Here is a 144,179-nt window from a genome sequence, read left to right as displayed (position 1 = left end):
GAATCTATTTTAATTAATAATATTCGACTATAATAACATTTGATATGTTTTCTTACAGATGAAAATCACATTCTTATTTTATATTTATTTTTAACCGACGTCAAAAAAATTAGGTAGGAGGTTCTCAATTCGACTGTTATTATTATTTTTCTTTTTTTTATGTTTGTTACCTCAGAATTTTTGACTGGGTGAACCGATTTTGATGATTCCTTTTTTATTCGAAAGCTGGTGCTTTTCGTATGGTCCCATATAAACTACATTGTTGTGGAACCCTTGATTTCGGAGATACATCAGAAAACTATTAAAATGATGTCGTCAACGTATACTGATTTTTACTAACACAAAAAAGGCAAAAAATTAAAAACTTTTTAACAAAAAATTATACCGCCTCCAAAAACCACTAAAAATCAAAAAATAATTTAATATTACCTATATACTGGTTACCAATTTTGGAGTGGGTGTCTATTATACATGAAAGATTAGTCATTAAAACTGTTTAAAAAGTTTAACTACTGCTTAACTAGTTAAGCTAGATAAATACATTAACAAATGTACAAAAACAATGTTTAATTAATAATCCCACCACGTACCCACTTTTGCTCTCGACAACACTTACAATATGAATATCTGCTTCATTTGTCAACCAATTTTAATGCTGATTTCACCAAAGAATTTCTTTTTCATATTATTTACTGTTACATATAATATAATAAACTAAAACAAACATAGGAATTGTCGAAAAAACGATACAGCCAATCAATCACAACAAATTGATATTGCATTATCTACCTACATTTAACAAATATACATCTCTTTTTTCTTAATTTAAAAAAAATCTAGTAGCAGTGCTATCTACGCAGAATGAGCTCATAGTGTCTTGAAGTTTGGGATGCGGAATAGCGGCGATAACCTAGTTGGGTGTGGAACGAACTGCAAAGACGAATGGCCGCAGGTTCAGAACCCAAAAGCACACACCTCTGAGTTTTCAAAATATATGTAAATATTCTTTGCGAATCATTGCTTACTTTAATGGTGAAGGAAAACATCGTGGCAAAACCTGCATACCTGAGAAGTTTTCCATTATAATTTCGAAGGTATGTGAAGACTACCGACCCGCACTAGGCCAGGGTAGTAAATTGAAGCCTAAACCCTCTCAGTAGTAGGGGAGGCCCGTGCCGAATAGATGGGACAGTATATAGGCCTGATATTATTTTTATTAGATTTGTTTCGATGTCTAATATTCGCATAAATATAAAAAATCATTAGATGTATCTTTGATTTCATATTTAAACTCCTTATATTATTCTGAAGGCGTCACCGTCGCTCGTTGCTGTGGATTTCTGAACTCTGCGGCTTCACCCATAGTCAAAATTACTGTCTATCTAAATTGATTAATTTCAATTATAATTGTTGCAGATATTGGTTTGAAGAATGTGAACGTGCAACAAAAGAAAACAGAAAGCCATCATTATGGAAAGCGATGCGACGGGCGTACTTGTTGGCTTACATGCCTGGAGCTTTTTTCGTAGTAACCGGGGCTGTCTGTCGGTTTGTAATTCTTTTGTTCATAACTAAACCATCCTAAATTAACACTATACTGTGTATTTGTGGTCTTAAATAAATCTGGATTTTCACCTCATCAACAAATAAAACAATGGAAACTAGATATTTAAATAGAAAGATAAAATGTTGTACTGGTTAAGAAATTCTTAGTAAAAGTCCAAAAGATAAATTACTTAAATACGAAAAATTATATGACATAATTTATAACAATATGTTTGTGTTTTACAGAACAGTGCAACCTATGCTATTTGCCGAACTCCTATCTTACTGGTCAGTTGATAGCAACATGACTCGGTACGATGCAGGTTTCTATGCGCTAGCTATGTTGGGACTTAATTTCGTCGCCTTGATGTGCCAACACCACAATTCGTTATTCGTGGCGCGATTTGGAATGAGAATCAAAGTTGCAACGTCCTCAGTCATCTTCAGAAAAGTAAGTATCGTAGACTGTATCATGTTTGTGGAAATCGTAATCTGTATTAATTAATATTTTAATGTTGAGTAAGCGTTGGATCATGTATGAATGCAATATTCTGGGTACATCGATGTCGTTTCTCGTATGCTGTATAGATGCACTGCCTTTATTACATGTAATTTATTCTTCTTGTAGTTGTTGCGAATGAGTCAAGTAGCTTCAGGAGACATCGCCGGTGGCAAACTAGTCAATTTGCTTTCAAATGACGTTGCAAGATTTGACTACGCTTTCATGTTTCTACACAATCTCTGGGTGATTCCTATACAAGCAGCTGTTGTCCTTTATTTCTTATACGTCGCCGCAGGCTATGCTCCATTCATCGGATTATTTTCCGTTGTGTTCATGATTCTTCCTGTACAAGGTATTTTAATATTTCTTATAATTATTTTTTGCAAGTCTCTGAGGAATTCAATTAATTTTGGTTTTATTTTACAGCTGCATTAACAAAATTGACGGCTACTATTAGGCGAGACGTGGCACAAAAAACTGATCGAAGAATCAAATTGATGAGCGAAATCATAAACGGTATTCAGGTAAATATTACACTAGAGTCATTAAACATAAGCAAATGATTAAATAACACAATATACAATGTAACGTTTCTATTTTGATAAAAGTTATGATTGTAACATATATAATAGCACACAAATTTATATGTTCTAGGTCATAAAAATGTACGCTTGGGAAAAACCTTTCCAATTAGTTGTGAAGGCAGCACGGGCGTTAGAAATGCGGGCCTTGAGAAAATCCATCTTCGTCCGGAGTGTATTCCTTGGATTTATGCTGTTCACAGAACGCACCACACTGTTCGTCACAACGCTAACCCTTGTGCTCACCGGCAATATAATCACTGCAACATTGGTAAGTTTTCCAAGATATGCCATTGTGTTATGTAAATTCGTAATCATTTAAGTAATGCTAGTAATTATATATTTATGTTTTTTGCAGATATATCCCATACAACAATATTTTAGTATAATTCAATTAAACATAACCATGATTTTGCCGTTAGCTATTGCTAGTTTTTCTGAAATGTTGGTGTCATTAGAACGTGTTCAAGGATTCCTTGAAATGGGTAAGTTCTTTTATTTATTAACTTCATAAAATATTTGCGCATTTTTTTCAATAGTTTTTTGTGAATATTCCATTCCATACATACATATTCATGATTTTCAGAGGAGAGAGAAGACTTGGCCCGCATGCCAATATCTAATGGTATTATAAATAGAGTAACTTTTAATTCCAAAGAGTATAAAAATAATGAAACCGATTTAGTAATGCCACAAAGTTACTCCAAAAAAGACAACTTTACGAGAACACAGTCAATCGGTAAGTAACTTTATTTAAATCTCAGTATATGAACTAATTTTAATAATTATTATTCTGAACTCTAGATATTCCATTACATAGCATTAGTGACGTTTGGTTTGAACAATTAAATGGGATTACTTAGAAGTTTGAGAAAATGCAATCAATACTCTTGTGTGCATATTTGTAAATAGGGTAGTTAACTACTTTTTTTAAATATACTTATCAAAAATATATGTCTTGCAAAGTTCACGCAACAATAAATTTTATAAGGCTTTGAAATTTGGTGAAAAGGTTTGGAAACGTTAATGACTGTCACCGGCCATGACGCTGCGTGCCTTAGAAATAGATAGCGCGATAATTCCACCACGCCGTCAGTTTTGCTCACAACTACATTTCAAGCCTTTAATTTTTAACCAATATCAATGTTGATTTCATAAAAGAAATTCTTTTTCATATTTTTTTTGTTACACATAAAATAACGTAGAAAATTAACACAGGTTACTATCCTATTACTTAAACCAGCAATTATTTCCTTTTTTCATTTTAGAACAAAATCAGCGCAGAGAGTCTCTCGCTGGCCAGTATGCTATAGAATTGAATAGAATTAGCGCGTCGTGGACAACTTCTACGGACCCTGCTGATTTAACACTCAGAAACATAAGTTTACGATTAGGCGCAGGTAAACTCTGTGCCATCATTGGACCTGTCGGTTCTGGCAAAGTAAGAAAATAACACACACTCTTTTGTAATATTGTTGAATTGGCATAATTTTATCATTTTTTTTTTCATTTTTAGTCGTCTATTCTTCAAGCTATCCTTAAAGAATTGCCTCTTTGTGAAGGAAATGTGAATATCAAAGGACGGATTTCGTACGCCTGTCAAGAATCTTGGCTTTTCCCAGACACTGTGCGAGAAAATATTTTGTTTGGTCTGCCTTATGATGTCCGAAAGTATCAGGAGGTGAATAAATAATATACTGCAATAAGAATGTAAATTATTTCATTTTTTTTTTTTTTATCTTTTACTTTTTCAGGTATGCAAAACCTGTTGTTTATTGCCAGATTTTAAGCAATTTCCATATGGCGATCTTTCTTTAGTCGGCGAACGCGGAGTTTCATTGTCAGGCGGACAAAGAGCTAGAATCAATCTAGCTAGGGCTATTTACCGGGAAGTGAGTTAAAAAAATTATATTGGTTTTGTAGCCTACATAATAAAGAGCGATTTATAATATGAGAATTATAATTGCAGGCTGATATTTACTTACTAGATGATCCTTTGTCTGCTGTGGACGCAAATGTGGGAAGGCAGTTATTTGACGGATGTATAAGAGGCTATTTAAAGGATCGTACGTGCATTCTTGTTACTCACCAGATTCATTATGTGAAAGCTGCCGACGTCATTGTTGTGTTGAATGATGTATGTGTTATCATATATTGTATAGTAGATATAGATAACAAATGAACAAAATGTTTAATCACTTCCACTTTTTTATAGGGAAGAATAGAAAATATTGGAACGTACGATGAACTAATTGAGTCTGGGAAAGAGTTTTCTAAACTGTTATCAAATCAGGACAGTGATAAGGATGATAATGATGCCAGCGGGGTAAGATACAGTTTTATTAACAATTTATTATAACAAATTTTCAACATCGTAATTTAGATTTTGTTGTGATATTGATAGGCTGTAAATACAATGTAAATTACATTTTACCGTAATTACGCACATTTTGAATATTATGTAGTTCTTTGCGGGAAAAGCACACTGATGCGTTAATCAGTTCTATTATCATCTGTTATTTTGGTTATGGTATATTGTTGCTGTTTAATCTAACCTCTTGTACTATAAGTTTTAAGACATCGCGACATTTTAGTGCATAGATTATGTTTTTGAGGATTGATTCGTTCCAGATAATTATTAATGAAAGTTTGTTGTTTTAACAAATGCGCAACAAAATTTTAACTGCTATTATTTTGGCTAATAATAAAAACTAAGCTCGAGTATGGATCTTTCCACTTTAGGGTAAAAGACCATCAATACATCGAGGCATATCGAAGATCTCAACAAAGAGTGGAGATACACCGGAAGATGAAAAAAGCGCAGGTTTTAACGTCAGAAGAAAGGGCCAAAGGAAACCTAAAATGGGAAGTGTTGTACAAATACCTGACATCCGTAGGCTCCTGGTTCATAGTGTTCTTGGCTTTCCTGACGTTGTTGATAACACAAGCTTCTGCAACCATGGCTGACTACTGGCTTAGTTATTGGTAAGACAGTATAGTAGATATTTTTGAACGGTCAAAGAAATGTCACAATTACTTATCCTATTTTCCTAATGTGAAATCGTAGCGTTACAATTAATTATTCAATCTTACAATACTTTTAGGACCAACCAGGTGGATCAATACGAGCAATCTTTAGGTGGAGAGGAGCCTGGTATGTTTTTTTTATATAATATTTGCATATATTTAATACCACAGTAGCAGAGTATTAGCATATAGCTTCCCGGTTCTAGTGGCACATTTAACATGGTGTATACTGGGAGATGCAAGATAATATAAATTTCATAAGTTTTCTAAGATTATAATTAAAATTTCTAAGGAGTTTTTATAGGAGCTATAACATTTTAATTTTAAACTCATATCCAAAATTTACTCCAACCAATGATGTTCTTAGTATTTTTTTTACACGGTTACTAAACGACTTTGTATTTTCCAGATTCGAGTTTGGGTATTGTAATGGGATCTCTAACTACTGGCCAATATCTAATTGTGTATGGAAGTGTGATATTAGGCCTTATTGTTATATCGCATGTTAGAATTATAAATTTCGTAATAATGACAATGAGAGCTTCGGAAAACCTTCATAACACGGTATACAAGAAACTAATTATATCAGTTATGAGATTTTTCGACACCAATCCTTCTGGTGAGTAATCTTTTTATTTTAATTAATATAATTATTATTATAGCTTTTAGGGGAATTCAGAGCCAGATTAAATAATAGCTCGTAGTATTGCACTTTTTTGTCGTGAGGATAAACGCTTTCTCGCTACCACCGCTAGAGGAATGAGTGGAGCGGTTATGTTGTTTTCATCGATCTTACGATCCAACTTCGGAACTCGGGAGTAGGGCATCATTCGAACAAGCATTGGGGCGAGACCATAAAATTATGCTCACTTTACACTAGTAAACCAACCAAAACCCGCAGTGACCTTTGGCGCGTATGGGACGGCCCCTAGATATTCTGTTGCACTACGATAGCTGCGCGGAACCTTCCATAGAGACTAAAAGGAATCCTTGACCTCCGAAGGACTCTTGACGTTTATACCGTGAGACAAGCTACATGCATTGCTCACCCTGTGATACTCTTAAGGCCCCAGTTAGTCGACTCTTGCGACAGGTGGTAGATACCGTGGCGGATTTTTTTAGACACCTTCGGTCCACAGGACATTACTAATATTGGCCTTTTTTTAATTTTCGCCGAGAATGTGCCTTATGACTACCGACCAGCCTCCGTAGGGGGGCTACTGGGCGGTTATGTTGGGGTCACCGTGCCTTACGACGCGGATTTGAGTCGACCTTTGGGCGACCGCCGCGCCGGGCCAAGTCCCTAACCTTACTTATATTACTAATAGTTCCCTGGCGCAACTCACAAGTAACAAGACGTCACAAGTCAATACGCGCACGCAGGGCACCTGCCCATCAAAGTGACGACACTGAAATTTATCTATATCAATGTACAAAATGCATGTGTCATTTCGACGTCACGTGGTGGCGATATCTGTCAAAAGATAATAACTTCCGTGTCATATTTTTATTTTGTAAAACTTTAATTATGTACATTTAGTAATCATACAACGCTTGTGGAGTTTATGTTGTTTTTAAAATGAATTAAGAATGTTTCTAAGAATCAAGTGTGCCTTCTTTAAAAAAAATAAATATCGCTTAAAGTTCAAAGTATATATAAACAGAATACAAAACCAGAAATCTTCCTTTTGGGGTCGTTTATAAAGATTACATGCGTAAAATGGAGGTTCACAAATACACGGTTTTAGAATTGTTAAAGCAGTCCAACGTAATATCCAATTACGCAATAAAGGTTAGGTTTCTGCAACATAGCTTCGCTAAGGGAATAAAGCCTCATGTAGAAGGATCAATTAAGCGAAGCAAGTCTTGTCGTCTTTGAAATTATACGAGTCTTAAAACACAAACCTTAAAAACGATTATTGCTAACAATAATTGCACCTTCTAAATTAGGTTTAATATTATCATTATTCGGTTCACATAAAAAAAATATTTGCTACTTAACAAGTTTCAATATTCAGATATTTGTAGTCAAAATAGCTTTATTTTTACTTTCCATAGTTAATAGTTTTTGTATTTATGTTTTATCAACACGATATATTTTATTTGAGTTATTTAGACACTTTTAAAAACACCCAAAGTATAAAAAAGTAATTACCCATGCTCTCGGTGCGATTTCCTACATCGATGTATTGATTGTAATATTGTTTTCTAGGTCGAGTGTTGAATCGATTCTCCAAAGATTTCGGCGCTATGGACGAGTTCCTGCCGCGTAGCATTTTGGAAACAGTACAAATGTATTTGTCAATGACAAGTATTCTTGTTTTGAATGCCATTGCTTTACCCTGGACGCTAATACCCACCGTCATATTAATCATTATATTTGTTTTTTTATTAAAATGGTACCTGAATGCTGCACAAGCTGTGAAAAGATTAGAAGGAACAAGTAAGTAATTACATTATTGGTCATCAAGTTACCTATAGGCACGTATTATATGCCACACTTCAAAAACCCATTATGGCAATAAACAAATTAGTATTTTTTTTCTGTTAAACAGCAAAAAGTCCTGTGTTTGGTATGATTAATTCAACATTATCGGGACTATCAACAATAAGAAGTTCAAACTCTCAAAACAGACTCCTCAATATGTTTGATAATGCACAGGTGAGGTTGCTACTTATTAGATTCTACAGGTACTGTTACATATGCTCATTAAATGTCATGCTTATTAGCATGCTTAAAAAAGAGCGCGCTCTTTAATATGACACATTTGCTTTTGTTTAGCATGCTATTTTCAAGCTAAAGACGTGCTCAAAGCAAACAATTGAACACGCATGCTGTTTAAGCGCGGGCTAGAAGTTTCGGTGTCGACGTTCTATCGAATTCTCTGCCAGTGTTCCAGTAAAAATAGAAAACCAAATGGCCCTCACCAGAGAATCGAATGAAGTCATCATTTTGGTTACAATACAATTTCTTGCAATATTGTTTTTGTATTGCGGTGATCGCAGATTTCACAGACATTCATTGATCCGATATAAAATGACAAATTTGAACGTCTTTTCATCGCCCCAACGAGACATTTTGGCGCGAAATTCTGCACGCGCACCTGCTGCGGCGACTGATCGATACTTACTAGCATGCTCAATAAGCAAACCTGTTCAGACGCGCTAAAAGCAAGCTCCCTTCCACCCGCGCGGCAGGTAGCATGCCCAAAAATCGCACGACCGTCGATCTTTGAGCAAACTTGAAATAAACATGCTCATGATTAGCAATCTTTCGGCACACATGCTATTAAGTAGCAACTGCTCATTAATGGCATGTTTTCATGCTAGTAATGAGCATGTGTAACAGTACCTTAACGCTTGCAGTTTTATGCTCACGCTTCTTTTCATTTAATGTGTCATCTCCATATTCAGAAGAACGGTGGCCTTGTTAAGATAACTTATATTTGCCAATCAGTGTTGTATTATTAATCTGATCGGGGAAAAAATCCCTTAAGTAATTTAAGTATTTTTAATTTCAGAACCTCCATACGAGTGCATTTTATACTTTTGTAGGTGGTTCAAGTGGGTTTGGTTTGTATTTGGACGCGCTTTGCCTCGTGTACCTCGGCATTATATTCGCTATCTTCCTTGTCATTGACTTTAGTAAGTATTTCGTATTGTTATCGCATGTATTTGAATTACCAGTTGTAGACATAAAACGCATAATAATTTCAATATAATCCTCACTAACAAACATGAATAATTGCACATTTTCCAGGTACCATTATACCTGTGGGCAGCGTGGGGTTAGCCGTAAGTCAATCGATGATTCTAACAATGATGCTCCAATTGGCGGCTCGCTTCACTGCCGACTTTTTGGGACAAATGACCGCTGTTGAGAGAGTGTTGGAATACACTCATTTACCTACGGAAGACAATATGGATGACGGTCGTAAGTTATATATCATTTTGTATTTTATTTCCTATGAGAATTTTCATGGTAAATATATAATATGCCTATTTTGTGTAAAGTCTAATAACACGCATTTGATCACTGTAATGAAGCAGTCTCAGCAGTGAGTGATATCCCTAGACATTTACTTTGAACTCGCTACTTTTCGTCCGTCGCGTTGTTGCAAGTAGTCACATAGGTTTATTATCGTACTTTAAATTTCATTTACAGCTATCAAGCCTGCTGAAAATTGGCCTCCAAAAGGAAAAATTGAGTTTAGAAATGTGTTCTTAAACTACGGACCTGAAGATCCTCCCGTTTTGAAAAATTTAAACTTTGAAATCCAGGAAGGTTGGAAGGTTGGTAATCGAATTAAACACATGCACCAACCTTACTGCTAATCTAGACAACATTTCTTTAGTTTATAACAAATTCACTAGGTACTAGGTTAGATGAAACTGATGGTACGGGTGCTCCGTTTAAGTGTGTACTGTCTAGTGTGTAAGGCAAATCGTACAATTATTTACTTGTAAAACTGCCTTGACGGTTTACCATCACTATTTGCTTAAAGTGTACAGACTATAGTTTATAAAATAACATTAAAAAACAGTTTAAAAATTATTAATTGCATACTACAACTTTTCTTATAACAACAAAATTAAAAAACATTGAAGTTACCTGCCGGTGTTCAAATAAAGTATTTTAAAATATAGAAACTAGGGTAGTACGTGGGGCTGTTATTGTGTCGTGGTAATCGAGAAGGCAGTAAGTCTAAGGCAGCCAATTTTTTTCATACAGCTACGTAAATTATAAATGCATTTTTTTGTTTGATAAGCGACAATAAGAATGATAAGATAATCCAGTTAACCATGTAATAGAATAGAATCGCCTTTTCTGACTTACTGCCCTCACGATTACCACGGCAGTATTCTTAGTGCCATAAGTGTGAGAATGAGAAGAGTAAGAAAATAATGTAGACTAACAAGCGTTGATCTGGTATAATATCGTTTATTAACTTAAAAAATATTTATAGCAACAAATGGAATCATGTACAATACGGCAGTAACATTATGTATAATAATATACGAACTGGATAAACATATTAAAATACTTCACGTGTTTTACTCAATCAGTAACGAAGTGAAAATGGGGATAATTTTCGTAGATGATAAATGTCTGTGTATGCAAATAGTCGTTGAGGTATAATTTATACTTTCAGGTGGGTGTTGTAGGAAGAACCGGTGCTGGAAAATCTTCGTTAATATCAGCGCTATTCAGATTGTATAATATTCAAGGATCAATCACAATAGACGGACTCGATACTGACGGCATTGCTAAAGCGGTAAATTATAATATTAACAATTCATGTATCATTAGTAATAAACTAGAAGTAAATAAATAAAGATATATGTATAATTAAGATAAATAGAAATAAGTATAGGTAAATATAATATAGATAAATAAGATAACTAATATAAGACATACAGATAGAAATAAGGAATAAATGTAAGAGAAAAGAATAAAAAAAAAAGAAATAAGATAAAACAAAAGATGAGAAAACATAGAAAAATAGAAAATAAAAGAAAAAAAGATAAATAATATAAATATATAAAGAAAATCCCTTGTCCTGGATAGGGGGACCAGAGAAAAAAAATAAAAAAATATTAACAATTCTAAATAAGTTTTCATTTACCTCACTTGTGACTAAAACTAAATTTTACAAACAGCGGCTGCGGTCGAAGATATCCATCATCCCTCAAGAGCCGGTGCTGTTCTCGGCTACTCTGCGATACAATTTGGATCCGTTTAACAGCTACAGTGATGACGAAATTTGGCGGGCTTTGGAACAGGTATAAATAATAAGTTCCCATTAAATGTACCTACGCAGGAAATAATATCGACTGCATTTCGTGGAGAGGCTATGAAAATGAATAGGTTGTTAAACTTACTTATTTATCTAGGTTGAACTTAAAGAAGTGGTACCCGCACTAGATTACAAAGTTACCGAAGGAGGCAGTAATTTCTCCATGGGACAGCGTCAGTTGGTGTGTCTGGCTCGGGCGATACTGCGGTCGAATAAGATCCTTGTGATGGATGAAGCTACTGCTAATGTTGATCCTCAGTAAGTAATGTTATATGTTCATTTATAATGTTAATAATAATTCGGGTGTTTATGAGCAACAGTGATCACATGCCGACAAAAGGCCCACAAGCTCGTTTACCCTCTTTTATATAGATCTGTTAATGGTACCTAATATAAAACCACATAAACTAAAATATGGTACCACAATAAACTAAAATAAATCTTATTACTTTAAAACCAATTGCTGTTCTCTTCTAGAACGGACACGCTAATTCAGAAGACGATACGTCGCCAATTCGCGACGTGCACAGTGATCACGATCGCGCATCGACTGAACACAATCATGGACTCGGACCGCGTGCTGGTCATGGACAAGGGAACCGTTGTGGAGTTCGATCACCCTCACATTCTACTCAGTGACCCCAACAGCAAGTTTAGCTCGATGGTACGCGAGACTGGGGAAAGCATGACTAGAGTACTCAAAGATGTTGCCAAAAATAAATATTTAAGCGATTATCCTGATGCGGAAAAATAAGTTAATGTGATAATGTGATAATTAAAATATTTAAGGTGAATTTTTTTTTTTCATTTTATAATGTCCCTTATTGAGCACGGGGCTTTAAAGCTACGGAGACTTTAAGCCGTAATGCATTATATACCTAAAAAAAACATCTATTCTTGAATTGTGCGCGTATTATAAGTTTTTCAGCGTTGAATAAGAAGCGCGTGTAAGATATAACTAGCTAGTTGCCCTACAAAACGGTTATATTCAACTTACACCGACACGCTCCGTGTTTACCAATTAATAATTGAGGACACGGGCGCAAGAACAATGATTCAAGAATGCGTCGTTGGAGTTGTCTTGTCTTAAAAGAAAATATATTTTATGTTCTTTAATCGTTTGTTTAGAGTCCTCAGGGGATATGATCATATCCCCTGAGGACTCTATGCCTAAGGAAATAAACAAGAGAATAGCCTGCGGATGGAAGAAATACTGGGCCCTAAAAGAAATAATGAAGAACAAAGACTTTGGTATGAACATCAAAAGAAAGACCTTCAATATTTGCATTCTCCCATGCATGACTTACGGTTGTGAAACATGGGCACTAACCAACAAACTCAGCCAAAAACTAGCTAAGACACAAAGAGCAATGGAGAGAAGCATGTTGGGAGTTAGACTTAAGGACAAAATCAGTAACCTAGAAATAAGGACTAAAACCAAAGTCACAGATATAGTAGCCCGTATTGAACACCTGAAGTGGTCATGGGCAGGACATATGTTGCGCTGCAAACAAAACAAATGGAGCAAGCAAGTAACTCTGTGGTACCCAATGGAAGACACAAGAAAGCATGGACGCCCGAGAGCAAGATGGAGAGACGACATTCGCCTGACCTTGGGACCACACTGGACCAGAGTCGTAGAAGACAGAGCTCAATGGAGAGAGCTGGAGGAGGCCTATGCCAAAAGGCACACCGAACTGCGGGACATCATATAACTATTTCGAAATTTACTGTTTAGATTTTAAGTACCTACTTTTCGGAAATAAATAGGCTTTATTATTATTTATTATTAATCGTTTGTTTAAAAAAGGGCTATAATCTAATAATTAAACTGTGATGCAAAATGTAAAATTCCTCAATGAAAAATCAAAGAAGAATTTTCTACTTCGCCTAAAGGTACTACTGCTACTGGTACTGCTCGACTGCCTCGGTGGCGTAGATGTACTGTATGCGCGGTACGGAAGCGCTCTGAGGTCCTGGGTTCGAATCCCGGGTCGCGCATAGTGATATTTGGGTTTTTCTGCTCAGTACTAGCCCGTAGTCTGGAATTTATGCCCGATATGACAATAAGCTCGCCCCCTTTCACATCATAGGACGGAACACACTTGGCGAAAAATGGATGCCCTGGTTGCGCCTCTGCATACCCCTTCGGAAATGCGTGATGTGTGTGCCTAATGGTAAAATTAGAAACCATATTAAGTAGACAATCACTTGCATTATCAATCGCGATTCGTAAAATAATAATGTCATTCTATGATAAAGTAAAACTTTAAAGTAAAAGTAACTCGATATCAGTCACAGTACTCAAGTTTCAAATAAATTAAAAGAAGTAACACCACCTAGGGAAAACAGGGAGAATTAGAACCTTTAGAAATCTCATTTACTATAAGAAAAACAACAACTACAACTACTACTAGCCACCCTCATCAAAGAATTGGGAGGAAAAGAACAATACGAGGTAATAAAAAAAATATAATTTATTCTCGCGTATTGTATACGAGAATAATGAAAAAAATATTTTCTTTTATTATAGATTTAGGTAAAGTAGTAAAAAGTATTCATAGACATTTGTTTTATTTAATACTTTTTGGTTAATTACAATTTTCTGTAATTTTTTTTATCTGTATCTCAGATGTACCTACAACCTGAGCCTACAACGTAAATTTTCTCTGCCAAATAGAAATGTCATTATCTGTCAAAATCATCAAAATGTTCACAAAATAGCAATCAATGTTTAATAAATAAAACTAATTGTCACAATGACGTAGCATTTAAACCTGGCTTTTGAATTGATTTAACAAGCATGGACTGTTGCGGGGGCAGCGATGGCATGAAGTGCTGCGATGACTCCCTGTTTGCAAACCCGAACGTATTCTACATCTCCCTGATGCTCCTGATGCTCATTGTATACCTCTCATGGTCACTGTACGCGTGTCACTATTGTGGGTAGGAATAATTTCATGCTTACTAACATAGTTACTTACATTTTCTTATGGATCTCTTTCTAGCGAAGAGGTTAAAATATCTGTATAACTACATAATATAATTCTGCGATTTTTATAGGAATATTGATTATTTATGATAGACTTATTAATTTCAGCGAAAGTGCACAATGCCCACGATCGAATTAATTTAGTCAAAATCACAAAATTGAATCTCCACTGGTAGCTTATAGCTATATCACAAGTACGTGAAATTATTTGAATGAATTTATATATTTTAGGACAAACGTTCGTAAAATCTTCAGACACATGTTGCTTATGTATATCGATTTACCACTTTATTATGTTAATTGCCGCTGATATTGTTTATATTTCTTTTAACGTTCATTTATTTACTTACTCATTTTACTGTAAATTTATAAGTAGCAGCATACCAAAGGAATTGAATAAAAAAGCAAATTCATGTAAAATAATTTATTACCAAAACCGAATAAAAAAAGAGTCTTTACTTCATGCAATAATTTATTTTGACATATAAATATGTAAAGTATTTTAATCTACGTTTTCTAATGACATTCCATTTTGTCAAAATCATGGAGTTAATGATATAATTTGAATATTCAGCTAACCGGACCGCAATGATTGTGGAGTAGATTATCATGAAATCCCACGAAGTATAATGGGTTGTTGCGAAGGCGGTTGCACAAACGACACATGGGACGTATTCTATCAAGATCACAAGGCGCATGGTTTTCTGTTAGGACTGGTTTTCATCGCGTTATTTCTTGCCTATCGTCTCTATCGATGTCACCACCCAAGACGAAGTCTTCTTTGTTGGTGAAACGAAAGTAAGCAATATTTTTCTATATATGAAAAATATATAGAAAAATCTATAACTGATATCGAATTCAAATTATTTAATTCAAATTATGTATTTTTTATTATGTTATTCAAATCTAAAGTACTATCTGGTTATGCTCAAATGGTACCGTATTTTTCTTGCATTGTAGTAACTTTAACTTAAATAACATGTATCTTGGTATCTAGTATTTAACTTACAAATAATATTGCTAAAATAAAATACTTATTGTATAAAAATATTTTTTTATTATTATCCATGTATAGGTAATTGTATATATTTACAGTCTACTTCTTAATATTTCTGGGGATTGTGATTCGATTACGAACTATAGATATGTTTGTATTCATCACCATGAAATATTGTCGTCACACTTGCACGCCGGTGTGTTCGCCATCATATATTTCATCTCGCGTTTTCTTTCAGATTGCTCTGAAAGTAGGCGTCTTTGGCCACTTGGAAGAGCTTGGCGCTGTTCTTCTCACCGGTCTCTCGCACCATGGATGAGAACTGACTGTTGGGATCTGAGAGTAGAATGTAAGGATGATCGTACTCAGCTACCTGCCCGGTATTCATCACCAGAACTCTGTCAGAATCCATAATAGTGTTGAGCCTGTGAGCAATGATCAGGACGGTGCAGGACGCGAATTGCCGTCTTATGGTCTGCTGAATGAAGTTATCAGTCCTGCAAAGAAATTACTTCTTACAAATTGCGTTGTGCATGATTAATAACATTCCGGATTGTATACTCACTGTGGATCCACGTTGGCAGTGGCCTCGTCCATAATTAAAATCTTATTAGACCTAAGCACCGCTCGCGCTAAACACATAAGTTGTCTTTGGCCCACAGAGAAGTTCGCGCCACCTTCTGTTACTTTGAAATCTAGTGACGGGACTGCGGATTTCATGTCGACCTAAAAAACAACGTGGGATATAACAATTGCACAACAATGTATTATTTAGGTAGTATTGATTTTTCCCACTCACTTGCTCCAATGCCCTCCAAAGGTCGTCGTCGCTGTAGATATTGAAAGGATCCAAATTATATCTAATAGTGGCAGAAAATAAGACTGGTTCTTGCGGTATAATCGAAATTTTCGATCGAAGCCCCTGTAATATTTAGCATGTAATCATTTATGAAATAACAGACGGTGTCGTTCTGCATAAATAATAGTGTGAAATCGTACCTGCTTCGATACTAGTGAGGTGTCGAGGCCGTCGATCGATATTGTTCCGTCAAGATAGGCGAATCTAAACATGGCTGATATTAATGACGATTTACCAGCCCCTGTCCTTCCTACAATACCAACCTGAAAAGATAATTTTGTAACATTATTACGTAATCGTTTATGATATTTTACATTCAATAATCTATAGCCGTTTATGAACTGTACATATATAGATTTCGGAAGTATTAAATACCAAAATTAAATAATTGAAATCCATTTATTTCATAACCTTTGAAATCATGTCGTCGAATTTTTATCTAAAACTCCGTATATACATAGATTGTAATATTTTTATCAGGTTTGACCCAGAAATTGCCTTTGGTAAACTACATAAATTTATTATCAAATCGAAATAGATTACCTTCCATCCATTCTCGACTTGAATATTTAAATTTCTGAGCACAGGCTCCTCGTCGGGTGCATACCGTAAATAAACCCTGTCGAAAACAATACGTCCTTCAGTTGGCCACATCGCCGGTATCTGCGTCTCTGAAAAATACGTTTCAAAAGTTTCCGTATGAATAAATCCTAGTGAAGCCTTCGATGTTAATATAGTGGAGTGTCTGGAGCATTCAAAACCGTAAAACCTCGGATTAGAGTTATAGTGAATGAATTAATACGATCGATGTGGGATATTGTTTTTTAAACTATAAATTGCAATGTTTACCCAAAATTTTTTGTGCACTCCATTTTTCATTGTTAAAAAAATTATAAAAATTTATGTTTGACCAAATATTTTCACTTTAAACAGTATTTTTAATTATATGTTAAATCTTACCTGAGTAAACATATACGAACATTTTCAAAGATACCTGTGTATAAAAATAGCAGTAGGGTCTCGAACAGTAGAAAAACGTGGAAGGGAGAGCGGAGCGAAAGCTGCTATGTACAATGGAATTTCTCGGCCAGTTTAATTATAAATGAAACGTACTCTGTTGTGTACATTTAAAAAATAAGGTAATTAATTACGACTAATGAAAAGAAAAAAATTAGTACAAAATCTGTTTATTTAAATATATTACACTGTTGTCTACATCAAATATTTTCTTCTACTTCATCTATCTGTATAATAGGTGAAGTATTGGAACAACTATTTCCGCTGCACTGTAAACATGCTACACTGCAGTATAAACCACTTTTCTGCATCCATACGCAGCTCCACATCCCTTTTGCAATTACAAAATAACATTTGCAATAAATTATCCAGAGCAGGTAATTGATTCATTGTTATTGGGATGTACATGTTATTGGAATACTTCCATCCCCAATTTTCAATAACTACGTCATTTCCTAGCCATAACTGAATTTGTAGGTACATTCTTTTAAGGTGCTCAAACGCTGCATTAGTTGTTGTGATGACAAAAGAACACTCGTATTTTTGGATGTTGCTTATATGAAAGAATTAAACCTTAATGTATTTAAATCACGAGTTTTAGACGGAGCGCCATATAAACCCAAAATACATGCTACACCTGCTTGCAATATATTATTGGGGTCTTCATTGATATTTTTAAATACTTTTACTGAGTAGTGTAAAGTCAGAAGATATCGATGTCTTAGTGATATTAACGGCATTGGTAGATAAAGATCGTGAAATAAATTTATAAAACCATCCCGAGGCAAAGTTCAACAGAAGATATTTTCATCGAAATGTTTAGAAAAATCATTACCAAATTGAAAAGAACATATTCTTTTTTTACATGCCTTTACGGGTTGTGATACTACTTCTGCGTTTTTCAATAAAGGAAAAATCAAGTTTGCCAAAAAATTTGAGAAACGGATTGATTTACACGAGTCAGAAAAAGAATTTAAAAATATCAATGAAGACCCCAATAATATATTGCAAGCAGGTGTAGCATGTATTTTGAGTTTATATTGCGCTGCGTCTAAAACTCATGATTTAAATACATTAAGGTTTAATTCTTTCATAAAAGCAACATCCAAAAATACGAGTGTTCTTTTGTCATCACAACAACTGATGCAGCGTTTGAGCACCTTAAAAGAGTGTACCTACAAATTCAGATATGGCTAGGAAATGACGTAGTTATTGAAAATTGGGGATGGAAGTATTCCAATAACATGTACATCCCAATAACAATGAATCAATTACCTGCTCTGGATAATTTATTGCAAATGTTATTTTGTAATTGCAAAAAGGGATGTGGAGCTGCGTGTGGATGCAGAAAAAGTGGTTTATACTGCAGTGTAGCATGTTTACAGTGCAACGGAAATAGTTGTTCCAATACTTCACCTATTATACAGATAGATGAAGTAGAAGAAAATATTTGATGTAGACAACAGTGTAATATATTTAAATAAACAGATTTTGTACTAATATTTTTTCTTTTCATTAGTCGTAATTAATTACCTTATTTTTTAAATGTACACAATAGAGTAACTTTCATTTATAATTAAACTGGCCGAGAAATTTCATTGTACATAGCAGCTTTCGCTCCGCTCTCCCTTCCACGTTTTTCTACTGTTCGAGACCCTACTGCTATTTTTATACACAGGTATCTTTGAAAAATGTTCCTATATGTCTACTCAGGTAAGATTTAACATATAATTAAAAAATACTGTTTAAAGTGAAAATATTTGGTCAAACATTAATTTTTATAATATTTTTTTAACAATGAAAAATGGAGTGCACAAAAAATTTTGGGTAAACATTGCAATTTATAGTTTAAAAAACAATATCCCACATCGATCGTATTAATTCATTCACTATAACTCTAATCCGAGGTGAAAACCTCCAGGCGCTCCACTAATAGACACAAATTATATATTATAACAGAATATATTACTGGGGCCTTATTCTCTATCCCGCACGTTATTTTAACAGTGCGTAACAAGGACGTAACACAACGCATCATGTTTAGGAGTATAGAAATTTGGCTTACAGAATACCATTCCACGCACATTACTCAAAGATAACATGACACGGCCGCGTTACGCGTTTACACTATCATACGGAATAAGGGCCCTGGAATTTACCAGATATTGAAACGTTATCCAGCAATCCTTAATCCGTAGATTTAAATGGATTACAGTACATAGAAATCGTTATAATCATTTGACTTGAAAATTTTACTTTTTACGGACGTCTAGAGTGCTTTGAGGGGTCCCTGAAAGTCTGTCAAAATGAACTGAGTTTTTATGTATTGCCTCTTTTGAAATTCTTACCAAAACGCATTATAATAAGATGCCTTTATTAGATAATATGCGCCAATCTCCTCCACTATAATTCATCTAAACAAACCACTACGGCGTGTCTTTCAACTGACATTAAAAATTAAATATTGGGTATATGCATTTTTTGGTTGTTTAAGTAATTTAATATTACCTTTTACTCCATCAACTTGTATAAACTATTAACATGTAATCCCCTTGCCCTAAGCAACATAATACAGGAATGAGAAGTCATTATATTGTGAGGTATAGACATGTCCAATTGGGAGCGGAATAGCCGCCATCTACTAAACCACCATCATAACGATAAAACGAATTTATGTTTCACTCTCGATTATCATATTGGTGCTATGTTAAGTACGAATGATTACTCACTGCCATGAAACAGATTGGTCTCTGTCTCGATGCGCGTGTACTCGAGCACCCTCTCCACGCTGGTCAGCTGCGCCAGAAACTCTACCAACATACGCGCACCGTGTTGTAACATAGCTGTTAGAGTGTTGCTCTGAGTGACGGCCAAACCGACGCTGCCGACTGCTATAACGTTACCTAGAAATAAAAGAACAGTTTATAATCAATTTCGAGACACTAGAAAATCATCGGGGCATAAAATAACCTCTTCACGGACGCTGGATCCTCGAGCGTAAGACTAATATCGTAAGTTATTTCTAGAACAAAGTTTCCTGATCAATCTAGAAAAATATTAAAAACCGAACTGATTGTTTATATGTGGCCATTACAGGTTTATTAAATAATCATACGCTCAACGCATTTTCACTCCCATTTCTCCAAAAACATTAAAACGAAAACATAAATAGTATGAAAGTACTTTATATGTTAATCACGAACTCACCAAAATCAATATAGAGAAATACGAAGATGATCGTGGTGAGATAGATCAGGCACATGGTGTCTAAATAAAAACCGAATGTGGTGCCTCCGCCCAAGTAACCGTTCCATGCAGCCGTGTGTAGGTCCTGTTACAATAATCATTTTGACACAGTGTTAATCGATATAGAATAAGAGTAGGCAATAAGATAGTCCAGAAAAAACACAAAAAGCAACATACTATGGAGATATACCACTAAGCGCGATGTCTGAGTAAACGCTCACTATCGAGTATAATACAAGGCAACCAAATGCAAAACTCAAGTTCCCAAATAAATGACAAACAAGAGAGTAAATATGTGCATCAACTATCATATATATTAACTGGCTAATAAAATTTATATGAACACTGAAGAACACTCTTCAAAGTAATAAGTACTTATATTATTATATTGAGTTAGTGAATACGGCATAAGCATTTTGTGTAAGTAACACGAAAACTACTAAAAAAATCTGCCATTATTTATAAAACATATTATAGTATCGCCAATGATTTATTATCAAAAGCTTATCGTCACCTGATGACGATCAAACTCGTCGATGAGTCGGTGCTGTGCATCGGCCGCTCGGACGGTTGAGATACCATTGAGAGATGACGTCACCATGCCGAATACAGGACTTTTCGCTGGAATAGGAAGTGTTCTTTACTTACTAATCACATAATCTCCATTGGATGTTAGTTTCATTAATTGAGCACCTCTCTACTAAGTATTTATCACGTAGAATAGTCGTAAAATCGTGCTGACGAGTCACGAACAATGTGTAAGACGTTTTCAAAATACAAAGTCGTTACTGTGAGGATTGTTACCAATTACACAACTCATAACAAAATAATTTTAAACTTCACACCTGGTGGCGTTATATAATTTATAAATTAATATATCTAATACTGAAACATCCTACAAAGTACATTGCAAATATTTTACTTACCAAACCAAGGAATCTATCAACTATCTGGAAAAGTACTATATTAATTGAATATGAACTTACTTGTGCCTTCCAATCTCTTGATGCCTTGAGCCGTTTTCAAATAGATTCTGACCGCAAAGCCGAATAACACAAGAAGCACGACAGAGGGAATGAGCGTCCAGTAAAGCGCGATGGCGTTCAGAACCAGGATGGCGCCCAGCGTGCCGTATATTTGGAAGACGTCCAATAATGTTCTTGGCAGAATTTCGTCCACGGCACCCATGTCCTTTGTAAAACGGTTGAGGATGCGACCTATAAACGACGGGTATATAATCAGGTTTTGTAATGTATGTTATTGATTTTCAAAAATAACTAAAATTCTCTACATCACTTTATAAAACACTTTACTTTTTGGTATCCTATGTGGCTTTACCTTAAGTAATATAAGTAGGTAATAATAGCTATAACTTAATATTATATTTTTGGACAAAGCAAAATCTATACTAATATATAAAGCTGAAGAGTTAGTTTTATTTGAAAGCGCTTATCTCAGGAACTATTTAACCGATTTTGAGTGTTTTTCTGTTCAATATTCAATAAAAGCCTTATTTTTATTCTACTATAACTACAGATTATTGCTCTTGGGATTATTTCAAAACTATATGTGTACTTCCAATTGTTACGTAATACACAAGCCCAATTAATGATACGAAAGAAAAGATATGTGCGGCCAAGACTGGACGCATAGCGAGCACGCCATGAACTTCGTACGTGGTAAATCCTAAGTTATTTAGAACAGTATTATTTAAATATTCATTCGGTTCGGTTGTTTTAATTTTTTTTTGTGTACACTAAACGTTGTTGTTGCCTTGTCGTTTACTTTGTAGATTATTCAACATGAAAGAGTCTCAACGACAATTATTGGTAAGTGAATATTTGATGTTAAGACTTTAAACAGCGCCTTAAGCATGTTTTTGCCTGGCTTATATTTTTATACATACTCTCGCTTATATAGGTATAGCCTAGTGTGGGCTTCAACGTTAAACCGAATTATGCTCTTAGCTATAATTTGGGTAAATAAATATTACCGATTTATTACTTGCTTATATCGCACGTATAATTTCACAATAGCAGTTTAGTGTACCTATACTGTTTTAAACACATTTATATATTATTTCATGATAATATTTTTTATGTATGAATAATTATCAAAATGCTGGCTATATTATATCGCTTCCTAGATATAGTGAAAGTGTTTTTAAGTTTATGAATCCTTGGTTTTGAGTTTAATAGCCAGATTAGTAACATTGATGTATTTCCATTCAGAGTTATACGGGATTAAAATTAGTGCGCTCTATGGTGATAGTTTTGCTATCACTTCATGAGATGTATATTATAGACTTATCACTAGGCACTAGTTACTTCCTTAACAGCCTTACGGGGATAATAGCTGTGACTCGTGTATGTGTGAGTATGCTTCAATAATATAATAGGTTTCATCACTCACCTGAAGAGCTGGTGTCAAAAAATCGCATGATGCCCTTGATCATAGTACTAAACATACTGTTGTGAAGATTATTCGAAGCGGAAACACACAGCTCCGCGAACGGAAACACTCTTATGTTGGTAAGCAGTATGGCGGCTGCGACTATACATCCGTGGATTATCAGATACTGTCCCGTTGTGAACTGACCCACTACGACATCTAAACCTGGATCTGCAGACAATACCGTAATGTAGCATGAATGCATAGGTTTAATCAATATGGTAATAAATATGTGACAGAAAAACGATGTAAAGCATCAGTCTTCAGATTAGTTAAAGTCTTTAGAAAATTCATTTAGATTACTGTAGCCCCCGAAAATCCTCTCTCTTATCAAATCACATTCCTATAATAAGAAGTTGAATCCCCTGGAATTGTCAAACAGTGGTGACCACTTACAATCTGATGACATTAATTGTCGACTGTCAGATATGAAAATCATTGCTATAATAAAGTTCCTGTCGGGCCATTACTTAAACAAAATTACAACACATTTATTTTCTTCGTCGACATAGATTGAACTTTAATTTACTGACTAATTATATTATATATTTTGTTCTTTATATAAATATAACATTGCTATACGTACCGATATCAGCTCCGCCTAATTGCTCCTCGAACGCCGCCATCTGATTTGACCTTCAAGAAATATTATAAAATAAACTACATATTAAGATATCTATGAAATTTTCTTAATTCTCCCATTATACACAAATTCTATAAAAATGAAACATCACTTTCATCATTATTATCTCTGCATCACACATAGGTTGACTGGGAGAGAATGCCTTTGGCATTAAGTCCGCCGATGTACATGTTATGTATGTGAAGTGCAAATAAATAAATAAATTATTATTATCCCATGAGCTTTCTACCAAAAAACTTACCAGTAACTAACCCAGTAGTCGGCGCCGGCAGCAGATGCCGTCGCCAAAATAACCATCAGAAATGTGAAGAACAGGAAGCAAACATTGCCTCCCGACCGGAAGTAGCCCGCGATAACCTCCCACCGAAGATTGCCTGATTGCCGTTCTTCGTCTGCTAATTTCTGTGCTTCAAACTGCGGCAGATCTTCATCTTCGTTCATGCTTGATTGACTACGTAGTAGCGCTGGTCTGTCCTTCGAATCTGTGCTCTTATAGAAAACATAATACTTAATGTAATTGTTAATAGTAATATTGTTTCATATAAAGCTACATTTAGAGACATTTTTTTTCCAAATTGCGACATCCTTAAAATTTGTTTAATTAACTTATCTTTGATGTAGTTTATTACTTTTTTTAATTCACTATTTTAAATAAAAAAAAACATTGAACCAAACAATAAGCACAACTTACTCGAGCGCTAAGACTATCAGAGTCCTTTTCTTTGCCTTCTTGTAGTGATGTCAGCATCATGGAGAATTCTTTCCCCGACGAGGCGAGCTCATCAAACGTGCCCATGTTCTCGATGCGGCCCTGATGAGAAAAACAATGTCCGATTGTAATTTTATTATGAACAAAAAATAAATTAAGAATAAAACAGAGACAAACATTAAAAACACAATAAGTCCAAAAATTTGTAATAAATAATAAAAAAAGAACGATTGTTGTTTATAAGGTTACAGTTGTTTAATAAGTTGATTATTTGGTTACAGTTTACATTTTATAACAATGATTTTACAAATAGGCATGGTATATACTAAGGCATAACTTGAAAAAAAAAACCGTTTAGCACGTCCCGCTTTTATCACAATACTAAGTTTTCAACATCACTTGGAACATTACCAAAACCGGCGCCACATAAATTAAAAATGTAAAGTAAAAACACGTCGTTTATGCTCCCATTTAATCCTTTTAACACATTTGGTGTTGAAAGTATTAATTTTATATTCAGTATGAATTTTATACTTTATGGTCAAGAGTAACAATTCAAACTTAATCAGTGGCATAGTGTTTCTTGAATTAACTCGTATTCACGTGTAAAATAAGACGGATTGAAATGGAAATTAAAATATAATTGAAGTCTTTAATCGGTATAAACCGTCCTTCCGACTAAAACCCCGCCATTCGACACTCACTCCCTAATATCGAAGGACGCGGGGTGCGCAAGTGTATGCAACCGCAACCTTCGCAGGATTCGGCTCGTGGGCAGAACCTCTCACCATCCAAGGAATGAGACCTTGTTAAAATCATACGAGGCATCTAATATAGCAGGCAAGCCTGAGCATCATTTACCCGATATCGGGATACCCGTCCGCCACCTAAAGCGAAGCTTAGGGAGGTCGGAGGTCGATAATTGAAGTCTTAAACTGAATTACTTATATCAAAATCTTTAACAACTCCTTAAAAAGTAAATAACGTAAATAAGAATTTTCAGTACATTTTCCTGAACCAAACAACCATATTATTTGTGTTGCTATAAAACAATTCTACAGTCACTCTTAGGCTTCTTCGCCTATGCCTTAGGTAGGTTAGTCTCCATCACATTAATTGTTTATCACAAATCAATCTGCGTTAGCTGAATAATACCACAACATAATTATACAAACCTCATTCATAACAACGATATAATCAGCCGCTTTAAGGAAATGTATCTGATGTGTGACCAGGATCCTAGTGCGGTTACGAAGGTATCCGTTAATGCAACCCTCGAACAGTTGCCGGCCCACATTAGTATCCACGGCGGACAGCGGGTCATCTAATAGATAAATATCTGCCTGTATAAAAAAAAATCACCGTTACGATTTATAAAAATATACCTCAAAATTAAAAATCTACTGCCAATATACAGTGCTAATTAATTATCCTACTACTAATAAGATATGCTTTACATTAAATCGGTGGTAAAATATACTATTTGCTTATATAAATATTAGAATAATGGGAATTTCAAGTCTTTCACGGTAGGCAGCGACATGTATGAGCTCCTGACGTGACGACGTCCATGGGTGACGGTGACCACTTACTATTAGATGGGCAGCAAAGAGAATTATAATATATATGGAAAGTGGGCAGTCAGCTCGTCTGCGTTCAGCAGCAATAAGCCAATAAAAAAATATTTTTTTGAATGAGTGACTTGGTAGTGTGTTTCAATCATAGTTCATGGAAACCAGCAATGTCATAGGAAATGCAACTTAAAAGGTTTTATCTTAGGCCGTAGTTGTACAAATTCATTTCTATTTTGATGTATATAAAGAAAAAGCAATATTAAACTATAAACATTTTAATATTAAGAGATATTTAATGGATTTTTCGTAAATATATTATACCCATAAAAAATCATTTGCAGAAACATTACTCATTTAAGCCTAGAATTTTAATGAGGGAACTAAATAAATAGTTTTTCTTTGACATATTCCAAGCTTGTGTTGTTAAATAACTCCTATACCTGGTCAGAATTACAATGCTCATTTCTATTACATTAATTTAAAATAAATATTCAGCATACCAAATTAAGAATTCAGGAATTTATAGAGTTTGTGTATAAACAATGAATATATAAGAATGATTTATTGTTTACAAACTTATAACAAAAATTACACGGTTCTATTTGTAATATAAGTGAACTGTTTACAACAAATATATTATAATCAATTTACCTCCCTGTAGACGGAGCGGGCTAAATTGATTCTGGCGCGCTGGCCCCCCGACAACGACACCCCGCGCTCTCCCACTAGGGTTTGGTCTCCATACGTGAATTGTTTGAAATCCTTCTCCAAAGCGCATACTCTGCATACCTGGAATTACAAATTGGATATATACACGTTTCTAGAAATACGATGCCCTTGGTATAACAATTACTTTTGTTAAAATGTGGGTCATGACACAAATGTAAATCAGAACTAGTAAACAAACTTATTTGCTTAGTTAAATTATTGAATGAATCTTAATAACATTTTCTACAGTAAGCAGTCTACTGACAACCCTATATACTTTATTGGCACTTTGGTTCAGGTATTGGATGCAAATGACAATAATACGTACCCTTTTATATTTTTCCGGTTCAAAGGGTAGACCGAAAAGTATGTTCTCCCGAACCGTACTAGGGAAGAGCCACGCCTCTTGGCAAGCGTACGAGATCTTTCCATATATTGAAACCGTGCCAGCAGCCGCAGGCAATTCTTTTAGTAGCAGTTGCAGAATCGAAGACTGTGAATGTAAAACAGATTTCGTTTTAATTTCTCAGAAAAATATTTATATATCCTCACGAATAAATAATAATAGGATAATGTTACGACAAATTGCTATTATCTAATCACCATTAATTAGTGTTAAACTAATACAAGTTTAGTAAACTTTCGCCGGCTTGTTTTGATAAGATAGTGCAATATTCTAACTAGATTGTTTTCATTAACTCCTGAAACTAGGTCAAAAGAATGTATTGAACCAGACGTATGTTAGAATATAATGTTTTATTTATTTTATTCATTTGATATTGAAACAGGTTGTTATCATTCTTTAGTGTTTTCTACACTGTTTTATATTTAAATAAATTTAAAATTTCTGATGTTTTACTAAGTCCTATGTTGATATTGGTAAATTTGGGCGGTACTTCATTAACAGTAGAACAAAATATAATATTCTAAGACCTAAATTATTATTTAGACTCCACTTTAATTAAAGGGTATATACTGTCTCTCGGACCAATGGTAATGTGCCGCCATTATCAAGACAATAATTATAATTATCGCGCTAAAATTATAACAGTGTGTTACTAGTGCAGATATTTATGTTACTAAATCTTAATATTAAAAAACAAACAGATAAGTCTTCGCCCCTTGCGGTGCAATTCCGACCTGCAATATTTTTAATAAAATAAGGAAACGCAGACGAGCGCATCTTTACTGAGTAATTATATTCCACTAACAGAGTCTCTAGCCGATAAGGACAGTTCCGTCGTTACACAGATTCAACAGTTCCACATGTCGCTCTTAGTTATTCAAAAAACTTGTCTTTTTCGTATACAAATATAGATAGCAAATCGTTAAGAGTCTGTCATGAAAGCACTAATTTAATCAGCAACATCAATTATAATCCTGCTTTTGTAAAAAGTAACGTATATTTTACTCTATTTTATAGCTCTAATAAAACCCAGTTATTATAAATAACTGACTACGGTCGACATATTTTTTAATTATGTCATAAATAATGCACTAGGCGGTAAGAGGCGACGTAACTAAACTAAAGATGACTCGGATCATGTATACACATATATATTTTTACCTTTCCAGACCCGACAGGTCCAATGATGGCGCAAAGTTTTCCTTTACGCAGCCGCAAAGATATGTTTTTTAATGCCAGAAAATTAGGGTCTCCAGTCCAACTGGCCGAGACGTCATGGATTTGCACAGCCGCATCGTCAAAGTGTGACATGCTTCGTAATAATCTTGAATTTTTTTGCGGCATATTACCTGTTCAATTAAACACTTATGTTTATTTCGATGATAAAATACAACCGCTTATTAATAAGATGCATCATAAATTTTAACTGCGGTTCTTGGTTATATATATTGTAGGAAATACAAAATTCCCTACAATCTTACTTTTCATTCTATCCATCGCAGCGATTCATCGATGGTTCATGATCATTTTCTTACCACAACTTACATAATATTATCTATTCAACCAGATTACTAAGTATAATACAGGAAGAAGTAAAATAAGTACAATCAGCCACAAATGTAACTGAACAAAACGCTTCTCCACATTAATTTTCAAAAAAGTAATTTTTGTTTTCTGTTTATCTCATATAAAGTAAACTCTTTGAAATTTATTTGAAGTAAAAAAGGTCATTGTTGATACGGACAGCAAAAATTAAGGGCGATTTGAAATTTTGAATTAGTTCAAATACTTTATTGTGCAATAGAATATTTTTATTGTCTTCTTATATATATTTTATTATTTCGATGTATATTATCATAATAATAATATATATTCATTAAAATAAACATATTGTCATTACCACAAAAAATTATCATTGCAGTATGCAACAACTTATATCAACATTATGTCAATATTATGAACACAACTCATAAGCGACGTTAAACAAGATTGTACAGATATAATGTGTGCAACATAGGACACGCATTATAAAATATATTATATCTTAATATGATAAGCACTCAGCCACATTGTAGACTTTACACACCTAAACAACAATTTACTTTTTTTTATTATTATATCATTTCACATTGAAATCTTGATTATATTACTTGATCATGGTTAATTATATCTATTAAAAAAATAACAAGCAAAACAAGCTTACGAAATAAACCTTTTACCTCTCCTGAAGTAGGTATTAGAATGTTCAAGATACGACTTTATTACATAATCAATAAGGTATGCCGCTTATCAATACTATCTGACGGAACTAACAAAGCCTGATGATTATACCAATAACCGGAGATTAATAATGTCACCTGCTATAGCACTTACCGGTTGCATGACTAGCGACAAATGTATCAGATTTTTGATTGTAAGAAAGCGGTCTCACTGCGTCAGGATGAATTTCTCGGAAACTCCCCTTTACGTTTCTGAACAAGTTGCTTGTTGGCGTCGCCGGAGTGGTGGCTATCAAATCGGCTCTGTCGTCTGTGAAGAAAGTTCTACATCAGGTACCAGCACGCACTCATATAAACATATTATAAAACAAAGTCCCACTTCCTGTCTGCCTGTATGTTATCGATTTATTGAAAATCTACTGAACAGATTTTTATAAATTTTGGTATGGAGATAGTTCAAGACCCTGGGAAAGTTATAGGCTACTTTCTATCTCGGGAAAATATACAGCGTGACATTTATCTCGGAATAATTCTTCACGCGGGTAAAGCTGCGAGCAAAAGCTAGTACGTAAATAAAAAAAGTTTTTAACGTTCGCCAAGCCATGAGGCCGTTATAATACAAGACTGCTGGTATTCTCTTTTAACGTCCGATAATAAAATAAAAATATATATGAGTATTTGTTCTTACTGTGCATCGGTTTGAAAGATCTGTATTATTTGTGAATTGTAGTAATCGCCTGCAAATACTGATCTTACATAGATAGTATATTGCTATCAATAACGCGCCATCGTATGATATTTACATTCATTACAAGCCATTTAGTCATAATTCATAACACATTTATCTCTTATTAGTTTTAGAACTTTATATTATCAACAATCAAAAATGTTTTTAATCAAGTGCAGAAAGGCCAACTCGTATCGTCGCATCAATGCCTATTAATCTAACAGCCATTTTTACTAGTATTGAAAGACCCAAAATAAAAAGGATATCATATCTACATTCATAACATGTTTTCAAAAAAATCGGTTGGACAAATAACCGCCGAAGCTACGATATGGTTAAAAGATCAAAACATGGATGAATAATATAGCAATAGAATCGAAAACACCCTTTATAACGGGCAAATGCATAACATACCAATAAAAGACATTCATTTTCTGTAGGCGCTAAAGAACACCTATGTTTTCAGTATTTTAAGTTTTAAATCGTCTATTAAACTCCATTCCCTGATACGAATTAGACTAGTTTAAAACCCAGAAGACATAACTTGATAAAAATAAAATCAGAAATTCAGACGGTATTTTATAACAATAAACCATAACGTAATAAGAATATTTACGTTGTAACTATATTTTGCCTTTCAGTACGATAAAGCGATATGAAGTATATTCTCACTTTGTATGGATGCACCGTAAAAAACCTTCCTAGCATAGGTAATACGGTTAGCTAAAAATTTGGCTGAAAGCCCACATTTTCAAATCCAAGCGGCTGGCCCGCAAACATGCAAAAATTTTGACATTGTGTAGGTATGTAATATTTTCGCAATAAAAAGAGTGTTTTATCATCCCATTACTGATAATAATAATTATTAGGCACTAGATGTATAATGTATTTGTTGCCGGTCCTATATTTTACCATGAGTAATGGTGATAATCTTTCAAACTTTGGATCAAACCTTTTTGTATAAGGCGTAAACTAGGTTATGGGGTGTCCATTACCCGTGATTTCAAAAAATTCCTCTGTGTACTATGTCAATTTCACATAACAAAGGGCATTCAAAATTGTAATTGTAACGCTATTCTTAAAACATGTTGTTCTTAGTACAGTTTTCGGCGTCGAGCATCGTTACTACACTTAGAATGAACATGGCATAACGTTCCATACAATCTAAAACATTATCAGCTCTGCCTTTGACAATATTATTGTTATTATTCCGTCAGTTACTTTCATGTTTGAAACTGTGGGCGCCTCTTGTACGCCATTGAAATTAGCGCAATTTCTAAACTATGTCCCTACTCCCTCGAGTTGAGTATCTTTTGTTGCAAGACTATTCGATAAAGTTTCGCTACAGAATTTATTATATTCCCCATTGCACGCAAACAATAAACACCGCATTTTGAATAAAATATCTCACTTTACTCTTATGGTATGGTAGCCTTAACAGTAACGTTAGGATATCGGCTCTGAGGTCTAGTGGCAGCGTACAATGGTTGTGAACCGTGGACACCAATCATAATCTATGATTTGAATTGCTCAGCATAAAAATATATGCCCTACAATTTGACCTCTATCACATCATAGTACTAATCTTGGCCGAATTGGGCGCGCTAGTTGCGCCCCTGCACACTTCTTCGAAGATATTTACGGAAATACATTAATGATAAATGAGGAAATTAAAGTATGAACCTAAACGCCATAATAAACGTTTCAAAGCAATAAGGTAAGATTCCGGACGAATAGAGATTAGCGACATTTTCCTTATTGTGTGATAGATTAAAGATTGATATAATTTTTTAACATGGTATTTATAATTATCTCACTTATCCGAGATGCCTTGTGTGAGTGTTTTGTCTTAGAAATTACTCATTTATATTATTATATAAAGCTGAAGAGTTTGTTTGATTAAACGCGTTAATCTCAAGAATTACTGGTTCGAATTTAAAAATACTTTTAGTGTTAGATAGCCCATTTATCGACAAACGCTATAGGCTATATAAAATCACGCTATGATCAACGGGAGCAGAGCAGATAAATGAAAAAACGGGGAAAAAATATTCCTTCTGAGAGCTTCCGTTGCGTGTGATTAAAGTTACGCGACAATCATGTATGACATGTTTGTTCCTCTTAAAAAGATTTTAAAAATATATGATAAAACAAAGACCCCAGGCGCATCTGTCTGGCTGCCTGAACGCGATAAACTCAAAAACTACCTAGCGAATTGCGACGAAATTTGGTATGGAGATTTATTTTGCGACGGACATAGATATACTTCTTATCCCGGGAAAATATAGAGTGGGACTCTTATTCCGGAAAATTCTTTTACGTGGCCGAAGCTGCTGGCATATTTTTCTATAAAAACCTACAACGTTATATTTTGTTTTACTTCTGCATTGTTATTACACTCAATAAAAAAATATCAAGTTTCATGGATAAGATTTTTTTATCGCGGCACGGTGCGGTCTAAACTATTCTTGTTTATAGCTTATTGTAGCGTATGATACGATAATGCTGATATGTTGTTATTTTCCACGTATTTATCTTTATACTTACTCAAATCTTTGAATATTGCAATATTAGCTTAATGAAATTCATAATCAACGTTAACAGTTTTTAAAAACAGGGACGTACTTAGGTCTACTACTAATTTACAACCAGTACCTATATCAGTTTGTATGGATTTCTTTAGGTTTTGAAAGGAAATAATGTTTTAATTGCATAAAATATTTTTATTGCGTGATATGGAAATTAGACCAATTATGGAACTAACTACTGCTTGCGGCCTCAGCCTTGTAATTATTTAACAAAAAAACTTTTTTTCTCAGCTATATTTAGAACATTAAGTATATTTCTTTTAGGCTAAAACTTAAGACAGGTATGGAATGTTTCCTGTTTTATCCATGACGCAAATTTTGTATATTTCATTATATGATTATATTTTAAAATGGAAAGTCATATATTCTTACAATTGAAAAAAGGAATAAACTAAAAAGGAAAAGATTTAAGGCGTCAATACAAAAAAGTACTTACCAAGTATCAGGAACTCTTGAATTCTCCTGAGTGAGACAATGAGTTCCGCTGTAAACGACAGCACCAGCGGCAATATCAGGGTTATGTTTATTTGTGCCGCGTTCATAAACTGCTGCAGCGGATAAATCTAGAACAAAAAAATCCAATAAATAAATAAATAAACAAAAGACGTAACTATTTTTATATAAAAATGTATATTTATATATTTTAACAAAAATATATTGGATAGTTTCTAAAAAATGTATATGTTCCATATCAGCGAACGGACGAACCCAGCAAAAAGTGCTTTACACTTTTTGTTGGGTGGCTGCATTACGGAACCGTCAAATATTTTTTCTTTATTAAAATGTACTTCGACGATGGGACGCTGATACCATATGAGAATTTTCATAATTGGTAGACCCGCGCCATTTAACCCAAGTTATCGATTCTATGCCTTAAAAAATACGGAAACAATATAAATATACTTTAAACTTATAATATATAATTGATATAATATACTACACATGTACTATACTGCACAGTTTTGTGGTTTCCGTCTATTATTGCGTGCCACGTCGATTGGTTCCGCTTTTTATTAATATTCAATATTTTAGGAAACGGGTTTTAATCATTCTGGCGCAATGTTTTTTATTGAATAAGGTAAGAATATATTCAACTTCTATATTAAATTACGTTTACCAAGTAGACCGGCTTATACGAATTGTTATATTTTTATCCAAATTCTACCAGCAAATGTTTTTCATATTTCAGTTTTACTATTATTTTTATACAATTACCATAACCAAGTGTAGTACAGATAAATATGAATTCTTGATCGATGTATCTTTAAATTCTAGATCTAAAAACTAAGTTTCCCTCACTTTGCTATTTAAAGTAAAAAATAGCAATTAAATTGGTTGTACTACTCACCACAGTGGCGCTCATAGGGTTGCCAAGTAAGATAAAAGTGAGGATTGTGAGGAACAGCGCAGTCCTCTCCGTAAACATCATGAACCCGAGGAACACTGTGCGAAGGATTGTCGCCATCCGCACCTCCTTCAATTCATTTCTCCTCTTCTCGTCAACTACTTTTTGGAACGGTACCTCCCATGCGTACATTTTTATCACCTACAAATGTCAAAAAACATTATATTAAAAAAATTATAAAAATTAATTACAAGTCCTACTCTATCTCCTTCTCATCGAAACAGTTCATTGCTGAGTGACGCCAAACAAAGACATTGCGACCGTACTCACACAAATGGGTCCTCCCATACGAGAGACCTTCCTTCGGTACCATATTTTGTTATTTAAATTTGTTATTGTTAAATATTTTCAATTTTAATACCTTATAATAAAACAATTTAATCTAAAGAAGGTTCTTTAATCTGCGTCACAAAAGGCACACTTATATCATATTTAATACTTGTTGCTTTTATCAAACTAATGCCTTAACACATGAATAGTAATAAAAAATGTATCGTCACGCGGGTGTATTTTTTTTATTATTATACCCGTGTATGTGTATGTTATGTACTGTATCTGTATACAGTTATATTTGATTTACATGGGGAAGCGTCAATTATCTTACCGCGACAAGGGCCAAAATCAATACGACTGCATTAAATCGGCAGAATATTTGGAATCGGTATTTATTTTTAACAAGGCATGAATATCGCGTAGCTTTCTAACGAGTGGTCGCGTTTCAACAAGCGAGACCAGAACCGACTTGAATCAACATAATCGATCGGTACGGTTTCGGGACATTCAGGTCTTGAGTTTCGGTAATTGTAAATACTTTTAGTGAGTAAATAGGTCTTGGGTTATGACTTGTTTTTTTTTTCATATGTTTCTATAAAGCGGTCCATCATTATATACATAGGTATCTAGCGATAACTACTCAATAACTTACTTGAATGCCATTTATAACTTCGCTCATCACTTTAATCCTTTCATCAGTTTTCTCTGCAGTGCGACCTCGAATCTTGCCTAATACTTGACCAAGAAACCCTGAAAACACATTGTTTTTAGATTTTGGTGAATATTTTTTCCGGTTAAATATAAGAACCAAGTTTAAAATAATGAAAAAAAGGAAACAAGTTAGTATATAAAAATTACTAATCAGCAATAAAAGTTAACCAATCACTGTTTTGTAACTTTCTTTCATTCGCCACTTCATTTGAGGTTCAGACGGACAAGATCACTGATAATGCTTAGCATTGATTAAAATGTGTGAGTAAAGAGCATAACCTTGCGAAATTATTTCATGCAACTTGCAGCACGCTATGCTTAATATTAAATTATAATTTTATCCTCAAATACTGTTGTTTGCTTAGTTCCACTATAAATGTGAAAAACTTTTAAAGATGTTTGTTTGTTATAAGTTAACGCCTAAACCGCTAAAAAAAAGATTAGGATAAAATTAACCCCAAAGATAGACCCCGCCTTAAACGTATAGACTACTTTTAATAAAAAACGCAACAAAAGGGATTTCACGCAGATGGACCTGCGAGTGAAGGCTAGTATTATCATAATTACCTTGAATAGGTAAAGCTATAATAATGAGTGCAGCTAAACCGATAAGAGCCGCGTACCCCGCCTGGTAATAACCCAAATAGCAAACCGCTACCAATTGTATAGGGATAATCCAAACGAAATGCAAGAACAGGAACGCCAAATCGAATCTTTGTAAATCATTAGACAAAAGGTTCACCACCTTCCCTGCAGTGGTTTCTCCGTGAGAGCTGTTGCTCATGCGCATTATCTACAACATAAAATATAATATTATGCAAATTATAAACACCTTTATTGTTAAGGAATATTGTCTTATAATGATAATGAAAATTATAATTCTATCAATGCCGACAGCCACTACCCAAGTCATAACATTTCTTTCTATCTTACACATCATAAGCAAATATTACATAGTTACTTTTACCTTTCTAAACATTAAGGAGCTAGTGGCGATTCTGAGTTTCATGCCGAATTGTTGGCAGAATAAATTCCCATGGTGATTTAAATATGCTGCTATCCAGTTACAAGCTATCATGCCGATTGCGTAATATGATGCTTCCTCTCGACTCATAGTGGATTCAGCGGACCAATATGACAAAAGTTTTCCAAAAAGCAGGGGCGTGCCCGTCCTGTAATGAAAATATATCTGATGGAAAATAACTTAATTGGATGTAGTTATGAGACGTGTTATCAACAGGATTACAGTTTCGATTTACGAGATAACCTTATCAAGGTTTTCGTAAAACATCCAGAATAAGTGAAGAAACATATTTTAACGCTAAAAAAATAGTTCCGATCCCAATACGGGTCAACATATCTTTCTTTTACCAACACTAATTCTAATTAGTTTACTAATTGGTGAACTAAATGAGCATTTTTTTTAATCTATACACTTGTACACTAGTAATGAATATATCGATTATACTAGATTACCTACTGATCTAAAAAGATAATTATAGATAACTTAAAAAATACATGTCGTTTATATCTCTAATATTATACAGAGGTAAAGTTTTGTTTGTTAGTAGGGACTAATCTCGGGAACTAGTAAAGCGATTTTAAAAATTCTTTCACTAAAAGGAAATTAAATGAGTCCTGAGTAGTGTAAGCTTCTTTTTATCCCGGAAACATATTTTATAAGCGGGACTTTTATCATAGAAAAAATGTCTCACACGAGCATCCGGCAAAAGCTATTTGCAAATATGATTAATCATAATGTGATTTAAATTATTCAGTACTGTAAAGAAGATAATAATTTTAAGATTTTATAAAATTATGAGAGAACATGATATAAGAAGTCCGTATTGAAATTAAGTACTTACCTGAAGGATACATAACCCAACTGCATAATGCCGCCCGGCACGAACGACCACCCAAACGTTCTAAATAACACTTTCTTGAACGATGGCTTTCTACCGGCACCCCTAGCAGCAGCTTCTTCTTGTAACCAACTCCTGTAAAAAAATCAAAAAGGTATATTTTATAGAATATTTAGAGTAATTTGTTTCGGTTTGTGATTATCAATAAGTAGATTACAATTCAGTTTCTAGGAAGTGATATCTTTATTCTATACGAGTTAACGCTCTACAGATTTAATGTTTGTACGAATATCCCGGGGACCAGGACTTAATTCACATGGTCCAAACCACATGACTCCGGCTGATTTGAAATAAAGCCTCAAAATACAATATATCAGTACATATTATCCAATCGAAGTCCTTACAAGGTACAAATACAAAAATCATCGCTATACCTTTCTATTTTATATTTTCCCTTTTTTTTACTATAAAAACTATCCTGTTTGATGTAAATAAAAAAAAAGGTGGCTTATAACCTTCTAAATATTACGTTACATGTCACTACTCCAATCTAACAAGATAAAAACAAATAAGATCTAAAACTAATAGTAGAGGGATGGCCTTTATGGATAATCTCGGTTGCAATGCCTCCGCCGCGGTATTGAAATCCCTTGTATTCGGCACAAATAGATAAAACAGTAATTTATTGAAAAATATTGAATTGCACTAAGTAATAGGATTGTTTTTAATTTCAGTGATATAAGTCGATATTAATCCAAGCAATACGTAAATAGACCATCTTTCTTATCTGTTTGTATGCGCAAATATGAATTTGTAGCGGGTAATACACATTTACAATTATATTTGTTTACACTTACTCGAACCGACTTTCTAATCTTATAAATGTCTATGGCGAAATGCCACAGCAATATTGAGTAACTATATTTTAATACTGAATGTACCTACATATTTTTATAGACAAAAAAACATAAGGGCCAATGCATTCGGCGTAATTTTAATTTTCATAAATTTAACATAATTTTAATAAATTAAATAGGAAAAGTGATGAAGGTGTTTGGCCAGCTATGTTCAGGCCCGAGTAATAATAGGCTACTTCACTATTGCTATTTATCGGTCACAATCCAGACTCCTGGATGATATTATAATAATAATAATATCAGCCCTGTATTATATACTGTTCCACTGTTGGGCACGGGCCTCCGCTACTACTGAGAGGGATTAGGCCTTAGTCCACCACGCTGGCCTAGTGCGGGTTGGTAGGGATGATACTGAGTAGAAAAACTCACTATCACATTTCCCGTCCGGAATTGGGACCCGACACCTCGGAGCAGACGAGTCCTAGAGTGGAGACCGCGTCTCGGTAAGCGTAGCGTAGGACAACCTCCGACCCGTTGGTCCGGCGACATTCGTAGGATCGCCGGTGGACGCTGGATAAGGAGAGCGGAGGACCGAGCAACGTAGTGCGCTCTAGGGGAGGCCTATGTTCAGCAGTGGACAGTTGTAGGCTGATGAGAATGAGACTTCATCAGAGGCAGTCGAATCCATTAAAATTGCGAATAATTATGTAAAGCAAATGATAACTGGTCCATTATTATTGTATGTTATCATTGAAAAAATTGTGGACTGGAAAAAAATGCAAATAAGTTATAGTTATTTTGTTTCTTCGAAAATGATTACGGAATTGGTAAGTGGTGTAAGTCAATTATTAATTATATAAATAACTAATGAACTGTCGAAAAAAAGGATCTCTAGTAATAGTTATACCTATATAAAACATAATTTCTAAAAGACAGCCTTTATAATAAGATGTAAGTATAAATAACAAGATATTTGAGTTTTTAATATAACTAAATTTAACTCCCTTTTTCCTATGGGGCTATAAAAATACGTGACTCCAAGCAATCTTAAGCCTATTAAATTGCAGTCATTTTTTCTTTTTGTAACATGAATAACAAATTGTTTGATATTATTCAGTTATCTGTATTTATACTGAAAGATGACACACCTACCTACGTATACGTTTGATTCATTTTCTGACTAAGTAATTCATCATTCATTTACTCAATTGACGATGTTGATGTGACGTCGCAATTGATAACCAATAATATCAATATCCGTATTTTCCACGACATATTTCTCAACTGTCAGACGACGCACAGCCTATACAAAGGATTCTAAGAACATTAATAGCAGCTCTATGCTGGCTGGCTGATTACAAATTCATTGTATACATACCATAGTTTTAAAGAAGCAAAATAAAATTCAAACAAGGTCATAGTATCTAAAATTATATTACTATTATTTTTTACGAGGGTGTTACTCGCGGCTTCGCACGAATGGGAAGCCTTTCCATCTACAAAAGTCGCTAAAACACGGTACAATGCTATTGCCATCTATTAAAAAATCAGATGAAAAATTCCATTATATCCATGGAAGCAATTCATCGGGATAAAGGTAGCCTATATCCAAGATTTCAACTATGCGTTTTCCAAATCTCATCCAAACCCTTCGATTATTACTGCGTTTACTTTTAACAAACATCCACACTTTTCCACAAGCTTTCACATTTAAAATATTATACCTATAGTCTATGTCTACGTAAAAATACCGCGAAAATGTTACGTAGTGGCGATACGGTAAAATAACGATGGATTGTCACCATAAAATATTACAGGCTTGACGCTACTTCTTAGCTTATGCGGCATTTAAATCAATTGTAGTATTAAATTGAATGACAAGCGGCTCCTTAATATTCTGATCTAAATACAAAGAACACTCGTAACGCGATATATTAGTTTACTGCTTGTTTGTTTAATATAGTTTTTATACTCCAATTATGTATTTATTTATTTGAACAGCCAACAAAACATACACCTTACATAGTTTGTTTTTTAACAATTCCATAAGTGATTGCTGCAGTGCTGTTTTAATTACAGGCTGTCACAGCATGGCCATAATTATAAAGAAGGGAGCCATAATTATTATAAATAATATATATTATCTACATATTATTAATATAAATATAATCATATTAACAAAAAGTAAGTTCTAAACTATTTCACGTTCGATGTAAATATATTGTTTTAAAGAGTTAGTTGTAAGATAATTTTGGAAAGTAGTCTGATAAGACTACTTTCCAAAATTATCACGTTAATATTATAATATTACTTCCAATAAGCCTTAGCAGTTATCCGTAACACGTCACTATATTTTAAAAAGGCCAAATAAATTATTTCTTTGACACGGTAAAGAGTAATTCTAAATATCATAGATGCCTTTTAACTCATAAACAAATTAAATAATGCCTAATGGACAAAAAACATGAAATAGAATTATTTTTAAACTTTTATATAGCGAAATAGGTATTTTTAAATTAAGAATTTAAAACAAAAACAATGTAAACAATAAAATAAAGCTTACTCCTCAAGAGCGTCACCGACGAGCTTCGAGTCGTAAACGTGTTTCGCCGGCTTTAAATCATATTCTTCCAAATCCCGTTGCGTCCCGTTATAGAATATAGGGAACATCCAACAGAAGAACAAACGCGAGAGAAGACCGGGCGGGTCTTTCTCTGCTGGAAGTTTCTTCGTCTCATATTTTGTTTGTTTTTTATCACCTTTATCTTTCAACACACCCATATTATAAATTTATTTTAACAAAAATTAACAACAATTTACTGTTCATTGAATAAAGAACCACTTGTCTCTCGGAGTTGCACGCCACATGTCCTAGCGTGCTCAACACTGACTTATTGCAGACTGCTATCAGTAACATGAAATTCTATACACATGTGGGTCGTCACTTTATTTATTACATATTATATTGAGCGTTTATAATCTTTATTATCTTACTAACCGTTCGTGCTGCGGCGCGGCGTTGCCTACGTTTTTTTGTGTTATCAGAAATGTTTGTTTCGACTAAAATCCCAGCGCGTCTTATACTGCCCACGGTATAAGGAGTGTGTTGCCCACGATAGTGTGATAATTGATCAACTTTAAGAGAATAAGATTCATACATAGTTTGAATTTTCACAAAGACAAAAATACCGCTCACCTCTATTATGAACACTCTTTTAGTTATACACTGTTTATTACGTCTAATCGCAAATGTATTAAGACTATCTTATCCCTGTTAATGGCGTTCCTTCTAATCGGTTCTGCATTTTGCTGTCTCATCCAATTATATAATTATTATACTCTTGTTATGAAGTTTAATAACTTTAATACATAATATTACCTAATATGATGCAATAAATTTCTAAAGAGAATAATCATCGACCTTTGAGAAAAGTATTTTTTTATTGATCTTCAACTCAATGCACACCGATATACTTATAGATATGGTTAAGTGCAATTGTGGTTATAGGTGAAGACTGCATGCAAATTATATATAACAAAAAATAATGTTTTTAACATTAGTAATATACCATTACTAGCTTTTGCCCGCGGCTCCGCCCGCGTTATAAAGTTTTTCAGGCTAAAGTTTTCCATTATAAAAGTAGTAGTTTCCCGGGAGCCTATGTTCTTCCCAGGGTCTCAAACTGTCTCCATACCAAATTTCATCTTAATACGTTGGGTAGTTTTTGAGTTTAACACGTTCAGGCAGACAGATGCAGCGGGGGACTTTGTTTTATAATATATTTTTTAGAACTTTTTAAGAGGAACAATCCCGTCATACATCATTGTTGCATAACTTTAACCGTTTACGCAGCGCACGCAACGGAAGCTCTCAAAACTAATAAATTGTCCCCGTTTTTACAACATTTTTCATTACTTCTCCGATCCTATTGGTCATAGCGTGATGATATATAGCTTATAGCGGTCCACAAATAAAGGACTATCCTACACAAAATGATTTTTTCAGTTGAAACCGGTAGTTCCTAAGATTAGCCATTACTGCTCCGCTCCTATTGGTCATAGCGTGATGATATATAACTTTGAGCACTCCACAAACAAAGGACTATTCAACACAAAAATATTTTTTTAGTTCGAATCGGTAGTTCCTGAGATTAGCCATTACTGCTCCGCTCCTATTGAATACAGCGATGATATATAGCCTATAGCACTCCACAAACAAAGGGCTATCCAATGCAAAAAGAATTTTTCAGTTTGGACCGGTAGTTCCTGAGATTAGCCATTACTGCTCCGCTCCTATTCGGTATAGCGTGATGATATATAGCCTATAACACTCCACGAACAAAGGGCTATCCAACGCAAAAAGAATTTTTCAGTTTGGACCGGTAGTTCCTGAGATTAGCGCGTTCAAACAAACAAACAAACAAACTCTTCAGCTTTATATAATAGTATAGATAATACTGTGAAGACTAAACATAATTAAATAATTAAATTAAAATGAATAATTTTAATTGTTACAATAAAAAAGTCATAGTCACTAATTTACTATTAAATAAAGCCTAAAATTTAAAGTAAAGAATTAAATCAATTTATATCGGATTCAAAGTTTAAAAAACATAATAAAATAATTCTAAAAATTATAATATTCCTAATACAAACAATAATTAATTAAAACAAAGCAAGCTTCCACGAATATAATTTTCATTGTAGTTCCAACAACGAATTTAAGAAATTATAGTTAATACATAATTTTGGAAATAGGATAAAAAAATTAACTAAATTACATTTCTATTTTGATATATTACATAAGTTAGCTTTTTTTTAAAAAAAAAAATACATACAACCGGATTAATAAGAGTTATATGTGAATCTTCCGTTAAATAGGTTTCTATAATATTTTGCATTGCAGGATCTAGATTCAGCAACGCAAAATATTTTACTTTATTTTATATTAATTGTCTATTTTTATTTGTATTGTATTTTTAGTAAAGTTTGTTAATTAAATTTTTAATTGAACGTGTTAAAATAATTTGATTATATTCAACATGTATACGTTTGTGTTATTATTTTTCATCACAATGAACATGAAATGCTTTTCCCTCCCCTCCTGAAAGCTGCGTCACGAATTAATTTAAACACGGAGGGACCGTGTCGTGCGAATTTTTACTTCTGTTAATATCCCTGCGGAGTGCGGTAGTACTGCAACGAAATTTAAATATATTTAAAGTGAGGACAGACAAAACTATGACTTAATTCAGACCAGCATTAGTACATTTTAAGAATTGTTATAGATTAATGCTATGAACTGTTGATCCAAGATTAATTATTGTATGTAAATAGTGTAATAAAATTTACTTAGCAAGGAATGGCGAAATGGTGTGATAATAAGTCTGTTTAAAAAATTAAAGCCTACGCGGTGTATAGGTATAGTATAGGGCGCTGTAATTGGGTCATATTGAGATATTAACTTTATAATGTTTGTCAGATACACAAAGCTAAAAAGAAACTGTAGAAACCGATGCAGAAAACTATGAATTTGCCAACACTATCCGTTCGGGCGTATTGTGCATCTTTATAGTATTGTTTGTGAATATGGGTGTCAGTGCATACTGTAAAACTTCATTATCATCTGTTAGGGGCAAAATATTAATAATATCAGCCCTGTATTATATACTTGCCCACTGCTGAGCACGGGCCTCCTCTACTACTGAGAGGGATTAGGCCTTAGTCCACCACGCTGGCCTAGTGCGGATTGGTAGACTTCACACACCTTCGAAATTCCTATAGAGAACTTCTCGGATGTGCAGGTTTCCTCACGATGTTTTCCTTCACCGTTAAAGCGAACGATAAATTCATAAAGAATACAGAACAAGAACCTGCGGACATTCGTCTTGGCAGACCGTTCCACATCCAACTGCGCTATCGCCGCTTACATAGGCAAAATATTGGGGCTACCTAAATCTTCAGTATGAGACAGAACATCCATGTTTACACCAACTAAGAACTAAGCCTTTACAGGATGAAACCTAATAATGTTTCACTTAAATACTTTAAAATGTGAAGACGAATAGAAGACCTTTAAGTGTCGAAGCAACCCGAGAATCGCTGACGTCGAGTTCTTAAGCAAAACTTTAGCATATACAGTCTATTCCACGAGCCTGTTTCAGAAATGTAAATATAATTTTGTCCACATACCAATTACCTATATCTTATATAAATCATTTAATTCCTAAACTGTATTATACTGGTGTGGTGATCAGATCAGAGACTTTCCCGCCTTCTGACCCGCTCCTGCAACTCTTGTAAACCAGAAACAGCAGTGGCACGCATTTTATAATACCGAGCGATGAAGCACGGCGGGGCCCCGAGAACACTAATCTGTCTTTATTCTGCAACGAAATTAATCAAAAAGAAATATGGACAACAGTTGAAACTATTAATTTTCCCCTTCCCTTAACCGCAATGATCAGGTAAATGAAGGGGCGCGGCGACCAGATATGTTATCGATTAATGAGAGACGATTATCCCTCACCATTCGATACAATTATGCGGACCTGCATACTAGGTATACACAAACTATTTTCGCAAAGTGACATATGTTATTATAATACGTAGGTCACTGTAGTGGCTTGTACACCTTATGTATAGGATTGCTATTCGAGCGGGTACAAATGTCTCATCCCTAAAAAACTAAGTATACATAGATACAGTTATCTATACTATCTATACTATTATATAAAGCTGAAGAGTTTGTTTGTTTGTTTGTTTGTTTGTTTGAACGCGCTAATCTCAGGAACTACCGGTCCAAACCGAAAAATTCTTTTTACGTTGGATAGCCCTTTGTTCGTGGAGTGCTATAGGCTATATATCATCACGCTATACCCAATATGAGCGGGGCAGTAATGGCTAATCTCAGGAACTACCGGTCCAAACTGAAAAATTCTTTTTGCGTTGGATAGCCCTTTGTTCGTGGAGTGCTATAGGCTATATATCATCACGCTATACCCAATAGGAGTGGAGCAGTAATGGCTAATCTCAGGAACTACCGGTCCAAACTGAAAAAATCTTTTTGCATTGGATAGCCCTTTGTTCGTGGAGTGCTATAGGCTATATATCATCACGCTATATTCAATAGGAGCGGAGCAGTAATGGCTAATCTCAGGAACTACCGATTCGAACTGAAAAATATTTTTGTGTTGAATAGTCCTTTGTTTGTGGAGTGCTCAAAGTTATATATTATCACGCTATGACCAATAGGAGCGGAGCAGTAATGGCTAATCTTAGGAACTACCGGTTTGATCTGATAAAATCGTTTTGTGTAGGATAGTGCTTTATTTGTGGACCGCTATAAGCTATATATCATCACGCTATGACCAATAGGAGCGGAGTAGTAATGGCTAATCTCAGGAACTACCGGTTTGAACTGAAAAAATCTTTTTGTGTTGGATAGCCCTTTGCTCCTGGAGTGCTATAGGCTATATATCATCACGCTATGACCAATAGGAGCGGAGAAGTAATGAAACATGTTGCAAAAACGGGGAAAATTATGAGTTTTGAGAGCTTCCGTTGCCTGCGCTGCGTAAACGGTTAAAGTTATGCAACAATGATGTATGACGGGATTGTTTCACTTAAAAGTTCTAAATAATATAACAAAGTCCCCGCTGCATCTGTCTGTTACGTGTTAAACTCAAAAACTACCCAACGTATTAAGATGAAATTTGCTATGGAGACAGTTTGAGACCCTGGGAAGAACATAGGCTCCCGGGAAACTACTATTTTTATAACGGAAAACTTTAGCTTGAAAAACTTTATAACGCGGGCGGAGCCGCGAGCAAAAGCTAGTCTTAGATAAAATAGACAATTAACGAATGCTTTATCATTTAAAATATGGCTAGTTTACAATTAATAAACATTACATCATACCACGACGTTGTAATCGCTTATAGTTTAAATAATACTTAAATACATACATCGACAAATAAATAATCGCTAGACGTTACATAAAGTGGGCTGATGAAAATCACCAAAATTTCTGTAATCAGTCGCAATCCCAGACAACTATGGAGTGTTTAAAACATCGATCTAAATAGGTGGTGAACAGACAGAATAATTATTATCATTAAATAGACTTTGTATTCATCAATAGTAAAAGAATTTGTATGTACGAATCTCTCCTAACTGAATTTTGGGCAAGGGTCTCAAGGGGGATTAGCCAGGCACGCAAGAGATATCATAATGTACAAGTGTGTGAGCAATACAGTGGTAAGACGGCAATCCAACAAAACCGAAAAGAGATGCAATGTGTGTTGAGCTCATATCTATATTTTAGTAATAAGGATTTACTTTTTAAGAGTTTGGGTAGGTACCACTGCATTACCCAACTCATCCATGTAAACTCGAAGTGTCCGACCTATGAATCTAATCTCAGAATCTTTTTGTCCATTCCAGTATCGGAAGAGGCTAAGGGTTTATTAAAAAAATATTTTAATTTTATAAAAAAATAGTAGGCATGGATAAAAGTGGACGTACGGAGCGACATAGTCGTGAAATAACGACCAAGCTCCTTAAATAAAGATTAAAAAAAAAAAAAACAACACACGACTAAAGTTCGTTTGTACAACTGTTGGTTTTTCCTCAATAAAATAAAAATAAAATAAGGCCACCAATAAACTTATGAAGCAAGTATATGTGTATATACACATAATGATAATATTTATATATTTTTTTATTTTCATATGTATGAATGCACAGTATAATCACGTTTATAAAAACAATCGCTGGTAAGAAAATACTAAAAGGAATAATAATGCAACATACAAAAAATTGCTTTAGGATTTCCTATCTGTAAGGGTAGTATACGTTTTTTACGTCGAAGTAAATTCGCATAATCCCCTTGTAAATGACCTTTTGCAATCGCACGCGATGTGTTTGGTGTTTCATTTGCAATGGAGTGAACTGAACAGTGTGTCAATATTTCCTGTGACCTACAGACCTCGGTGAACCACTCGCGTCATTCGTTAAAATTATCGATAAAATTTTGATGGCTGATGAAAAAATTGTAAGATATGTAAAATTACTTTACTGTTGTACATTACCTACGTACTTGATACTTTTTACGTACTTCAATTATGAAAATATATTATGTAATTTTCATGGTAATTAGCTTTTAAAATTCGTTATGTTATTTTATTGTATACGGGCATGACAAAGTGACCCCACTACACCTGATGGTAAGTGGAGTGGGGTCCAACAGAATGTCGACTGACGAGAGATGATTACCCCTCGACAGTCGACACAATTTAGGTGAGCCACGATGGTGGGCTTTAACAACTTATGTACGTACGGTGCATGGTCGCTATCTACTTATGTTACTCTTTAACATTTGACGTAAGTGATAGACGAGTTTGCATTATGGAGAATAACTAAAAGAATTATCATAATTATATTATTTCATCATAAGAAGTAACTTCAAGCCCTTGTAAAATATCAATCGACGTAATATCCTATCAATGACGACGTACGATGTTCAACCCAAACCATAAATTAATAATCACCTGACTAGACCTATCAGTTATTTAGAATGTGACAAACTTTAACCGCTGTCGTTGCCTTGTAGTATATCAATAATCTATAATCACTAAATGATGCGATAAAGATACAAGTTATCCAAATACAATGAAATGTTGCGATGATTGTCATTTACACAATATATCAATAATTGCTTTAATGATAACAAATCTTGTTAATAACCAGCATTCGCGGGGACAGATTTTCTTATTTGTATGAACCGTAGGATGAATTTTGTATAATTAACACTGCCTTTATCGAAAATTTTAATACTCATAAAGATTCCTTTGCAGTCATTCGTTCGACCAATAATACACGTGCGATATTATACGTGATATTCAGCTACTTAGCGAGAGCTCTACTAAATATCAGCAATCAAGGCATCGAACGCAGTTCTATGACTAAAGCAAAATCCTAACTATTTAACTACCAAATTTGAAATGTTTTGCATTGGCTTTTCTTATAAACTTATAAACGGTTACATAGGTCTAGAAGTAACGTACTCAGGATGTGTAATGATAGTGGTGCCAAATTCGCCCCTTTGACTTTTGTGCTCTATTATTTAAATATAAAACTTTAAGTGAGTACTTAATCTTTAGCAAAAAGGTCTCTGACCTTTCGAATGTAACAGATTTTTTCCCTTTAAAAATAATTTTGGGGCAGTAAAAACTAGGTTTTTATGAATCAAAAAGATACGAATATTCTTAAAATGTTTATGGATTTTAGTTATCTGTGATAATGGAAACTGGACCCCTTTAGATATTATGTTTCGTCATTGACCTAATCAATTGTTAGAATTAATATAATGTAGCCCAAGGTCGTCTGCCAATAATAAATGATGGGCTGTAGCGCAGCGATGGTGGTGGTAGCGAGCGGCGAGCGGCGATGAGGACTGACAGAGTGCGGCTATGCGACGCGGAGCCTCCGTGTGCCTCCGTGGGTCGAGCCGCCGCAGTATGACGCGGCCCGCGACTCGCCCGCCCGCCCCATAGCGCGCGTCTCGCTGCACTCTACCACTAATACACACGATGTTCACTAACTGGATAAGGAACAATATATCATATACCCTGTGCCTTTAAACTATAGTTTTAAATACGTTACGGTATGCCAATGGAAATAACAAAAAACGCGAATTTTAAAAACAGTGAAATTATATGTTATAAACAGAAGAATTGATTCGACCTATATCTTAATGAATAATAAATCGCGTAGGCGCAGTGTTGCGATAAAAGAACAAAGTGATGTGTTCACAAAAAGCATTCAATTATATAACGGTATTTTAAAGCTCCAAGTTCTTTATGAGCTTTAGACATAAAAGGTTCGTTTTAAAAGTCCAAAACAGCGCCAGAGTAAACATATTGTAGCTCAAAATACTATTTAATTTATTTTTGTCTCAAATTTTATTTACATCTATCTTCATAATAATATCTATGTCACCATCTAATTTTTATTTATGAGTTCATTTCCTAATATTGAAAATGCCAACTGCAATTTACGGTTAAAGCTTTATTTGTATATGTCATGAATAATTTGAAAACAATTGCAATGTTTAATTTAATAAAAATCTTTTTAGAGTAAAACGCATCTACACCATGAGATTCTTTTTAAAATATCAATAAATATATTAAATTAAAATATTATTGCACATAATAATAAATGGTTGTACTAATGAACTTTGTAAATATGAACTTATCTACGTATATCAAAGTTATTATTTATGTAAATGTTATAAATGAGGATAAAAAGTGTTAAATATATAATAAAATCTGCGATCAGTTGTGGTCATGGAAAACGGTGCCTTAAAATATGGGAGCAACAACAACAACAATGACATTGTCGAAGAGAAAGTGGTGAGTAAACAATGTTCTAAGCTTATTACTTATTTTAGATATCTCATCAAGAAAATTACAACAACAACGAATGTCTTTGGATGAAGATTTACAACGACACATTTCAGTTATTTAGATTTAAGAAATAGCACAATTGGGGGGGGAACGGTCGACTGAATCTTTAGAACAAGTACAGTTTCAACCTGAAAACGATAACTAAAAGCAACTTTAAAAATAGAGGTTGAGGAATATAATAAATATAAGTTATAGATTTATGATAATAGTTAGTCACTCTACCCGTAACTGAAAAAGTAATTAAAATATTTAAATTTCTTACACCATGTAGAGTTTGTAAGTATCGAATTATTGATTATAAAAAAACACGTCTAAAGGGTGTCATAATTTTTTTTATTATGAACTACGGTCATCTTTTAAAAGCGTCTGAATTGAGCAACCATGAAATTGTATTTTGTAAAAAAATAACTAATAAGGTTTACTGTTGTAGTTTTGTGCCAAACGTTTATTGAGAAACACTTACTTTATTCTTCAAAATCTTATTTACCTGTAAGTTATAAGAGGATTCAAATTTTGTAAGTAGTGGGAACAATATAAATTAATGTCAAATTACTGTCCACGATGATAAATAATCGACTCTGGGTCATTTGAAGTAAAAAAAATTGTTCCAGTCCTCTAGGGAATATACATTTAGCTTTTTTTATCACTTCTTTCACGTCCCTTTGCACCCACGGGGGATGAACCCATGAAATATTAATTCACTAACACATCTTATAAGGATCCCTAATGTTTTAAAATGACGTCATTCCCATTTTTTTGACAACTGACTTAACTTTTCGAATTTGCGCATGTATTCGGGTAACGGAGAAGGATAACATCAAAGGGAAACATATCTACCAATTCTCCATTAGAATTTCGAAGGTATTTCAAGTCTGCCAACCTGCACTAGCAAAGGTTTTTTTTTATTGCTTTCAATGATGAGACGAGCTTGCTGTTCGCTTGATGGTAAGCGATACAACCGCCCATAAACAGTAAAAACACCATAAAATACCTTGAATTTCAAAGTATTTTTGAGAACTGAAACATGAGGTGTTTAGTCTTATTATGTCCAGTAGTTACACTGGTTACAATATCCTTCAAACCGGAACTCAACAGTGACTACACACTGCTGCTGGACGTTAGAAATAGACATTGCGGTGGGCCCTACCCAGGAGGACTCTCACATAGCAGAGACCCACCACCAGTGTGTAGTGGACTAAGGCTTAAACGCAGTAGATAAAGAGAAGGGTGCCCCTCAATAGACAGTAGGTGTAAAATAAGGGGCTGATATTATTAATTTAATTATGAGAGAACTGGGAAGTGATTTATCACACCGGTCGTTCTTATGAACGACTAAGCAATTATATTTTAGTGACTGATCTAACGCCACAATGTTTAACCGTCCGAAGAAATGATAAATATTGACCGACGGCTGGACAGAGTCCCTAACGCTACACACTACCAACAAAAACCCGTGGTAGTATTTTTTCATTGCCCTGCGGATCGCCGCGCCGCGAGCGAAAGCTATTACAAATAAGAAAACAATTGTTTCCTGTCAGTAAACAGCAATGTTATAATATATTATATTATGCCGTAATAACAAACTTAACAAAAAAGCTGCATCTTAATACAAATATAAATTTAAAACTATACGCACTGCTTTCATCTAATAAATGGATCTCGTATCCATCAAAACAGACAAACAAGGTGAAGTAAGATGAATTTCTGGTATCTCATTTCAACATAGAAGTACAGTAATATTCAACGATGACTTAGCACAATGGATATCTTAATACTTCCGTACCTATTAAAATATTTATCAGTATTGCGTTATTTTTTTCTTCCTTACATCGAATCATTATAGAGATAACACAATTAAACAAAACTTAGACACATGATTTTTATATAGATAAAGTGTATGAAGATAATACATTATTTACATATTATTTATATGGATTTTAATACATATGCACATTATTATTCTACTTTATTCAATTAAACTTACAATCCAAAAGATAAGTAAACACCGATTTTGATAATATAATGCTTGCTAAAAGACTATAACAATCATTTGCCTTTCGAGTATAGTAATTACACATTATTAAGAATTTTAGGTATAAGTCGTTTTGGCTCTTCTTATATCTTTCCCTGTCCAGTAAGGAACCACCTCTAGGCTTAAGCCTCTTATCACCTCATTATATGTCCTCTGCTATTCGTAGTCTGTAGCCATATCTATTCATCCAGAGTTTGTCAAAGTGACCAGTTAAGGCGATACCTCAAGGTCCATTTTCATACATTTTGTTTCACCTTTAATCTGGGTAACTAAACAAGTATTGGCAAGTAAAGATTCTTCACATAAAATTTTAAAGGCCGAAATATCCATGATTATTAATTATTTTTACGTTTTTCTTTTAACTGCGAGAACTAATCACTAACTAGACGTGAATTTAAATTCTTTACTTGCCAATACTTGTTTAGTTACCCAGATTAAAGGTGAAACAAAATGTATGAAAATGGACCTTGAGGTATCGCCTTAACTCAATTAGTTAAGGATACTACTGTTGTATGCTATCCTAAACTAATCTAGGTACCTAATACATTTTTACAACGGTATACGTACTACCTATAATATCAATGCCTGTTTTTTAGATTTGCACGACGTCTTGCTACATTTTTCTATTTTGTTTTGTTAATGTTCAGGTCTAGCTGCCACGGTAGTCGGTACGTCATGCATGGAATAACACAAATATTACCTCTTCTTTTTTTAAATAACTGGGTTTTTACTCTGTATATCCTTATGCTTGATGATTACAATTTTTTGAACATCTGGTCTACAATAGATCGTATTATTTTTCACATAGAAACATCAACTGTTGGCCTTCGAAATCACTGTATCGTTAAATAGTAACTACGTATTCCGAAATAAATAATAATTTGTTAAACATAATTTTGTTCTTCCTAGATTTATTCATTTTTTGTTTGGATTAAATATAAATACTGATGTTTAACTGCGTCGTTGGCGTAGTTGCGGGACCTATGTACGGTGCGACTACCGCACTGAGGTCTTGGGTTCAAAGATCGGACCTGGCAAATTTTGGTTTTTCTACTGTATATCAGCCCAAAATCTAAAATTTGTGCCCAATATGGTGATAGGCTCGCCCCCTATAACATCATGATACGAAATACACATGACGAAAAATGGGTGCATTAATTGGGTCTGCATGTAAGTGGAGTTTAGGTAGGTATAATGAAATTATTTTCTAACAAGAACATGTTAAGCTGTTTATACCTTTGTTGATTCCGTTTTTCAGATTTCTAAACTTTCCAGTAATCTTAAATCCCGTTGGACAAAAGTCATAGTTATTTGGCGAGAAAAAAACTACTGTACTGGTACATGCCACGAAATATGAAAGGACAATTCTTTAAAGATTTATTTTACACATTTTCCCGCCTCTCTAAAAGTGTCGCGAAGAGCAGGCCAAAGCCGCCGCCCCAACTATGTTACGCCACTGAGTGCCTAAGTACACCATGCCTGATTTCAGGTTAAAATTTATCTAGAAATTAAATACAAATAAAATCGAAAACGCATTTGAGTAAAAGAGTCACGACTCTAGATTCCACGGTGAAGTTTTACTTACAAAGTTTAGTGGTAAGGTCGACTTTCTCAAAAATATTTTACAAATGTAAATAACTTTTAAACTACTCAATTTCAGGCAACATAGATGGTCGTTAAATCGATGCACATTGAGGTCCTTTATGGACCCTCTTAAATTGAGCAGTTGATCATGAACACACTGTATAGTCCTGCGGGGTTATTAGTTTTTACAAATAACCCTGTGTACATGTCCCTCGAGAAATCGACCACAAAATATTAAAACCCACAAGAATCATATTAATAGCATTTCAATATAATCATTCCAATCAATATTCAAACCAATTGTATTAATATTAGATATCATTTATAATGAATTATTTTCTTCTAGTTGGGGTTACCTTTGGTAAACAAATGAACGATATCGAGGACGTTACGCAATTTTTGTAAGGGGTTCCACTATAGGTGGGTATCTTACAGACGCGGAGTCCTTGACCCGTCGCGTGCGGGCGGCACAGGCCCGGCCTCGCTGATAGCCGAGCGTCTTTCCACCGCGCCGCACGTTACGTGCCTCACACTTAGCCACTGCAACACTTTCGCTTTTAACCCTTTAATTACAATGCAGTATAGTGCTTTTTGGTGTCTTGATTCTTTTGTATCTAACGTGTTACATTATTACTTATTGCTTATTGTGGTGATGTCCTCCTTTTTAGGTCGATGCCCTCGGCCCATTTTCCGTTTTCACATCCATCCTTAAAACATTGACAGCAAATCGATACAAAGTGTACTATGGAGGTATATGTACTAAGCGATATTCTGATTTGGTAGCAATTTTACATATGGTTAATTCCTTTTTTTCTTAACTTCTCTCTTCATATCTTCTTCGTCTACTTAATAATATGTAATCATTTTTAAAACCAATTCCATCCATAAACAATTTGAGTCAAATGCAGTATTAAAGTCGCTGCAATTGCTAGAGTCAAAAGAACATCAGAAGCTAATACGAGGAGTCCCTCGAGTAGTACAGCGACCACCCAAAAAATACATTGTGTTATTACATTCTGATCAATCACAAAATTACATAGACGTTGCTTTATTTCATGTATTAGGGTTAAGGTCTACGCCATTGCGCTGGTCAAATAGCCATTATTTTATGCGGCTTATTCAATTTGCATAAAAATCGTATATATACGACTACTTAATAACTGTTTGTGTTGCTGTTTAATGAAGATACAGATAATGTCCACTTTATTAATCATAAATATTATGTAATATTATGTTGCCGTGCATATAATACGCTTATTTTACAAGCACTTCAGATCACAGCCTTGATTATCAATAGAGAGTAATTAATATATTTATGGAAATAAATAACTACCAGCTTAACTAACATATTTTTCTTATACGTCTCGGAACAAAAGTAAATGCAGGATAGCGTCCAGATAAACATACATATACTGGATAAACATTCAGTATAATAAAGACATACTAGGACGCCTACCTGACTGTTCTCAAGCAATACTGTCTAGAGTATAGATATGAATTTCTATACAATGTCGTTCAGAAATCCATTAAAGATGTCCTCTGCATCTCCAGCATCACGAAGCTAAAAAGCCACAATGCCGACCAATTCAGGGCCCAAGCAAAAAGGTACCGTTGCTCCGACTATTTACCATGGACGTAGGCAGTAAAATCTCAGATATATAAATTTTAAATCGACATCAAAATAGGAGTAATAATATGTACCATGCCGTATAATACTATGACAATTTACAATAAAAAAGAAATAAGTCCTGCCACTGAAATCAACGTGATATCCTAAAAGGAACATTAAAAACTACAAACCCGAACGGTATTTGAGTTCCCACGGAACAAAACCCAGGTTATGAGATAGCAATAAACTATGAGATAATTTTATGCCAATGAAGAAGAATTAGAGATATTACTACTTCCATATCAAAATTGTGTATAATCGCTTAAACACTTGTTAAATGTGAAGAGCCGGTAGGGATCAACCGCACCGAACCTTGGAATGTCAAATATCTGACATTCTTAGTAAGGGCCAGGTTAAAAGTACCCGGAACCGGTGAGAATGCATTAAAAGATTGATGAAGGTGAAGGAAGCGCTAGAAGTATGTCAGAATCATGTAAATTGGCAATCCATAGTTTCTGCCTTCCCCTATGGGATAGATCCGTGATACTATGTATGTATGAAGTATTATAGATTGTAGATGAGGAAGATAGAAAAGTTAACGATATATATTACTACCTCACGAAAAAACATAACATAATGTTGCCTTCATGTTGTAAGTCAGAATGCCGAAGACCCAAAAATCTCCCTCCTCATTCATTTATTCAGTAAAACATTCACGGGGTATTCCTTAATTAATTCAATTAAATTTTAGATTCGTAAGTCATTATTACCAATATTGATCACATGTGGTAGTATGCCACATGGATAATAGATATTAAACTACTTCTGACGAGACGAATTTTCCGTGTCCTGCTGAGGTAAAAAATTATCAAAAAGGTATATTTGTTTTTGTCACAGTAAATTGAATATAGGTATAAAAACATGAAATTGTCACAATACATTTCTGACAATAAAGACTGCAAACAAACTATAGCTATTTTAATACCCGTTCACGTTTATTTTACAGTAACACACACTACCTATTAAACCTATGTGTCCCTAGAGATAGATGTTGCCCAATCTTACAGAGTGCTAATACATCTTCTGAGCCTTTTTGTCACTTTCCAGTTCGGTATTTCCTCGGCATATAAACAAAGGGAAATTATTGTTCTCTCCTTGTTTCTTAACTGTGGCGATAGATGGCGCTACCGGTCGAAATACTAAAAGCTTAGAGTTATCTACTGCTAATGTTACAAATCAAGTTACATTAAAATTACACATTAATATAGATGTTAAGTACGTTATTATTAAATAGTATAATGTGATTACGATTTTCAGATTAACTTAAACAGGTTTAGGTAATATCAAAATTTTAATGTTATTTTCCCAACACAATTGAAACTTCAGCACTAGTTCGAAAAAAATAATGCAAATAAAATTATGATATTATTAAACATAAAATTAAAGTTATATACCCTTTGATTATGAATAAAGTTTACAAATTCACTGTTTTGATTAGCTTTCGTAGATTTATTTATGTTTTGATTGGAATATACAAAAATAAGTTAAATATAATCAATTTAAAACGATCATAATTCGGGAAAATAGATCGACGAAAGTTTATTGATTGCTGCGTTGATTACAACTTACACGTCGTAGCACTTACCGAAACATAGAACCAATCCAGAATTTTCTTCTCTAAATGCGACGAGAAAGCGTGTAGTGATAGTAAATTCATTATGAAAATCAGTTATATAAACTGATTTTCATAATTTCAAGAGGCTCAAGTACTTTTTTTGCCACCTAAGGTAATAAAATAAATCGCTATACCCCAAAGGGCATCTGCGACACCTCAACAGTAATGGAAAAAGAATTTTCGACTCTGATGGACCCACTGCAACTAAACAAAATATTTGAAAATTAAATTTTGTAACAATTGATATTTTGAATACATTTCCACAGAGAAAATAAGGATCACACCAGAAATAAATAAAGAACAACAGGAGCGCGTCAATCTCAATATCGTTTTAGTTATTTCTTGCATTAAAATTTAGAAGCACACCACTTCGCTCTTACTCCTTGTAGCTAACTATATGCAAAATTCATGCAATTAATGCAAATCATTTAGATCCGTTGCTCTGTTACTCCGTAAACAAACCCACAAACATACTTTCGTATAATATTAGTATGGTATACAGTTTAGTGACTTCTAAATAACTCGCGTAAAAATACTGCAATGAGGTTTTTCATGCATAAATCGCGTGTTGCGGAAAAATTTTTCGTGTTTGAACCGCTATGAATATGGTTTGTCGTTTGTGCTGTCAGTACCACTATAACCAAAATATTAAAAACATTGAAAGAGGCACTATAAGTAAAACATGGTAGCGACTCTATTCCCAAGAGATTAGGCAAAGACGCGTATACTTATTACGTCCACATTTTACCAAGCCTACTTAAATCCGCGTCGTGATGAACAGGTACACAACCTGATTAGTTGTCACTGTCTTCTATAAACCCACTCGGATATTGGTATTGTGGACGCCTTGTCGATCTTTAAGCAGGGAGAAGGACATTTATTGAACCACTAGTAATGATATTAGCCATACAAAAAATATCAGTAAAGCTGCTACTTTACTTCAGTTTTCTGTGCGACAATGGTACCAACCCGGTCGAGCTGGCACATTCGTGCTGCTAATGAAAACATAATTATCGTTTATTTATTTCTTTAAGTATACCTTTTCAAGACATTATTGTTAATGTCATAATATTTAAACGTTTAATAAATTCACCTATAATACTAAATAAGTATCCGCATGGACCTTAAACTTCAAAGGCCTGGATTTCTTAAAAGAACTCATTCAAACGAAGATTATACACTTTTAATAGACTTTTAAAACCTATTATGTATACTTATGTTGAATGCATGGTATAAAGTATAAGTAAAGGCGGGGTTTTATTACCATTGCTACGATTACTTGGCGTCACGTAACGTTACTCTGCTCTATCAATATTTATTTTCCCGGTAAAAAACTCTATAAGGGGTTTACCAAGATTGTTAATATCATTTTTCCTATTAAAATATTGTATATTGTATTACTTTTTATAAATGTGTAAGTTTGTGTATAATTGGATTGTATGTTTAATGTTTGTTAACAGATCACGTACAAACCGCTTGTTGGGTTTATATGAAATTTTCCACACAAATATGTTGTTACTTTCTTTTTATAACGTAAAGAAGATAGTTTTATTTTTAAAACATCATTAAATTTAAAAAAAATACTTGGGGCCTGTTGCCTACGACAAAAGGATCCAAAGTAAAAAATATTTGGAAACCGAGATAATTCACAGATTTTTATTTCTTAAGGACGCCTGTGGTGGGCCATGAATGGAACACTTCACCCGAGTTCAGTAAAATTTCACTCAATTGGCTTCTGTCATGATACGGACTATTGAAAAATGTCAGCTATGACCGTACTTTTTGAACCATTCGTAAATGCCATTTCGTTTGTTGTTGCAAAATAAACACGCAGAAATCCACATAATTTGAAATGGGTACATTTTTACGATGATTTTAGAAAACTGAACTATAGTGGAAACCAGGTCATGCCCGGTCATAGTATTATATACAAATGAAAAGCTCAGTAGGTCGTTTATTCTGAGAAAACTATATCACCTGGACGAAACTTCAAGCATAAGTTAGTATATCTAATAACAGATATAAACAGACAAGACACAAATTTCGAGGTAAAATTCATCAATATTTAATTAACGCAGTTTTGGTGCAACGTATGTCAAAATCAATTGTCTGTCCGATCTTGGACAGAAAATCAATAGAATTCTCGTAGGTCTCACAAAGCAGGCATCTCACGAAGCAAACATGACACTAATTCGAAACGAACTTATTATTAACTGGCCTATATAATTAATGGAATATTAAATTAACCTAAAAACGATCAGATCGCGTAACTCAAGATCCGCCTATGCGGTACGCGACTAAAAGCAATTACAATTTCATAAATATTGTTTTTCTTACAAAATATCCATAAAAATAAAACAAGATTTTTTTAATGAGTTTCACTATTACGCAGTTAAATAGTTGTATGATAAAAAACTCAGAGATGTGTTGTAAACTAGTTATTGTTCGTGACTACGTTCATTTGAGAAACTTTACCTCAAGAAAGAACTTTAATTTTATTCAAATAATACCAACATAAAGTTAACAAAAGAGGTTTAAATCTTATAGACAAATAACCTCTAGAATTATTTGCTTGCGGCTGCGCCACCGTGAAAAAGTTTTTTCGGAATAAATATTTTCGCAGGATATAAAGTTGCCCTTAGCATTCAAAGTAATGTAGTTTCCTATAAGTGAAAATAATTTAAAATTAGTTTAATAGTACCTGAGATTAGCGCATTCAAACAAACAAACAATTCAGATTTAGAGAGATTATAGATAGACTAAAAGAATTTATTCCAGAATCGCCGTATGGTGTAAACTAAAGTTAATTTCCTAGTACAATCGAACCAGTATTTGGGAACTGGGGCACAAATAAATTTTAATCAGTTATTACAAAACAAGGATACTTCAATATACATGTTATATAATTCATACAAAGAATGAGTTATAGTGTTCAAGCCGATACCGCTTAAATAGTCTGATTCTAACTTATCTCTTGGGTTAGGTTAATTGGTAAATAATTTAATGGGCCACTATAGCAAGCTTAAGCACTTGAGTGGGGTGGTCGCTATTCGGGCGAACGCGCCACAGATTTCTATAGTTTACCCAAAATATGCTTAATAATAAAATAGTTTAAACCGTAATTATACTTTAATATTTTTATCTGTTGCTCTTTATGCGTTTTCGTCATTTTTAATATTCCTTAACGTTATAATCAGATTCATTCTAATAATATTTAAAAAAAATATCTTGGGCGTAAAGGGAGAACTGAATAACAATAATTTTGACGATTTTGCATTAATTCAATTTTATACAACCACATGGGCGTATCTATGACAGGACAAGGGTGATCAGTGCCCACCCTATCAACGTCTTTCCCCACACTAGAAAATCCTCGCATTTGCGGGGCCGAAGCTCCTGAAATTGGCAAGATGTTTTTGATAGTATCAGCAGCCCTTTCCTGAGAAAAAATTCGTCGTCGTCCGTCGAAACAATAATATAACATAACGTATATTATTAGCCTTACAACCTTATTTGTATCTTGTCTCGTTTTGAAATACAAATTTTCGTAAAATAAATAAGTATGTATTACGTTCAAAAATTATCAAAACAATTGAAATATAAATAAACAATTAAATTAAGAATCCAATGAATGTGATTTACAATTATTTGAATTATTGAATGAATTAAATAATATGAGCTGTTACATTTTTAAGATTCAAAATTAAGTAGACTGCATCATTGAATTTTATTAATAAATTCAAGAACATTAACTGGTTTTAGTTTTTATTCTGATTTAATGAGAATCACATGGTAATTGTCATACACAATGAAACTCTACATTTATCCTTTGCACGGGTCCCGTCGCTAACAGCTTTATGTGTAAATTTTCTTTTACGCATCCAACGTCTCTATAACCCTGAATGCTGATAGTGGCCAGGATGCACAGCTTAATATGACTTCATAATGATCTTGACTGATAAACTGACTGACTTAAGCCTTAATAAATTGAGACACTATTTATTCGCAATATAATAAGCTGCAATAAAATGTAACATAATATAAAATATATTTATATTACGTAGGTATGCTTTATCTATGTCTCAGTCGACGTATAAATCTTTATACTATTTATCGACACAAAAATTAGACGTAGTGAATAACATAACATAGATAAATTGAGATTTTAAATTAAAATAATGTTCATGAGATATTCGGCAACGGTGCTATTGATCCCAATGAGAAGGGTGATAGAAACCTTATTGTCAAATCGAATGCAGTTTCCTTTAATTTTAGGTGCTAATTTTTTATCAAATAATAAACCATTTATTGAACCCCGACCCAGGACAAACCTACAGCCTTATCGATATCACAGTCAAAGTTTTGTGATATCCAGTGGACTTGTTCGATTTATGATAAATAGGATTGAATACATAATAATACATATATTTGAATAAAACTATTAGCAACAAAGAAATAAAATTATTTGACAGCGTGATGTGGTAGGTTAATATCGAGCAGTCACGTGAGGGAGCGAACGGGCGGGTTCGGCGCGGTGCGGCGTTTCGGCGACTCGGTGGCTCTGCATATTCAACGGCACGACACGGCATGGCGGCATGGCGGCATGGCGACACCATGCGTTTCAGCTGAAAGGTTCGATGATGGAAGGGGAGGTTGTGCGGGTTGTTGGAGGTCACGCCTGCGTTCGGGCGTCTCCGGGCGCCGCCGCAGCCCGTCGGCACCGCACAGTCTCGCCGTCCGACGCGCGCACAGCGACCTCTTGCGTGCGCCGCTAGTGCCCCGCCGAGTTTACGTGCCGCGATCACGCTGCGGACTCTGCCGCCTCTCACACTGCCATCGAATTGTTATCTCAATATCGTTCCTGGTCTCTCGCCTTCAAACAACAACCACGCGATTTATTTTAAATACATATTTCCGACATATTATAATACACCGAAACGATCGGCGGGCCGATGAAACGCGCGGAGCTACCGTAAATGAGTCGGGCGCTTAATCGATCGACTGCATTAAAAAGTAAAAACTATTATTATCGTTTTGCAGTCGATCTTTGCAGATTTTGTTGCGCTGCGATAGGTATTTTGAGTTTCTTTTGTACATAATAATATAAAAGTGGCCGCAGATCGTTTAAGCATATCGACTGGTTAATGTTAAGTGTGGTGCCGTCCCGTGCTTAGTTCGCTCAGTGATCAGTGCGTCAGTTGTCGAGAGGTGTTTTTCTTTCTTCATTTGGTTGCGAGCTTAGCTACTTGAATATTTTCGCTTATTTCTTACCTTCATTTAAATTACTTGTGAAAAAACGCGATCCATGCTCGGAGTTATGACTACCATGGTATGGTTTCCTTTGTCTACATTGTTTATCAACTTTTTCTCTCTATAGTAACGGAGGGTAGTTCATTGACGTTGTCACATTAAATCGATGCATTATAGTTTTTCTATCGCCAGTGACTGATGAATATATATCACGTTGATACATTTACAATCATCTCTTAATCTATTCTACTTTATACTCGTCACGAGTAGGCAGACTTATAAAGCAATTCTTTTGTGTATTTTGTTCATTTAGTGGTTTACGATCGTTTACAATAATCATGTATTTGCATATCATGTAAAGCTTGCGCTGTCTGATACACAGCAGGCACAACGTTAGCTTACGCTATACAATGGCTAACTCTCAATCGTAACAAACATCAGTTGTGGCTATAATATATTGCAAATACGAAGGAAAGCATGTTGCCACTCCCTTCTTTCGAATCCTGGAAGCGCATTCCGGATAACCAGGCTTGAAGCTACGCTAAGTATTTTGTCGGCAGTTACATACATAGTATCTCCAAGTCAGCTTAATTATGTAATAATCCTTAGACATCATTTTCAATGAGTGCCTGATCGACATACATTTGCGGGTTAAGGTACTATTCTGGTACGGTAGGAATATCTTGGCTGCATTGTCACCTGCCTCAACTTGCATCCGCTGATTGTAATGTACCTTAGCCTTTGTTATAGTTAAGTAGAGACAGACGCTGGTTAAACATTAGCCGTCGACAAAAACAGTCTCCGAACAGCTGATTACAATCAACACTACATAATATGGCTGTCTTGTTTTTACCATTCTGTGTTTATGCCGTAGTCAGTTGAGCTACTATTGATTTCTTTGTCTGGGGCATTGTCTAGTGTCTAGTGGCGACAAACTGGTTATTCTGGCATTTGTTTAAGCCAAAAGTCATATTATAAAGTGCCTGGTGAATACAAAACATAATAATTGTTTATAAAATTTGAATACGAAATATAAATGAAAAGGTTTCAATTATAATGAAGCACTTTAGGTCGTAGAGCGTGCTATGTTAATTATACGCTCTATGTGTATGTGCGTGTGTATATTTTCAAGTAGCCTGACATGTTTGAAGTTTTCAGTACGACCTCTTGAGAGTCGTAAAACGCAGTTTACGTAACTCCGTTCTCAACGATCGCAACGCGTTCCATTTGTATGACGATACATATTCAAATAAAGTACATACAAACACTTTGTAAATTACTCAATAATATAATATCTACTCAATTAAATGATGTCTATTTGAATTCCATTCAAAAGCAACCCAAATATGTCGGTTCGCCTTATAATTATAATTTAATGACGAGTAACTTCTAGCACTGTTTAAGTTTATAACAATCGAACTCATAAATACATACTTACGTTACGCATTTTTCGCCAAAAAAATAAAATATAAATATTACCTGTTGGAAAGTCTTATTGTAAAGCTTAAATGCCAGTTATATTTCGTTCGTCATTATTCATTCGTATGAAACGTGGAGAAACGATTCGCTCGCGTTGAACGTGTGCATAAAAAGATGAAAAGAACCGACCACTCATTGACACAGTGTCTTGAATGAGCCACGGCCTCGTTCTCCGCTTTCAGGCGCGCGCAACTGTATGCCCATTACTCGTGTCTATACTCGGTAGCTGCAATCTCTGTTGATATTTGCGGAACTTGCGCTGACGCTTGAAACATTCAATACAAGACAGACCTCGAACGCTTGCGCCCTAGACGACGAATCACCGTCACGAGCGTACGTCACGTAAACCATACCATAGTAAACATACCGCCACTCGCATCATCCAGATACTGTCACGACACCATACTAATACATTAATACGATTACCGGCATAGAAACTAAGGAAGAGTCTGAAGTGGACGTGGAGATAAAGTGCGCATCTATGCAAAACACGGCGATAGCTCTCCTCGAATCGGCGTCGGCTTTCGAGAAAGCCGTGCTGGAATGTGAGCACTTAGAGGCATCAGAGCACGGTGGGTTCCGGTGAGAACGTTGGCGCGGCAGCGGCATGGAGGAACGCGGGCCCCCCGACGTGCCGTTGATCGTGACGCCGCCGGCGGGCGCGGGCGCGGCGCTCACCACCTCGCGACGCGCCGCATCCGCGCGCGGCTCGCGCGACGACCCGCCACCCTCCACCTGGCGTTCCTCGGTGCGTGTACGCGACACCGGTTTCCGCGGCTCCCGCAAGAGCGTCGTACGCCTAGAACCACCATGTAATGGCCTCAACGGGCTGCCTGCCATCGGCAAGGAGGTAATTCATTTATCTCTTTGCCTGATATTATCTTAATGTCGCAACAAATGAACCTTAAAGCTTAAGTTTTTATAAAACAAAAACATTTGTATACTTTATTTTACTAATGCTGAATGTGAACTTATTACATCTTATGTTATGCACAGCTTCTACAATGATACTGTGCGATCTGTGGCTGTGGTTTTTAAAGACGTGTTAATTTATTGTGTATTTATGTATGAAAAGATTTAAACATTCCATATGTACTATCCTTAAAAAGCATAAGCGTGATAAAAATAACAAGAACATTGTTACAATAAAAATCAGTAATTTGTTGCAAGGATATCCATAGGGTATCCTGTCGGACGAAAACCGTTTTATTATTATTATAATGTATTTAACAACATACCAGTATCCTGTGCGCGCAGAATAATACTTAATGAATTTTAGAACCGCCCGCACTGCATCAAACTCAATACTCATCTGTGCGATTCGCGGATTAGTCTACTTATTTATTATATATCATAAAAATTGTCCTTACACTATTGTATAACATAATAGGCACAGCTGATATGATCAATCTCTACTTCTCCTTCCCGTTATGGAGCCAGCTGCCAGACTAGAGGTTTATAACACTGAGACTCGTGACAAATGCTCAAAGACAAACAATTTGTCTCTCGCTTTATAGTCAACCCTTTTTCTACACGGAGGCTGTATCGTTATATTTTATTACATAAAGGACAGGTAATATTTTTTAATATTTGAATAATAACTTCTTTATCAATGCATGATTAATTTTTTACTGTAGAGATATGCCTAATGCACTTTCTAGATACTTCATATTACATAGATTCGGCTGCTTTATCATGTAATACAAATGTATACAGCATGTTGTTCTGATTGAGTATTAAAAAGTTATTTGGATGAACGCAAGTTTATCCAGGGCAGTAAGTACCCCTCAACTGTATGTGGGTCAAAAAAGCCCTCGTGTAACACGTGTGAGTACATACAAATACCCTCTTTACTTTTATGTTTTTACCAAAGCGGCAACATAACGGCTACATTGCTCATTCATTTAACTCTCTCCCCCTTTATTACATACCTTTAAATGGGTATGTTCAAACTCGATTTAACAATTAGGTAAAAAATAAATTCAACGTATGCTTCGATCATGTATTGTTGATCGAAGAACGTATGCAAGTTTCTTTCGAAACAACATGGTGAGTTTAATAATTTTTATGATAGAGATGTTCTATGACAATGTAAAAGGTAAATGGATTCGTTAAAAAGGTAAATTTCTATGTTAAATCATAGAAGTATATTATCTTTTAGTCGTCTGTGTAATTTCAATATTAACTATTGTAGTTGATGCAAGGTCACAAAACGGGATTGTGCATGTTCCAGTATGAGTATGTATCCCTCTTATAGGACACATATATTATAAAGACTCAAACATGTGACAAAAACCCCAAACGCATTAGCATAACCATTAAGAGTCACGTCTAGCCAGCAACTGTACAATATCTCTTTCCTTTGCTCCTGGACTATGTATGAGAAATTAATGTCAATGTTAAAAGTTTTCAAACTCGGATATTAGCATAAAAATATGTACAAAACCCATCGGTTGTCGCCAGGTACTGTCACTGGGAGCGACGGGCGGCCACAAGGGAACCACGACACCTTCTCACCCCTGCACAATTCTCCACCATTCTCCTTATAAGGTAAGAATAAAGCGGAACGGGTCCGGTTTGTATAAATTGCTAATGTTTTTTTAAAAGGGGCATTGCACTTTATCAATGCTCCATTTAATTTGTACCAACTTGGAGTAACCAATTTGTATCAAATAGTCGATAACTAACTACTTTGAAATTGGCTAGATCACCTAACGCTATAAGTGAAGTTAGCAAAATCGGCCGCGTTATTTGTAACTAATTGCCTCTATATCTACAATAAAAGGATGGAGCGTTCTTAAAATTCTCTGCCGAATCTACTCAGAAACTATTACGAGAAATTTTCCGGATAACTATGGATTATTAGCTATCACCGCACAACTCGTTATAACTTGAGATGCTGTTTCATATAACGCAACGACGATTCTCTGAGATTTTTTTTTCATAATCGGTGGATGTAACTTATTTTGAAATAAGCCACTATAGTACAAATAAAATTGTTTAGTAATCTTATATAACGGTTGTTAATAAATTAAAAGTTTTATTAATGCTTGTTTTAATCAATAATTAACATGAAGTAATTAGTTTTTATCGATGAATGTGATATCATTGTTTGACAAAATGATAAAACAATTATTAAGTAAAACACTGGTATTATAATGTTTATTGGTAAGGGAGAAATTATCTAATGAAACAATAATTTTGTCGTTTTCTCTAACGTATTACATATATATAAAATAAATAGATTGTTTGACTGTCGTTATAATCTTTGAACGATGTCGATACACAATACCAAGCGCTCAATTAATGAAGGAATTCAACTAATCTTCGTGACTATAATAATTATGAAAGGTATTACACCTTTGAATAAATCAATAAACAGGGTCGATTTTAATTGCTTTAGTCAAGGAGAAAGTGTTACATACTATGGTGAGGAAACTGATGAGGAAAACAAAGATTTTGTAAAACCATGTCTTACTTTCCACGCGAAAAATACGTTTCATGGTGACTCCTACGATTACTTTAAATTTAAATCGTTAACATTGTATAACTTGCAGCAGTTATTTTTTTCGTGTTTACATAGAATAATGTATTTTCTGCTGTACTACACGAAATAACGAAAAATATCAAAAATAAGGACAGCCTTAATAGTAATTATTATAAGAAGAATAAAATGAGATTTAGCTTGAATATATAGTTATCATGATTACATTGTCCTCTTTCTTTCATCGAATTTTGATTATAGAATATAGACTTTTTACCCAAACACATTCTTCGGCCCTACTTTTTATCCGTACGTGGTGACTTTTTAATTTCAATAAATCGTTTTTTTAGTTCATGATATTACTCAATTAGTTATGGGTTTATACTAAGCAAAAAATAACAGTAAAAAAGTGAAAATATATCGCAAGGAATGGAATAAGTAATGGAGTTAATATTGCAGGCCGCTTGGGATTGGTTGATCCTAATACTGGTTATCTACACGGCAATATTTACGCCTTACGTGGCCGCCTTTCAACTTAATGAACCTGACTTCGACAAACGGTCGCGGAGCTTCGGCGAAGATCCTATTGTAGTCATCGATATGATAGGTAAACACACCTTATTTACTACTTTTCAAACGCCCTTGATTCTTTTTGTTGGTGTTCTTGCGCGTGATATTCAAATTACATTGAAGTTCATTCTCGGATTTCATTTTCATTTACGGAAATTGTTTTGATATCCATTAACTAGTTATCCAAATGTAACGAAAATGGTTTATAATATGTATGATGTATCAAAACATATCCATGATTTAAAGTAAAATTTTTAAAAAAGTAAACATCTGCCCTTTTGTTTCCAGTGGACGTGACGTTCATTATAGACATCTTGATTAACTTCCGCACGACGTATGTGAACGCGGCCGACGAGGTGGAATCCGACCCGGCGAAAATCGCTCTGCACTATCTGCGAGGATGGTTTCTCATTGACTTGGTGGCCGCCATTCCTTTCGACCTGCTGCTCTTCGGTACCGACACTGATGAAGTGAGCCATTTTTACCATATCATATTACATATTCCAATCTCAATAAACACTTAATATCTGGAAAATAAATAAAACTGAAATGGGCATACTCGAATTGCCGATTCGGTTTTCATTAAAAAAAAAAAGTTAATAAAACATTGTTTATTTAACATAAAACGTGAATCAGTGATTCTTGGTAGAAGTCCAATCTATCTGTAACACTATTGTGACTTAGTTACATTTACATTAAGCAAACACAGCTAAATATTAGGATACAATAACACATTGGTCAACAATGGAGGCCATACACTACAACAAGATTAGGGCTATACACGATATTTATAAAGCATAGTGAAGGGTAATATGGTTCATAAGAATATATGAAAGCGAACTGGGTCAAGTTAGGGCTGCACAATAAACATTTCAAGACGAAACAATATGTAGTTACAAAATTGTGTGATTGAAATAAATTCCGTCTTTTTCTCAATATCAAGCTCTTCTTTAGGGCAAATGGAGCCTTAATTATAATTCAACAGAAAAAAGTAGTTATGAAAATTTTTGTCATGTCAATAATAAGGCTATCGCCATAGGATCGCGTAAATTTTCCAAATTTATAATTAATATCAGCATATTTCTTTTACTATTTTTTAAACCTACCTCTCGAAATTTATAAAACATCATAGATACATCATTCCATATGATTTGCTAATAAGAACGATTGATTTGTGATTTTCTTTTTATTTTTGAATAAAAGATGTTTATTCGTTCCTTTCTTGATGATAAAAAATACAATTATATTTATTTTATTGTTTCCTTATGATATTTATGATTATGAAAAAGGCCCCAAAGGTGGGTGCGTATTGAATTTGTAATCCCATTTCTTGTTACAGCAGGGGCTGGAAAGTGATGAGGTATACCATCTTTGTGAACTATTTTTATGTTGCTGCCACTCGATTTTATTAAATTTTAGTTGACATATTTTTTTCCATTTCCACTAGTCATTTAATTCCACTGAGCGAATGCGTTAATGGAAGATATTGACGCTTCCAATGAGTATAAAGCGTTTTTCATTGTTGATTACATAGTGTCAAACAATAATGAAGCTCACATGTCATTGTCACGAGCTTGGCCGCCGACAGACTTTAACCATATTGTTTAGTTTGATAAAATAATCAATTATAGAGCATGACGTTTATTATTTGTTCATAAAAACAATAAGAAATATATTTGGTTGACTTGTAGGTAATATTTAGATAAAAATGTTTTAAATAAATTAAGTATGTACCTATAGTAAAATTGCGGAATGAATTATTTAGCGATATTCAGTAACTCAATTTGATAAATTGATTAACGTATTGCTTACTTTGCAATTGCAAAATAATAAGAATGTTGACAAAATAAGCAGAAAAGTTATGAGTTGAATGATTGGCTTATCGAATAGACAAAATATTATCGGCGGAACACTTTTCATCAGCTTTTCATAGCAAAAGTGCAATGAACACAAAATGCACCGAGCTTGGTAGCAAATTTTATACGCTCACACTTCCCAGACGAATCTTTATTGTACAAATCAATAAATCGCCTGAGCTCACGACATGAAGAAGCACCAAGTTGACTTGTCCCAAACATATATCAACTACTAATAGCACCCACCTTACATCAACCAATAGACAAATGTTAATCTCTGCTACTGTGTTTATTTAACTGTCTAGGTTTTCACTTTTATTTGATGCGTCATCATTATCATACGATAGCTATACGAAGTTTTATTTTATGTTCGTTTTTTTCATACATTAATACGCCTTCATTACTTGTCCTTTTTTTAAATGAAATAATTTATTATGTTTTTTTAATCCATTTTCTATTTTAAAACTAATATATTAAAAACTTATTATGTTTCCTAATACATTGAAACTGAAAAGTGAAATTACAAAACTCCCTAAAAATAATATTATATAGTAGTTGTTATGCAAAAGTGTGCATAAATTCTTCAACACTTCAACAATATTTTGATATTTCTTTCTAGTTATTTGATTTAACATGTGTTTGAAAACTAATATATTTTAATACCATTGAAACAAATGTTAAAAACGAATTATATTAATACCATTTATTTCCAAACCTCCCAAAATAAAATATATTGACTAATATTGGTCGTTTATTAAATTCATTTGTTTCAACGTGTATTCGAATAAATTAAAATAAACTTTTCTTTTGTCCAAATACCTTTTATACTGATTATAATTCGTCTAAAACTCAATAGTTGTTGAAAAAAGGTAATGAATAACTTTTTAAACTTAATATTTAGTGTTTACGATCATAGCAAACTCCGGCTTTTAATGAACGCCATTTTCAGAAAACAATATTTTCAACAAAATGATGAAACATAAAACTAAAGTAAATTGCAATGTATGAATGATATATGTAATTTTACTACTTTTGTATGCCAAGTAAGTTTAATGTAATTTTAAATAAAACCGTTATCTAATAATTTTTAAAATCAAATTTCAATTTTACTCTTGGATCAAATCGAGAATTTTTCGTGTGAATAATACATATAATAAACGCGAAAATAATCTCTTTTTTTACAAAAACAACAGTTTACAATGCACCGCATTCTGTACGAAGCCCGCTAATTTTATAATTTTGGAATAATCGCTTGTAATTCTGCAAAATATCTATAAGTTTGTTTAAGCTCAAAAGCATACTCATCGGCAATTTTTCTGCTTAGATAGTGTGGTTTTGCTGCGAGGCCTCGTAACGCTATTTAGTTTTAAGTGAACGTTTTACATAATGCTTGAGTTGGGTTTGCGGCTAAGTAAGGTCGGTCGAGGTGTAGGCGGCGCGTTCTGAGCTGTGTGGTGGTTGCAGACAACGACCCTCATCGGCTTGTTGAAGACGGCGCGCCTGCTGCGGCTGGTGCGCGTCGCGCGCAAAATCGATCGATACTCCGAATATGGCACTGCCGTCCTGCTCCTCCTTATGGCTACATTTGTCCTTATTGCACATTGGTTGGCGTGTTTGTGGTGAGAAACTATTATGACGTAGTCAAGTAGCTCTGCTGTAGTTGCGCTGCTGTTCTGTAGGTTTCAACGATGTAATGTTTCTTTAAGGTATGCTATCGGTAGTTGGGAGCGGCCACAGCTACATGCACCTATAGGTTGGTTGGATGCACTCGCCAACGATGTTCAGGCCTCTTATGACAACTCTACAGGTCCTTCTATGAGGTAATATGGGTTTTTCTCAAAATATGTACATGTAGTAATATAGAAAAATATTCTAGTTTTGAATTTCATTTTTCAGATCCCGTTATATCACCGCTTTGTATTTCACGTGTACTTCGTTGACGAGCGTTGGGTTTGGAAATGTCGCTCCAAATACAGACATGGAGAAAGGATTCACCATATTCGTAATGCTTGTAGGATGTGAGTCTCTATTATGTACCTACTCTTAATTATGAATATGATTGGCTTAACTCAATTCTTACTCGTAAACTTGCCCTCAGCTCTCATGTACGCTAGTATTTTTGGAAACGTATCGGCGATCATTCAAAGACTATATTCTGGGACAGCTCGCTACCACACGCAAATCTTGAGAGTTCGTGAGTTTATAAGATTTCATCAGGTAAGATTCAACGATTTATAATATTATATTAAGGTTATAAAAAAATATAACTTAATATCCCGGTATTTGGGGTGTGTTCGATTCCACTAAATATGGATTCTCAATACCAGAGCTATTAGCAAGGTTACAGTTTTCTATGAAAGTACTGGAAGGGAGGATTACATCAAAATTTGTCTCATCAGAGCGTCCGCCAAGATGAGCTAAAGAAAATCAAGGCACTACCTACCTTTTCCCGAAGCTTTTCGTCGAACTGTCGCACCCTTATAGCTTTTTAACACAAATTTAAAATCCTCAGGACAACAAATGTCATACTTTTTGACCACATCCAGAATTTGCGCACTTAAGACTTGTAGTTAAGTTTTCTAAAGTAAGAGGCTTATCTCTACACGAGACCTGATATATTTTTAACTATCAAAAGTAATGATTTATGGAACTTGAAATCATATTTAAGAGAATATAATATTCTCAACGCACAAAGAACGAAACTGTTGAGGCATAACATACCATTTTCCTCAAACCATCTTATCTACTCTATCACCAAAATTAAAAATATTCATAGCTAGAAGGTTCAAATATTCTTAGTGTTACGTAGTAGATTATTGTATTCTATTTAAATATCACAATAAGAACCGAAGAACAATGTTGTGCTACCACAAATAATAATATCTCTTGTAGATTACCAATCCCCTACGGCAAAGATTGGAGGAATATTTTCAACACGCATGGAGCTATACAAACGGCATCGATACCTCGAGCGTTCTCAAAGGTTTCCCCGAGTGTCTCCAAGCAGATATTTGTCTGCATCTTAATCGCAATCTGCTCGCCAACTGCTCCGCGTTCGAAGGTGCTAGTCCAGGATGTTTAAGGTACTTTTGCTTTTTGTTTTGAATCAATACTAATTAATGCATCGACATGATTGAAAATATAGTTGAAAATAAGTATATTATGTTGATTACTTGAGTCTAGCTATGTTTACTGTTCATTAGTGTTAGATAATAACTTAAAAATCGAATGTTACTTAGTAAAGCATAGCAGATAAGTATATTTTCACTTATAGCCCACCTAGAGTGTAGCTAATTTAAACGTAGAAAATAATTATCTGTAGTGATACTTAAATATTTATTTTCTTGCTTAACAGTTTTGTAGTAATTGGGAACTTCACCCGTAAAATTATTTTATTTCAGAGCGCTATCGTTAAGGTTCAAGACGACTCACGCGCCTCCTGGAGAAACATTAGTTCATCGAGGCGATGTCCTAACGTCTTTGTTTTTCATATCACGAGGATCTATTGAAATACTCAAAGACGACATAGTTATGGCTATATTAGGTAAATTATTATTATCTACTACTATGTAGATATTCACTGTTGTATTTTTGTCCTTGGTTGGTTGCCATATTTAAAGTAATACGTAGATATCCTTTTGGACACCTTTACTCTACATAGAGTCAATGTAAAATCCATACTAGTCCTTATTATTTTAAATTCAAAAGTGAGTCTGTCTAACTATCCAACTGGTAATATTGAGTGGATAAAGACACTGAAAAAAATGACATAAATGATGTATTTATTATTTTTATAATTGGACAAAACTTGGAATTTATACATTAGTTGATTAAAATTTTAAAAAATCAGTTGAAATTTTTTTTGGCCCATAAGTAACACCATAGTAGTCTTATTTTAAAACAATCCTTAGTGATAATCAAAACGAGTCATCACTTGGTCCAAACAGTAATAGTGATTTTATATCTACCCATAAGTTTGAAAATCCTACGTCATTTAAATAAATGTCAGCAAGCATTGCAAATTAATTGGTATTTACTTTTTCAAACCAAATGGACATTGCCCGTGACTATACATCAGCGAATATAGTTAATTAAACCAATTGGAATAAGTCCAAATGAATATCGACGCTCCTCGGATATTTATTTTTTAATATTTTGTTTATTTTAGGGATATTTGTACTAGATGTGTACATAACAAACCCATCATATTTTCTTAGTCTAATATAAACATGCAAATTATAATAATTATACTATGGAAACCTGCTTTTTCCAGTAGTCATGTAGTTTGTATCTATTATAACATATTATACTTTAAATCAACTAATGTGAAGGTACTAATTTAAATAAAAGTATCGCTGCCTCGAATGATGTACCAGCTAAAATTTGTGATAACTAATATTTTTTTTTCAAATCATACATTTCCATAAACTTTTATCTCTCGTATTGAAAACGAACACAATCAACCACTATATAATAATGTAGATCTTCAACAATCCCGTTCGTTTAATAATTCAGTGCTTCACTTTTTTCTATCATATATAAAAACTTATTCAGTGATTTCGACTTGTGTGTATTACAACCAACATCCTAGCAAGCTATTATATTTCTAAACCATGGTACATACATGAGAAGGCACACATTGAACGGAGTTATTCCAGAAACCTCTTTCCAAATATCACGTATTAAAATATTCTTTCCACAAATGATAACAATTTATTTTATATTTTAGTAAGAATTCTGAATATTCGGGTAAAATATTAAATTAACTTTTCTCTGATATACCATTCTTACCCAGCCTATCAGCCTTCTTATTGCCTTTTAATTGAATATGCGCTGGAACCTATTTGTAACCTGAGTAATCTTCCCTTCAGTGTAAACCAAAAAAATGGCAAAGTACCGTGTATACTATCATGGTACCAGAGTCGCATCGAACCCAATGCTGCAACGCACTTTTTCTATCTGAGGATATAACTGTGTTGCTTCTCGAATCGAGTTCCACCAAGTCTTCGATTAATATGAGTTGCTATGTTAGGTTCCATTTTAAAGACTTAAGAGCAAATTGGAATACTTTTAATTATATCTACCGTTTAGTTTACCAGTTATTTTACAGCAAACTAGTTTGCTTAGTGCTTAATAGTAAACAATCTGCCTGTTCTAAATCCTTTTCGAAAATACTACAGTAGACCATTCGCCAGCTCTAAAGTTTTTAATTGTATGACATTTAATATTTAATAGTACTCATGATAATATTCAACTACCCCCGATGTGGTACAAAAGTAGCTCTAATAAATATCGAGGATTATATCGCATTACATATTTCAGTCCGTTTTATTAATCATTTTTATTACAAAACTTTATAGTTTTTCTCTTTCTCTTGTCAATAAAGTAAAATATATGTTTGGTTGCAGGGAAAGATGATATATTTGGTGAGAATCCGTGTATACATCCGACGGTCGGGCGCAGTAACTGCCGCGTGCGCGCGCTCACTTACTGCGATTTGCATCGTGTCCACAGGGACGACTTGTTAGACGTGTTAGATTTCTACCCCGAGTTTCGGAATTCCTTCGTCAATAACTTAGAAATTACGTACAATATGCGAGATGTGAGTATAAAAAGATACACTTGATTGTAGAACTTACCTTAGACTGCTTCACAAAAAAATAGTTAGTTTTATTTCTTATGTTTAGATTAGTTTTCGGGCAACGTGTTATGATGTTGAATATATTACTTAACTATAATTATTTATAGTTTGCTAAATATTTATCCCTTGCAAAAGAAACAACGTAGCATTGTAAGTATTTTTTATAATATATAACAACTTTCTATTTCACGTGTACGCTAATATTTTAGTTAAATATTTCCACAAAATAGTAATTTGTATGTAATGTTCTCCAGGAGGAGTTGGGTGGTATCGAGCCGCGACGGCGTATGCGCTACGAAAACCCTTGTGACGCGCGACTGCTGCGAGAAGCGTACGCGCGCACCACGCGCCGTCCCCACACCGAGACCTTCGCAGATAAGGTGGTGCGTGCTTCCCGCTCACGCTACGTGCACCATCAATGTTTGCACTTTTGTGGAATGTAGACACCAGTGTAAACAATCTAACAACAACAACTATCCCTGTGTTATGTACTGTCCCTCGGCTGGGCACAGATACCCTTTATTACTAAAAATTTTGAGGTACATCCTACACTGCCATAGCGCGGAAAGGCAGACTTCACACGCATTAGAATTGTTAATAAAAAATCCACGAGTATGTAGATAAGTTTCTTTACGACGATTTCTTTCACCATAAAACAAGTCCTTATAACTAAGATGGAATAAAAAACATTACTTCGAAAATTCTGAAGTATGTATATGAAAGCTATAACGTAATTTGAAATGTTACAACTAACGCAAAGAATTGATTTGAAAACTGACTTAAAATAACAATAAACACTACATACAGCTATCTATCGCATCGCGTGTTCTCTCACATGCTTAATGCTTATTAGCGAATGTGTGATGCAGGTTCTGGTGTATCATATGTACTTTTGTACTTATGAGTGTCTACGTCGAACTTTTATTTGTACTAGATTAAACGCTCAAGGAAATATTGCTGTGCTTTTGTGGTTTCATTAATCACCTTATAGAAGTGAGTTTATGCTAAGAGGAGAAATAATTATAAGTATCTATATTAAATATTTAGTTAATCTGCGTTCACCGTAATTGAAAATCTCGAAATATATTTCTGATAGAAAAAAATGAAGTAGGTACTTTTTCTTTAATTTGCAATCAAAATATTAATCAATAGAAATGGAATAGTGGACTTCTAAATTGAAATATGAAAAATATTACACCGTATTTTAAATACCTATACATTTTGTAGATACTTCGTTTATGGAATGCGTTTAAATCTACTCTGCCATTGTAATCGTAAATGCGTAATCAGACAACGCGTTAATTTTTTAAATGCGTTAATTTTATGTAAATTCTGCACTATTATCTGTGACTTTACTGTGTACCTCTCGTCCATTGCAACATCATGTCACTTATGTTCAAATTGGTAATAAGGTACATAAATGAATCACACGTATTTAGTTTTGTAAATTCAGATCAGTCGTAGCACTATCATATTAAAACATTAATGATGCACAATATAATTATTAGCAGCATGCCGCAATATTCTGTTTATGAACCTGAATAAAACAATAAATATATGTTTGTGGATATGGTTGTAGGATTCTCAATGTAGCGACGACGACACGGAGTCGCCTGCCAGCCGAGGGATTCTCGAGTTCTCCACCGACAAGGCCGGGCAGGACGTCACTCCGCTCAACTTTAACTTTAGCAAACAGCGCTCCACCACCCTCAATTCGATAACAGGTGAACCAGCATTCGTATATAAGGAATGATATTTTGAATCATTATTTCGATTTGAACCTAAGTGAGCCACAATCACCGTTCTGTTAATGAGAATCCTCAGGTGGCATGTTGTGGCAACACCTGTGTATCTATTACTAGATGTAGACTGTTTACATACATACACATAGAGAAAACTAGAACTATACGCATTTCCCTTTTATTTATTTCAGTAATTTATATTTTCTCTGATTAAACTCCCAAATTGGTATAGATTGATAATGTGTATGACCGACTCCTTAAGCTATCTTGAAATATTTTAGAGACTTACATATTTTGCAAACTATTGTCCGTCCCTATATCCTAGTTCCGTTTTTATTGATACCATAAACTTTCCCTTGGAGAATTCGTTATTTTGTCGTAGAATTCATAATATTTGATCCCTCAACAAATCAGGTATTGACAATTATTATCTATTAAAATTAACTCTAGTTCGTAGTATAAAAACTATATATATTTAGCTGTGTAATTGTGAATTCTACATTTGAATTGCATATTTTTGAAACAAAAGTAAACTACCCCTCTTATTCAAGATACTTATACTTATTAAAAACTTAAGGCATTTACGCATGATGACGCTTATTTCCTTATCATTTATTTATTCGTTTTTACTGGTGACGTGGGAGAGGGAGTGCGGCGTGGAGTACATTTGCGAGAGATATGACCTTTAAGTACCCCAATTATAAATTGATGTGAAACAAAGAAACGACTTTATTTATTAACATTGCACACACATTTGCGCGCGATCAAAGCATGTAGAGCTATAATTGGCCATTAGATTTGGTTGTACATATTTCTTACACAAATGATGCCTCACGCCGCATCCCTATGACCTCGCCGCCCCGCTCTGAGCGCGGCCCTTGTGTGCAGGCATGCTAGCGCAACTTAAAAGGAGCTTCCCTGACCTCTACCATCATAAAACACATCAGCCGCTACACAACAAATACTGTAAGTATGCATTACACATCTAAAATTCATGTCACAACTGAACTTTCAAGTCTCTGTCGAATGTCAGTTAAATTCATAACTCTTTGAATTGTTGGGATCCCAATGGGCATTCGTGATGATACTTGTGTCACATACGAAAATATTTAGTTAATTATTAATAAGTTAGAAACATAACCCACATTAATGATATTGATTCATTACAGCCCAGTCGACGCCACAAACATATAGGGGACGAGCTGGTGTACGACGACAGTCATCGGTGGGCCCATTGAACGACACATCGCCGCTGACGGGCGGTGCAGCGGGCGCGGCGGCGGGCGAGCCGGCCGTGAGCACGCCCGCGCACAGCGCCACGCTGCCAGTGTCCAGCCTCAGCACCAACCCCAGCTCGTACTACACGAACGCGTCGCCAAGTCCGCCTGCCGCGCCGCCTGCGCCTCAACACGTCTCGTGCGATGACATCCTCGCTCCGCCCGCACCGCCCTCCGCTGCACGCACTCCTTCATGTCGATCCGCGCCCCATTCTGCTATCAACCTCCATCAGACTGGCCGTCCCGCTGCTCTAGCCTTTTCAAGTGAGAGGGCTCAGAACACCGCCCAGGTTAACTATTCTTTATACATAAATACTTAATGATTTCTTATGTTTACGCGAATGTTAAACATTGAAATTAAACTAATTTTCCGGATTCTATCGCGGTTTTTTTGGTTTTTATTTTTCTCCCGACGTTTCGAAGACTTTGCAGCCTTCATGGTCACGGGGGGGACTGAGGTGTTGTTCATCCGCAAAGTCAAAGTTATAATATCTACCTACATTTTACAATTATACAACTTTTTTTAAATTTTTGCTGTTGGTAGTCCGATCTACGCAGAATGACCTCACAGTGTCTTGAAGTCTGGCAGCCGGTCTTTTGGGTTCCGATTTAATTAAATGTAGAACTGGATCCCAGGCTTGTGCAAGCTTCCAACCATCTTCCCAATTGAAATTAGGATGTTTTTTTAATTTCAATAGCCTCGCGAATCATCCTGGGCAGGAATCGATGTTCTTTGGCGAGTATTTGTGGCTTGTCTAGTCGCAGATAATGATTGGCGCCTCCTTCAGAGTGTTCAGCGACTGCAGACTTCGTCGAGCGTCGGTGTTTCACGTCAGCTATATGTTCTTTTACGCGAGTCCCTATATTTCTTTTTGTTTGCCCGATATAAGAGAGGCCACAGTTGCAATCTATATTGTATAAGTACTCCCGGTTCTTGTAGAGGTATATGACACTTGACAGGTGGTAAAAATTAGCGATAGAATCCGGAAAATTAGTTTAATTTCAACATAAATACTTATTGACATCCAAGTGGTTATTATAAATATATTAATGAGTAAGTATAAAAATACTTCTAATAAAAAAAACTGTTACAGGAGAGCGTTTCGCCGCAGTATCAGAACGTCGGTGCGGCCGCGACTGCGGCTTCGGTAGCCACTGTCTTAACAAGACTTGAAGAGCTGAGCAGACGCGTTGCGGTACTGGAAACGGGACTCACTGCAGATGTTCGCCGTATTTTACAATTGTTACAGGCACGCGATGGTTCCGTTCAACATAACACACAACAGGTCCACACGCCGTCTCAAGTTTTGCCTAAAGCTTCACTGTCGGTCCCTCAAAGTAATGAGGTATGGAAAATATCAAATTATTTCTATTCCTTTATCATGAAAGACGAATCTAGGACACTATAACATGACAATGTTTTGTGGAAATAGTGGGAATGGAACTGGAACGGCGAACGAGAACGTGAGCGGGGCGCGCGGTACGGGCGCGGCGAGCGGTCGGAGCGCACGCCGGGGGTGCAGCGGTCGGCGTCGGAGCCACACGCGCCCGTGCCGCCGGCTCTGCCGCCGCCGCCGCACTCGCACTCGTTCTACAGGTAGTGTGAGGCGCGCGAGACGAGCGCTCCCCGCTCCCGGCCCTCGATGCGCTCGCTCGCTGAGTCCGCCTCGTGCGGCTCGCTGGCGGGCGGCTCGCCCAGCTCGCCCGAGCCGCCGCGCGGGGCCGCACCCGCTGGAACTCGCCCGCCGCCGGCGCCGCGCGCGCGCTTCCACTTCTGCCGGCGCATCGCGCGCTCCGGCTACGACGATGCCCGGAGCTTCCTCTGACGCGGCCCCGACCCGACGCATGGACCAATTTTATACTTCCGTTAACGCCTAAATTAACACGTCCTCGCGTTCTCGCGAACAGGTAGATCGTTCTGCCGGTACCGAGTCCATTTGTATTTAAAATTTGAAATTTTACGATGGATTGCTTTGATAAAAGCTAGAAGAATGTTGAGCGAATCGATATTGATTAAGACGAAAGGACTGTGAACCTTCACGTTATTGTTGTATTATAAAACAACATGAGCGGTTTCAAGAGCAAATTTATATGATATGGATAAAATTGGGTGCTTTAATTTTATGTAATTTATACATTATTGCGTATGCGTGTAAAGTACAATAGCACTATCTGACAGTATTATAATTTCACCGGCAGATAAATACTCGTATTTTAACCTTTTAACTTCCCTAGAATGTGACGAGCAAAGTCCTCAATATCACCAGTCTACGGCTTTCTATGTATTTTTCCCGATTGTTCACCAATGAAGCCTAAACTCGTCACTAATGGCCCGCAGCCTGATGCTGGTTCAAGCCTTTGCTCGTACCATTTTATTATTGTAGATTTCAGCTAATCCAGAACGAGGCTAATAAGACTGAGTGACTACGTAAATACCGTGAACTGTATTTCCAGAAGAGAGTACTTTAAACGATAAACGCTTTCTACCCGTCCTTGCTCCTTGCCTTTACATAGTAGCTAGGTAAAGTGTAACACTACTATGCTCGACAATTCATTGGAATGCTCCTTGTGGAAGTGCGTTTATGTGTTGTATGATGTATAATATGTCAGAACAGGTATACATTTGCCGCATTGTCTTCAATGACGCATAGCTAAGCTACATACTTACCTAAATATTTTAACAAAAATATTTTGTACGTCGTGTATTCGTTTATGAGGTTCACTTACGAGAGCGCTTGCTGTATCACCGATCACGTGCGACAGTGAGCTGTGAGTCGCTGACTCATGACTCCTTCTCGTATCAACACCCTCTCCTATTGTAATGGACAACATCATCTTCCCATTCATATTCATTTGTATAAAATTTACTAAAATTGAGGCTCAAATAACTAACATTATGTTGTAATGTGTATCCTAGTTACGGAGTAAGAAATGTCGCCAATATATCATAAGAAGCAATAATAAACTCCATCATATTTTAAGGACTCGTACATCGTCGTTAAACCTATTTACGTAAGAAGCTTTGGACATTCATTTAAAACTGTATTATATTCAGATAGTGCTAAATACGTGTTTCACTGTATGTACAGTGTAGCTGTGCTCTGTCAGCTTATTACGTGTTCACGGGTGTATACTGTATAATGTAATAGTATATATACTTTTGAGCCATTCTTGCACATTTACATGTTTAACACAATCTCGACTGCACCATTATTGGCATTTCATTTTCTATTCTCGCTTATGTCTATACGTCCAAATATCTAATAGCAAGGTTTATTTATTATTGTCGAGCTATCACATCGCGATATTACGCGTTTATCTCTAAAATTTGATGTTTCATCTCAATCATTGTTGTTAATACATGGTTTACGTCAATATGTAGATAAAAGCAATAACGCGGACTTTTTATTTCTATGCCGACAAAAATGTTGTGAGTGCGTGTTTAGCTACGCATACCTTATATAAAGAGATTTTAATAACGTTACTCCAGTAACGACATCACTCTCGCATCGTTAACGAATTCATGGTTAGTAAGTAAAACAACGACCGAAGTGGCGTAACTTTGTTAAGCAGCTTCTGCGTTCAAAAATTAATATTAGATGTAATAAAATATCAATCATGAGTTCGTCAGCACAATTTGTCCGATGTGTTAAATTGATTTCCAGCAAAAAGTAAATTATAAAGTTGTAAATATTTTAGTATTTAGATTTAGATTTGTAAATTGGTCAATTCCCATATACCTATTCTGAATCTATCTAGCGTTATTAGTTCATAAGCTTTGCTTTAAATAACTATTGTACGCCAGCACCCTAGTTCTACATTTCAATGTTAGTATTGCTTTTGTAGTTATAGTGTTTCGAATCGCCGACAAGTTCAATCCTAGAAGTGTTTATTTAATGTCCATTTATATAGGCTTATAGTCCCAGCCATGTTTCGGTAATGTTATTTACTAGATAGTTAAAGGCTTATAGCACAATCCAGTATTGGCACGTTTTAAACTTTTTTTTTTAACAAATCTCTTGAAGGGTTCTTCTAATGGACAATCATTAAGGTCCTATTTTTCCAAAGTAATTCTTTAAATTTTCTTTTAAGATTTAAGTCCAGATTTACATAAACAATCTTATAGGTAGTACCCATACGCACAGACTCAAACACGGCACAAAGTCGGCTGAAAACAATTCACGATGTGACTAAACAATAACTGAGTAGCTTGATGACATAATTACTTGATTATTACTTCCTTATGAACATGTAGTCCTAACAAACATTAATAATTAAACATAAATATTGTGTATAGTTGGGGGAAGCTGATATTGGTAACGTCTTTAATTGATATTATATAATAAATATAGGTTTCAATAGAATAAAACCTAAGTCTATTTGACTATCGATAACTAAATGGTTTACTCTCAGTGGTAGTAAAACCTCGATTAATGTAATTGTACTTACAGAAAAACGAAGTGAGAAGGAATAGGAAATGCATAAAATAAAAAAGTTTAAATATTTATTTAAAAAAACACAGAATAAGGTATAATGTAAAGGTTCATTTTTAATCAATTTGATAAAAGGAGGTAGTTCGTATAATTTCGTGTGTGAAAAAGACACGTCTTTTTTTACTCCGATGCATAAAAAAAAAGCTATTTCACGACATTACAGTTCATTTCAGTCTTTAGTAATAATATTACAAGTGAAATTAATTTCAATAAAATTCTATTCATTTCATTCCTATTCTCATTTTTTCTTTAATTCTCGTTTATAATCATCTTTATTAAACTTTTCAAGCGAAAAATAAAAAAATAACATCAAATAGACCATCATGGGGATGTCTGTTCATCAAAATGGTTCCTAGTTATGTCTCCTTTTCTTAGGCAGGCATGTTTAGATTCATCTGATTTGAACAGAAAGCTTCCTCCATTCGTTATTTGTATTATCTACTCAGAGTCCTGTTCAGACCTTGTTGTTGTTCCAAATTATACATTTTAGTGGTTTGACTATAGCGCTTAAGCACAGGGTGTAATTCGTTCATAAGTCATAACATTACTTAAGATCCTAGATATACTAATTCACTTAATGCTTAACATACATTATTAACAGTAGTTATCTGCAGTCTGTATCAGTATTCTACTATAGGCACAAATTCGAACTAATTTAATATTTTGCCAATGGTCTAATTCATGAATTTCACTCACAATCACATAATTTTCCATTTTACAGTTAAACTTATGTCCCATGTACTATAATTATGGTATTATACCAGAGCGTCTCTTTCATTAATAAACATTTATTCGCCCATGTTGTTAATGTTACGGTACATACAATTAAGAACTTAAAATCTTATGACACCTAGGTAATTAGGATAAGATGGAGTTATCAGCTGGCCTAATAGAAACATTTGACCATTACACCTATAACGAACCATTCATAAACAGACGACAACAAATTTTCCTGATCACTTTTGATTTTATGGAATATCTAGACGCAAAAATATTTCTATGAATGTATTAGAACCTTTTTTTACAGCGGAGGACCGGGTAATGGTCATGTGGTACGCTTAATACCATGAATATCCACAGATGCAGGGCATAGTAAGTGCGAAACTAACTTTTAAACAATTAAATGGGTATAAGGAGGGACAGCATTCATTTAGAGATAATACTCTTTTTAGTTTGAGTTACTCGCACCATTAAACAAAACAGCGACGCTGGACGACGGGTTGTTTACCAACGCACCACATTTTAAAGGTCTTTTTTAAATGTACATAATCCGAATTTTCAGAAACATTTTTTTTTTTGGTGTTGTTTGTCAATAACACCAAATTAAATTAAACATAATATGCTTTTTTTTAAACTGATTGAAATTTACTAAATTGCTTAATATTGTTTTAGGATTGAAAGTAATATGTGCGTTTAAAGTTCAACATGATTTCAAAAATAACTCATTGTTTAGCATGATATTAAATATATTACTGGAGCAGTGGTGCAGTTAAAACATATAATTAGAATAGATGGCACCTGCGGTGGATATGGATAGGTGTCAAGAAGAAATGGTAAAAAATTCTAAGGTTTTTACGCTAGCTACGATTGTACAACAAAAAGAAATTAAATCTTTTTTTTTTCAATGAGACTTCAATATTGGGTTTGAGGCGTTGTATTTTGTGGTCGTATCTTATTGCTCCGGATACCTACACCATAAGGCACCATATTTACCTTAACGTGTGAATATATACATTTTTTTAATTATAATCGTGGGTGCCCTTCGACTGGGGTGAAACCCTGATCGCGCTTTGTTATTTTTAAATAACTAATAAATGAGTATTTGTCAAGGTACATGTACGTAACAAAAAGGTTATTCCAAAAAAACAGTAACTATTTTTTGTCGCATCTGTTTTTTTTTTGTTTGTCTTAACACATTCATTCAATATATTATTTGATAGGACGAATATGTTATAAAAAAACATACATATATTTTGAGAATTATCAAACACCATAGTTATTGGGAAAACGCGATTTTCTAGGATAAAGATTCCCAAATTCGCATCAGCGCCGTAAACACCAGCGCTCTGTTCACTGGCAAAATATGTACGTTAATACTTAGGCTGCTGTAAAATTATTTCTAAATGCCATTATTTTATGAAACGTGTAAAGGAGTTCTATCAAAATACAATAGCATTATTCTAGCAGGCATTTTCAGGTGTTTTAAAATTTACAAGTCTAAATAAGAAAGTCAACTGTAACCGATTATTTGTCAGAGACAAAGAGGGAGTCAAGCCTTTCCAAAACGTCCAAACGGGTATTGATATCTCCGTACACAACATCTAGATATATAAGAAAAACTTGGTAGGCACGTTTATCTTTTTCTGGTTTTAATAGAACATTATATTATAATTTCTATAAAATAGAACTACAATTTAGGTTACATATAGATAAGAATAAAAGTACGTGAAAAAGTTTCTTAAAACTTATTCAAACAAAATTTCCATACGACGACTACAAATAAAAACCAAAAATTAAAAACGAAATCATTTATTTTAAACCCTGTATTTGAACATTGACTTATGGAACACCCTGTATAAATGCTGAAGGCGTTAATTGTCAACTAATTACGTGGAAATTTAGTTAGTGGATAAGAAAAACGAGGATCAAAAGTCACAATTTTCCTATACATTTAAATATCATATTATGATTTTTATTTCTTCAACTTAAGGTTATAGCTTAAGGTCCATTTTCATACATTTTGTTTCACCTTTAATCTGGGTAACTAAACAAGTATTGGCAAGTAGAAAATTTAATACGACGAAATTTTAAAGGCCGAAATATCCATGCATATTAATCATTTTTACGTTTTTCTTTCAACTGCGAGAACTAATCACTAACTAAACGTGAATTTAAATTCTTTACTTGCCAATACTTGTTTAGTTACCCAGATTAAAGGTGAAACAAAATGTATGAAAAATGGACCTTAAGCTATAACCTTAAAGTTTTTAGGAAAATATTAAACTCAAATGTGTACATACACAGTATTAGTAATCGTGAAATAAGTATATTTGGGCGATAAAATAATATTTACTTTAGTTTTTTTAAATCCAGTTTCTTTATCCCGCCTAGAAAACTACGAAACATTTTTGTGTTTGGATACTTACTTTTAACTAAAAAATAAAATTAAATATTACATATATTCAGATACTTTAATGACTGACCGTATCTAAACTTAACTTATATTTAATAAGTAAATCTCATACGTCTAAAACAATCTATAACTTCATACTCGCGCTTTTACACAAAAATAAACGAACCTACCTTCCTGCCCATTTCGTTTGCTCTTATTTACGCCCATAGACACGACTGACTTGAACTTCTTTGAGTTATGTAGCTTATTTTCAAATATGGAATGTAATTAATTAACAATAAGCTTATAATCATACTTTTCACTAGCTGTGCAAATGCTATCGCGGGGCAGGTCGTAATCTCGAGAGATATCTATGTCTCAACACAGACGCGTTGCGGAAGAAAGTTCTTGTAGTCGCATTGTCTACTTCGATCATCATGGATTGTAAAAATAGCTGATAGGTATTGCTACGGTTTTAGCTGGAAAGGCCCTTCTTAAGTAACATAAGGATAAGTGTAGATTGTTAAGTCGCCACCTTGCGAAAAAATGTTCGCTTAAATCATTTGAAAATTGTTGCCTTGAAATATTTTAGTCACAGTAAACTGGTTGTTTCAGCTTTGAATAATCTCACAATTATATTAGAATATCGTAATAATAAGTTAAGTATTTTATATTTTAACAACATAAGCGCAAAGTTAACGCGTGCATTGTATTATGTAATTTTGTCTGTGATCGAAATTTTATATTGTTAAGCTGAAAATTTAAGCGCACGTATAATTGTTTTAAATGCTGATCTTACTATTTATACATTCTGTATACTATGTTACGTGTTAACAAATTATCTATATTTTCTGCACTTGTACGATAGTAACAAGTTTTTCACATTATTTATATTTGTTGCTCTTTATTATTTATATGTATGAAATTAAATAACAAATATTATCATTATCATATAAAACATATTAGTAGTAAACATGTTAAATAAACTTAATTTCATATAGATAATGTTCCAATGTTCGATGTTACCATAACACAAGACACGTTTTATCCACCTTATTTAGCAATCTATCCAATAACATTGACAATAAATTTCATCCAAATCCATGAGCCGAGTTTATAGATAGCAAATAAACCGGTGTGAATAGTAAATACAGAATGTATAAATATTATTAAATAGATAAATATTATTATCTCTTAATGTTTCAAATTATCGTTACTTAAATATCACGCTATAACTATACGAAATAATAAATTATGTTCTGTTATTATGTTGTGTTTTTTACAAAATATTGTTCTAAAGCATGTTGCGTGTTGAATATTTAATAATTATTTCATTAATTTACTCATATATAACAATAATGATCTGCTGCACTGATATAGAATTTTGAGGGATTAATATTTAATACAAATTATGAGACGTAAAAAACATCATTCTACTGTATCTGCTTTTTAAAATCATCTACAATGGCAAAGCAACAAAATATTTTGTTCTTAATTATACTCATTAATACTAAACTTAACGTATAAATAATATCTCCCCAAATTGCAGAATGCATCGTTTGTTGAAATTTAATAACACATTGTTTATTATAGTAACTTCTTTTTAAATTATACTAGTTCACAAATGTATTGTCAGGTGTGAAGGAAGTAAAACAATCTTGTCCCTTCCATCAGTATAAGCTTCTATTTAGTTAAACAATGTAAAAAGATATTGCTGATTGTATTTCTGTTATAAATAATTTGCAAGTATCAAAATTCTAATCAACTTTGTGAAAAATGAACACACATCAATAAATTAGTTAAGTATTTGCTTATATTGTTGTTTGATCATAACCAACAAGGATATATGCGCAAATGCGTCTTAAATCCAATTTAATGAAAGTTAAAAATGCATCATTTGTATATTAATATGTGCGGAAAATAAATGTATTCCCTTTTTATGCCATATTGCGAACACGGAGCTGTGTTAGATATAATAGCATAATTAAAGATCATAAAAAAAGGAGTCCAAAGAAATAAAAATAATGTATACTATGTGTCACAAATATATTAAATTCGACGATCGAATAAAGACCAATTGACGACCGTCAGTTTTCTTTAAAATGTGAAAACCGATAGCTGCAGTGGCACTGTCCTTGGTCGATATAAATAGGCACTGGCAAATAATAAACTTCTGTTGTGTAATATTTTGGCAAAATTATGTATTACAAAATAATTCCAAGATGCAACTGCAAGTTAAGTTTATTACTTAACGATAACATACTAAAAATCTATTCTATTATTCTATAAATTGTTAGCTAACATTAATTATAAAATTATTTTAAAAGTTTCTAATGTCATTAGTCTTACAACAAGTTTACACCACTGAATAAATTTAAAGCCTAGACAAGTCCTCGATTGGAATTTTTAATGAAGTAAATGGGCAGTCATGACATGAAAATAATATAAAAAAATACTCCCGAACCACAAAAATAGACAAAAAGAAGGGAATGAAAGAAGGATTTTGTATATGGAACAACCAGTTTTGAAGGTACTTCAGGTTTTATAATAATAAATTATAAGTAAGCGGCATTCATATCTAGTAATGTTTATTTGATAGTGTGTACACGGTCCTTACTTTTTTTCAAAATAACAGGTGCACCATCCAAGTAAGAAAAACGATTTCATCAAATATACTTAAGTATCTGATGCATTTTTAGTTTTCAGATAAATAGGCATGGGAGGCCATTTTATTATTATTCCAATTCAATGTATTTTGGGATTTGCTAAAAATCAAAATAGCATAAAGCATTAAGCTTCGAGGCAAAATCCATTTCTAGACTGTGACCACGAGCAAACACGCAAGCGAATAACAACTGTTCTCACGGAAGGGAATAAATATTTATAATAAATTGGACGCGTTTCAAATGAAGCAAAATGTCAAACACTACGCATTATTTATGCTCTGCTAAATTAATTATCAAAGCCGCCTTTTATTTTTCTGCAAATATTGCCGACAGTTTTCAGCCAGATTTTTTAAAATGCGACCACATTTATTATTTGTTTTACTGGTCATTGTTGGTTTTAAGTTGCGTTTTTTAATAACGTAAAATGTTATTAATCACAATCATAATTCCAAAAAATCGTGTATTATTTACCTAGCTTACTTATTTTTTGACTTTCAAGCGCCATTAGGTAATTATGCAATGAACATTGCGTTAAAAAAAATCCAACATTAAACTTTGCTATCTATTTTTGTCTCTATTCAAATATTATCCAAAAGGCAAATTATTTAAAAGATAATTATTTCTAAAAAGGTTTTCGTGTTAGTGTGTTAAATGTTGTAATAAGTATAATTTGATGTATAAAATTACGACATAATATTCTGTATCTACCCACTCGCATCTGTTCATTGTCAATATTATATTTTGCATCAATATTATATTCAGTTTGCCGTTTAACCTTTCCAGTTTAATAACTCCTTCCATTATCTATAATTATTATTTTATAATTATTTTACAAATCTACAATGGTTACCTACTGGCATTATTTCACATATTGTACTAATAGATACAAAGAAGCAGTATGAGATGCGGCAACGGACTACATCACTGAACATTCTTAACTGCATCGACCTTGCTAGAATAAGTAAAACTGGTTTAAATAAATGTTTACTGCCTTGGTTTTCTCTACCATCATAGTCATAGTCACCTTGTCGCTTCTCATGCAATTGTAATCACATACAATTATTACTTTTTCTAAATACTGACTGGAATATTATGACAGTTAATTTATGAGAAAATCACAAATATTTACTTTAGGAATACTTTTTATACATTATTATTGAACGTTTGTTCATTATTGTTGATAATAAATACAATGGTACCTACATGTGAAAAAATACATGTACTTAGAACTTTAAACGAAGCACATTAGTCACATAGTCAATCGAAACTTTGCATTCATTGAACAGCGCAAAATTCTCGTGGAATAAGTTCGGTGAGAATAAAATATCACGCACATGCGATATATTTGTTGTTTTATTTCATTACCTAGCTTGTATTGTACACATGGGCGCTGGCAAGATTAGTTTTAGGGAGGTGTATATGTACCTACGCTCTAGATACTACGTAATATCATTGTTTTATTTCTTTAATTCTTATCACGCGGGTTCTTAAAAATGCTTTACAAATCGTAAAAAAGCCTATGTAGTCGGTAGTTTCCATTGTTCCAGATTTATTCAGGGACATGTTTTTTGTGATGTGGGCAGAGGGGTGCACGTGCACCTACTTGCATCCTCCTCCCGGCGCCCATGATTGTACATATATACTATATACACATTCACATGTTTCATCCCCGGGAGGATAAAACGCGTGAGTGTGTGTATGTGAGGCGCATTGATGCACCCTTTTTCAGCCATGAGTATTCCGTTCCATGATGCGATAGGGCGCGATCCTATCGCTATAATAATACAATTTAATAATATCAGCCCTCTAGAATGTACCGTCTCACTGCTGGGCACAGGCCCCATCTACTACTGAACGGGATTAGACCTTAATCCACTACGCTAGCCTAGTGCGGATTGATAGACTTCACACACTCTCAAAATTAGAGAACCCCTGTTTTCCGTTATCGTTAAAGGAAACGATAATTCACAAAGAATACACATATAATTTTAGAAAAATCAGAGGTGTGTGCCCTTTGAATTTGAACCTGCGGATATTCGTCTTGGCCTATAGTTATATTGGACATTAATTCTAGAATCCAGGCTGATACTGATTAGAAAACCCAATAGGTATTACTTTGCCCGAGCTGGGGATTAAACTTCGACTTCAGCAGCGCAGTCGTTCCGTAATAAAGCTACACCACCGAGGCAGTCCTATAATATACTAACTTTTGATCGCGGCTTCGTCCGCGAGAAAGAGTTTTCCAGAATAAAAGTCCCGCTATATATTTCCCAGGATAAAAAGTAGCATATTCTTCCTCAGTGATGTGACTTATCTAAGATACAAGTATTTGAAATACAGATACAAGATACAAAATACGTATTTTCATCTTGTATCTAAAATACTTTTTTAGAAAGGATTTTGTATCTTGTATTTAAATACTTTTGTTTAGTATCTTAGTATTTTATAAATACTTTTCTAATAAAATACTTTAGAAAAAGTAGAGATTATTTGGTGTCGTTTATAAAATAAATGCGTAGAACTGACCGAGCCGTTCTTGGACACTATACTTGAGGAAAAATTTATAGTAGATAGCGACTCTTTCTTTCTACAAATTTCACCGGCTGTTATGAATAGTTATGATTGATTTGAAATCAGTTATTTTTCGTTTACTTTTGTGAAATTGGAGATCGTAAATATGGAAACGTAAGCTTTATTTTATTCAGCTACTTTATCTATTTCTATACTATATACATCCTTTCGATCCGATCCGTTTTTTTAAATGAAGTGGGTACCAACAGAGCGTAAAGACTATGTAAAAAGAACTTATACTGACTGAAACACGAAAAATAAATTGATCTGAAAAAACAAGAATCTGAGGCTTTGGACAATGTAGAAGGTGATATTAAATAAGTGAAAGAATGAATCTTATTACATCTTTTTAGCGGATTCTGATTCCTCTATTGCAAGTGGCGAAAACACGGGGTCTCCTGCCAGCGCTGCTGACTTAGAAACATTGCAATACCTTAATAATAAAGACATAAGCCTAAAGAGCTTAAATACTTACACTACAATAAAAAAAAAAAAATTAAAATACACTTGTTTGCCGAGCTCTGCCTCTGTGGAACGACTTTTTCTTATGGGGGTATGATCATGTGGCCTCATCGAAGGAAAATGAGTGATAAGATGTTTGAAGAGCTGGTTTTGTTTAATCTAACTTAAAATTAAAATAATTATTCTTGTGATCTATAATGATGATCTATAACAAACAAATTCAAATTCAAATGTTGTTTTCTTACAAAAGTACTTGTATTTTTAAAAAGTATTTATAAGATACCTATTTTGTATCTAGTATTTCAAATACCTTTCTCGAAAGTATTTTGTATCTGGTATCTGAAATACTTAATTTAAAAGTATTTTGTATTTTGTATTCCAGATACTATGTACAGGGTATTTTGTACATCACTGTCCTTCCTAGGGTCTCAAAAAATCTCCACGCCAAATTTTATCGAAATCTGATGCGTAGTTTTAGTTTATCGCGCCCAGACAGGCACACAGAAGCGGCGGGGGACTGTTTTAAAATATATTTTTTAGAACTTTTAACTGACTTCAAAAAGGAGGAGGTTCTTAATTCGACTGTAGGTTTTTTTTGTGTGTTTGTTACGCAAGTATTAGGGGAGACCGGGTACAAACGTAACATTTTCAGGGCTGTAGCTAGGGGGGGGGGGCATTGTGGGGCAATGCCCTACCTTAAAATACTAATGCCCTACCTTAATAGTCATGTAAATGTTATATTTCGTAACGATACCGGAACCACCACTATTTATAAGGGATTTAATGGAGCGTAAATAAAACATGTCCGACTCGATGACAAATCCAAAAAGAAGAGACAGCCCGCTTAGGGCGGGCTACACACGCTTTATTGACAAATAAAGGCATACACACATGATACATTACACCTTCACCCTTATTTACTAGATATTATAATCCAATCACAATCCAGGCGACAATATTACATTTACAATTTAAACTTACAATATAATATGTTAATCAAAAATTTTAATACCGTCTTTATTTTAATCTTTCTACTTTTATTTATTTATTATTTATTTATGTTTTTTAATCTGTATAATCTTCAAAACCGTATCTACGTACAGGCTTCCTAATTCTCCTGGAACGGTTCACGGGCAGTGCAACTGGGTTCTCATCGTATTTTAACTCCCGTTGATTTTCAACGGTGGGATTTTCAATAATGTCCTGCACGGTTTCCGATTCTCGCACACCCGACTCAGTCGCATCATGCGCCACACTTTGTTCGACACCGTTTATCTCCTCATTAGCTAAGGGCATCGGATTCTCCAATTCCTTGTTGAGCGAAGGAATAACTGGCTCCGTAGCGGACACTGTATAACTACTACGCCTTTTTTTAATTTGATCAACGTGTCTTTTTAAGAAGGGACCACTTTCCCTACCGATGATATAATTACGGGAACCTAATTTTTCCTTAACTGTGCCATCTAGCCATTTCCCCTGTAAAATCACGAGCCCAAACCGGGTCTCCAATCTTAAAATCCCTTACGGTGCCCCTGCGTTGCAAACTTGCTTACGTTGCGTATCTTGTACTTTTGCTTCTAATTGCCTATCCTCTCTTAACAAATCTAACCTAGTCCTTAATCTCCTACGTTGTAGTAGCATGGCCGGTGCAATTCCAGTTGTGCTATGCTCTACATTCCTATACATCATTAAGTATGTTTGTAATGCTGTGTCTATGTCAATACCGTCCCTTAAAGACTTTCTAATCGCTCGTTTGCAAAGCTTTACGGCATTTTCAGCCGCTCCATTTGAAGAAGGATGATATGCTGGTGTGAAAGTTACTTTTATACCATTATTTTCCATAAAGTCTAGGTATTCTCTACTTGTAAACGGAGGACCGTTATCAGATACTATTTCTTTGGGTAGTCCAAAACGTGCAAAAGTTGTACGAAGTACTTTAATTACTATTTGAGCATTCGTCTTTGGCATCACAAATACCTCTAGCCATTTACTTGAACAATCAACCATTACTAAAAATGTTTTCCCTTGAAACGGCCCCAGAAAATCTATGTGTAATCGTGACCATGGTTCAGCAATATAAGGCCATGGTTGCGGTACCGCTTTAGGTGGCGCAGCCCCCTCTAGACAACACGTTGTGCACTGTTTGCACGTATTTTCAATGTCTAGATCGATTCCAGGCCACCAAACAATACCGCGTGCTATACTTTTCATCTTGACTATACCTAAATGTCCTAGATGCAACTCGCTTAATAAACGCTCTCTTAACTTCATCGGTATAACTAAACGATAGCCCCAAACTATGCACCCCCTATCCATGTATAATTCGTTACGCCTTACAAAATATGCTTTTAATTCGTCTTTGCACACGTTTGGCCACCCTGCTTGAATGAAATTAACCACCTTTTTTTAAATCCTCATCCTTATCAATACCATCTTGGACCATTTGCCTAGTAATAGGTAAAAAATTTTTGGACAAAATTTAAATAAGTAAACTCCTCATTCGTATGTTTCTCCATCTCCACCGGCAGACGCGATAAAGCATCGGCGGCATTCTTGTCACTTCGAACGTACTCTATGCTATAATCGTACCCAGCTAATATTACCGCCCAACGCTGCATTCTACTGGCAGCCATGACAGGTATACCCGTTTTATCTCCAAAAATTGTTACTAAAGGCTTATGATCCGTTCTTAATATGAATTTACGTCCATAAAGGTACTGATGAAATTTACGAACACCATAAATGATAGCTAACGCCTCGCGTTCAATTTGCGAGTAAGACTTTTCAGCCGCATTGAGTACCCGCGAAGCAAAAGCTACGGGTCGTTCTTCACTCCTGGGAAGAGATGCGAGACCACCGCGCCCACACCGATGCTGCTCGCATCAGTTGTCAGTACCAGTGGAAGGTCAAGTGAATAATGAGCTAATATTTTGCTTGATACCAACATATGCTTGATTGTGTCGAACGATTCACTACAAGCTCCATTCCACTCATACTTAACGTCTTTCCTCAATAATCTATAAAGTGGTGCTAAGATTGTACTTAAGTTAGATACAAATTTAGCGTAATACATAACGAGACCAAGAAACGACCGCAGCTCTGTAATATTCGTAGGTACCGGTGCGTTTTCAATTGCTTTAATTTTTTCTGGACATGTATGAACCCCCTGTTTACTAATCACGAACCCCAAATAGGTAACCGAGTCTGCGAAAAACGTACACTTTTCTTTTTTATTCGTAATCCATACTTTTGCAATCTTTCAAAGACTTCATATAGTGTAGCCAGGTGCGAACGGTCATCTACCCCTGTGATGATCAAGTCATCTAGAAACACCCCAACTGGCATGTCAGCAAAAAGCTGTTCAAGCTTCCTCTGAAATATACCAGGGCTAGATGCTAACCCATAAATAAGCCTATTGAACCTAAATAGCCCTTTATGGGTATTTATCACTGTATACTTTTTTGATTCATTAAGTTCAAATTGGGCATAAGCCTGCGATAAGTCCAATTTGGTGAATTTTTGTCCCCCATGTAGTTTAGCTAACAAATCTTCGACCCGTGGTACTGGATAGTGGTCCACTTCTAAACATTTATTTAAAGTACTTTTAAAATCCGCGCATACCCGTACGGTGCCATCTTTTTTCATCACCGGTACAATTGGAGTGGCCCAGTCGGAGGTGGCAACCGGTGTCAGGATCCCGTCCCGCACCATCTGGTCAAGAGCGCGCTCGACTGGCTCGCGGAGCGCATAAGCGAGAGGCCGCGCGCGCATGAAAACCGGTCGTGCACCATCCCTCAACTGGAATCCCACTGGTCCGCCAGTGAACCGCCCCAGGCCCTCCTTGAATACTTCACAGAATCTGGAACTAAATTCCTTCCAATTAAAACTTGGGTTACTTGATTTACTTAATTTATGACAACTAAATTTGGGAATGGAAATTTCTAATTCTCTGAGCCAATGCCTACCCAACAAATTTGTTTTTCCATTTTTAATAATATATAAATCTAATATTTTTTTTTTATTATTAAACTTTACTTCTGGCTTAATCTTACCCAATGGAGTTACTAATTCCCCGGTATAATAACGTATAACTAAATTACTTGGTTCCAACTTACAGTTTATAAACAAGTTTTTATAACACTTATGACTAATACATGATATGACACTACCAGTATCTATTTCCATATTTAACTTTACTCCCATGACACAAACATTGATGGTATATGGTTCACATATATTATTTTTTTGCCAATCTAATGAGTGATTATTAATGGAATTATTCACCTCATCACTGTCGCTTTCTACCATGTTCTTTAAAGCCACCTCTTCCTCAATATTGTGCATTGATGTCTTTCCCTTTACTTTAGGACACATCTTTTTTAAATGCCCTTCGCGATTACATATTCGACAGACATACATTTTAAATTTACAAGTATTTGCTTCATGCTCCCTGCCGCATACATTGCAGATTTGGTTAGAATTATTATTGCGACTAAAATACGCGCCCCCACCCCTTTTTTCGCCATATTCTCCACTCTTACCACTTCGACTAGTGGTAACCGGTGAATCACGGGTAGCCCATGTGCCGGTGGCGCCTCGTCTGCCACTTCCCCCCTTTATGGGTCGTCCATGATGAACTGATGTAGTCTTAGCCGCTGGTATGCTGTCACCATTGCCACTCTTGCCTCTGGTACAGTCCTCTACTAAAGCTGCATTAGTCTCCGCTGCCTCCATGGATACCGCAATTGTATATGCTCGGTCGAACGAAATTGTATCGTCTTCTGTAAATAATTTTTGCCGTATATCGTCATTAAGTAATCCACAAACGAATTGGTCCCTTAAATTTTCTGTTAATCCGTTCGCCATGAATCCACAATCTTTACTCAGTTTCTTTAGTTCCGCTACATAATTTGCAATATTTTCCTCCGATTTTTGTATTCTTTGACGAAATTTGAATCGTTCTGCTAACAGACTCGGTTTAGGATTTAAGTGCTTTTTCATTAATTCCACTAGGGTGTCATATGTCATGGATGACGGTTTATTTGGGGTACACAAATTGACCATGAGGTCATATGCCTCATTTCCTATAAGTGTTATTAACGTAGCCACTTTTATTTCGTCTTTCACTGCATTTGCTATAAAGTATTGTTCGAGGCGGTCTGCGTACGTGACCCAGTTGTCCTTATGAAGGTCAAACGGTCCTATTTTTCCGATTGCCATAATTACGACACAATTTTAGGTGAATCACTGAGTTTATCACACGCGTGATCGTGAATTCTCGTCGCCACTGTTATATTTCGTAACGATACCGGAACCACCACTATTTATAAGGGATTTAATGGAGCGTAAATAAAACATGTCCGACTCGATGACAAATCCAAAAAGAAGAGACAGCCCGCTTAGGGCGGGCTACACACGCTTTATTGACAAATAAAGGCATACACACATGATACATTACAGTAAATTGTACATTACTACTCAATGAAAATATATGGAGCAGCGGCTTTTTTATTTTACGATTTGGAAGTTGGTCCCTTAGTAAGAGTTATTCGTATTGATGGGTGAAATAAACCTCTTTCGAGATTTAAGGTATAATTTTGTTACAACCTGTATATTACCGTAACAATTACGTAAGTATTAAGTAACCTTTTTTTTTAGTCACGTTCACAATTCTAGAAAACTAAAAATCGATTGAGCAGATCAGATGTAGTAACATTTTTATTTCCGCCCTGCTTGTAATAACAGCTGCCCTACCTTAAATTCTAGTCTAGCTACGGCCCTGAACATTTTGTACTTTTACCTTGGTTTCTGGTTAGATGTAATCATTTTAATGAAATGAATATAGCTATATATACCTACATTTCGTTTATATTCTTAACATTAGTATCTTAATTTACCTTATTACTGTGTATTTAATATGAATTACAGAGACTTCAAAAAAATTCGTCTCTTGTTACTTTCGACCACGTAGGCAGGCCGAAAGTAACACGTTGTGAGTCGAAAGTAACAGGACAAAGGGGTTGTACCTAATGAATATAATGTGACATATTTAATTAGTAAATGATGTATTAGAAGACTTTGTATTAATAACACAGATAAACATTTGCCTTATCAATGCTCAAAAATTGTATATTTTAAATACAAAACAAATTATTCTTCCTTTAAGTAATGAGATCAATTATTATATGAAAATATTTTTTTACAATCAGACTATTCAGTATTAGCCTTTTACTCAGACACACAATTATGGCACACATAATTTGGATCATCGTTAACAAATTCAGCGGGTGATCACATTTTACATTAGGTACATTGTACACATTCCTCATTTGGTCGACTGTTGCTAAAACATTCTAAACAAATGAGACATAAGCAATCTTCTTCGTCAGATTTATTTTCCTTGCCTTAACTGCCTTCTTTTGTCTTTTTTTCTATTTCCCTTCCCTTTTCTAGATATCAACTTTCTCTTACTATTCCCAGTATCAGGTTAAAAAAACCGTTTTGTTGGCTTTATTTCTTTGTTGGTATTCTTCTTCAATTGCGTTTTTTTTCGTGCGCGTCTATCAATATTGTTGTCTTACGTTTCTCACACCCTTTATTTGCTATAGTCCTCGGACTCACTTGTGGTCTAAAATTTTTAGGGGTAAAATCCAACGGCTGAGAAGAATTTGCTTGCTGTATCCCGCTAGGTCCAGGCACTGGCGATTTGAATCTTTGATGGTATGATTTCTTCGACAAATCCTCGCTAACTGTATGCTGGACAGTCTGCCTACAACTGAGCTTGTATTTCCTGCTTTAATTTTTTTGATGTATGTATTATATAATGTTACATAACAAACATTATATCTTTTTGCCAGAAATCAAATTTTTGTGCCATCTTTAGAATGCTCTTCAGTCGCTTTTCGGTATACTTCCGTGTCAGTAGTTCCTCGTGTGGTAGTTCTAATGCATTCTTGCGGCATTATGTTCAAATAAATCAATACACACATAAAAATATAAAGTAAATAAATCAATACCGGGACAAAAGTAACATGTTACTTGTGTACCCATAGGACTATGTTACATTTATACCCGACCTCATTTTTGTTAAAATATGAAAGATAGCCTTAAAACGGAACGTGCTGGATAAAAACGAATAAAAACGAGGTGTCATCCATTCAATTAAGAATTGATATGCAAATATTCAAATTGGTATCATCCTTTTAAGACTACGAAAACATTAAATAAGAAAACTTACTTTAGATTTGTAAAATCGTATGACATCCTCTCATACAACCAACAGCGTGGCACGTGCTGCAACTGAATGCAAGTGAAGGGGGCGCCACCGGCTATCTTCTTATGGCAACGAATGTTTGGATACCTAACCTAAAGAGCATTATTACTTTCGATCAGCCGTTACTTTTGTACCCGGTCACCCCTACGCCATTTGTGGACCGATTTTCAAAATTATTTTTTTGTTCAAAAGCAGATGCTTTTGAACAAAAAAATAATTTTGAAAATCGAAAACCACTTCAGAAGTATCTACTTCTGAAGTGGTCGAGTCCCATAGTCCCCAAGTTAGAATCGGATGATTGAATCCTGGAGAAATCGAGGGCAACCCTCAAATTTTATAGGCCCATACATCGTTTTTCGCAAATTTTATGAAGTAACTTAAGTACTTGCGTATGGTAATCATCATCTTATGTAGCTGAGCTGATGATGGAAGGTACAACTCCTTAATAGTGAGGAGTTTCTCGAAGAATCATCGACTGATTTAGTAAATTCTTTTTATGTTTGAAAGGGCGTTTGCCATATTTTGGTCTCATAATTATTATTAACACAAAAACCGTTGAAGTAAAAGGATGACCTACTTAATAGATCGAAACTGGTCGGCGATTCCGACTACTTTATAACATAAGTAAAACCGTGTTGTTTTCGACTAATTTAATATGTCTCGCGTAAGTTTTAATAATATTAACACAAAAAAGCAAAAAATAAAAACTTTTTAACAAAAAATAAAACCGCCTTCAAAACAACTAAAACCAAAAATAATTTAACATTACCTAAGTATATACTGCTCACCAAATTTGGAGTCGGTGCCTAAGAAAAATTTAATATTTGTCATTAAAATTTCTAGTTAAGCTAGATAAATACATTAAAAAATGTATGAAAATATTGTTTGATTGTTATTCAGTACCGACTCCAAAATAGGTGACCAGTATACATATAGGTAATGTTAAATTATTTTTTGGTTTTTAATTGTTTGAAAGCGGTTTTATTTTTAAGATGAACAATTACGTCATAATTAAGTTACTTAAGGCGATACCTCAAGGTCCATTTTCATACATTTTGTTTCACCTTTAATCTGGGTAACTAAACAAGTATTGGCAAGTAAAGAATTTAAATTCACCTCTAGTTAGTGATTAGTTCTCGCAGGTGTAAGAAAAACGTTTAAAATTTATTCATATTAAATTTTAAATTCCGAAATATACATGATTATTAATTATTTTACGTTTTCTTCAACTGCGATAATTTAAAATCTTTAATGTATGAAAATGGACCTTGAGGTATCGCCTTAACTTAATTACGTGGTTGTTGCATAACTTTAACCGTTTACGCAACGCACGCAAACGAAAGTTCTGAAAAGGAATACATTTTTCCCGTTCTTGCAACATTTATATTACTGCTCCGCTCCTATTGGTCCTAGCTTGATGATATATAGCCTATAGGCTATAACCTTCCTCAATAAATGGGCTATCCTACACCAAAATAGTTTTTGAACTCTAACCAGTAGTACCTCAGATAACGGCGTTCAAACCAAGGATCTTATACCCAAAATGGATTGATCACGAATGATTCTTAAACAAAATTAAGTCAACCTTAATATTTTAGATTTAGGGTTTATATTTGCGTACATTATATGTAGTTAAAGTTCCGTTCCAAGCGAGAGGGCTTTTAATGGGAGCTCTGTCCCTTTCTTGTGAATACCATACCAAAAATATACAATACGATAGTACTTATTTTATCTTGTTTTTGCCGCGGTTATCTTGGATATTTTCAAGTATTTCATACGTTATAGGTAATTAATAATCAAAAAATAAGACGAGGTCTTTATAAATGACAAATAATTAATTTACATTAAGGCGATACCTCAAGGTCCATTTTCATACATTTTGTTTCACCTTTAATCTGGGTAACTAAACAAGTATTGGCAAGTAAAGAATTTAAATTCACGTCTAGTTAGTGATTAGTTCTCGCAGTTGAAAGAAAAACGTAAAAATAATTAATAATCATGGATATTTCGGCCTTTAAAATTTCGTCATATTAAATTTTAAAGGCCGAAATATCCATGATGTCTCCATACCAAATTTTATCTTAATACGTTGGGTAGTTTTTGAGTTTAAGACGTTCAGGCAAACGGATGCAGCGGGGGACTTTGTTTTATAATATATTTTTTTAGAACTTTTTAAGAGGAATAATCCCGACATACATCATTATTGCATAACTTTAACCGTTTACGCAGCGCACGCAACGGAAGCCCTCAAAACTAATAAATTGTCCCCGTATTTGTAACATGTTTCATTACTGCTCCGCTCCTATTGGTCATAGCGTGATGATATACCGCCTATAGCACCCCACAAATAAAGGGCTATCCAACACAAAACGAATTTTTCAGTTCAAACTGGTAAATCCTAAGATTAGCCATTACTGCTCCGCTCTTATTGGTCATAGCGTGATGATATATAACTTAGAGCACTCCACGAACAAAGGGCTATCCAACGCAAAAAGAATTTTTCAGTTTGGACCGGTAGTTCCAGAGATTAGCCATTGCTGCTCCGCTCTTATTGTGTATAGCGTGATGATATATAGCCTATAGCAATCCACAAATAAAGGGCTATCCAACGCAAAAAGAATTTTTCAGTTTGGACCGATAGTTCCTAAGATTAGTAAACAAATATAATGAGAAAGCTTCGAACTGCTAAGCTATCGGGAGTTACACGTGTCATTGTGAGTCAACCATAAAAGATAGACATATGCTGTCGTGGGATATTTTTACATAATTTTAAGGAGAACATTTCCGTCATACATGATTTCTATGTAGCTTTAACCATTAAGGTTGCACACGCGACGGAAGCTTAAAAATGGAGTAACTTCTCCCGTTTTCCCAACATTTCCCTTCACTGCTCTGCTCCTATTAATTGTAGCGTGATGAAAAGTATACTATAACCAGCACAGGAGTATGAAAAATAATTGTACCAAGTTTCGTTAAAATCCGTCGAGTAGTTTTTGTTTCTATAACGGTTATACAGACAGACAGACAGACAGACAGACAGACAGACAGACAAAAATTTTACTAATTGCATTTTTGGCATCAGTATCGATCCCTAATCACCCCCTGATAGTTATTTTTGAAATATATTTCATGTACAGAATTGACCTCTCTACAGATTTATTATAAGTATATAGAAGATAGATATAGATAGATAAGTACAGATAAAATTTTTACACAAACAAAGTATTTACACATTATTAATCATAAATATTAATATGCCATATTTTGTAACAAAAATGTCCTAACAATATAATGTACACCCTTTTTTTTTTTTTGTTTTCGCGGAGAAAATCCCTTATTACTACCGTCCAGTCTTCGCGGGGGCGACTGAGCGGTTATGTTGGGGTAACCGTTGCCTTACGACCCGACAATTGAAGCAGCCCGGGACCCTCGGGCGGCGGTCGGGCCGAGTCCCTAACCAATGAACCTAACCTAAGTCCCTACGCAACGGCCTACCAACTAAAACTCCGCGTTGACCCTCTTCGGCGCATAAGGGACGACTGCGGGCTTCCCCAAAACAGCAGGTCCGAGTCTTCGTCCGCGGCCGCCCCTGCGCGATGCCGCCTTGCGGCCCGTCTCCTAAATGTGGGGGGGCTCCTAAGCCCCTCGCACCGAAGGACGCTCTCAGCGTCAACAGCAGCATGAGGTCAACGCCACACTGCCGTCCATCCCGGGGGTCAACCGAAAAATGTGCAAGAAATGCACAAAAATGCACTAGGGCGGACAGCCCCCTGCTGCCCGCCGACGACCCCCTTCGTGGCCCCTATAAGTCGCCTCTTACGACAGGCAGGGGTTTACCGTGGTGGTATTCTCCAAACGCCCCCATTCCACAGGGCGGGAGACGCCGGTCAGTCGTCCACCCGGCGCCTCCTACGTCTCCTCTGACGGCGGGAGGGATCGGCCCTCTCCCGATCCCTCTCGGCGCTCTCCTTCTGCGAGATGACCGCCTCGCAGAAGTGGGCCTACCGCACGCCAGGCCTCCTGGCTGCCGACCATGGAAGCGACCACAGCCGGCAGCGAGAGATCTTCTCCGACGACTGACACGAGAGCGCTGCGCTCATCGTCCCAGGCTGGGCAAGACTCCAACGTATGTTGGGCCGTATCCCGCAGACAGTTGTCACAATGGTGACACACGGCGCTAACCTCCGTCCCTGTTATCTGACACAGGTACTCACCGAAGCACCCATGCCCGGTGAGCACCTGTGTCAATCTAGTGTTGCCGCGCCGTGGCGCCTGTCCAGCCACTGTGCAAAGACAGGACGCACTGCCGCGATGGCCCGAAGCCCCGCTGACGGGGCCTCCAGCCTGAGACGCCACTCCTCTACGGCGGCTCGCCGTAAGGAGGCCCTCTTGGCCTCCACCTCCTTCAGGGCCGGACGTTGCCCGCTCCTGGACGCCTCCTCCCTCCAATGAAATGCATTGGAGAGAGCTTTGGCGTCCAGATCCCAGGGCAGGAATCCGGCCAAAAGACAAGCCGCCTCGTACGAGACCGTGCGGTACGCCCGTATGGCCCGCTGCGGGCCCCGCAGGAGAGCGGCAGAACGCTTTCCTAGGGCGTCAGCCCAGACCGGGCTGCCGTACAATGCCATGGACCGCACGACCCCGTGGTACAATCTTCGACAGGGGATACCAGGACCTTCCAGGTTGGGCAGCAGGCCAGAAAGAGCGCCCGCCGCCCTGGACAACTTCGTCCTCAACTTTTCGAAATGGGCGTGGAAGTCCCATCGGCTATCCAAAATTAAACCTAAATACTTCATCGTTTTACCGATGGGAATCCGCACCCCCTCAACCACGATGTGGGCACCGGCCGGTGGCCCCCGCCGAGGCCCGTGGAAACAAATGGCCTCGGTCTTCTCGAGGGCCACCTTCAAACCTAAACGCCTGATTCGGCTCACTACGTGACCGGTGCCCACCACCGCCAGAGTCGCGGCGTCCTGGAATGTCTTGGACGTGGCCGTGACCAGCGTGTCATCCGCATAGCACGTCACGCCGACGCCCCAGAGATTGGCACCACGGAGCAGCCAGTCATACCCGATGTTCCACAAGAGAGGGCCTAGAACCGACCCCTGTGGGACACCGCACGACATTGCTCTTCGGTGCCATCCGTCGGCGCCCGGGTACATCACGTACCTGTCAGAAAGGTACGCGTGCACCAGACGACTGAGATAGGGCGGCACCACGTGGTACCGCAGTGCCTCGTTAATGCATGGCCAGGGGAGCGAATTGAACGCATTGGAGATGTCAAGGGAAACTGCAATAACTATTTTACCCCTGGCCACTGCTTCCTCCGCCTGCGACTTGACCCGCAGAATCGCATGGACGGTAGAGCGTCCACCCTGAAAACCAAACTGATTGTCGGCCAAGTTGGGACCGACCCTCTCGAGGTGCTCGACGAGGCGCGCGTGTAAAATGCGCTCAAAAAGTTTGGCGACCTCATCGAGCAACACGATGGGTCGGTAGGCCGACGGCGACTCTGCGGGTCTCCCTTCCTTCTTCAGCAGGACGAGCTTCCCGGTTTTCCAACGCGCCGGGAAGACGCCCTGCACCATACAGGCGGAGAATAGGCGGCGGAGCCGCGGCCCCAAGTGCTCGAGGGCTAGCACCCAGGCTTTCCCGGGGATACCGTCGAGACCCGGGGCGGTGTTTTTGCCCCGTAGCCGAAACACTGCCGCCCGCATTTCCGCGGGCGAAACCTCTGGAATATCCCCTGCCGATAACGACGATGACGCCACTCCCGTTGGCGCCATCGGTGGAGGAGTGGTATACTCGGTGGCCGGGAACAAGGCCGCGACTACATTGGCCAGAAGATGAGGCCTGACAGTGGGGGCGCCGCCGATCGAAGTTTGTTGAACACTAGTCTGTATGGCTGCCCCCACGGGTCCGCGTCGAGAGTCTCTAAGAACTCCCTACGTGCCGTGACCTTGGCCCTATGAATGGCCACCCGCAGCGCTCTCTTCACCTCCTTGTAGAGGCCGTAGAGCTGCCGCTCCTGGTCCTCGTGATTCTGACTGCGAATACGGCGGCGGCGATGCCTGGCGTATCGGCGGCGCGAAGCCACGCATGACGCGCGCAACTGCGCTAATTCCGCCGACCACCAGTACACCTCCCGCCGCGGAGGACGTCGGAGCGCCCGGGGCATGGCGGCGTCGCAAACATCCGACATTGCCACCCCGAAATATAATGTACACCCTACTAGAAAGAGATGGCCAGGTCCGTCAAGGCTACACTCTTTGGAACGGAATAGTGATTGTCGTAAGCATTCCATTTGAATATAACTTCCTTAGTTCAAACAAACAAATTCTTCAGCTTTATATAATTATAATAGTAGGCAGAGATTATACACTTTGTGTAGATTAGGTAGCTATGTGGTAATGTTTCATCGATATATTATATGCATTTTCTATACATACTTAAAAGTATAATATGTAAAACTGATTTTTCATACCCAATTAAACATCTAAGTAAGGGCCCTTATCCTGTATGATAGTGTAAACGCGTAACGCGGCCGTGTCATGTTATCTTCGAAAAATGTGCGTGGAATGGTATTCTGTAAGCCTAATTTCTATAGTCCTAAACATGATGCGTTGAGAATAAGGCCCCTGAACAAGAAAACTATTTTCTGGGTTTTTGACAGCGTTACCGGTATATAATTATAGGAGTTGGTAACCCTGATCAGATGTTTCCATGTCAATTGTCAAGTAAATAAAACCAAAAAAAAAAAAAAAATGTCAATTGTCAAATTTGTAAATATAACTCAGAACAATGATAAATACAATCAACAAATTGGAATTGGAATTGGAAAATTTGCTGGAAGACGGAAAAAAACTTTTTCTATAAACAATAAATTTAAACTCATTATTTAGTTCAAAGACAATGGAGTCTACTCAAAGTGGGTTTATAAAATGTCACAAGTGTAGACACGTGTTACTTAATGATACATCTTCAGTTATAAACTATAAACAGCTATGTGACAGCAGAAAATGCAGCAGTTACGATATTAAATTATTTATTTACTTACAAGAGGACATGCTTCCATCGTGGATAAAAAAGAAAGTTGAAGAAGAACAATGGACAAAAGGGCGATTTCATTGCGAAAAGTGTGGTTGCAGAGTGGGATGCTTTGATTATATTTCAGGAAGAAAATGTGAATGTGGCAAAACAATATTACCCCCCGTACACTTAATTGGCAGCCAAGTGGACAGACCTTTGACATTACCAATTTAAGATAATAAATCAATAAGCATTAAATTATATTATAAGAATTCATTGTTTATTAAATTTGTAGATTAAATAATTTATCAAATTTCTTATTTTATAAGCATTTATTTCCATGTGTATTTATTCCACTACCATGTGGTTTGATGTTAGTTCATTTGCTTCAATGTCTCTGCATTGTGCTGCATGTAATTCTCTTCGTATCTGGTAAAAACAAATCATAAATTAAAATATTTTTCTAAAGTAGCTAACATGAAGCTAAATGATAAATAAAATTGTCTATTTATTTATCATTTAGCATTTTTTCTTAAACAAATAAAAATTATTAATATTAAATTTATCTCTTATAACCTCTAATTTAGACCTTGTGTAAAAATGAATCAACATACAACTGATTGAAATTATTGAAATGTTGGTTCTATACTATTAGAATGACATTGAAGTATTGTTATTAATTTAAGATACATTTACAAAAAACTGCACTACAACGTGGATCTACACTACCTTCTTAATTTATATATTTCTACATCTATTTGGCTAAGCTTAAAATGCTTTGACCCCACTGGACCTGTGCTTAATTTTTTGTAATCAGTAAATCAAAATAAAATACTGTTTATTTACCTCAGCAGTTATAGTGGGATGATATTGTTTTTTCAACAATTCTAGAATAGCATCTCTCTGTTCTGTAGAAATATCAGCCTTATAACGTTGCACAAAGGTCAATAATGCTTGATGCCACAACACTGGCAACACACGGGAGTCAGATTGAAATCTGTAACATATTTTAATAAATTTGGAGTATGGTAAGGTGCAGAATAGCAATACTTAAACCAACTAAAGAGAAAAAACAAAATTCCTTAAATGTTCTCTTGCTTGCCCCATTAATTGTAACCCTACTAACTCACCTTACATTCAATTACATCCCTTACCTGATCTTTCATGATATTTTGAACAATCTATGGTAAGGATGTGAGCAACTAGCATAATTCAATCAAAATAAGCAAATTAAAATAGAACAGGAAAGAAAAGTATAACAATTATCATGACATTATTATAATAGGTTACATTAGGGAAATAAAAAAAAGTGTATTAATTTTCTGGCCATCAAACCCTTGTTCCTTAGTATAATAGTATACAAAGTAAAGAATTTATTGTTTTGTAAAATTTTAAATGGATAAGTTATCTCAAAAAAAAAACTATTTAAAAATACTTTCACTAATAGGAAGCTACATCACTCCTATGTGATATAGCCTACTTTTATTTTGGGAATAGTTGTTAACGTGAACATAGCTGCGAGCAAAGCTACATTTTTTTTAAATAAAAATTACCTTAGAAAATGGAAAACAACGGCATCAACAACTCTGTATGGTAAGGCATATTTCTTGTCGAATAAAATCCTGAGGAATATTGAATTTGCACCAGTGTAGTCCATCTCAGCTATTTTCAACATTGCTGCACTAGAATGTAACACCGGCACTGAATTACGAGCCAATACCGATCCTATAATTATGGCCTCTCTAAGTGTACAATCACCAGCCTATAAAGAAATTCATAGAGTGAATCATGAAAAAATACAATTTCGTAAATGTTAGGATTATGCGATAGAATTTAATGAGCCAGAACTTAAGAAATATATTGTATGTAATACATTGCCTGTGAAGATAATAAAAATATAATTGAATAGCTTTTAAAGCAAGATGAGAAACAAATTTGAATTATAAATAATACATACCTCTAATAACGGAAGTAAAATTCCCTTCATGAAAGCTCCAGGCTTAAAAAGTGCTTTCCTCAGAGCTTGGTAGAGATGGAAGTTCAACCTCTTATATTCAGCCAGATCATCCCTAACACGGGGTAACAGGACCAAATTGTAAAATCTTTGTGCCATTTTTTCTTTTAAATTAGATGCAAAAATTCTGGTTGCCTAAAACAATATATTATATATAATAAACATTTAAAACAAATTAGTTATATACCAAAATGGCACTGATTAATAAAATCTATAAAGGACGAACAGCTCGTAGTTTCGTCCGCGTGAAACGCCTTTCCCGCTACAAAGTCGCTAAAACACTACAATTCCAGCTATATTTATTTAAAAAAACATCCTTGGGACCAAATTATGAAGAAAAAAGAAGTTTAGATATGTGTTAATCCAGGGCTGCATCTTCCTATGTGCCCGAAAATCATCAAAATCCTTTCAGTTGTTACAGCTTTTACTTGTAACAAATATCCAACTTTCGCTGTTATAATATTGGTAAAGATAAGAAGTAAGAATAGGTTATGTTAAAACGTCAAACTACAACGCCAAAACAATAAACTATTCATTAGTAAGGCGCAACATGCACAAAATGGTTTACTACACTGACATTAGGCCGTGCGATCCGGGTGAGTGTCTTGTTTTTTTTTTCTACACTCCAGTTGTGTGTGGACCATACTGGCAGTCCACATGTTAAAGAACATTTTGTGTTATTAATACGAAGCTATACCTGATACATTGCTGCTGCTGACCATGTAGCTGGTTCTGTTATATACAAGATCTGCTCCCAATTTTGTAAATGAGGGTATCATTTTAAAAGCCTTGGGCAATTTTCCTGATCGATATTTTTGAAGAACATTTCTGACACCCTCATACATGATTTTAATTCTAAAAATCATAGAGTTTTAAACAATGGTAGGAAGAGATTACAAAATTCAATAAATTGCAGTTACTATACAGTATTTAAAAGCTATCTTCCCCTGGATTTCTTAAATTCAATTTAAGTAAAGTTTATCAATTTACAAGTGGTATAATGATATGTACAACCAAGTCAATCCTTTGACTTGGTTGTACATATCATTGTGTACAACCAAGTCAAAGTCAAAAAAATATCATACATGATATGTACATATCATACATTGTACATATTATGTATGATATTCTCCTAATTGGGCTAAAAATTTATATCATGTAACAACAAAGTGCTGTCCCTAAATTACGTCATACTAATTTCACGAGTTTTTGACCCCTACCCATAGGAGGGGTGTCGACATGATTGTCAAAGGTGATCATATTTGTATAACTTCACATATTTCAGCAATATTACAACCAAAACTGAAGAAATGGAAAATGCAGTTCCAAATGTTTTAATAAAATCAACATTAAAAGGCAGCAGGCAGCATTTTGCTTAAATGTAGCCAAAAAGTGACTCTTATACAGCAAACTGCTGGCTACCTTATTAAACTTGCAACATAATACAAAGATCTTTTATGTTTCCATACTAAAGTATGTGAATGGTTTCTCGTTTGCTCTTGCCCTCCTATCTTCTTAATATGTAACGTAATTTACAATTGGGCCCCTAGACAATACTTGCCTTGGATCAATATTCTGTAATTTCAATGTTTCTACATCTGAGAACTGTGTTTGTAGCTCTGTGTGTTTATCTGTGATCTTATCTTTGATGATATCAGCTAATGTACGGGTCCGTTCCGGTTTGGAAGACATGAACATCTTGAGAGCTTCCTCATCTTCCTCATTTATCTCCACATTATCATAATATGTGTCAGGCTCCAAATCATCATGTTCTGAATCTGAATCATCTGATTCTGGACCTTTGAAGTTAAAAAATATCAGGTTTTATAATATTGTTCTATAAACCTGAACACAGGAATGCTCACACAATACTTGCCGGCCGAATATGCACTAGTGGTGGTTATTCAGGACTTGCTAAACATTTTTTAATATACCATTTTTGTATTTGTGGTTTTATGTTTATGACACTACTACAACAAACTTACCTCTTAACTGTGCAGAAAGAGTAACATGTTTAGCAGGAGATGGACCACCAACATCATCTTCAAGTTCAGCTTGTTGTCTACGAGCTTCTCTTAAAATTTTCTTAGACAAGTTGGCATTAACAAACTGCAAGGCAATAATACATTATTTATTACTATAAATTGTATTAAAGTAGGTTTATATTAGTTAAATTCTTATTAAATAGAAACTTCTCGTAGATTTTGTTTGTGATACATCTTTTTTTAAATTGTGTTCATATGTTGATTGTTAACTAATTTACTAAATTACCTCATCATCATCATCCTGTCTATTTCTCTCTTTAGTTCTATTTTTATTTCTTAGTGAACCATCTGCCTCTATTTGGTCTGCGAGGGCTATATTTTTCCCCACCTGTGACGGTTTAAATTTTTAGCTTTTCCCATTTTTGCAGTTAATTAATTTTTTTTCACTATTAATTAAACAGAATATATTGAATATAATATAGTTTTCAAGATACAAAACATGTGGTTGCTTTTATGACAGCTTGCTGACAAATGACAATTGTCATCAGTGTTACCGCTAAGAAAAAATAAAATCACACTTTTTCCAAAATATCATTTGAATATTTATAAAGTCACAAAAAGTCTCTAAATTATTGTTAGTAAGCTAAGTACATGAAAAAATATACGAAAACAATGTTTAATTTTTAAGCAGTTACTGCTTTCTATAAAAAACCGTTTCATTATTTTTATTGTCTTTGGCCTAACACAATAACCTAGTGCTTTTTGTGTGCGGATATGTTAGAATAAAAAAATGGTAGCCCTAATACGAAATCCATTTCATTTCTAAAAACTAAACAAAAACATAAAAAAATATAGGAATTAACGATTTTGAATGTGTTATAACTCAATTATTTAGAATTCGGCCTTATGACATTTAATATGTTTTAGCTGCATTATAACGTGCCTGATCGAACATTTGCAACCTCTTCACGTAAAGTTGGTCTAGACCAAGGTATTTCAGTTTTTCTTTTGTAAAAACGAACGATCTAAAACAACAAATATACGACAAATTAACTAATACGCCCTTTTATTTAAGTCGGCTCAAAAAAAAATACCTTGAGTACAAAAAATTATGGTGTTAAGTACATTTTAATAATAATAATTCATATTAGTAAAACATATTCTCAAAAAAGGTTGGTTATATATGGATCAGCGGCAAATGCGCCATACGACTATTAACTGTGGCGGACTTGCCCGACTCGACAATTTTGAGGTACATTTTTTCGCATTGCTAAAAAATCCTTTATTTTAGTATATATAATTAAAATTCAGACAGGAAGTTAAAATAAAAGATTTAAACTATGTATTCACCTTACTGGCTTACAGAAATATGTTATACTTATATCTTGAAATATTTGAAGTTATCTTTCACGGGGTCATCACTGTTTACAGGTCTAAATGACACTTAAAATAAAATGGCGAATAAATAGTATTCAAATGAACAGACCCATTTATGTTTTTAGTGGAACTATATTTCAGTTAGTAGCATAGATATAAGATTGCGGTAACTGTATAACATCAATAGTTTTAGATTTTTTTAGGGCAGGTGCAATTACCCCGTCGGCGCACTTGCCCCACCTGACCTTACCAATTCTTATTCAGCAGGACTCGACACGCACATAAATCTAGGTACTTGTTACGAAAATGTCGTAAACCTGCACAGCCACTCCTCATGTGGTAATCTCGAAAAATATAGTAGGTACCTACCTGCCTAGGCAATCCCATTCATCGTGAAAACGAGTTCTTGAAACTAATACACTCCACAAGACCGCAGTTTTGGCCTCATGGCTGAGGACCTCGCCACGTTCCCCTAATTTTCTCGTAGCTCCAGCCCGCAGGCCAACGAATCCGATAATAGGTAATAGTTAGATTGTTAGTTTGACGCGCAATCATAATCGCTGATGTCTCATCCTCTCTCAGCGACCGTCCTGAGCGGAGGTTCGTAACCCGTTAGAGGGTGGCCCTCAACATGATCGCTTAATTTTCAAGGGTGCGGGCACCTAAAGCTTTCACCCAAAAGTCCGGTGTGTTTATATAAGCCGGCTCTTGCCCGGCTTACAAATATAGTCAAGATTATAAAATAAAGATTGATTTAAGCGTGATAGCTTACCATATATGTAATCGCAGCTCAATAGTCATATCGCTAGGCGATTAATTACATCGTTAGATTTCTCACTCAGATAAGTAGGTACTAAAGATGCCGCAAAATAATTACCTAATATCGCAGTTAATTGAAATTTAATCATTTCACGACACGACTTTATTCGTAAAGTGATAGATAAAATGGTATTACTTATAATATAGATGACATAAAAGAAATGATAATTAGGTAAATATTGAGCATATTACTTAATATTGCATATTAGTAAGTACTTACTGTTTGTTCGTAATCGTGTAAACATTATAGGATACCTAACCTTGCTCGTCGCGATTTAAGTAGAGTAAAGACCAAATAAGGATCAGGCCTTTTAATGGACCACCACTGTTCGCGACGCAAATACTTTTTAGTAAATATAGTTTTGGTTTTAATTATTTGAATTCCGATCCTTCGATATAATGTTTTTATTGCACTTACTTGTCACTTGAGAGATTTTCGTCGTATGTGAATAAATACATTTTTCTTATATTTTTTATTTTATGTGGTTGAGTACCGGGTCATCGTCAGCAACCAGCTAAATTGCAAAATTGTTTAAGTGTTGGATAGCCCATTTATCGAGAAAGGCTATATAACATCGAGCTACGACCAAAAGGAGCGAAGCATCAATGAAAGATGTTGCAAAAACGGGAAAATCTTTTCTTTTAAAGTTTCCGTTACGTGCACTGCGTAAACGGTTAAGGCGATACCTCAAGGTCAAAATCAAAATTTCGTCATATTAAATTTTAAAGGCCGAAATATCCATGATTATTAATTATTTTTACGTTTTTCTTTCAACTGCGAGAACTAATCACTAACTAGACGTGAATTTAAATTCTTTACTTGCCAATACTTGTTTAGTTACCCAGATTAAAGGTGAAACAAAATGTATGAAAATGGACCTTGAGGTATCGCCTTAAAGTAACGAAATAATAAGGCTCGACCGAGATCTCGGTCTCGGCATTCTCGGCTATAAATCCAGCCGAGAATTTTTTCTCGGTTCTCGGCTAAAAACCGCCGAGATTCTCGGCAATTACCGAGAAACTTTGTAAGGAACAGAATGAGATTCAAATCGGCGCGCGGCCATATTCTTCGCTCGGTGTGAGTGAGTGAGTAGGCAGTCTGCGTTGTGATTGGTTGGAGTCCCAATTGGTGAACTGCGGCCGCCTTCGCGCCGTTCTTTCACGGTTTATTTAGCCATTGTTGTTAAATTGAAATTAGTTAAAATATTCTAGTTAATAAAAGTAAGTAACAAACTCACATTAGGCCAGCTTGGTGAATGCCTAAACCCTCTCAGTAGTAAAGGAGAGATGTTCCCAGCAGTGGGATCCAATATTTAATACATCGTATAAATTGTATAAATGTAAGTACTTTTTAACCGACTTCAAAAAAGGAGGAGGTTATCAATTCGACGGGAATGATTTTTTTTTCTTTTGTATGTTTGTTACCTCAGAACTCGCCCATTTATGAACCGATTTGGAAATATTTTTTTATTCGAAAGAATTTCTCTCCAGATTGGTCCCATAATTTTTTTTTCAACATTGCTTCAGTAGTTTGGTTTCAAACTAAAAAAACTAGAATTATTATGTCGTCCTAGAAAACGAAATCGCGAATTTTGCTTTCTTATGACGTTTTTAGTTATGTTTTTGCATTGAGTTTGGTTGAGTGTACTTCTCATATACTTACACATATAGCATAACATCTTTTCCGAGTGTCAGGGGTAGGCAGAGGCGTAACATTTCAGCGCGATAGTCGAACTGTGTGTGAAACACATCAGTTGTGTTTTTGGGTTGGGTTTAGTTGACTCTACTTCTTACATGCATATATATATAGCATCATACCTTTTCCCCTTTTCAGGGGTAGGCAGAGGTGTAACATTCAGCGCGATAGTCGTACTGCGAGCGAAATACATTAGCTGTGTTTTTGCGTTGGGTTTAGTAGACTCTACTTCTTACATACATACATATATATAGCATCACACCTTTTACCCTTTTCAGGGGTACTCAGAGGTGTAACTCCTGATACCTGATGCTATATGATGAAGGTGTGATGATATATATAATATAGCATCACACCTTTTCCCCTTTTCAGGGGTACTCAGAGGTGTAGCTCCTGAGCCCGATAGTCGTATCGTGAGTGAAACACGCCATCTAGAAGGTCTATTTTTTACTAACACAAATCAAAAAATAAAAATAATTTTAACAAAAAATTAAACCGCCTTCAAAAACCACTCAAAACCAAAAAATAATTTCACATAACAGGTATATATTGAAATTAAACTAATTTTCGGATTCTATCGCGGTGCTAGTATTTTATTTTCTCCCGACGTTTCGAAGACTTTGCAGCCTTCATGGTCACGGGGGGGACTGAGGTGTTGTTCATCCGTAAAGTCAAAGTTACAATATCTACCTACATTTTACAATTATACAACTTTTTTAAATTTTTTTAAATTTTGGCTGTTGGTGGTCCGATCTACGCAGAATGAGCTCACAGTGTCTTGAAGTCTGGCAGCCGGTCTTTTGGGTTCCGATTTAATTAAATGTAGAACTGGATCCCAGGCTTGTGCAAGCTTCCAACCATCTTCCCTATTGAAATTAGGATGTTTTTTAATTTCAATAGCCTCGCGAATCATCCTAGGCAGGAATCGGTGTTCTTTGGCGAGGATTTGTGGCTTGTCTAGTCGCAGATAATGATTGGCGCCTCCCTCAGAGTGTTTAGCGACTGCAGACTTCGTCGAGCGTCGGTGTTTCACGTCAGCTATATGTTCTTTTACGCGGGTCCCTATATTTCTTTTGGTTTGCCCGATATAAGAGGCCACAGTTGCAATCTATTTTGTATACTCCCGGTTCTTGTAGAGGTATGTGACACTTGACAGGTGGTAAAATTGACTAATCTTCTTAGGCGGCTTAAAATAAGTTTTTATGGAAGCACGCTTCAGGATGTAGCCAATCTTGTCGGTGACTCCTCTTACATATGGTAATACAACCGGAACACGTTCAACTGTGGCTAACCACAGTTGAACGTGTTAGCCACAGTGTGTGTTTAGTCAATTTTTACCACCTGTCAAGTGTCACATACCTCTACAAGAACCGGGAGTATACAAAATAGATTGCAACTGTGGCCTCTCTTATATCGGGCAAACAAAAAGAAATATAGGGACCGCGAAAAGAACATAAGCTGACGTGGCCCGACGCTCGACATGCCGGTCATAAACACCGACAATAATGCCATCCTATTCATAATAGGAAGATGGTTGAAGCTTGCACAACTGGGATCCAGTTCTGGTTTAATTAAATCGGAACCCAAAAGACCGGCTGCCAGACTTCAAGACACTGTGAGCTCATTCTGCGTAGATCGGACCACCAACAGCTAAAATTAAAAAAAAAATTAAAAAGTTGTATAATTGTAAAATGTAGGTAGATATTGTAACTTTGACTTTACGGATGAACAACACCTCAGTCCCCCCCGTGACCATGAAGGCTGCAAAGTCTTCGAAACGTCGGGAGAAAATAAAATACTAGCACCGCGATAGAATCCGAAAATTAGTTTAATTTCAATGTCTAACATTCGCGTAAACATAAGAAATCATTAGGTATATATTGGATACCAATTTTGTAGTCGGTGCCTAATTAAAATTGCTAGTTAAGCTATATTTGTCTCGATCTCGGTCTCGGTCTCGGCCGAGATTGAAAAACCCGTCTCGGTCGAGCCTTACATAATATAGTATAATTTTTTTTTTCGGTATTTTCACCCTTGAATGAGTGTCTCCTTTTATCGTACAAGTAATAACTCAGCAAAACAATACTTATAAAATAATACACATAACAGGTATATGAGGTATATAGGAAAATTAGCTCATAGATGGACTATGTAACAAATATAGCTTAACTAGCAATTTTAATTAGGCACCGACTCCAAAATTAGTATCCAATATATACCTGTTATGTGAAATTATTTTTTGGTTTTGAGTGGTTTTTGAAGCGCGGTTTAATTTTTGTTAAAATTATTTTTATTTTTGATTTGTGTTAGTAAAAATAGACCTTCTCGATGGCGTGTTTCACTCACGATACGACTATCGGGCTCAGGAGTTACACCTCTAAGTACCCCTGAAAAGGGAAAAAGGTGTGATGCTATATTATATATATCATCACACCTTCATCATATAGCATCAGGTATCAGGAGTTACACCTCTGAGTACCCCTGAAAAGGGTAAAAGGTGTGATGCTATATACAGAGTGTTTTTGCAAAGAGTATCCATATTTTTTTATGATATTCCAAATATACATAATGACTAATATAAAATGGAAAATATTTAAAATTAATTATAATTAGCAAGTTATTTACATTTCAAAATATCTCAAATAGTGTTTGATTTATGGTCAATGTTTATACGTTTGTACGCGCGATCATTTATAACAATCATAGAACGATACACACAAGCCAACATGAACATGTGTTAATTTGCCGACGCGACGTAACGCGTAAACCGATACTTGTCTACTTACTTCCTTGCGACACGACGCGGGCACGCACTCTGATAATGATTATTACCTACACATAGGAGATAGTTCTTTACTTTTACTGGGTTTAGGACCGTCATAATAAATAAAATCGCAAACTACTGTTAGTCTTTATTATGGCATATTTAAAAAATTGGAATCAACTATTAACTTTCAACAATACGGGTGGATGCCCTGAAGAATTCAGTAACTTTCATACGTAATACTCGCTAACACCGCAATGTTTAGTTGCATCATTGGTGCCGGCACGAGGGTCCCGCTCGAAAAACTCGATAACCGCCTTTTCGATGGCCGGGCGTATCACGGCATGTCCTTCTTGATCAGCTGCATGAGAGGGTGTACTAAGCTGCCAAAACTACAATAACCTTTGGTTGGCTGCCAAAATCGTTCTCCGATTGGGTGCGCGGGAGTTAAGTTACCCCTTGTCTTGAAAACTGTTAAACTATTTGGTAACCACGTTAACTTACCCAAATTAAAATTTAGCACTGTATCATTTCATAATATTCGCGGTTTGAGTAACTGACTTTATTTTGTTGAGCCATTAATAACAATTATGACATATTTGGCAAAATGCAAATTTAAAAATACCACGCGCATACGTAATTAGGTCACGGTCAACACTGGCGAGCAGGAGAGCAGAGAGGTGGCGGCGGCGGACCGCGCGGGCGGTGGGGCAGGAGGCCTCACGGGTGTTGTAGGTAGATAGGGAAGATCGCGATCGTCGCGGGCGCCTGCACCGGCCGAAGTGCCTGGGCGGCGGTACGATGCGGCCTAAGCGTTTGATATTTTCGAGCCTTTCTTATCGTATGTTTTGAATGTGTGCGTGCGAAGGTCAAAATTAGTTATTGCTATGAATGTTTATGAATGACTTGTAGTACTATTAATAAACACCTTTCGTATTGTCTACGTGTTCTGTTTTTTAGGGACAATAAGTCAATAATTTTATGAAAAAAAAATCATTTTTTATTTTAGGAATCGTCTATACTACTTATTCAGAACCTTCTGTAAAAATTTGGCTACACTTTGAAAAAACACCCTGTATATGTATGTATGTAAGAAGTAGAGTCTACTAAACCCAACGCAAAAACAGAGCTAATGTATTTCGCTCGCAGTACGACTATCGCGCTGAATGTTACACCTCTGCCTACCTCTGAAAAGGGGAAAAGGTATGATGCTATATATATGCATGTAAGAAGTAGAGTCAACTAAACCCAACCCAAAAACACAACTGATATGTTTCACACACAGTTCGACTATCGCGCTGAAATGTTACGCCTCTGCCTACCCCTGACACTCGGAAAAGATGTTATGCTATATGTGTAAGTATATGAGAAGTACACTCAACCAAACTCAATGCAAAAACATAACTAAAAACGTCATAAGAAAGCAAAATTCGCGATTTCGTTTTCTAGGACGACATAATAATTCTAGTTTTTTTAGTTTGAAAGCAAACTACTGAAGCAATGTTGAAAAAAAAATTATGAGACCAATCTGGAGAGAAATTCTTTCGAATAAAAAAGAATTTTCCAAATCGGTTCATAAATGAGCGAGTTCTGAGGTAACAAACATACAATAGAAAAAAATCATTCCCGTCGAATTGATAACCTCCTCCTTTTTTTGAAGTCGGTTAAAAAGTACTTACATTTATACAATTTATACGATGTATTAAATATTAGATCCCACTGCTGGGAACATCTCTCCTTTACTACTGAGAGGGTTTAGGCATTCACCAAGCTGGCCTAATGTGGGTTTGTTACTTACTTTTATTAACTAAAATATTTTAACTAATTTCAATTTAACAACAATGGCTAAATAAACCGTGAAAGAACGGCGCGAAGGCGGCCGCAGTTCACCAATTGGGACTCCAACCAATCACAACGCAGACTGCCTACTCACTCACTCACACCGAGCGACGAATATGGCCGCGCGCTGATTTGAATCTCATTCTGTTCCTTACAAAGTTTCTCGGTAATTGCCGAGAATCTCGGCGGTTTTTAGCCGAGAACCGAGACAAAATTCTCGGCTGGATTTATAGCCGAGAATGCCGAGACCGAGACCGAGATCTCGGTCGAGCCTTAATATTATGTAATTTGATTTTGATTGTTAAGCGGTTTTTTTTTATAAAACAGTGCCTACTGTAGTATACAGTTAACAATTTTTTTGTAGTTTATTCATGATTTGTCTATTCTCGGTCTCGGTTCTCGGTCTCGGCCGAGATTTTATTTCATTCTCGGTCTCGGTCTCGGCCGAGATTGAAAAACCTGTCTCGGTCGAGCCTTACGAAATAATTATAAATATGACGGAATTATTCCTCTTAAAAAGTTCTATAAAATATACTTACTTAAGTATTATAAAAAAATCGCCGCCGCATCTGTCTGCTGGTCTGAACGAGATAAATTCAAAAACTACGCAACGAATTGCGATGAAATTTGGTATGGAGATTGTTTGAGACCCTGGGAAGGACGGAGGTTACTTTCTATCCCGGGAAACTTTTTCACGCAGGCGAAGCCGTAAGCAAAAGCTAGTATATTATATAATTTTTTGGAGCTATCTTGCAAATAGAAATGCTCGGGACTAGGTTGCTTGGATTCACACGTCATAATTTGATTGCGTTTATTATATTATTTATTTGTTTAAAAATATATAATGTATTACTATGACATTTTGGAAAAAAATATATCCTGTATACCTACTTATTACTTTACTTACTTCATATCTAATTTATAGACTGTGAGGCTGAGAATTTCAAAGAGCATTAAAATACTACGAAAAGATAATTTCTTCTTCTTCATAGTGATAACGGATAAGCGGTGACATATTCATAACGATTTAAAAGAACTAGTGAAATACAATTTGAATAAAAAAAATTGAGTTTGAATATCCATCCCAATTCCCACGGATATGTGTTTCTCATGTGGTAAAAATTAGATACAAACACTTTCTTTGTTCGCCAGTACCCATATACTAACCTCTTAAACATTTGTGTAGGTACTTATACTTAAAACAAGCAGGAATTTAAAAAATAAGCTCCACCTTTATGTGCCTACCTAGTTAGACCCATCAAGGATATATAGATGCTGTCAAGCAACTTGGCCCATCAGGAGGGCATCTAGTGGTAAATAGACTATCTAATGGTTCTCATAAATAACTTTGGATATATATTTCGGCGGTAAAGAAAAAATATATAAAGCATGGATGTACTTATGCGTTTATTGTTAAATTCATTGAATTAAAAATCACAGTAAGTAAGTACTTATTACTGGGTTTTGTAGTGCTTCTTCTAATAGACATTTTAAAAGCATAGGAACATATTTACTTTCCATAAATAATACTAACAATAAAAAAAGAATTGTTAGAATCGCTTCCTGTGGCTTGTTTCTTGAATGGACATAACTAGTTTGGGTATCATACGTCATAGTATTGTTTATCAGTATTGTAACAGCATTAGATTGCAGAACCTAGTGCTGTTGTTACCGCTAAGCATTGCTCCGTTATTTTTTTAATTAAATGCTTCCAAAGCCTGAACAATGTCTTGCACATTAGAATTAATGACACCGAGTGCAGAATTTATCGCAGAACGGATATTTGATGCGACTGCATGAATGATGACATTATCGAAAATTCTCATGAAAACGTTTATCACAGGATTCACCAGCCAGTCCACCAGGATGTTGCCAGTCAAGCGCACTCTGAGACGTCTGTAAAAAATGCCATCGTAATATATAGTACCTATGTAACTTAATGTTGACAAATATATATAAATAAGTATTTCATATAATATAAGTACTTACTTAGTACATATTATAATATTAGTAGTTCATGTCTAATTATTTACACCATTGCATATTATTAAATATTAATAAATTTTGTATAATACAATTATAAATAGGATTAGACATATTTCAAAGATCACACGTTATAAGTAGGTACTTATAATAAAATAAACGCAATAACTCTTAGACAATATACGAAGGACGCGGCATGTATGGTCTGGCAAGGCCTTTCTCAAATGATCAAATGCTCATGCACACATTTATAAAACTATTGTTAGTAAGTATATGACAGATTAGTGTGCGTAAACAAAACATTAGCATTTTAGATACCTATATTTATGGATGAGTGTATTCATAATACAATTCAGTATAATACGAGTGTTTCACTTTTTATGTAATTAAGTACATTTAAAGTGACAGATTTTTTTGTATGCGGCAATAAGCACATGGCGCGTCCTTTTTACATAGTCTAAGCAATAACTAATTATAATATAATATACGCGTACCCGATGTCTGTTAGTGAAAATTCTTGGAGATGTATTTCGTCGTTGTTAAAATCAAAGAGCAAGTCCACAGTGACTACAAAGCGGTTGAGAGATCCAACAATACCACCAGTTGGTCCAATGTTCATCACTTTTACCAAGTATCTGTACACGAACTGAAAGACAATAAATATTAATCCCTATATTTTTATTCTGATGGGCTAGTTATTTACTTACATTAATTTATCACATATTAAAGCTCTGAATATATTCATTACTCTACTAATAGGTACAATAAATGCGAAATTATAATTGATAATAAGTTCTACCTATAGGTATAGTGTTTGTTTGAAAAAACACATCAACCGTTTAATAGGCAGACGAATAAAGCGATTTCTATTAAAATAAATAATATCATATTTCGATAAAATTTTCCTGAAAAGTAAAACGCGGAACTTACATCCCGAAGAAGGATATACTTAATCTAAATCTATCTACGCGGCGGGATCTAAATGTTGGAGAGATTTGGTAATAGATTATATAAGTCTAAACAGATAAGCTACCAATTTGTTATTTTATAAGATTGTCGATGAATAATTATTGTTTTTCGTGATAAGTATCAACACCAACTTCAAGATTTCTGAACTGCAAACGAAGGCGCACACGCAACATTTTGGCAAAGTAGTAGACGTTTTGGTCACCCGAGCGTGCCACATTCACCAAACCACGCATGCTGCCGTTATGAATCTTCAACCACGCGCTGTATGTGATGAGTAGTGGCCTCTGTAAACAAAGGACAATGACAATGACACATATAACTGTAGGTAGGTAAGTATATTATAATTAAATACATATTACATTATATGTACTTTATAGGTATATGTACCCACCAAGTAGAAGCCCTGATTCATTATACGGTCACCCATAGGTTCCTGTAGTCAGGGAAATAAAAACCCTCCATCCCCCGCTGGTTCACAATTAGGATTCAATTCAATTCTGCATAATATTGTCTTACACTTTTTATTATCGAACAATGTTAGTAGTCACTTATCAGGATAAAATGGGATGGTTGAATTCATGTTTCGCGTGATGTGTTTATCTTTTATAAGCTACCCAAACTTGGCTAGATGGGCAAACCATAAAAACGATTTATACATCACTTATTGGAAATACACAATGCATTAAATTGAATAAACAAAACTTACGACTTCAAAACCTTCAACCACATCGGGCAGGGGCATTGGGTCAAGTCCATGGGTCTCGATGAACGGCACGATCATGGATATTGTATTGTCCACATAATCATTCACTTTTGCGGACAAACCTAAACCTTCCCAGCTCCTGTTCATGAAATTAATAGGTAAGTAGGTACATAATTTTATGAGGCTATGTGCCTTTTAACTCTTATTTTAAATGACCCGCCCCGGTTCCATTTTGGTTATTGGTACGGGATCATAATATATGTATGCCTACGATTATTTTTTCGGTCGCAGTGTCTATCTAAGCGCGCGTCATCGCTCGGCTTTTTAAAATTGCTTACAAATTATATTTAATGAATTATATTCATGAATCGTTCCATCCATTGACGAAAAACCATATGGAAATGCGTTGGGTATGTAGTTTTTGAATTTATTACGTTCAGGGCCCGTATTCTGTATGATAGTGTGAACGCGTAACGCGGCCGTGTCATGTTATCTTCGAGAAATGTGCGTGGAATGGTATTCTGTAAGCCAAATTTCTATAGTCCTAAACAGGGGCCAGGGGCCTTATTCTCTATCCCGCACGTTATTTTGACAGTGCGTAACAAGCACGTAACACAACGCATCATGTTTAGGACTATAGAAATTTGGCTTACAGAATACCATTCCACGCACATTTCTCGAAGATAACATGACACGGCCGCGTTACGCGTTTACACTATCATACAGAATAAGGGCCCAGACCGACGTGACAGGACTTGTTTTATATTAATATAAGTCTTTACTCGTAGCATTTGTCGCGTGAACTTTTGGTCCTGTTTAGTCTTTATAAATGGATGTAACTACAATACTTACATATTTTTAGACAGATTATAAGGAACATACTTCATTATAATTAATGTAGGTACTAAAATGCCTAAGTTGTGGACTTCGTAATTCAGCTGTTTAGCGACTCGAAGTTTGATCATATTGTCATCTGGTGCATATACGTAATTACATATAGAGAGGGAGGAAATAGAAATAGAATGATGAAGAATAGTTATTAGCCCCTCGGGAACACCTACAAAATTATACAAAACACAAAGCCTAAGCTGCTATTTATCGTCGGTTTTTCATAAAGCAATTATAAATAGGTAGTAGGTAGATACCTAGATACTTAAATACTGCCGCTGTCAAACCGATTGATTGATTATTAGGTATAACGATTTTAATAGAATTTTAAATATTTAATTGTGTTAATGCACTTACTTCCCATCCTGAAGCAACTCAAGAGCTGGCTTCTCCTTATAAGCAACGCTGTTAGCTTCAGCTGCTGACAGCAGCACGGACAAAACAATTGCAATATATTTCTTATACATTATTCTGCTTTTGCTTCCCAAGCAAAACACATTAAATTACCTGATACCATTTATATATAAGGACCCATTCCTAAAAGATATCGATGATACAAATCTTTATCGTAGTAGTTAAAACAAATCAGCGTCGCTATGTCTGTATGAAAGATAAAAATCATAATTGATGACCGTTGCGCAAATAAGCTATATGTGTTAATAAGGTATAGGTACTTTAAACGTAGTTGAATATATTTGTTATTTCATGTCTTGCGTTAAGAACTCACAAGGCAGTTATTATCCGCGCCCGCCGCGATCGAAACACACCTGTTTTATTTACAAACTCACGACGACCGGAGATCTGTGCGATTTGCAACCGCCGCGGTTGGGACTATCACCCGCAAACTTGGCGGCCGATTAGCGCAAAACAGGCGGTTAACGGTGAGTTAAGTTCCAGAACGACATGGATACATCCCAGAAACGATCACGTGATGTGTAATAAAAGTCACTGAAGCAAAATGGCGTCGCATTTCTGTACACCCGCGGGCGCTAACCGCCGAAACTGCGGGTGCGGATGCGGCGTATTGACCGCGACCCACGCGATTCTACTTGCCCGTCATTACAGCGGGTACCGCGTACAACCGCGCACACTGAGGGCGTAAAACTCGTTGTAAAACGTGCATTTATTTTTGATATAAGTATATATTTACATTCTACAGGAATTGCGGGCCCGCAACCGCGGCAGGCGCGAGGAAATATTTACTTACCTATATACTAAATAATTTGTATGCTTATAGAAAAGGCGTTGTAATTTATTAATAGCTTATCAACTATTATTAAGTTTCAACGCTTATAGTTATGGGCGGCGATGATGATATTATGCCCTGCCGTATATAAATAACCCTTTTGATGCTGCGCCTAAGAACATACTTTTTTAGGTTTGTAATGGTCCTAGAAGTCGGTTATTATTATTTATTTATTTTTTACAAAGTATTTTATTTTGCTTATTTGTTACAAAACACATTTAAATTCGAATTAACCCAAAACATTTCTCATCCGATTTTGTTTTAAGGTGTTCCATGCCGCGTCTTCGAAGATCTAGGTTATCCAAAAATATTTTAATATACTCGTAGTTTATTAAAGCTATATTGAATACAGCACAAGAAATCATCGAAATCTTTTCTGATATTGCGGAGTTCCCCCTGCATCTTCGAAGTTCAAGGTCCTATCCAATTAATATTTGACTATTCCGAAGCTATACGGGAGCAAACAAAACGCAAAAAAAAAAAATTTACATCAGTCCATCGAAAAAAAATGCTGAACATAAAAAAAACACAAATAAGTAACCTCCTTTGGAGTTGGTAAAAATAAGACATTTTTAATCAACGATTGTGTACTGTAAATCACGGTTCAACCGTACTGCGGTCGCTGATTCAAATCCGGCTCGAAGGACAATTAAGATGTACGGGATATGTCTTAATGATGAGCAATGATAGATTGTCTTTGATGATAAACACCTTTATTTGCTATTTGTTAATAGAAAATAAAGGTTTATATGACAAATGATAATGAGTACCCGTTAGGCGTCGATCGGATCTTTAGACGCACTAAATGTAAAAAAAATATTATTGGGTAAAATCGATGCGACACGCCAACTTGCTAACACTGCGATAATTTTTATGTATTGCGAGCCCATACAGTACTTTTTGTTCACATTGACGTATATATTATGATCAACTCAAATTTTACAATAAGCAAATCAACATTATTGAATAATTATGATGAATAAACAATTATTTTCTTAAACCAACATATTATTTTTAAGATTTTTAAGATGGGGTTACTCTCTTAATCGGAGTAGCTACAAAAATGCTTCTTATATTAAGATCAGCTTTTTAAATATTATTAAATGTAATTACAGTCAGCAAAAAAACGGGCAATTTGTTTTTGCCAGCTACGTTAAGCTACAAACATGTTTTACATAACAATGTACAATTTAAAAAAAACTACTAAAGACCAATAAATTTTTAATTAACTACCAAAAACATAAGAAAACCGGTATAATATACTAGAACTGAGACATTATAAAGGTGCAGTCAAAATTACTGTTTAACTATAACTTTTAATTAACAAATCTACAGCGACTGACGACTAATAGACACAACACGTAGTAAGTAATAAATAGGTACTATGTAGATCGCTCGTCAGATTAACTTCATCAACATATACTAAATGTCCGTAAGAGACGATTATTGAATCACAATAAGACACAAAGAATGACCAAAAATAACCTGCCAATCTTAAATACCTAAGTGAGGCCACACGAGAGTGGGTTTCGACTTCCGCGTTATTTTGTGATTCCATTGTCTATCAAATCTTTAGTCGGCGAATTAGTAGATGTATCCAGTATCTAAGTCACTTTTTAAGTTTAAAAACCATCGTAAGTATATTATTACTGGGCAAACAATACCTGTTCTCATGAAATCATCAAACCATTATACATCTAACGAATGCCAGTTTTTTTACCGCACTTCGTAATATTGTGCCTTAACTTAATAAATAGGTAAGTACTTAAGTAAGTACCTATTTAACTTGAATATTTTAAATGCTATAGATATTAATAAATAAAAAAATATACTTTTACTAGAAAATAATTTATTTCTTATAACAAAAGTGCAATAATAAATTTGAAAAGAAAATAAATGAATGTTTTATAACCCTTATTTTGTCTTCTTTTGATCTTTACCAAGCATTTTCCTTCTTTGAGACAACATGTGACCAAAAAGAACGGGGAAAAGTGGAATGTACAGTAGCATATAGAAAATTAAAAAGTAATAATAATTGAAAGCGAAGTTCCAAGCATTAGGCATAGATATAGTAAACAATTTTTTGTCCCAAATTTCATCCAATGCGTGGTACATGCATAGCAGTTCTCCCGTGATACCGACTGGGTAGAGGACTAAGAACGTAGAATATCTGTAAAGAATAAAACGGTATGTAAGTTTTTTAAGTTATTTATGTTGCAGCAGGTTTCTCATGCTTAAAAACACTGCGTACAGCGCTCTTTTTTTTATGCCATCAAGCAATCGTGAATACTAATCACTCTGTTCTCATTTGAAAAACATCGCTCCCAAAGTAGGTCCCTAATTACCAGTATATATTACGTAACATAACATCTAGTTATAGCCTATAGGTAATGTCAGAAACATTCGATTTCGATTCATAGAATCGGATTCTGAGGGTAGTTTTGTGCATTCCAAAGCTTTGTTATTCCAAAGATGCACGTGGTCAGGATTACGATGAAGCGTAATCTTCCCATTTATTATAATAGTCCCGTTACACCTATTATATTCAATTGGATAGATTAGGTATGACTGTATTTGTAAAGAACTGTTGATGTAGCAAAATATATAAAAAAATTAAATAACCTCACACATAAAAAACCTCTAAAAGGTTATGATTATGTCTTTGGTTTGTCCTTTATTATTCCTATGTATACTTAGACCCAAAAGTCATCGCGTGGGGGAACCGCAACGACAATATTTTCACCTCTCCGATGTCGCGTTTTGTCCCCCGACGCCAGAATGTTTAGGTTATTATTGCCAAATGGCTCAAACACGCTATATCTGCTGTAAGTTGGTGAGAAATCGGATATTCGGTAGACTAATTGATGCCGCAGCATTAGCGCAATGTTACCATGTCTTCAAAGTAATAGTAAGTTCACCAAATTTTAAATTAGTCGGTTCTGTGAAATTAGGAAATGGTCTGATTACCTTCAAACACCTGAACAAATGTCAATAAATTATTGCTAAGAACCAGGTTGAACATATCAGTTTTAAAACATGTAAAAATCATCAAATTCAGCTAATTCATTTGGAATCAACTTCGATGCAACAGCCATACAGAGACACAGATCCAAATCTTAAACTTATAACACCCCTCTTTTTGCGTCGGCGGTAAATAAATATTTTAGGTAGTGTACACGAGACTTCTATTTACCTTATAAACATAAGGGGACGAGGCACACTTCCAATTAAATTAACTGCATAGTAAGCATAACGAATAATTTCAGTTATGGACCATGCTAGAATACATAGAGGTAGCCCAGGACTTGTGGTGGCACCTTCGACTGTCAGCAAAGCTCCGCATACTAGAAATACGCGCGAGTATACTTGCATCAAAACCACAAATACACTAGATGGTACTAATCCAATGGCCGCATGCAATATCTGGAAAAAAAATAGTTAAATCAACCGCTGTAGGAATAATTTACGTAAGTAGGTGAACAAAATATCTGGCAATGAAATTATCTCACATCGTAACTCTTAGATAACTATAGCCAAAAGTCATTATTACAATTTTATTAAAACTAAGTTAAATATATTATTCTGGTAAAAACTGAAAACTATAGTTTACGACGGCAAAAATTGCAATTCGAATTTTTTATCGAAGCACAGGCTTAATATCCTTAGAGATGAGAAAGCATCACTTTTCAGTTCGAACAATATCACCTGGGTGGCAGAAGTCGTTATAGAAAGAATTTAAAAGTAAATTGATGATTTTATATGTAAAACTCAATTTTATGTCCACTTTGGGCGTCCTGCAAAAAATAATGTAAGCATTCTTTGTAAATATTTTTCAAGAAATAAGTAGTTTGGCTTATGGTCTTTTGCACAGCGGCGTATTTTTTTTATTAAACACGATACCGTGAATAAAATCGTAATTAATATCTGCCAAACATCGCTCAACGGTAAGAATTTTACATCGTTAACATTTCGATATCTCTCTTATTTACTTGAGATGACTGGCTAAGGCTCAAAAAAAATGTACTTCACCTATAATTTTCATGAGCCAAACTACGTCGTAAGAAAAATGTAAGTACGAAAGTTAATAAAATTAAAATAAATAATCCTATGTTGGCTACTGTTCATATTTCAATGTTAAGCTATTTAATAGTTCGTTATTACTAAATTTAATCAAAAATTATCTGGTATAATAAAATAGCTTACTTCTTGTTCCATACAAAAATAAAATGTGTCCACCCCAAGTTAAATATATTTTTTTTTATACCGTCTTGAATCATATAATTATAGTGAGCTCTCGTATACATGTTAAATGCATGCAAATAAAGCTATAATCAGTTTTGTAGATATATTAAAATACGCAAAAGCTGAATGAATAACGACTTCAAAACAAAATGTTCCCATTTTATTTCACGTGTGTTACAAATGATTTGTTACGAAGTAGTTTTTTTTTATTAAAGTAGTAGCAACATATGATGCTATTTTTTTATAATGACGACTTTACTACTTTCAAAATGATAATCAGTTTCCTGTCTAAAATCTTAGTTTTTGTAGAAATGAGAATTCTTTGGTGAACGTTATTTTTCGTCCTTTGTTTTTAGCGACTTTTCGCAAGCAATTTTGCATGGTAAGTAGCTAAAATTGTCTATAAAGTGTAGAAACAAATAAGAGGGATATGTATATTGTGATATAGTGTAGTTTATCACTCATTTACATTGCATTTAATTATTTTACGGGTATTTTAGGTTCTGTTATTCGCGTGTGTTTGTTCACGTGGGTTACGTGTGTTACATAATTGTGTGACGTAATACACATAAAAGGTATTAAGCTTAGTTTACATTGGAAATATTATCATAATGGCGACCACATATCAAAACTTTGACGACTGAAGTTAGTCGTTGTGTAAAATAAAATATTATCTAAATACTTCCTTTTTTTTTAGATGCCACTAACACCTGCCGAAAGACAAAAGCTCTATCGGGAAAGGCTAAATTATTATTATAATTATTATAATATGAATTATTTTGATTAGGATATAATAATATCATTTCTATCTAGGATGTAAATTATTATTATAATTATTATAATATGAAATATTTAAAATACTGTATATAACTCTTTGTAAAATTAAAAAACAAATTGGTGCATATAGTATTTTATTTAAAAAAAAAAAAAAAAAAAACTTTTTTGGTGCACTTATCTAAACAATATTTCCAGTGTGTTGCCTATTTTCTGTGTGTTATCGTGTGTTACAATTCCCGTGTGTTATGGTACATTTTTTGTGAGCCTTAGTCAACTATATTCTGAAATAATACTATAGTCTATTTTTAAATACACACATCTTACTTACTTTTTTTTTAATACCGTTATATATAACAAAATATTAAATTATTTTTAAAAACGCCTACTCAAACAACAGCTTACAGTAACAGGAATATTTGCAGTTAAGCGCAGTCAGGCGCTCTCACAAATTGATGTCGACATCATTTCATCTAGGATGTGTATATTATGTACTAAGTAACATAAAATATTCTAAAATACTGTATACACTCTATGTAAAATTAAAAAACACAAATAAGAATTAAAAATATTAACATGTGATTTGAACTTCGTTTAATTTATATTAAATGCCTTACAAACCTTTTGACAAACTACAATATTTTTAGATAACTATGTGTATTTTGTCACTCGGTTACTAAGAGTAATTTTCGGTGTTGCGATATATTACAATAATTGGAATTTGGGTGTGGATGATATTGAATTATTATTATTATTATTATTGATATTATGGATCAATGGTCACTAGACAGAAAAATATGTTAGATTTGGTATTGCTGGCCACCATTTTGAATATTATTATTTTGGGCTCCGTTTTAAAGTCGATACCTGGACATGTTTTGGACCACAAAACGAGAGTCTAGTACACACTAGAGCCGATTTTAGACTAGCAAGTTCTCGCAGTACTTACTATATTGCACAAGAATTTTTAGACACGTTTATCTTAGCGGAAATATTTTTATAAGTTTATACAAATGGGATTTTTAATTTGGTATGGAGACAGTTTGAGACCCTGGGAAGAATATAGATTCCCGGGAAAATATACAGCGTGACTTTTATAATGGAAAACTTAAGCCCGAAAAACTTTATAAAGCGGGCGGAGCCGCGGGCAAAAGCTAGAACATAATATTTTCAAACGTAACTTTGGCATACCTAATATTTTGACAATCAAGGATGTAATTGTACAATACCGTGTAGCTACACGTACCGCCATCTAGTTAGCTTTGGTGTAGCGCCCAAGGTCAACGCTCATGGGCACTGGCCCCACTTCCATTCTTAAGAGCTTCCGTTGCGTGCGCTGAGTATAGGGTGTAAGTTATGAAATAAATATGTATGACAGAATTGTTCCTCTTAAAAAGTTCTAAAAATATATTATAAAACAAAGTCCCCCGCCGTATCTGTTTGCCTATCAGAACGCGTGAATCTCAAAAAGTACTCAATGGATTTAGATGAAATTTAGTATGGATTAATTTGAGACCTTGGGAAGAACATAAGCTATTTTCTATCTTTATCCTGAAAAAAATTATATCACGCGGGCGGAGCCGCGGGCATTAAAAAAATACATAGTATGTTTGTGTCTATAATTAATCAGTGAACACTAATATAAACCACTTCCTCCCGGGCCCTAAGACCGCCTAGCTGGAGGCTACCGAACCTCCAGTGATAGCGGTAGGGCCCACTAACTCATCATGGGGCTGCCGAGGTTGCTAAGCCGGGGATCGCCTGTAAACCATTAGCGGGGTACCCCAGGTGATAACCATGGCAGTTCCCCAAAAAAAAAACACTAATATAAAATTTATTAGTATGAGAGGCACTCTATCTTTGGAAGTTAAAAAAAACCCTGGACTCTGGTTATTTTGTATGCTTGAAACAACAGTGATTTCCATAAAATCTTTCTGTATAACAGATTTACCCGGTTATGAGGGGAAAATAGTCCAGTTTTAAAAAAGTTGTCTTGATTCTGAATATAGCTAAAATATTGATTATAAAGATTAATAAATTCTAAATTGCATACATAGGTAAAAAAAGAAGTTCTTGAAATATGGGCCAACTATGTTGAGGAATTAAAAAATTATGATGGAATTAACCTCCAATATTTACTGTAGTTATGTATAAAACACAAATTAGTCCAGACACTTCCCTGAATTTGAGTGCTTGAATCATTCAATACCACATGATGGTGAATTATGACTGGTGGATGACACAACTTGCAACAGCTGTTTTTCTAGGATAATTAATATTTCAGATCTTTTGACTTTTTTGACTCGCAAGACACCTTGTTTTATTTTTCTGCAAGGGTTTGAAGGAAAAGAACCCTTGTTTTAAGTGGTTCGGGTAACATTGTTGATATATGTTTCCCCTACTCTAACCTTCACCTATCACATTTTGGTTTGGACTTTGAACTTCAACATCTACAGATATAAAATATATACAAATATTTAAATGTTATGTTTAATTTATGTGTGTTCACAAAGCCATTCAACATACTTTGCATGTACATAACATTGCTTGAGTTCATGGGTTATGTTACCTACTCTGCATAAAACATGCAAACAGTAGTTAATTATACACAATGACAGACCTAAATAAAAATGAATTGAATTTCATTTATTTAATTTCAAATAAATGTGTGATTATCCATAGAATTTAAATTATAATCTTGTACAACTGACATTAAAGTGTCACTTACTTAATTGGTTCACAGATTTAAGGGACACAACTATATTTATTACCAGAAAGAGAAATGCAGTTGGCTTAAGCCAAGTAAACACCCATTAGATCAATATTTAAACATAAGTGGTACTAACAAAATATTAGCTTCAAAATATAAAACCAAAATAATTACCTCAAGTACTGCAGCATTCTGAAATATAATGACAGTCCATTTTATTTCTGGCCAAAAGTTATCCAAAGTTCCACGATTCAAAAAGTGTATAACAGACTGTATCAGCATATAAGTCCATCTGAAAATGTCCAATTAAAATTTTTAGCTCTTATAACATAGACTGAATATTTTAAGTAGTCTACTTTCACTATATCTAGAATAGGTTTATTTATATTCTATGAAATTAGGAATAGTTATAAACACGTTATTAAATTGATAAATAGTAGAAAACATATGTACCTAAAATAATTAAATATTAGTCCCAATTCAAATCATTTTATAATGTCACCAATAATCAATAATATAATATTAAGTAATTTGATCTCAGTTCCATCAATGAATAACCAACAAAAATTTCACATAATATAAACCGCTAAAATAAAAAAAAGAACAAATTACAATACAAACCACAATTTAAAAGTTTTAACCAGGTCCATTTTTTTAAAGTACTTATACTCACCCAAAAGTCTGTATTGTGTTGTAGGCAATAAGATATAATTTTCCGACAGCCGAAGGTCCGGGATTTCCTACTTTTTTTACTGTTTTTTCGGGCATTTTAAATATTGTAACAATTCAAGAAACTTTCTAAGTTATGTAAAATATAAATGTTGCTTCCTTAATAATTTGTGAGCATTCAGACTTAGTAACTCTTAGTATGTTAATAGAATTAAATTTATTATCACGGTTCAACAACACATACGTCCGAGGTTCAATAAAATATTACAAAACAATGTTAATTACATACGATTTCAAGTTAAAGTCCATACCTACAAATTACAACCTTCCTTCAACCCACAACTGTGTTCCGTGAATTGTCAAGTATTAGAGATGTTGACAATATATCGATATATTTAAATAATATCTATTTTTATATATTTTACACATATCAATAGAAATTGATATTCGATATTTTAAATCAATATAATATGTATTATTTTTCTCAAACAGGCGATTATGCACGACCGCCAAAGGTAAATAATTATTTTGTATAATGTTTTTGGGTTGTGCCTGTTTTTTGGGAATCAGTCTTTTTGTCACGTAGCGTAATAATCATCGTAGTACAATCGTCTATCTAAGGTATAACCATTAAAATCAATGAGAAGAAATTATAAAACCAGTACTTGTTTATCAAAGTTTTATCTAGAAATTACAGCGACGAGTTGAAAACATGTTTTGCATTTCACTTAATTTGAGCTCAATGTTCATAATGCTAAATGGGATATGATAAGATATTTTGATTATAATCTACATTAGCTTAATATATCGGGTATAAAGTCCGTTAATCTGAAACCCAATTATATAACACTAGCTTTTGTATGAGGATTTGCCCGCGTGAAAATGTTTTTCCTAGATAAATATTTTCCCGGAATAAAAGTATAAAGTAGCACCGAGGACCAATGTAGCTTCCAAAAAGTGTAAATAAATTAAAATCGGTGTAGTAGTTCCTGACATTAGCGCGTTAAAACGAACAAATTCTTTAGCCTTATATAATAGTATAGATAGGTAATATGAATTTAATAATTGATATATCACTGTTACATGCCTACGGAGTCGTAAGTTAATAGTCATCATTTACGTCATCGAGTCCAGTCAAGTTCAATAATTGATGTTGATACAATATTAACTTTTACTTCGAACATGACAAAAAATAATAGTGGCTTATATTATTAAATGTGTAGGTACTTCAATTTAAAGATCACAACTTGTTGCGGTCCGACTCTTTATCTATTGATAAAGTGTCTAATTAATTTTTCCGTAGTGTTCAAAGAGAATATAATTAGAGACTACGTTACAGTAGCATAAAGTATTGTATAGTGCCACAAACTTATCTGGCCCGGTGGCCAAAAGAGGAACTAACGACGTCATTTTGAATTGCCAATCTGTCTGCCATTCGCTGACATAACTGCCATTGGTTGTTTGCTTCATGTATTTATTTTTCATTTCGTGGTTATAACTAGCGAAAAATGCTGATAGCTTTAAAAATTGATGCGAGGAATGTTATATTAAAAGTATTAAATTTTAAGAAGGAAGAAAATCGTCTTTTTACACCGATAATATTAGTCGAAAAATTATATGAACGCATAGCTGCCGCCACAGGTTAGTGTTGCTGGCTTTTGAAAATAAATTCCACGAAAACACTATTTCGCACGTGCTACTAGAGTGGATGTAAGTATGAAAAAAATCAAATTCTGAAATGCCTTCTTTGATTGCAGAAGCCTTCAATAAGATAACAGGGAATGAATAAAACTTAAGAACGAGTATAAAAGTGCGGATGCATACTTAGACGAGCCTTTCATCATTAATCTCTTCAGAAAATCCTATTTTGAACTTGTTCCGTTCTAGTTTGTTTTATAAAATCGTGCGAGTTTAGGCTTCTTCATCATTCATAACAGATTTTCGGCGAATTGGTTCACCATTATCTAGCAACACCGATAATAAGTGGCAACTGGCAATACTTCTGACACGGTTGCCAACTTAGGGATTTTTCCCCCCAAATTTAGGGGGGTAAATTAGAGGGATGGGATTTTTTTTAGGGGTTTTATATGTTTAGGGGGGTATTTTTAGGGTTTTTCTGAATATATAATATTATGAATATAATAGAACTATCCAATGCAATAAAAGCGTTTGTTACGGTTCCCATTTCGAATGCAAGTGTTAAACGTGCTTTCTCGATCTATAATATACTTAAAAATAAGCTACAAAATAGACTATCGGTTGAAATGTTGCAAAGCATAATGATGCACATTAATTCGTAATGGTGGATTTTGCACAACATTCAATCCATCTTCTAAAATGTTAAGTTTATTCAGTGTTAACATGTGATTGATTTTAAAAATTCTGACTCTTCAGAGGAAACTGACATAATTTTTAATGTATTAGTTAATTTATAAATAAAAAGCATTAACAAATATTGCTGAATATTAATATATTATTTTGATTGAATATTATGTTTTAGGGGGATTTTCAAATAATTGAGGCAGTTTTAGGGGGTTTTGACATAGAATTAGGGGTAAATATATCTGAGAGTTGGTAACACTGACTTCTGAATAGTTTATTAGAACACCTCTCTTTTTATTTCTGGGCTCTGTAGTGTGCGGTTGAGTTAGTATTATAACCACTACATTCATTGCTATTTTATTCATTTGCTCTCCAGTAATTTGGTACTCTAATTATTTATTTTCTGTTTAGAATCGCTGCTATAAAACTAGCAAAATGGTCGCTGCAAAGAAACAGGTGAGTCGGTGACACGTGTTTGTATCACTTGTGGACTTGGGCATGGTTAATCGATAATCTGTTGATTAACCTCCCATATTCAAGTCCTATATTAACTAGATACTCGATAGGCTCGCTAATCCAGTGGTTCGCGGGGTTGAGATAGTGTCAAACATCTTTTTATCTGCAAATTTATAGGTTATAACTAAGCATCCAAACACCAAATTAGTCAGTTCTTAAATGTCATTTTGAAATCTTTTATTTTTACAGAAAAAGACCATCGAGTCGATCAACTCCCGATTGGCTCTTGTTATGAAGTCTGGCAAATACTGTTTGGGCTACAAACAGACATTGAAGACCCTCCGTCAAGGAAAAGCTAAACTGGTCATCATTGCCAAGAACGCTCCTCCTCTGAGGTGAGACTACTGAGAAGTAGAGTTTCCCATTACTACCTCAAAGGGACGCATATGGAGTCTTTTAGACAAAGAAGTATGGATTCCCTAATATTAATCTAGTAAAATCAATCTGCCATCTGTTTTTAGCTGTTTTAAAGTTTAATAATTTAATATTAATGTATCCAAAATATAGGCATCAAAGATATTACTAGATTGTACCACTTAACGGGAAACCTATGGAGTAGTCTGCTTGAACCCATTTGCTGAACTTTGACAGGTAAAAAAATTGTTTTTGAATATATAATAGTTTTGTTATACCAAATGGAGTTGGTGGCTAATTAAAATTAAACATAGTTTTTGTATATTATTTAATGTGTTTATCTAGCTAAGCTAGCAATTTAAATTAGTCACCTATTCCAAAATTGTGACCAGTACATAATATTAAGTATTTTTTAGTTCTGTTTTTGGAAGTAATGAAAGTTTTTTTATAAGTCGCAGGAAAGCAAAAATTTGCAATTTCATTGACTTGAGTATCATACTTATTCCAGTTATTTTGGCTTAAAAACTGAACTACTGAACTGATTTAGAAAAAATCTATGGAATCAATTTGAAAGTATATTTTACAAGTAAAATATATTTTCTAAATTGCTTAATGACAGTTAAGTAACAAACATAAATAAAACACATTTATTTGAGGGTCTTTTCCTTTTTGGAAATCAGTTGAAAATACATGGAACCATATAAATTGGTCCTGTTTGTGAAACAAATTATAAAGCATCACACTGCCATTCATATATTATGACAAATATAGAGAAATGTGCAAATATAACCAACTGTTCTACTTTTATCTTTAAATTAACATCATTAAATATCAAATAATAATCTGTATGAATACCATGTATCATTTAATTAACTGATTTATTTAAATTAAATGTTCAAAATAATAATTCTCATTAGGATTTAAGAATCTTGAACTACTGAACATACCTACTTATATTATTTTAGTTTGCTGTTATATATCTTTTTGTACTAAGTTTTGTGTAGGGCAAATTACCATCAAACATATTTTTTATAATTTGTAAACTGAATCAGTTACAAACGCTTTTATGAGTAAATTAGACAAATTTATCAAGAAAACATGTTAACCAAACATTTCCATCTTTAAGGCTTTAACAACTCTAAAGCATAAATCATAGACAAGCCTTTAGCTGAAACTGTTACTTGCAGCAGAATACTAGTTTGTATCTACGAAACTATTAGATACTTATGTTGGGATAAATTTTATAGTATTGAAAAAAACGATTCTCACCAATGTGCAGATTGCACTAGTAACTACACATAGGTTCCGTTATTGTGATGAGATAATAGACATTTGGTTGTTTTAAATTAGAAGTGCACTTTTCATATTATTGTTACAAACACAAGGACTAACCATAAAACATTATTTTAATTACTTATAACATACAGTTACTTGACAGTGTGTTGATGTGTCATTTTCTTATGCAGGAAATCTGAGATTGAATACTATGCTCTCCTGGCCAAGACTGGAGTACACCACTACAGTGGCAACAACATTGAGCTAGGAACCGCCTGCGGAAAATACTACAGGGTGTGCACACTCGCTATTACAGACCCTGGCGACTCTGACATCATTACGACACTCCCTGAGGCGACTGCATAGATATAATAAAATTACTTAAAAACATTTTTTATTTATTTCCATATTGAAACAGCCTTAGTTAAGAGAGGTGCAACATGCAAACAGCCAAGCTGTCTTCAGCATATTTTTTACTTATTTAAAATACCAAAACTCATTGTATCTATGTAAAGGAGTTTTTTCAATTCCTTAATTACGTACAAGGTAGATTAACTCCGGAAAACCTTGGTGGATACAATTTTTTTTTCATACCTGCTTCACTTCGTATTCACCCGGGGTACCCTGCTAAAGAGATACAGGCGATCCCCCGGCTTTGCAACCACGGCAGTCCCTAGGAAGATTTAGTGGGCCCTACCTAGAAAATAACACTACAATTAGTTACTCTAATCGTTATTTATAGGCCTACTATGGCATAATGTACATTATGCCAATGTCACGTTAGGGAAACAGGTTTGTCATAGAATAGGAATTATCAGAAATTTGGAAAGAAAAGGATCAGTAATGATTGCATAGAAAGAAAATTAATAAATAAATAATTATTTTTTTATATTATTCTGTATAATAAATAGAAATAAAGTTTTATATACATCATGGTTACAAGTGCTTAAAAGAACGGGGATGGAGGTAGGAAGGGGGATGTCAAGCAAAATGAGGCGCTGATATAAAGATGTATCATATTTAGTACATGACAGAAATACATGATTCAAATGTCCGACATCTTCACCACACTCACACAACTCACACTGAGCAATGCTGAGCCTAGCAAGATGTTGAGGAGAACAAACATGACCCAAACGCATACGTATTAGTATTGTCGTAGTTCTTTTACAGAAATCCATTTTAGAAAACCAAGGTTTATTGCGAATATTTGGTTGAATAGAATAATAAAATTTACCCTTAAACTGACTAGTGGAGGACCAAATATTATTCCAAGACTTCAAAAAGTCCATATTGGGCAGTGATGATAGATCATGGTGGAAATTTTTATATGGATAGATATCACCACATAAAATAGCTTCTTTAGCGATTTGGTCGGCTTTTTCATTTCCCGAAATGCCAGTATGACAAATTATATTTACTTTATTATTGATACACTTATAAAGTATATTCCTACATTCGCTGATAATTGGGTTACTTTTTGATTTGAAAGGGTATCTAGCTAACGCTTGAAGAGCACTCGTGCTATCAGAAATAATTAATGCGTTTCTAACTCTAGAAATAAGGACATACTCTAAAGATTTAAAAATACCAAGCATTCCCCTGTAAACACCGACGTTTCCAGAGACAATTTTATTTTTTGAACAATATTATACTGCATGTAATATACACCTATACCTACAGTTGATGAATTAAGCTTTGAAGCATTACAATAAATATGATGCCAGTCAGGCCACTTAGAATTCATAACTTCATTGAATTTTGAATTTGCACCAGGTTCATTCTTATCAATGCCGATATTAAACAATATATTTGGAGTTATTGTCAAAGCGTTATAATCAGATTTAAATAAGGGGAGAATATGTGAGCTGTATACAGGGGCACTTAATGCTTTATATTTATTATAACTAATAATAAGATATGGGGTTGATTTATGGTACCAGTAAGGAGAAGAAGTTAACTCATCTATATACTATTATTATATGTATAAAGCTGAAGAGTTTGTTTGTTTGAACGCGCTAATCTCAGGAACTACCGGTCCAAACCGAAAAATTCTTTTTGCGTTGGATAGCCCTTTGTTCGTGGAGTGCTATATGCTATATATCATCACGCTATACCCAATAGGAGCGGAGCAGTAATGGCTAATCTCAGGAACTACCGGTCCAAACTGAAAAATTCTTTTTGCGTTGGATAGCTCTTTGTTCGTGGAGTGCTATAGGCTATATATCATCACGCTATACTCCAATAGGAGCGGAGCAGTAATGGCTAATCTCAGGAACTACCGATTCGAACTGAAAAATTTTTTTGGGTTGAATAGTCCTTTGTTTGTGGAGTGCTCAAAGTCATATATCATCACGCTATGACCAATAGGAGCGGAGCAGTAATGGCTAATCTCAGGAACTACCGGTTTCAACTGAAAAATTCGTTTTGTGTTGGATAGCCCTATATTTGTGGACCGCTATAAGCTATATCTCATCACGCTATGACCAATAGGAGCGGAGCAGTAAGGGCTATTCTCAGGAACTATCGGTTCGAACTGAAAAATTCTTTTTGTGTTGGATAGCTCTTTGTTCCTGGAGTGCTATAGGCTATTATCATCACGCTGTGACCAATAGAAGCGGAGCAGTAATGAAACATGTTGCAAAAACGGGGAAAATTTATTAGTTTTGAGAGTTTATGTTGCGTGCGCTGCGTAAATGGTTAAAGTTATGCAACCATGATGTATGACGGGATTGTTCCTCTTAAAAAGTTCTACAAAAATATATTATAAAACAAAGTCCCCCGCTGCATCTGTCTTTTTTTTTTTTTTTTTTGTTTTCGCGGAGAAAGTCCCTTATTACTACCGTCCAGTCTTCGCGGGGGGCGACTGAGCGGTTATGTTGGGGTAACCGTTGCCTTACGACCCGACAATTGAAGCAGCCCGGGACCCTCGGGCGGCGGTCGGGCCGAGTCCCTAACCAATGACCCTAACCTAAGTCCCTACGCAACGGCCTACCAACTAAAACTCCGCGTTGACCCTCTTCGGCGCATAAGGGACGACTGCGGGCTTCCCGAGACAGCAGGTCCGAGTCTTCGTCCGCGGCCGCCCTGCGCAGTGCCGCCTTGCGGCCCGTCTCCCCTAAATGTGGGGGGCTCCTAAGCCCCCTCGCACCGAAGGACGCTCTCAGCGTCAACGGCAGCATGAGGTCAACGCCACACTGCCGTCCATCCCGGGGGTGAACCGAAAAATGTGCAAGAAATGCACAAAAATGCACTAGGGCGGACAGCCCCCTGCTGCCCGCCGACGACCCCTTCGTGGCCCCTATAAGTCGCCTCTTACGACAGGCAGGGGTTTACCGTGGTGGTATTCTCCAAACGCCCCCATTCCACAGGGCGGGAGACGCCGGTCAGTCGTCCACCCGGCGTCTCCTACGTCTCCTCTGACGGCGGGAGGGATCGGCCCTCTCACGATCCCTCTCGGCGCTCTCCTTCTGCGAGATGACCGCCTCGCAGAAGTGGGCCACCGCACGCCAGGCCTCCTGGCTGCCGACCATGGAAGCGACCACAGCCGGCAGCGAGAGATCTCCTCCGACGACTGACACGAGAGCGCTGCGCTCATCGTCCCAGGCTGGGCAAGACTCAATCGTATGTTGGGCCGGATCCCGCGGGCAGTTGTCACAATGGTGACACCCGGCGCTAACCTCCGTCCTGTTATCTGACACAGGTACTCACCGAAGCACCCATGCCCGGTGAGCACCTGTGTCAATCTAAATGTTGCCGCGCCGTGGCGCCTGTCCAGCCACTGTGCAAAGACAGGACGCACTGCCGCGATGGCCCGAAGCCCCGCTGACGGGGCCTCCAGCCTGAGACGCCACTCCTCTACGGCGGCTCGCCGTAAGGAGGCCCTCTTGGCCTCCACCTCCTTCAGGGTCGGACGCTGCCCGCTCCTGGACGCCTCCTCCCTCCAATGAAATGCGTCGGAGAGAGCTTTGGCGTCCAGATCCCAGGGCAGAAATCCGGCCAAAAGACAAGCCGCCTCGTACGAGACCGTGCGGTACGCCCGTATGGCCCGCTGCGCTACGACCCGCTGCGGGCCCCGCAGGAGAGCGGCAGAACGCTTTCCCAGGGCGTCAGCCCAAACCGGGCTGCCGTACAACGCCATGGACCGCACGACCCCGTGGTACAATCTTCGACAGGGGATACCAGGACCTTCCAGGTTGGGCAGCAGGCTAGAAAGAGCGCCCGCCGCCCTGGACAACTTCGTCCTCAACTTTTCGAAATGGGCGCGGAAGTCCCATCGGCTATCCAAAATTAAACCTAAATACTTCATCGTTTTGCCAATGGGAATCCGCACCCCCTCAACTACGATGTGGGCACCGGCCGGTGTCCCCGCCGAGGCCCGTGGAAACAAATGGCTTCGGTCTTCTCGAGGGCCACCTTCAAACCTAAACGCCTGATTCGGCTCACTACGTGACCGGTGCCCACCGCCGCCAGGGTCGCGGCGTCCTGGAATGTCTTGGACGTGGCCGTGACCAGCGTGTCATCTGCATAGCACGTCACGCCGACGCCCCAGAGATTGGCACCACGGAGCACCCAGTCGTACCCGATGTTCCACAAGAGAGGGCCTAGAACCGACCCCTGCGGGACACCGCACGACATTGCTCTTCGGTGCCACCCGTCGGCGCCCGGGTACATCACGTACCTGTCAGAAAGGTACGCGTGCACCAGACGCCTGAGATAGGGCGGCACGACGTGGTACCGCAGTGCCTCGTTAATGCATGGCCAGGGAGCGAATTGAACGCATTAGAGATGTCAAGGGAAACTGCAATAACTATTTTACCCCTGGCCACTGCTTCCTCCGCCTGCGACTTGACCCGCAGAATCGCGTGGACGGTAGAGCGTCCACCCCGAAAACCAAACTGATTGTCGGCCAAGTTGGGACCGACCCTCTCGAGGTGCTCGACGAGGCGCGCGTGTAAAATGCGCTCAAAAAGTTTGGCGACCTCGTCGAGCAACACGATGGGCCGGTAGGCCGACGGCGACTCTGCGGGTCTCCCTTCCTTCTTCAGCAGGACGAGCTTCCCGGTTTTCCAACGCGCCGGGAAGACGCCCTGCACCATACAGGCGGAGAATAGGCGGCGGAGCCGCGGCCCCAAGTGCTCGAGGGCTAGCACCCAGGCTTTCCCGGGGATGCCGTCGAGACCCGGGGCGGTGTTTTGCCCCGCAGCCGAAACACTGCCGCCCGCATTTCTGCGGGCATAACCTCTGGAATATCCCCTGCCGATAACGACGATGACGCCACTTCCGTTGGCGCCATCGGTGGAGGAGTGGTATACTCGGTGGCCGGGAACAAGGCCGCGACTACATTGGCCAGAAGATCAGGCCGGAGACTCTGCGACAGTGGGGTGCCGCCGATCGAAGTTTGTTGAACACTAGTCTGTATGGCCGCCCCACGGGTCCGCGTCGAGAGTCTCTAAGAACTCCTTACGTGCCGCGACCTTGGCCCTATGAATGGCCACCCGCAGCGCTCTTTTCGCCTCCTTGTAGAGACCGTAGAGCTGCCGCTCCTGGTCCTCGTGATTCTGACTGCGAATACGGCGGCGGCGATGTCTGGCGTATCGGCGGCGCGAAGCCACGCATGACGCGCGCAACTGCGCTAATTCCGCCGACCACCAGTACACCTCCCGCCGCGGAGGACGACGGAGCGCCCGGGGCATGGCGGCGTCGCAAACATCCGACATTGCCACCCCGAACCACTCCGCCTCCTTTTCGACCCGCACCGGACCCTCCGGCGCAGGGAGCCACGAGACTGCCAGAGCGGCCAGCTCTAGGGCCTCCTTGTCGAGGCGTCCTAGAGCCCACCGCGGGCCGTCCTGTTGAGGGGCACTCGGTCCAACACTATTGGGCCGGATACTCGGGGGCGCGGAGACGTCGAACCTAATATAACGATGGTCCGACAACGTCTCCACGCCCACGAGGACTCTCCAGCCCTGGACACAATGTGCGACGGCGGGGCTCCCAAACGATAGATCCACAATAGACCCGCCGTGGTGCCGCACGCACGTGTTCACCGACCCCCTGTTCAGGACGGCCAGGCCGACGGAGATCGCCCATTCCTCCAGGACCCCACCGCGAGCGATGGTCGCCGGCGAACCCCAGACCGCGGACTTCGCGTTGAAGTCGCCGGCGACGATCGTCGGGTGAGGTTGGCCCTGCTCAACCAGAGCCCCCAGCCGAACGAGAAACGTTTCGAATTCGGCCAAGGGTCTGTTGGGGAGAAATAAACTCCTACTATCCACAAGTCCCCAACAGAGCCGCGACGCATCCCTGGCCCTTCTCGACTTTTGCGAAGGGCGGGGAGCCAGCGGCACCCTGGGTGATGATGGCCACCGACCCGTCGATGTCCCCTACCCAGTTATCGCGGGGCGGGACAAAATACGGTTCGGCGACCACGGCCACTTGCACCGACCACTGCGCCAGGCTTTGGGACAACAGGTCCTGGGCGCGGGCGCAGTGGTTGATGTTCGCCTGGAGGAAACTGAGGTCCATTATTGATGGACGATCTCCTCCACATCCATCTCGGCCGCTAACTGCACTTGTTGCGGTGGGCTCGCCGCCTGCGGCTGGGACAGAACCTCAGCGGCAGGCGGTCTCCTACGTGGGCGACGTCGTGATTTACGGGAGGAGGCAGAACACGCCTTCCCCGATTCGATGCCCGGCGGGCTTTCCACTGGTGGCACACAAGGTGCAATTCGGTGTCTCCTTGCACTCTCGGGCCTTGTGCCCCGGCTTACCGCAGCGGTAGCATAGTCCGCTGCGGTCTGTGGGGCAGTCGCACACGTTCCTGACGTGACCCTGCTCGAGGCAGCGGTAACAACGCATAGGGCGCGCCTCGAGCACGGTCACTCTGGCTACGACCCACCCTATTTTCACGCGGGCCGCCTTTAACTTCTTCGCCACCCTAGTTGGTACTTTGGCCCAAACGGATCCCATTCCCGACCTGTCTGGACGGATCTGTCCCACTTTGATCGACTCCGCAGCATACTCCCCGGCACTGCAGAGGGCCGCCTTGACCGTCTCTGGGGTGGCCGCGAAGTCCAGTCCCGAGATCCGCAGCTCCGAGCACTTTGTAGGTCGGGATATGATGACGTCCTCGGTCGCAAAACATTCTCTTAGTCGGGCGGCTAGAGCATCGGCCTTTTGCTCCGATTCGGCTCCTGGGACCTCATAAAGCATCGCCCCCGTGGCCGCGTATTTCGGCTTGAGCCTGTCTATGTTTAGGCCGCTAAGGTCCACTCGTTGTTGGGCGTTCGTCAGTACCCCGGCGTAGGTAAGGCCTTTCTCGACAGCCGCCGGTGTCAGCGAAATAGTGACTGCGGCTGACTTCGGCGGCCGGAGCTTCGGCTCGGGGCGTTTCGCCGATTGCCGTGGCGCCAGGGTTTTGGTCGCGCTGGTCTTACTTTTCTTTTTCCTGCTCACGACCTCGGTCCACGGCGTCTCCATTGATGCCGGAGCTGGCGGCAAAGGGCGGGGCTCCGGAGGGGACGGTGCCGTCTTCTTCTTGTTGCCCTTTTGGGGCTTTGGGCCTGGCGCTGTTTTCTTTATTGCAGCGGTCTTCGTCTGCTTGCCTTTAGTAGCGGGTTGCACTGAAACGGTCGCCGTTGCCGTTGAAGGTCCAGCGATGGCTTGCGGCGGCGCACTTGACGGTCCGGCTACTGGGGCGGGAATTGGGGAGCGGGGGCTGTTTTCTTCCCCTTGCCCTTCCCTTTCTCCTTCTTTGTCTTGGGCTGCGGCCCTCCCACCAGTCCCCCGCCACGGGGAGTTGTATGTCCCCAGGGGTGGATTTCCTCTTCTCTTCGTGTGCAAGAGGGGGTCTCTGAGCTGGCCCCATTAGTGCGGACTCTAGCCGGGCCTGCACCCTTGCTTCCACCATGGCTAGCATCTCCTCTGTGGTGGTCCTGCTGCTATTGGCCGCCTCCAGGTCTTCGCCGACGGCGGAGGGTGGCGTTCTCCTCTTGAAGCGCTTTCATGCTGGCTTCCAGGCGGGCGCTGTTCTCCTGCGCTTTTTCCGTTCTTCTTCGAGGC

The 144,179-nt window shown here is 36.0% G+C and overlaps 8 protein-coding genes and 1 long non-coding RNA gene across 10 annotated transcripts in view; 4 read left to right on the top strand and 5 right to left on the bottom strand.

Moving 5' to 3' along the window:
* Positions 1-12,247, top strand: part of LOC115452293 (multidrug resistance-associated protein 4) — a 15,174-nt gene extending 2,927 nt beyond the window's left edge. The window contains 25 exon segments of the mRNA XM_037444693.1: positions 1,417-1,548; positions 1,792-1,996; positions 2,174-2,399; positions 2,474-2,571; positions 2,702-2,899; positions 2,987-3,113; positions 3,215-3,367; positions 3,897-4,069; positions 4,145-4,309; positions 4,383-4,520; positions 4,598-4,765; positions 4,844-4,954; positions 5,371-5,442; positions 5,444-5,613; positions 5,733-5,782; positions 6,065-6,274; positions 7,868-8,098; positions 8,211-8,317; positions 9,177-9,300; positions 9,416-9,589; positions 9,821-9,948; positions 10,809-10,931; positions 11,317-11,439; positions 11,551-11,711; positions 11,931-12,247. Coding sequence (XP_037300590.1) covers positions 1,417-1,548; positions 1,792-1,996; positions 2,174-2,399; positions 2,474-2,571; positions 2,702-2,899; positions 2,987-3,113; positions 3,215-3,367; positions 3,897-4,069; positions 4,145-4,309; positions 4,383-4,520; positions 4,598-4,765; positions 4,844-4,954; positions 5,371-5,442; positions 5,444-5,613; positions 5,733-5,782; positions 6,065-6,274; positions 7,868-8,098; positions 8,211-8,317; positions 9,177-9,300; positions 9,416-9,589; positions 9,821-9,948; positions 10,809-10,931; positions 11,317-11,439; positions 11,551-11,711; positions 11,931-12,207 — 3,844 coding nt within the window. The 3' untranslated portion in view covers positions 12,208-12,247.
* A 1,288-nt stretch (positions 12,248-13,535) lies between these two features.
* On the top strand, positions 13,536-15,769 carry LOC119190964. Its single transcript, XR_005113317.1, has 4 exons — positions 13,536-14,399; positions 14,554-14,639; positions 15,020-15,243; positions 15,681-15,769. It is a non-coding gene; the product is annotated as an uncharacterized LOC119190964 (long non-coding RNA).
* LOC115452294 (multidrug resistance-associated protein 4) lies at positions 15,483-40,612 on the bottom strand. The gene is made up of 25 exons (XM_030180773.2): positions 40,261-40,612; positions 36,844-36,975; positions 35,946-36,150; positions 35,546-35,771; positions 34,920-35,017; positions 33,938-34,135; positions 33,026-33,152; positions 29,429-29,584; positions 28,217-28,404; positions 26,978-27,142; positions 26,593-26,730; positions 25,543-25,710; positions 24,350-24,469; positions 23,900-24,147; positions 23,602-23,651; positions 22,977-23,186; positions 21,551-21,781; positions 21,079-21,185; positions 20,526-20,649; positions 20,048-20,221; positions 16,845-16,972; positions 16,442-16,564; positions 16,242-16,364; positions 16,008-16,168; positions 15,483-15,939 (listed from the first exon to the last, which is right to left on the bottom strand). Exons 1-25 carry the CDS (start codon positions 40,476-40,478, stop codon positions 15,660-15,662), a joined length of 4,098 nt encoding a protein of 1,365 aa, XP_030036633.2. The 5' UTR covers positions 40,479-40,612; the 3' UTR covers positions 15,483-15,659.
* Positions 40,613-48,902: 8,290 nt separating this feature from the next.
* Positions 48,903-84,348, top strand: LOC115452296 (potassium voltage-gated channel unc-103). The gene is made up of 17 exons (XM_037444811.1): positions 48,903-49,111; positions 65,258-65,344; positions 66,738-66,885; positions 67,137-67,318; positions 70,169-70,323; positions 70,411-70,524; positions 70,601-70,722; positions 70,803-70,921; positions 71,597-71,787; positions 72,106-72,248; positions 74,113-74,306; positions 74,600-74,728; positions 75,925-76,069; positions 76,976-77,053; positions 77,257-77,654; positions 78,459-78,710; positions 78,798-84,348. The coding sequence occupies exons 1-17, from the start codon at positions 49,046-49,048 to the stop codon at positions 78,963-78,965; spliced, it is 2,691 nt and encodes an 896-aa protein (XP_037300708.1). The 5' UTR covers positions 48,903-49,045; the 3' UTR covers positions 78,966-84,348.
* A 7,130-nt stretch (positions 84,349-91,478) lies between these two features.
* LOC115447673 lies at positions 91,479-96,142 on the bottom strand. The gene is made up of 2 exons (XM_030174855.2): positions 94,953-96,142; positions 91,479-94,533 (listed from the first exon to the last, which is right to left on the bottom strand). The coding sequence occupies exons 1-2, from the start codon at positions 95,886-95,888 to the stop codon at positions 94,519-94,521; spliced, it is 951 nt and encodes a 316-aa protein (XP_030030715.2). The 5' UTR covers positions 95,889-96,142; the 3' UTR covers positions 91,479-94,518.
* Positions 96,143-105,283: 9,141 nt separating this feature from the next.
* Positions 105,284-109,375, bottom strand: LOC115445747 (bystin; the record flags this gene model as incomplete). Its single annotated transcript, XM_037444708.1, is given in 9 exon segments — positions 105,284-105,399; positions 105,817-105,967; positions 106,524-106,732; positions 106,928-107,119; positions 107,682-107,750; positions 107,752-107,839; positions 108,546-108,783; positions 108,970-109,093; positions 109,256-109,375. Coding segments are annotated over 9 exon segments (1,272 nt in total), but the record flags the coding sequence as incomplete, so codon positions are not given.
* A 9,476-nt stretch (positions 109,376-118,851) lies between these two features.
* LOC115445746 (mite allergen Der f 7) lies at positions 118,852-122,533 on the bottom strand. The gene is made up of 5 exons (XM_030172141.2): positions 122,365-122,533; positions 121,123-121,258; positions 120,548-120,700; positions 119,942-120,093; positions 118,852-119,360 (listed from the first exon to the last, which is right to left on the bottom strand). Exons 1-5 carry the CDS (start codon positions 122,472-122,474, stop codon positions 119,162-119,164), a joined length of 750 nt encoding a protein of 249 aa, XP_030028001.1. The 5' UTR covers positions 122,475-122,533; the 3' UTR covers positions 118,852-119,161.
* Positions 122,534-125,085: 2,552 nt separating this feature from the next.
* Positions 125,086-132,065, bottom strand: LOC115445744 (very-long-chain (3R)-3-hydroxyacyl-CoA dehydratase hpo-8). Of its 2 annotated transcripts, none has more exons than XM_037444389.1 (4): positions 131,960-132,065; positions 131,154-131,271; positions 126,447-126,676; positions 125,086-125,423 (listed from the first exon to the last, which is right to left on the bottom strand). In XM_037444389.1, the coding sequence occupies exons 2-4, from the start codon at positions 131,259-131,261 to the stop codon at positions 125,168-125,170; spliced, it is 594 nt and encodes a 197-aa protein (XP_037300286.1). In that variant the 5' UTR covers positions 131,262-131,271; positions 131,960-132,065; the 3' UTR covers positions 125,086-125,167. The 2 variants fall into 2 exon arrangements, with proteins under 2 accessions (XP_037300286.1, XP_030028000.1); XM_030172140.2 differs by having other exon boundaries at positions 131,653-132,021.
* Positions 132,066-134,179: 2,114 nt separating this feature from the next.
* On the top strand, positions 134,180-136,505 carry LOC115445743 (60S ribosomal protein L30). Its single transcript, XM_030172139.2, has 4 exons — positions 134,180-134,294; positions 134,382-134,426; positions 134,676-134,821; positions 136,307-136,505. Exons 2-4 carry the CDS (start codon positions 134,406-134,408, stop codon positions 136,479-136,481), a joined length of 342 nt encoding a protein of 113 aa, XP_030027999.1. The 5' UTR covers positions 134,180-134,294; positions 134,382-134,405; the 3' UTR covers positions 136,482-136,505.
* Positions 136,506-144,179: the final 7,674 nt, after the last annotated feature.

The sequence above is a fragment of the Manduca sexta genome, chromosome 28 (genome assembly GCF_014839805.1).
Source record: "Manduca sexta isolate Smith_Timp_Sample1 chromosome 28, JHU_Msex_v1.0, whole genome shotgun sequence".
Taxonomy (NCBI): Eukaryota; Metazoa; Arthropoda; class Insecta; order Lepidoptera; family Sphingidae; genus Manduca; species Manduca sexta.
This window is presented reverse-complemented; position numbering and strand designations above follow the sequence as displayed.

Coding starts and splice junctions, on each gene's coding strand:
- LOC115447673 (XM_030174855.2), bottom strand. CDS start 95,888: ATGGCAATCGGAAAAATAGGACCGTTTGACCTTCATAAGGACAACTGG.
- LOC115445743 (XM_030172139.2), top strand. CDS start 134,406: ATGGTCGCTGCAAAGAAACAG. Junction 134,427..134,675: donor TGGTCGCTGCAAAGAAACAG/GTGAGTCGGTGA, acceptor TTATTTTTACAG/AAAAAGACCATCGAGTCGAT. Junction 134,822..136,306: donor AAGAACGCTCCTCCTCTGAG/GTGAGACTACTG, acceptor TTTCTTATGCAG/GAAATCTGAGATTGAATACT.
- LOC115445744 (XM_030172140.2), bottom strand. CDS start 131,747: ATGCCCGAAAAAACAGTAAAAAAAGTAGGAAATCCCGGACCTTCGGCT. Junction 126,677..131,153: donor AGAATGCTGCAGTACTTGAG/GTAATTATTTTG, acceptor TTTTTTTTCCAG/ATATTGCATGCGGCCATTGG. Junction 125,424..126,446: donor CGTCCCCTTATGTTTATAAG/GTAAATAGAAGT, acceptor TATTCTTTACAG/ATATTCTACGTTCTTAGTCC.
- LOC115445746 (XM_030172141.2), bottom strand. CDS start 122,474: ATGTATAAGAAATATATTGCAATTGTTTTGTCCGTGCTGCTGTCAGCA. Junction 120,094..120,547: donor TGCAGTTCAGAAATCTTGAA/GTTGGTGTTGAT, acceptor ATTGTCTTTCAG/TTCGTGTACAGATACTTGGT. Junction 119,361..119,941: donor TTTTCACTAACAGACATCGG/GTACGCGTATAT, acceptor CATTTTTTACAG/ACGTCTCAGAGTGCGCTTGA.
- LOC115452294 (XM_030180773.2), bottom strand. CDS start 40,478: ATGGGTGTGTTGAAAGATAAAGGTGATAAAAAACAAACAAAATATGAG. Junction 20,650..21,078: donor ACGAGTTTGATCGTCATCAG/GTGACGATAAGC, acceptor TTATTGTAACAG/GACCTACACACGGCTGCATG. Junction 16,365..16,441: donor CCTCACTAGTATCGAAGCAG/GTACGATTTCAC, acceptor TAAATATTACAG/GGGCTTCGATCGAAAATTTC.
- LOC115452296 (XM_037444811.1), top strand. CDS start 49,046: ATGGAAAACGGTGCCTTAAAATATGGGAGCAACAACAACAACAATGAC. Junction 71,788..72,105: donor GCTAGTCCAGGATGTTTAAG/GTACTTTTGCTT, acceptor ATTTTATTTCAG/AGCGCTATCGTTAAGGTTCA. Junction 78,711..78,797: donor CGGTCCCTCAAAGTAATGAG/GTATGGAAAATA, acceptor TTGTGGAAATAG/TGGGAATGGAACTGGAACGG.